Source organism: Vigna unguiculata, chromosome 5 (assembly GCF_004118075.2).
Source record: "Vigna unguiculata cultivar IT97K-499-35 chromosome 5, ASM411807v1, whole genome shotgun sequence".
In the NCBI taxonomy this organism is placed as follows: Eukaryota; Viridiplantae; Streptophyta; class Magnoliopsida; order Fabales; family Fabaceae; genus Vigna; species Vigna unguiculata.
In genome coordinates, this window is record NC_040283.1 from 36,713,399 (window position 1) to 36,857,577 (window position 144,179).

At 33.7% G+C, this 144,179-nt stretch overlaps 12 protein-coding genes and 1 long non-coding RNA gene across 19 annotated transcripts in view; 6 read left to right on the forward strand and 7 right to left on the reverse strand.

The window, feature by feature from the left end:
- Positions 1 to 942, forward strand: part of LOC114185196 (RNA exonuclease 4) — a 9,394-nt gene extending 8,452 nt beyond the window's left edge. Inside the window, exons 7-9 of the mRNA XM_028072781.1 lie at positions 21 to 85; positions 179 to 257; positions 495 to 942. Coding sequence (XP_027928582.1) covers positions 21 to 85; positions 179 to 257; positions 495 to 665 — 315 coding nt within the window. The 3' untranslated portion in view covers positions 666 to 942. The remainder of the gene's footprint in view (positions 1 to 20; positions 86 to 178; positions 258 to 494) is intronic.
- Positions 943 to 3,295: 2,353 nt separating this feature from the next.
- On the forward strand, positions 3,296 to 10,817 carry LOC114185242 (reticulon-4-interacting protein 1, mitochondrial). The gene is made up of 7 exons (XM_028072860.1): positions 3,296 to 3,732; positions 3,921 to 4,148; positions 6,432 to 6,505; positions 6,669 to 6,828; positions 7,474 to 7,593; positions 7,734 to 7,842; positions 10,368 to 10,817. Exons 1-7 carry the CDS (start codon positions 3,511 to 3,513, stop codon positions 10,547 to 10,549), a joined length of 1,095 nt encoding a protein of 364 aa, XP_027928661.1. The 5' UTR covers positions 3,296 to 3,510; the 3' UTR covers positions 10,550 to 10,817.
- A 3,808-nt stretch (positions 10,818 to 14,625) lies between these two features.
- LOC114185173 lies at positions 14,626 to 17,435 on the forward strand. The gene has a single exon (XM_028072742.1). It carries the CDS (start codon positions 14,972 to 14,974, stop codon positions 17,162 to 17,164), a length of 2,193 nt encoding a protein of 730 aa, XP_027928543.1. The 5' UTR covers positions 14,626 to 14,971; the 3' UTR covers positions 17,165 to 17,435.
- Positions 17,436 to 26,040: 8,605 nt separating this feature from the next.
- On the forward strand, positions 26,041 to 29,257 carry LOC114183595. Its single transcript, XR_003604395.1, has 4 exons — positions 26,041 to 26,199; positions 26,286 to 26,366; positions 27,394 to 28,600; positions 28,787 to 29,257. It is a non-coding gene; the product is annotated as an uncharacterized LOC114183595 (long non-coding RNA).
- Positions 28,260 to 30,041, reverse strand: LOC114183594. Its single transcript, XM_028070668.1, has 2 exons — positions 29,251 to 30,041; positions 28,260 to 28,876 (listed from the first exon to the last, which is right to left on the reverse strand). The coding sequence occupies exons 1-2, from the start codon at positions 29,830 to 29,832 to the stop codon at positions 28,463 to 28,465; spliced, it is 996 nt and encodes a 331-aa protein (XP_027926469.1). The 5' UTR covers positions 29,833 to 30,041; the 3' UTR covers positions 28,260 to 28,462.
- A 13,315-nt stretch (positions 30,042 to 43,356) lies between these two features.
- LOC114183246 lies at positions 43,357 to 50,744 on the reverse strand. Its single transcript, XM_028070183.1, has 7 exons — positions 50,460 to 50,744; positions 49,005 to 50,363; positions 48,243 to 48,383; positions 46,364 to 48,113; positions 45,811 to 46,094; positions 44,664 to 45,514; positions 43,357 to 44,560 (listed from the first exon to the last, which is right to left on the reverse strand). Exons 2-7 carry the CDS (start codon positions 50,328 to 50,330, stop codon positions 43,363 to 43,365), a joined length of 5,550 nt encoding a protein of 1,849 aa, XP_027925984.1. The 5' UTR covers positions 50,331 to 50,363; positions 50,460 to 50,744; the 3' UTR covers positions 43,357 to 43,362.
- A 13,322-nt stretch (positions 50,745 to 64,066) lies between these two features.
- LOC114183867 (E3 SUMO-protein ligase MMS21) lies at positions 64,067 to 67,364 on the reverse strand. Its single transcript, XM_028071027.1, has 7 exons — positions 67,175 to 67,364; positions 67,029 to 67,100; positions 66,833 to 66,943; positions 66,617 to 66,727; positions 65,612 to 65,751; positions 64,493 to 64,578; positions 64,067 to 64,414 (listed from the first exon to the last, which is right to left on the reverse strand). The coding sequence occupies exons 1-7, from the start codon at positions 67,265 to 67,267 to the stop codon at positions 64,287 to 64,289; spliced, it is 741 nt and encodes a 246-aa protein (XP_027926828.1). The 5' UTR covers positions 67,268 to 67,364; the 3' UTR covers positions 64,067 to 64,286.
- Positions 67,365 to 82,607: 15,243 nt separating this feature from the next.
- Positions 82,608 to 83,420, forward strand: LOC114184671. Its single transcript, XM_028071986.1, has one exon. The coding sequence runs from the start codon at positions 82,608 to 82,610 to the stop codon at positions 83,418 to 83,420; it is 813 nt and encodes a 270-aa protein (XP_027927787.1).
- Positions 83,421 to 87,969: 4,549 nt separating this feature from the next.
- Positions 87,970 to 90,737, reverse strand: LOC114183320 (putative pentatricopeptide repeat-containing protein At3g15200). The gene is made up of 2 exons (XM_028070293.1): positions 89,960 to 90,737; positions 87,970 to 89,707 (listed from the first exon to the last, which is right to left on the reverse strand). Exons 1-2 carry the CDS (start codon positions 90,559 to 90,561, stop codon positions 88,873 to 88,875), a joined length of 1,437 nt encoding a protein of 478 aa, XP_027926094.1. The 5' UTR covers positions 90,562 to 90,737; the 3' UTR covers positions 87,970 to 88,872.
- A 3,682-nt stretch (positions 90,738 to 94,419) lies between these two features.
- On the reverse strand, positions 94,420 to 97,156 carry LOC114183607 (PRA1 family protein H). Its single transcript, XM_028070688.1, has 4 exons — positions 96,701 to 97,156; positions 95,756 to 95,892; positions 94,829 to 94,900; positions 94,420 to 94,739 (listed from the first exon to the last, which is right to left on the reverse strand). The coding sequence occupies exons 1-4, from the start codon at positions 97,084 to 97,086 to the stop codon at positions 94,669 to 94,671; spliced, it is 666 nt and encodes a 221-aa protein (XP_027926489.1). The 5' UTR covers positions 97,087 to 97,156; the 3' UTR covers positions 94,420 to 94,668.
- An 836-nt stretch (positions 97,157 to 97,992) lies between these two features.
- LOC114183804 (zinc finger BED domain-containing protein RICESLEEPER 2-like) lies at positions 97,993 to 102,775 on the reverse strand. 4 transcript variants are annotated; one of them, XM_028070947.1, is made up of 6 exons: positions 102,427 to 102,775; positions 102,146 to 102,233; positions 101,602 to 101,693; positions 98,632 to 100,665; positions 98,485 to 98,552; positions 97,993 to 98,142 (listed from the first exon to the last, which is right to left on the reverse strand). In XM_028070947.1, the coding sequence occupies exon 4, from the start codon at positions 100,654 to 100,656 to the stop codon at positions 99,256 to 99,258; it is 1,401 nt and encodes a 466-aa protein (XP_027926748.1). In that variant the 5' UTR covers positions 100,657 to 100,665; positions 101,602 to 101,693; positions 102,146 to 102,233; positions 102,427 to 102,775; the 3' UTR covers positions 97,993 to 98,142; positions 98,485 to 98,552; positions 98,632 to 99,255. The 4 variants fall into 4 exon arrangements, with proteins under 4 accessions (XP_027926748.1, XP_027926749.1, XP_027926746.1 ...); XM_028070948.1 differs by having other exon boundaries at positions 97,993 to 98,351; XM_028070945.1 differs by having other exon boundaries at positions 97,993 to 98,552.
- An 812-nt stretch (positions 102,776 to 103,587) lies between these two features.
- Positions 103,588 to 110,326, reverse strand: LOC114183165 (protein yippee-like At5g53940). The gene is made up of 5 exons (XM_028070082.1): positions 110,083 to 110,326; positions 109,180 to 109,223; positions 105,011 to 105,119; positions 104,455 to 104,510; positions 103,588 to 103,946 (listed from the first exon to the last, which is right to left on the reverse strand). Exons 1-5 carry the CDS (start codon positions 110,176 to 110,178, stop codon positions 103,862 to 103,864), a joined length of 390 nt encoding a protein of 129 aa, XP_027925883.1. The 5' UTR covers positions 110,179 to 110,326; the 3' UTR covers positions 103,588 to 103,861.
- A 32,394-nt stretch (positions 110,327 to 142,720) lies between these two features.
- The window catches only part of LOC114185728 (50S ribosomal protein L7/L12-like), a 5,228-nt gene continuing 3,769 nt past the window's right edge, over positions 142,721 to 144,179 (forward strand). For 2 of the 4 annotated variants that reach the window (XM_028073606.1, XM_028073607.1), the window contains exons 1-2: positions 142,721 to 142,888; positions 143,092 to 143,831. In XM_028073606.1, coding sequence (XP_027929407.1) covers positions 143,183 to 143,830 — 648 coding nt within the window. In that variant the 5' untranslated portion in view covers positions 142,721 to 142,888; positions 143,092 to 143,182 and the 3' untranslated portion in view covers position 143,831. Of the gene's footprint in view, positions 142,889 to 142,983; positions 144,057 to 144,090 lie in introns of those variants that run through there. The other 2 variants (XM_028073608.1, XM_028073610.1) reach the window with 2 other exon arrangements.

The following is a 144,179-nucleotide window of genomic DNA, read 5'->3' on the forward strand; positions in this document are numbered from 1 at the left end:
GTTGGACTGTATTTCTGCAGGCATTGTTATTAACTCATCCCAAGAAGGATATAAGAGATACCTCCGAGTACCAACCATTTCTAGGGTGCTGTGACCTAATTGCTTCATCTACCTTAGGTTTACATTTCTAAGTATTCCTGTTATTCATTATAATAAATTTGCATTTGGGTTTAAGCAGATCAAGTAGCAGAAGAGCACTGCGACATCTTGCTGCCGAACATCTTGGTGTGCAGATCCAAACAGGAGAGCACTGCCCAGTTAGTTTATTTTCATTTTTTTCCTTATATGATTGATCAGTGACCAATACAAGACTATTACTGTGTTGAGTAAATGATAATTGTCTTTCTAGGCTAAAAGTTGCACTCGCTTTAATTGCTTGTGCCATTCTCAAAAGTTTGACTTTTTGTTTTTCATTTATGCAAACCTGCATTTTTTGTTGTGTCGCTGTATCTCTAAAACATGAAAAAAAAAAATCTAACAAAACCATGTTTCAGATAGAAGATGCTCGTGCTGCTATGCTGCTTTACCAAAGACATAAGAAGGACTGGGAAAAGAGCATAAAAGATCAATTTCGGTTCAAGCAGAAGCAAAGGAAATCGAAGCAGAAAAAGAAGCACAAGATTGAAGATGCTTCAAATGCAAACCATGTTGAAATTGAATCCTAGATTTGCGTGCCCTTTTGAAAACATCTGGTCAGGGGACCTCCCCTTCAATACTTGTTGTATTGCTTAGATTTGGACTCCAAGTACTGTTAAAAGAAACAGTTTTGCATCTAAGTATAATTGGTAGGGAAAAGCTGATCTCAGTTTTATTGAGTAGAAGTTATGGTAAGTTATTATGTACCCATTATTCAATTTGTGTTACACAGATCTATATGTCGTGTACTGTATTTCATAATACTTTAGTGATATTTATTAAAGAAGTAATTCATTTATAAAGTACTATCATGTATTTCATTTATAAAGTTCTGGAACTTTTATGATGATAATTTATAATTTATTTTGATAATATTTAATATACATATTATTTTGATTTTGATTTATATAATAATAATTATATATTTATTATATTTTTAAAAAATATTATATATTTTTATTATGTTTTAAACAAAATTAATATTTTTTAATATACATATATAATGTATCATATTTTATTATTTTTAAATTGATTGTATCGTGGTATCAAATATATATTGTATAACCATAATAGTGGTGTATAATATAGTAAAATTTATGCTTTAGTTTAAATTAAATCAACAGTTTACGTTAGAGAACTTTTATTTAGACTGATAATTTTTTTTTTGATTGAGATACATATATCATTATCGATTAAAAGCTCGTGTTTGGATTTACGATGAATTATCTAAAGTTATGTTGAGATATTAGTTAATTTAGTCTGTAGAAAATCTAAATGTCAAGTCTCATGGTGCGGAATGGATACTAAACTTACAATTCAATCATGCACCCTTTTTTTTCACACTTCCCCCATAAAATATTTTATCCCCATATATACCCCTGAGTAAAATATAATTAAAATTTTAAATTTCTTTCTTCTTTCTTCACACGGACATGTCTCTTTATCTTTACGTTCTCATTTCTATCATCTTTTTCATCCATCATCAATTTCATCTTCATTATTTTTTGGATTGACTAATCCAAACTTCCGAATCTGGTAATACATACTTAACTTAACTGTTTAATCCGGTACTTAATTTCTGGATTGGTCAATCTAATATGCATTATTAGATCTGAGAGTGTATACTAGATTACCCAATTTGGTATGTAAATTTACATACCTTACATATGAGATTGGTTAATCCGATATACAATTTTTTATCCAATAATGCATACTGGATTGGATAATTCGTATACACTTTCAAATATAGTAATGCATACTAGATTGATCAATCAATAAGTGCTTTTTTGTTGTTTTTTTTATTCAAGTTTGTTATGCATAGGTTGTTATGCATGCCCTAAAATGGACTCAGCTGCATGAGCTAACACCTCATTTGGCATCCATCCTGTGTAACCTGAAGTGATCATGTAATATGTGCTCTCATGTTTGAACAAAGTTTGAGCTCTTGTTGTTTGCTATTCCAGTAGTTGCTTTGGTGTAATTGGCATCATAAATATGCATCCACATCACATATTTTTCTATACTCTCATTGTAAATAACTGTTGGCCTCTCAAGCACATTAGATGTGTGCAAATCATTGGTTTCATTTGTTTCATATGTTGCCAATACAATCCCCTCATGTTCCCATGTCCACAAGTCCTTCGAAGAATAACAACCAACTCCAATGATGTCTACCAATCCGATATTTACATTTACATACCAGATTAGCCAATCTGATATATAAAATCAGATTGGGTAATCTGATATACACTTTCGAAGCATACTGAATTGACAAATCCAAAAATTTAGTTCCGAATTAAACAATCTAGCATTACCAAATTTGAGAGTGCATTTAGGATTAGTCAATCCAAAAATAGTTGTCGAGATGAAATTGGTGATGAATGAAAAAGATGACGAAGATGACAACGTGAAAGTAAGAGGGGCCGTCGGCATAAAGATAGAAGAAAAAAAAATTAAGATTTTTAATATATTCTATTCACGGATAAGATGGGATAAAACATTTTATAGGTGTGCTGGTAGAAAAAAGGGGGTGCAGGGAATAAATGCTCTTCAATGAAATACAAACAACTTTAGATTTTATTGTATTCAAAAATAAAAATTAACATTGCAACTATTTATTCAAATACACCCTAGCCTGTGTATTTTTTCTTGGGAATGAACTATTCTGGAATAAATTAATATCTGATTATGCTGTGTGTGAGTGTGACACCAAAATACTATTAGCATGATTAATCTTCACTCTAGAGGAAAAAAAGATTAGGATGTACATATGGTATAACAGAAAAAAGAAATTACAATTAGGATTATTTTCTATTCTAAATTTTTTTCTTCTGTAAGACTGTGTTAAGAAGAAAAATGTAGTGAGTAAAAGTTCCTTTGCTCCAAATCTATTTCTGTACACAGTTTCAAGTTTTTAAAAGTATACAGTTTTCCTTGATAAATAAGCTATTAAGACCTTTGTTATCTTTATATCCAAACAAACTATAATACTATTTTTTTTTAATAAGGAAATGCAACACTATTTAATAAGGAAATGCAACACTATTTAATAAATTCTAAATTTATTTTTCTGCAATGGTAAAACTTGATGACAAGTATTTAGTTGCCAAAATCCTTATTAAAGAATGTTTTTTTCTTACAAATAAGCATTAGCAACGACCAAGGCGCGACTATGACCAAAAGTTTAAACGAAACGCAACAACCACCGCTTCTATCTCTGCGGATCAAAACACAGACACGTTCCCTTCTCTCTCTCATTCACATGGTGCACATGCACACACACTCCTCACCTTCACTTCAAAAACCCTAAACCCTAAATCATTGAGATCCAACCCAATCTCAATGCTCTGAAATTCAGCCTCAAATACTGAGAAGATGCGGATTCCGAGCAATCGCGCGTTCACGAGAATAACGCCCTCTGCTTTCAGTTATCACCGTTTCAAATCCTACGTTTCAGACTGCAGAGCCGTGCTTCTTCCCTCCTTCGGTGGACCCGACCTGCTTGAGCTTCGGTCGAACGTGCAAGTCCCTCCGCTGAAGCCGCACGAAGTCCTCGTCCACACGCGTGCCGTTTCCGTCAACCCCTTGGATACTCGTGTGAGTTGTCTTGCAGTTGCATTGCTTTCCTTGAAATGTTCTTGAACTCGCCTGTTTTGAAGAGGTTTTGAGCTGTTCTGAGAGTTTCTTGAACTGTTGTGAAGATTTGTTGATGTTTTGGGATTTTTTTTTTAACTGTGTTGAGAATTTTCTGAGCTCTTTTGAGAATTTCTTATTGTTTGTCTCAGATGCGTGCCGGTTACGGGCGTTCCATTTTCGAGAGATTGTTGCCTCTCATTTTGGGGCGCGACATCAGTGGTGAGGTTGCGGCGGTTGGAGCTTCTGTGACGTCGGTGAGTGTGGGAGAACAGGTTTTTGGGGCTCTGCATCCCACTGCTGTGAGGGGCACTTACACGGACTATGCGATTCTCTCAGAGGATGAGGTTACTCCGAAGCCAGATTCACTTACTCACGTGGTATGTTGTATTGTCATGATCACTATATAGTTAGGTATATTTGTGTCTATGTTGGACTGTGGAAGCTGTTTGCAATCAATATGTGTGAGGGATTAAATTTACTATGATCAATTCATAACAGTAATTAGATGCCATTATTTTCATATTGTACACCCGTTTAGCTCTCTAAAGTGATAGCTATGTGGTAGGACACAACCTCCTATTACTACTATTACTAAGCTCTATTAAAGAAGAAACAAGGGGAAAGGAAAAATACAGCTGATTGTTTTAATTCAAACAGCTGCAAAATCTGTTGGTAGTTAACTTTGTTGTTGCGTTGGGAAGCTTGTATATATAAATATAGGCCTGTTTTCAGGTCTTGGGGTATTAGGAAAATTAGTGAATAGTGGGAGGATTCTGGACCCTCGAAGTGCCAAAGGTGTTTTTGTAATAATTCTGAAACTTCTATTTAAAATTCTCAGTCTCTTTGTTTGAGTTTTTGATCCAGTTTCTATAAACTGTTATTAGAGCTCGATTCGAGCTCTGTGGGTTAGTACACATGGTGCCTACAAGAATGATGGAATCACTAGTGGAAGCATTGGAGAAGACTCTAGCTGGGGAATTCAATAACCGGAACATTTTGAAGGAAGACTTAATGCAAGACTATCCCAAATGGATGCAGATTTAGAAGCTCGACTTTTACTAAAAGATTTTTGCTTGGCTCGGTTGGAGAGGCTGGTGGAAAATTTGTGAAAGAGGGATGTAGGAAAGGTGCAAGTGCAGCAACTTCTATAAACCAGAGAGTTTCTGATAAAGGTGCACCAGAAGAATTGGCGAGTGCAACATTCTTGGGAAACAAGAATTGTGACAAATGGAGGCAGCTGGATAGTCTTGTTTTTGAGGGAGAAGATGCAATGGGTTGGATAGGAAAAGTTGAGCATTATTTCCATTTGAGAGGGGTACAAGAAGAGGAGAAAATGGAAGAGGTTATGGTGGCAATGGAAGGAAATCGCTATCTTGGTTTCAGTGGTAGGAAACATGCAACCCAAACCAGCCTTGTTTTGGTTTCAAGAATGCCCTCATTCAAAGATTCCAACTGATTTTAATGGGAGATCCTTTTGAGTCATTGCTGCCTATTGAGCAGGAGAAATCTGTGAATGAATTCATCACTCAATTTGAAAGATTTGTGTGAGTTATTAAGGGGTTGGATGAACAATATTTGATGAGATTTTTTTTAATGGGTTACGGGAGGAGTTCAGAGCAGAATTGAAACTGTATAATACAAATAATCTTTCTGAAATATGAATAAATCCCACACTATTGAAGGGAAGAATGTAGCGGTAGCAAAGGCAGTAGGGGATTATGGAGACAGAGGAGGGGGTAGGAGTTTTCCTATTCAAAGAGGAACAAAGGAATGGATAACAACACCTCCAAGATCAATGGCAACAACTAATTCAACACCACCCAATTTATTGGCTGAAGCAAATTCTTTTTCTCAACCTGGTACCTGCAAGGCAGTAATGAGGTAAAGGCTAATGGTCTGGCCACAATAGAGGCAATTTTAAAATATTCACACAGTCAGAGCTTTAAGAAAAGAGCATAAAAGGAGAATGTTTTCATTGTGATGAAAAATATAGCGTGAGTCATGTTTGCAAGAACAAGCAACTCAACATCATCATGTTAATAGAAGAGCACAAGGAAGAAGAAGAGCATAGAAATGGTGGATGTTTTTGTAATTGCTGAACTTTTCCCACAATTCCATCTTGAGGACAAGGTGAATCTTATTGGCCTGGGTATTGTTAGGACACGACTTCCTATTACGAAGGTCTATTAAAGAAGAAACAAGGGTAAAGGAAAAATACAGCTGTTTTTTTTTTTTTTTAATTTAAACAGCTGTAAAATCTGTTAGTAGTTAACTTTGTTGTTGTGTTGGGAAGCTTGTATATATGTAGGTGTGTTTTCAGGTCTTGAAGGTATTAGGAAAATTAGTAAATAGTGGGAGGATTCTGAACCCTCGAAGTGCCAAAGGTGTTTCTGTATTAATTATGAAACTTCTATACGAAATTCTCAGTCTCTTTGTTTGAGTTTTCTTTCCCATTCATAGTTTCTGATTCAGTTTCTATAACTATGGCAATAATATTTGTCTCTTTGTGCCCTATCCGTTGGTTTTTCTTTCAATCTTATAACTCATTCTTTACAAAATTAGTGGTTTCTACATTTAGCAATTGGTTATAATTTCCCTTGTTTACTTTGATAATTGAACCCATGCTTTTTTCTTCTTTTTTTCCCATTTTAATCTTGTAGGAAGCCAGTGCCATTCCTTTTGCTGCATTGACAGCTTGGCGTGGACTAAAATGTACAGCGAGAATAAGTGAGGGGTATGTTTATATTGATGAGATTATGATTTCAATGGGTGGAAATTAATTTCTGCATATTATTTTCTGTTCTATATTTTTTTTTTGTATTTTTATCACACTATAAGTTCAGCTTGCTAAAAGCTCTCGTTCCACTAACTTATATCCTTTAGCTTATCTCAAACAGACAAAGGATATTAGTAGTGGGAGGTGGAGGAGCAGTAGGGTTGGCTGCAATTCAGCTTGCAGTAGCTGCTGGATGCTCTGTTGTAACTACTTGTGGAGGTCAAAGCGTAGAGAGACTGTTAGCTGCTGGTGCGGAGCAAGCTGTTGATTATGTTGCTGAGGTGGTGTTGAAACTTCTTTTGTATACTTTTTTCCAGTCTTCAGTTATTTAAACTGTGCCAAATATTGCTATTGAAGCTTTTTGTTTGAAAAAAAGATCATGAAAGGGAAAATAACAAATACTTGGTGTACCAGTTTATCAAAAAACAGAGAATAAGATGCTAAAAACTGAAATAAAATAGAGATTTTAAAACAGAAAATAGTTGCCATTTGATGAATGTGGAAACTGGCCGTTGGCACGTGGTCATTGGTAAGATGTTTTTTCTTTTCAAACTAATTTTTTATATTTAAGTTTGAAGTTAGTGAAAATAATTATAAATGTGGATAAGTGAGAACTTAGGGGGCGATTGGGGATTGCAAATCTAAACAAGATATCTATTTAATTTTAATTGTTCAATAAAGTTATATGGAAGAGTGATGGCAGCTAAGGTCTTATCTTAATTTAACTTCTTTCTCTAAGAAATACAAATAAATCCTAATCCATAAGGATTGACTCTATTCTGTAATACTATCCATAAAGTGAAATTTGAGGTTTAGAATATGTACCAATAAGACCTAATTAACATAAAACCCAAGCCCAAATGCAATCCAAGACAAATATATATGAAAATCAGTGGTTTTCTTATAACTTTATTCTGGATTGACAGGATGTTGAATTGGCTATAAAGGGGAGGTTTGATGCTGTTTTGGATACTATTGGTGTCTCAGAGACAGAACGAATAGGCATTAGTTTTCTGAAACGAGGTGGACATTACATGACACTTCAGGTAGGATATGAATGTCACCTTTCTCATCCTTATCACACTTTGCAGATGTACTTAGTTCGTTGGCAGAGTGACCTTTTAGATGTCTTTCTTAAAAAGCAATGCTTGTGCTTCAATCTCCTATGTTTGCTATTTCATTGAAGGGGGAGGCAGCATCCTTGGCTGATAGGTATGGACTTGCTATTGGGCTTCCAGCAGCTACAGCTCTTTTATTGAATAAACAGCTTCTATACCGGTGCACTCATGGAATAGGTAGAAATGTCCAAATTATCATTCTATTTTGCTTTGATAACCTGGAAGTATGTTTACTCCTTTCCTTTGTAATTTCTATCTTTTGTTTGACATTGATAGGACTGGTATCATAGCAACAAGAAAAAACTGGGTTTTTATTGAATGAAACTATGAAGAAGTCTGTGAATTCATTCATTCGTAATTCCAAATATTTCAAGAGGTCTAGATCCTCTCCTTGTACTGCTTTCCGATCACAGAATCCCCTAAGTTACTGGTCTACAGTTTATAACTGAAACCCATGCTTAACTGGCTTAATTAGTTGCAATACAAATACACTGCCCTTCTTTCTAACATAAGCTTGTGTATCTCTTTGACTAACTAACTTAGCTAACCACTACAAAACTAATTAATGGGTATCTATCATACTCTCCCCTAAAATTTCAACATTTCCTCAAGGTGAACTGCTTCTGAATGCTGAAATAAAGTTCCCGTGGTGTTCTTATTGACGACAGAATCATGGTGGTGACCAAGTCAACAAGAATAAAGTCTTTTTTTTTTTTTTTTTTACCAAAGTTAACTTTCAATCCTCCTAGGTTAAATACCAATGTGATTGTAGCCATTCATCTCTAATACTGTGTTTTCTGAGGCATTTTTTACCATGAAACTGAGTGTTGTAGTTGCAGCCTTACAGCCAAAGGTTATGAGGAATTACCATGACCTTCATAGGTCATCTATCTTACTCTGTTGGGTCTGGTTGACTAGGATGTGAGGAACACTCAGTTCCCGTGACTTCCTGTTTTCTTTTCCTTTTCCCATTTTATTGTAGTGGGTTGGATTTGTTAATTCCGAAAAAACACCATTTATTTCTCCAGGGTTCCAGTTCTACACCTTCCATGTCGGAATATGATTCTAGTTGTTCTTAGCCCGCATTGCTCCAGCCTCTTTTTCTCCCTTTGATTGTCCTTTTGTTGCTGTTTTTATTTGTTTTTCTAGGTCCATCCACTAACTATTCTTTCCACGCGGTTCTTTTCTTGGCTCTTGATTTTCATCTTTACTTCTATTTTCTTCATCCAACATGAAATATTGTTCATACTTTTCTGTTTATTGACGATACCTGTTCCTATAAACGTTGGAGACAAATTCTGTGATTTTTCCATCCACCTATTGGTTGAAACTTCTACTTCCCTTAATTAACATGATCATTTTATACGTTGAGGATCACCTGTACCTTTTGCCTGAGTTATTTCGTCATCTCCTTCAAAGATTCTATTCCCTGCTCCCCAATGATTCCAAATGCTCCAAGAATCTGTCGTTAATGCGCCCACAACTCTGGGCTCAATTTCTCTTGTACCAATTGATAGAACTTGTATCATAGCAGTGAGAAAGGACAGTTTTCATTGAATGAAATTAGGGATGAAAGCCCATAAGAAGAAAAACAAAATTCTAGATATTTGAAGAGGTCTGGATCCACTCCTTACACTGCTTTCTCAAGGACAAAGGTTATCTGAACTGTCTATAGTTATTCTTATTTGTAGGAAACTACTGGTCTACAGTTCATAACTGAAACCCACCTTGATGGACCTACATAGTTGCAAGCCCATTTACCTTCTTTCTAACAGAAACCCTTTATTTTGTTGACTAACCTAACTAACTTGGTACTAACATACAACAACAACAAAGTCTTATCTAACTCTTTACTAACATAATTGACATAAATAATGGATATGTATACATTAGACCTTTTTTGGTAGACTTCTATCTAAGCACATCTACAACAGAAAAAAAAAAATGCTTTTTCATAAACCAAAATTAACTCGTGTAAGTTAATCTGTACATAAGCTAATTTTAGTTTATGGAGAAAACATTTCATTTTTCTTATTTTTTTCTCCGAAAAGTGTTTGCGAAGAAGTTTGTCCAAACAAACTTATAGTCTTTTTACCACGCCTAATGTGCATACATGCTACTCCCCTTTCGTCGTCCGTAGTTCACTATAGGCTAAAGGAGTAGTTTAGATGGAGTGAAAAAATTTTATATTATGCTGATTGATATGATATTTGTTTTTAATCTAACATTGTATTACTGGAAATTTTTTCTTTCTCATACCTAGGTGACCTAAGTAGAACTCTCAAGCATTGATAAGATCTGGAGCTGAACCAACTTAATTAAAGGAATAGAAATTTTGAAAATGGGTTATGCTGTAATTTCCTTGTACTCTATGCATCTGGTATTCCATTTAAGGTAGCGAGATTGACATCAAGCTTTCTTGCTGGTTGTTATGTAAATGAAGCAGAATCAAAGATATCCTGAAGTAAAACCCTTTCTCGCATGTCCACCTTCCTTGTAGAAAAAGTGAAAAACACATTTTTGATTTAACAGTCTAATTGTTTTGTGCTTGGTGTTCCCTTTAGATTTAATTTAAATTGTTATTGGTGTAAGTTAGAAACCAAGGGTGGTGTTTATTTCCTTGTTTTACCTGTACTGACAAATTCCTGGTGAAGTTTTTTTTTAATGTGGAGCCAAAACTCCTTCGTTCATTGTGATTACAGAATACTCATGGACATACATGAGGGCTGACTCAGACGGTTTAAATGAGATTCGAAAGCTATGTGAAGCTGGGAAGATGAAGATACCTGTGCATACAACGTTTCCCATAACACAAGTAAAAGAGGCACATGAGGCAAAAGACAAGAAGCTCATTCCAGGTAAAATAGTTCTGGAATTTGATTGACGTCCCGAAGCTGATAGCAGCCGCTTAAACTAGGTTTTTTCCCCTTCATTCTTGGGTTCTCTTTTCAATGGAATGTTCCACAATTAATTGACGAATTGATAGTTTTCTTTTTTCTTTTTTTCTGGGTTTTCATTATATGATAGAAAGTGGAAACTCTTTGTAAATTTTTGATTCAGAATATATCCGGTCATGAAAGTCTGTAAATTGATAAGTCTGTGTGACACATGACGACCTTTCTTTACCTTTACAACTGTTCAAGTTTTAGTCATGTCCATTTGTGTTGTCGTGGAAGGTGTTGACATGACGTTATACCTTCATAACCCCCATGTGTCAGTTGCACTCACTATCAGTAGCCTATCCATGTTCGCTTGAATTGTGACATCGAAAGAGAACATTGGTAAATTATTAGCAGAAAGCTTGTTCATTGTATTGACGTATTGTGCTACTAGGGAGCGGAGAGGTAGGCATCATTTGCTGTTGAAATGGCCAGATCTTAGGAACATTATCGGGCAGCATTTGTCTGCTTACCTTTTAATTTATTTGAACTGCTAGGAACAGCCTATTCTCCTTTCTTGATCACGTGTGGCATTCGTGATTCAAATGTTAATGAATTAAAACTTGTAACCTCACTTGGATACAACTATTCAATTATTTACGGTCTGGTGGGACACAATCTAACATGGACTGCATTACACACTTTGACAACCCCCTAACACTGGTCACCAAACCAGCAATTATTTTGATTGTAACACTATAAATTAGGTCTTCACCTCTTTAGTTACTCTTTGTATTATAATATTACCCTAATCAACTTCGTAATTATCATAGTTTAGAAAAAATGTAAAGGTACCTCAAAAAGGCTCATTGCCCACTTTACGGCATCGGCTTTACCTCAACCGGGCCTCATGCAGAAAAGCCCAAAAAACCAGACAAAGTTAAAGTGCCCTTCAATGTAAGTCCATAAAAAAATATTATTGCACAATCTGCTTTTTATAGATGTCTTTCTATATGCGTTCTTAGTATCAGTTTTGTCAAGTTGTGTAAATGTATGGTCAAACCCATTCTTTTTAAGTAACCTTGACCCACTTATTAAGTTGGTTATCATTCAGCTTTGGAGTTAGGATCATATGAACAAAGAGTTGTGCGTGGTTCTCTGAGTGGGTTTCCATGTAGCTGGACCACACCTCTAACCTAACCCTATTAAATGCTTTACCTTGTTGCATGTGACGTGAGTGTTGAGATGATGGTTGAAGGGTGTTTACCAATCTCTGATTTTACACCAAAATTGAATTAAGTATCCAACTAATGAATGCAGTAACAGTATTATGAAATAAAATATTATCAATAACTAGAAAGTTTAATTTATTAAAAAAACTTTTCATTTTCAAATTAATGGTGGTCTATATGTGCTAGTTTGTTTGCATTATTTGGCAGGCAAGTGACTGACCTATTCAATTAGCTTCATTTTATTAATATCAGTCGATAATATTTTGGCAAAGGCAATGAAATGAATGAATGGATTTCTCTGCCACGCGTCACATGTGCGCAGATTTCTATGATATCCATGGGAAGCATAGTAAACGGCACACTCCTTCGCAAATGGGTCCATATGTTTGTTTCGGAATCTTGCATCTACTCTCCTTTTCATGCGCGTGCCTGCACACACTTTTTTTTCTCCCTTTTTTTTCTCCCCGGGTCTCTCCTTTACATTCTTTATTCAATTCAAACATGGTAAAGTTGTTGACTTTTATAAAATGATAAATAATGTTTAATCTATTGAAATATAAAATAAAAAATATGTAATTATTCATTAGTACAAAATCATCTTACACTCAACTTCCATATTCTTCTAGGTAGCTTCAATCACCATCGTCAACCCATGCATTCGTTTCTAATGGAATTCTTGCATGCAAATGTATTCCATTATTAAAAGGATGGTACTCTGAGTACCGGACAAAAAGTTGAAAGTATGGTGAAATGAAAACAGAAAAATATGGTGAAATGCAGTAAAAGGCGCGTGGCGTAAAAGGAAAGCAGTGATGAGTGAGATAGGGGAGCAACAGCTAAAAGCAATGAAATTGCTAAGCTTGTATGTATCGTGTGGTCACGTGCGGTGCACCTTCTTCCTTCTTCTTTTCATCTCTTCCTGTCTTATTCCCACGTGACGTCTTTCACACACACCCTTCTTCTGCTTTCTTATTTCGTATCTGCCACTCCCAACCCATCATTTCTTCATTTCCAAACAACCTAATTATTATTTTACCATCTTCTTAATGTTGATTAAATATATCTAATGTGCCCTGACAAATGATGAGAAGTCTGAAAAACAAGACATAATAACAATAATAGTGTGTTTGTATTGTGAAAACAGAGAGAGAGAGAGAGAGAGAGAGAGAGAGGTGAGAAAGCAGAAAAGGCAGGCATATGTTACAGACAGACACTGTACCATAAGGGTACAGGTTTTTAGTTATTTGGTATTTACATCTACACTTACAAAACAATAGTATTATCACTGCAGCTCTGAGTTCTCACACCACACGGATGGACACATGAATTCTGTGAAAGTGTCATCAACTTTTGTATTCCCAACACCAAAACTTTCTCCCCCATTTTCATTTTCCTTCATCTCCTTCTATCATCTATCAATCTATCTGCCCACGTTCCTCCCCACACTATTTTACTGCTTCCTACCACCTATCACAATACATCTTTATAACATTTTTGCATCTCAATTTGGATCACATACATATATACATTATCTGCTGCATATTCATTCTTGTCCCTTATTCCAACCATTTCCCATCAGGCTACCTGCCACCTACAATAAACTCCATTATTGTAGAATCACATTTCATGAATCTTATAAAAATGGGAATCCTTGACAGCTGAATTAACAAAGTTGAGGAACATGTTAAGGGCTCGGTATGCAATAGTTTCGTATTCAAGAAAACCACTCAAAATATGATTATGTTTTTATATAGACACTCCAATCCAATTTGGGTCTTTGTCAATTCACACTTTTTTCTTTCTTTCTTTCTATCACGTTATGGCAGCGCTTGTTGTATTTATTAAATACATCTACTGTTTTCTTCATCATTTTTGTAGTTTGTGGGCATTAATTACGTATTAAGAATACAAGAAGCGAAGCTAATCAAATTATTATTTGAGAGATTTCTTTCACATTCATTGCGGCTGATAATGCTTCTGATATTGACAAATACTATACCGTTAGGTGGGCTTTTCTATTTTTTTCCTCTCATAAATAGCCGTTGGGTAGGTTTTGTTTTCCAAGTTGTATTGGTAGTTGTGTTTGCTAGTTGTTGGTTAAGATTATCGTACCATTATTTGGTAGTGTGCTAGTGTTTTCACATAGGTTTTTATTAAGGCAAAAGTTATCTATATTTAGGGGATAAAAATCCCATTATATCCAGAAACTATTTTAGAAAATTTTAACAATCATGATCTAAAATAGTAGCATTGATTTTACCGAAACGTCTAATAGTAAACACATATATTATTCACGACATGAGGCCAAAATCTCCTTTATGCTAGTCTTACAAGAATATAAACTCTTTATCTATTCCTTTTCCTGTCAAATTTCTTTTCCACTCACACTCTCACACACAACCTTTCTTTTTCTATTATTTTCCCACTGCTTTCTGTCTTTACCAAAGTTGTTGATCTGCCAAAAGTCTCGTGCACGCAGATGATTTTTCCTTTTCTGCTGAACACGGAGACGAACCTTGAGACTTGAGTACTTCACTAATAACAAGTATCATTCAAGATTCACCCCCCACTTCATTTCACCACACATATGATTCATACCACACTATCCCATTCCCAAATACCAAGTCCAAAGAAAAATATTATAGTCATCTTAGAAGAAACCACTTGTGAATCGATGAATCTGGGGGAATGGATTATTATTCCTCCGTAGTGCATAGTTGCAAGATAAGGTGACAGATTATGTGAAAAAATGTGAAAAATGAAAGTAAGTTTTGTTTTACTAAGATATAGAACTAACTTAATGAGAATATGTCTGTAAGAAATAAAAAATAAAGAAAAAGCACCAGTTGGCAACAAGACCCTACCCTACACTCTAGCCACAGTGGGTTACATTTTGATAAAGACAAACAGCATTTCGTCATCTTCCATTAAACACTTTCCTCTCTCTCAGTATCTCTCTCTCTCTCATTCTATCGGACACACTCTCACTCACAAATAGTAGCCACCTTGCAATCTGTTACTGAGGATAATAGGCCACTCCACCTCACAACCAAGCAACGCTAAGCAATCTTTCATTTATTGACTGTGCTTTTATAGAGCTACCATCCCAAAAAATCAACTCTTGTGTCACACAATGGCCATGGCATGACTTGGCAAGTGTTATTCTGAAACCAAATAAAAAGAAAAAAGAAAAAAATGGAGACAGATAGAGAGAGACCCCATCGCAGCACAAGTAGCAATAGCAGTAGCACAAGCGAGTTGTTTGTTTGCTTCACTTCCCGTTTGTCCTCTTCATCCATGAAGCTCTCTTCTAAGTCCATTCTCAGCCCAAGCCGCAGCAGAGACCCTCCTCAGATTTCCCTCTCTTCTTCCGTCAGCAGGAGGCTCAAGAGCAATGGCAGCATGAAGGGAGGCCAAGCCTCTCCCATGTTCCCAACTGCTGGCAAGAGAAGAGGGTGTGGCTTTGAGAACCCTGAACCTTCTTCTCCCAAAGTCACTTGCATTGGCCAGGTGAGGGTCAAGACCAAGAAGCAAGGGAAGAAGATAAGGGCAAGGTCTAAGAGGAGAGGAGAGGCTAGCTTTAGGAAGGGTGAACAAGGTGGTGCAAATGCCAATGGAAATGCAAATCCTAATGCAGATCTAACTAGACAAAACAGCCAAGGGTTTCAGCATCACCAGAACTGCTTGAAGCATCGGAATCAGAGATGGGTGCATCTCCCCTTGACAATATGTGAGGCCTTGAGAGAGTTCAGCTGCTTCTTTCCTTGCAGGTCTTCTTGCATGTCAAGTGAGAAGGAGAAGGAAAAGGGTGGTGGAGTGGAAGGAGGAGGACTTGTGAGAGAGGGTTCGTGTGGGAATGGACTTGGAAGGTGGCTGGTGGCTTTGCAGGATGGGGATGGGAAGGGAAGGGGGATTGAGTTAGTGATGGAGGAAGAAATGGAGGATGGAAGAGAGAGAGGTGAGAGGAGCCGCAGCCAGAGGAGGCATGTGTTTGAGGACATTGATGTTGATTTGGTGGTTGGAGAGGAAGAAGAGAAGAAGAATGATGAGGTGGTGGGAGAGGAAGAAGAGAAAGCAAGAGTTAGCATATGTATTCCTCCCAAAAATGCTCTTTTATTGATGAGATGCAGATCTGATCCAGTCAAAATGGCAGCTCTGGCTAACCGTTTTTGGGAATCACCTGTTCACAAAACCAAATGTCAAGAAGAAGAAAAAGAAGGGGAAGAACATGATGAAGAAGACATTGTGGATGAAGATGAACAAGAAGTAGAAGATGATGACACACAGCAACCCATCAAAGTGAAAGAGGATGAGCAACAAGTAGAAGTAGAAGAAGAAGAAGAAGAAGAAGTTGAAAGAGAAACCATAGAAGATACCATTTGCCAAAGAGAAACAGAAACTATGGTGGTGGTCAGTGAAGAAGAAGAAGAAGAAGCCGGGAAGGAAAGCTATGAAGTTGAAAGCGTAGGAAACATAGAAAGCAGAGAGTTTCATGAAGTAAAAGAAGAGGAAGAAAAGAGTGACCAAGAAGCAAATGAAAATGCCATCGAAAAAGGTGAAACTTTAACACATTCTGAAGCTCATTCAGATCTCCACAACCTTAAAACCGAAGGAAAAGAGGTTAATCTCCAAGAGGCTATAGAAGTGAGAGAAAACAACGAAAGCTCAGAACTTTCTTCCACCCCAGAAACGTTCACAGCTTCAGAACCCACCCCAGAAACGTTCACAGCTTCAGAACCGGAAAACGACGACGGAGAGCCAGAAACGGAAGCAGTGACGACCGAAACTTCAGAAGGGTCAACGGAGGAGGAAGAAGAGAAAGTGACTACGGAGACCGAAACGCAAGAGCCGACCCGAGACCCGAATTCGGATCCACAGTCAAAGGAGCGAGAAAATGGGTCAAAATGCGAAGATAGAGAAAGGGAAACGTTGCCGGAGTGCTTGTTACTGATGATGTGCGAGCCCAAGCTGTCAATGGAGGTGTCCAAGGAAACGTGGGTTTGCAGCACCGACTTCATACGGTGGCTACCGGAGAGACCTGCCGCCGCAGGCGGCGGCAAAAGGCTGAATGGAGAGACCTTTACAAAGACCAAGCCGAAGCCGAAGCCTTCTCCACCGCTGATGCAGCCGCCACGGTCGTCGTGTTCGTTCCCGGCGATGGGCGGTGCCGCCGGAGTGTCAATGGCGACAATGATTGAGCAGAAGCTGGTGGGGTCGAAATCAGGTAATGGGTACGAGCCGTTTGTGCTCACGCGCTGCAAGTCGGAGCCGATGAGGTCATCGGCTAAGCTAGCTCCGGAGGCTTGCTTTTGGAACAACAGGAAGCTTGAGCCGCATCCACCCGCCGCTCAGCTTGGGGTCGGCGCGCCGGCTGGTGTTGGATTTTGATTTTCATTTTAATTCTCTCTTCCTGAAAACTCTCAAATTTCTTTTTTTTTTTAATTGACAGAATAATCAACTGTTGTTATTATTATGTGTAGATTACTGCTAAACTTTGGGCTGCTTTGTTAAACTAGGATTTTGATTATACTCCTATTTTGCTGTTTTTAGAATGTAATCCTTTGTATAAATAGTTTTAGTGATGGTATTTGTTTTGGGGTCCATTATTACTCGTTAGTGAAGTTATAATAAGAGTTTTAATTTACCTGTGCAGTGTTAACCAGTATTCTGGTATGATGTGGTGCATGTTGTATTTATTTCTGTGATGGTTGGTATATTTCTTAGTTGGAACATATTATGAAGGAGATAATGGAAGTGGTGGAAGGCTTGAAGTATGTGTATATGCGTGTTCTTGAGGGCATGAAGACAAAGTGAGTGGGACATTTTGTTAAGGTTGTTGTGTCTGGTTGTCTAATGCCATAATTAGGTTGGAATTTCTGTGGACTTTGGTCAATGGTCGTGGCTCATCGTTTTAAAGCACTACTGCTCTGTGATTAAGCTTCTGTAATGTGTCGTTGTAATTAACAAGTCTTCATGGTAGTTGCATTGCATGTGTAATGGGGAATTCATTCCAAGGTGCTGCATTTAATTACAGGGAAAACAGTCAAACCACAAGTTTGACTAGTCATTAGTGGTGCACTTGAATTTATTCCTTTCTCACTTTTAATCATCATCATGTTTTTGGGTACTTTTTATTTTTCAACATCAAAATTTTACTAATTATCTTTTTATTAGGTATACTTTTATGTGTTTTTTTAGTTTTTTAAGTAAATTGCCTTTTGGTTTTTGTGCATAAATAACCTTCATAAATCATGTTACTATCATGTTGGGAAAAAAAAAAAAGAATCAAAACAGTGATCAGATCAGATCACAATAGTATCTACTAACAACCGATGACTAATTTCTGTCCACGAAGTATGAATTTCATTGTTTTAATACTGAGAATTGATTTTGGAATCAAATGAAATTTTTTTAATAATATCTGCTAAAGACAAAGATTATTAATGAACTTTATAAGTAGTAGCAAGAGGCTTTATGATGTTTTAGCAAAGCAAGCATTTTTGGTTTGTAAAAGTGTGTTGATTTGTGAGTGTACTCATAATATTGAATTGGTTTGAGATAAATATTAGTTAATAGGTTAGTGACAGGTTTTGAAAGGAACTGCAGGAAGATAAGCTGTAAAGTTGGCATTTTGTCTTTCTCTAAAACTTGTTTGCAATAGCAGAATTTCAAAACTGTTTCCTCAGTCAATAATACAGTGTGCAGCACACTCAGCTCCCAAGGAAGCAAAACTATAGATAGTATCATTATCTCATGCAAGCTCATTCCCTCTTTGTTTTCGATGGTTTTCTTCCCAGAAATACACACTATTTCATCTAAGGTGAAGTGAGATTTATCCGAGTAAAAAAGTGAACTAATTTATCAAAATATTAAGATTCTACCTAAAAAGCTGTTTTTTTTTTTTTTAATTTTCAAAGACATTGAGTTTGAGCTGCTTATTATATGTTTGATAATAGTAGGTTTAATTATCTTTCAATTATTTTCAGTTGAGCTTTTATTAATTTTTTATTATGTTTATTGAATATTTAAACTATTTATCTTTTCAGTTGAATTATTGTTCTTTAATTTTTTTTAATCGGATGACGTAATGTTATTTTGTCTTATTATTTTTCTTGTTTATATTCATGTATTAAAAAGGTTTAATATTTTATTGCTAATTTGAAATGATATTCCGACTAATATAAAATGATTAGTAAATTTTATTATTTTTATTGAAAATGTGTTAGACAATGAGGTCATTATGTTTTTTAATTATTTTTATGTTATTATCTAGCGGGACTAAGAAACTGGCTTAGTCACCTATCGTTTTACCTTTTACCTTGATCGTAATATTGTTTTATATTAACAATAAAATTTCATGTTTTTATTGGATTGATTGAGTACTCTTAACTCCTGACTAACTGGTTCTTCGTCCACTCGTCCTTTAGTTGATTTGTTTTCAAGATTTCTTGTTCGATGGAATCTGCTTGGATGGTATCTGCATAAGGCACTTTGTTACTTAAGTCGGGAAAAGTTTATGCAATAATCAATTTAATCAATTATCTTACTTGGATCTTCTATTTATACTATTTGTAATAGGCTTTTACTTACCACTGATCTGACCACTGATCTAATCACAGTGATACCTTAATACGATTACTAGACTAATTTATGCTAACCTATTTTTAGATTGATTTAATGGCACCTATCGACCTTCTTGTCCATAAATATGTCATACAGTATTTGACGTTTCATCTAGAGATGACAAACAAACTCACCTCCGTGGTATCGCCCAAATCTATCCCCGTTTTAAAGGGAAATTCTCATATATATATATATATATATATATATATATATATATATATATATATATATATATATACTTTTTATTTTTTATTTCTTCTGATTATTTGGTTTGTCATGAAACTTATTTTATCTCTAATATATTTTTCATTTTATCATAACCTTTATATAATTATGTTATAATAATGTATGTCAATTAAAAAAAATTTATGTCTCACATTTAAATATTTCTATTATTTTTTAATATTTTTATTTATTGTGTATTTTTCTTTCACATGAGAATGTTTATACTCTCAATTTAAGTGTTTAATAGCATAAACTTTTCATTTACTAGGTAATATGTAAACAAAAATTCTTTATTTATTATTATTAATTTTTGTTTCACTAAAAAAAAATTTTGTTATTTCTTAACCATTGAGTATATATGTTGATATTTGAAAAGTTTTCTTAGATCTCTAAGGTATTTTTCATCTTATCATACCCTTAAGTATACATTTATTTTCTTTCAATAGTCTCTCAAATTGTTTATAAGACACACATTTTTTAACTTTTTAATATTTTTATTTGTTGTTTATTTTCATCATGTAGAATATTATTTCAATATATTTTATCTATTTTTTTTATTTTCTGACTCATTATTAATCATACTATAACTTTTTCATTATAATTGTATAAATAACTTTTATTTATCACAATATAAAAATTTAATGTAATTGTCATGAATTTTTTTTAATCACCATCCAACATATATTGAAGTTCAAAAGATACAAGATATATATTAAAATTTTATTATTTGTTCTTTGCGTCATTTTGATCAAGTGATGTATTATAACTTTTATTAGTGTATAAAAAATAGATTAATCAGAATTTAAAAATTGATGTAAACAAACATTTAAAATATATTTTAATTTGAATATTTGTTTTCCTTTTATATTTTTAAAAAAATATTTTTAAATTTTATCAAATAGGTTTCATTAATTTTTGTAAATTTAATAAATATTTTGGTTCTCATGAAATTTTATTTGGTATTCTAATCTAAAATGTAAACAACAATTATAATTTATTTCAAAGTATTTGATATCGAAGAAACAATCATCCTCCTAATATTGAATATTTGATAATATTATGTTTCATTTATCGTAATTTTTTATTATTTTATAAAAATTAATTAAAATTAATATTGAAGTACTAATAAAACGGGTATGGGTATGAATATGAGATTATACTTATTAATCGATACGAATGGAAATGACACAAAAATTTGATATCCGTTGAGTTTAAATATGAAAAAGAAGATACATTTTTTCTACATAGATAATATAAGTATAATATAACGAAACACGTCCCCGCGATGTTGTAAAACCCTATTTTTCTGCCCTAAAATTTAAAGGGGCCTAGCCCTATTTGTTGGGCCTAAGGACTGACCCATAGGGTGTCCAAAGCCCTTAAGGCAGCCTAAACCCTCTCAATTCTTCCATTCTTGCGAAAACAGTACCTTACTCTCTCCCTTTTCCCTATCAACAGAAGCTCTGCTAGGGTTTGGTTCCCTCTCGTTCGTGCTAGCTCAAAAGCTCACCTCGTCTCACGTAAGTTGATCCTTGAACCGTACGCCCTCCTTTCGAAGTTGTTTTTGTGGTTTCTGTTAGGGTTCACTGTAGTAACCCTGTTATTCTCTCTATGTCGCTGTTCGAGTTCGTAACCCTACTCTTGGAGCTGCTGGATTCATCGGCTTAAGGTCACAGTCTGTTATTAGCCTCTTTCCAGGTAAGGGAAGCTAGGGCTTTATTGTTTTAAGTTTTCGATGCCTGTTTGGTTGATTTTATGTACTGGAAGGTTGATATATGTTATTGGTTGTGTGACAATGCATGGATTATACTGCTATAATGATGTGTATCTGTTTCTGCACGAGAGAGAGTGGTGAGCTCTGCTAAACTCGCCCAGGCGAGCAGGTTGGTCGCTCAAAACGAAAGCTCTCGCTTAAGCGAGGAGCTCTCGCTTGAGCGAGAACAACAGTAACTCCCTCCCATCTCTGTTTCGAAGGCTCGCCTAAGCGAAGGCCACTCGCCTGAGCGAGTTGGGCTAGCTTGAGCGAGATCTCGACGTGCTCCCTATTGCAGTCTCGCCTAGGCGAGAGCAGGTAGCTTGAGCGAGGGGTTCCTCTCGCCTGAGCGAGGTCTCTTTAGCTTGAGCAAGATTTGGGCATTTCTAAGTATGTGTGTGTGTGTATATATATATATATATATATATATATATATATATATATATGTATGTCTCACATGATTGGTTGATGTACGCTTAAGACAGTTCAAGCCATGATGCTATATGTACTGTATATGTTATATTGGGACTGTAAGTTGATGTGTTTAGCATGGGCGTGGTGTGATATATGCTTGATTGGTTTGGTAAATATATATACATATTGGCATGAGATTGATGTGTATGAGAACTCTAAGAGTGGTTGGTGAAACATGGGTAAAGTGCGGGTAGGACATAATCCCATGACCTTCGTAGGGAGTGTTCATGGTGGTACCTCATCTAATGGATGTAATTCCACGAGGGTACGTAGTGGTGCCTCCTCCTAGGACGTAATTCCACGAGAGTACGTGGTGGTGCGGCCACGACATAATTCCACGAAGGCCTCGTGGTGGTGCCTCATCGTATGTATCTGGATAGTCAAGTCTTGGTGCCTTATGTAGTTTGGTACTTCTTGTGTGGATGTACGTTAATTATGCTTGACTCTAAACTCGTATGTTGAGTGTTATGATATAAGAATTTTTTTTGCACTAGTTTACCCCTTTGCTTGTTTATATGATTATGTGTGGTTTACTCCTTTGCGATGATCATCGATTCTATTGATGTGAGCAGATGTGAGAACCCCTAACAGTGGTAATGATAATAGGGATGCTGCAGCTTGATGGATTGGACGGGTATTGGGCCCACTATGGGGTCCATCGCTGAAGGATTTTATTAGTTATGATTCTCTTGTCCGTACAAGACCTAGTATAATTAATTTTCACCTGTGTATTTTGTTTTGGGTCGTATGGGGCCTCTTTTTATATAAAATGGGTATGTTTGGTGTCCTGTGTACCTTCATACTTCAAATTCTATAGTCTCTAAATATTCATGTATATGATGTTTTATTAATCTGAAGTTATCCAGTCTTTGGGATGTTACAGATGCTCCGTTACCATCTTCATCTATTGAACTGGTATTTTCTAGCTTCCTAGCTTTTAGGTCTTGCATGACGTGTGGCCGCTTGGCATCTAATGGCTCAAATTTATGGCTTTGACTAATCTCCCGATCAATCCATACTATACATTTCATATTTTTAAGTCATGAAGATAAAAAACAAGATGATCAGATAAAATCACAATCACATCATTCGGTCAACAAAAGATTATACAAAACAAACTCAATTGAAAAATATAAAAATATTAAATATTTAATAAACTAATACAATTAATACAAACTCAATTAAAAATATCCAACTTTATTTTGTGAACTTGAAATTTAACGTAAACACTTACTGTAATATTACACAAAAGCTAGTTTCAAAATGTACTCTTCAACTTGTTTTAATTTGATAAAGACCCCCATTTCACAATCAGCACCAAAACAAGAAAATTATCTGCCTAACTCTACTATTTTTTTTTTTTTTAAATAAGAAGTGTTAAAACCCTATGAGGGTGGAATATGTGTAAAACCAAATCAGGGTTGAGAGATATTTGCTTATTGCTTAAGAAAGTTTGATGATGAGAAAAAGGTAGTTGTGATTGGGAATCTTGAGTTGAAAAAAAAGGACGAACAGAGAAACACAATGGAAGCTGGTAACATAAAGTGCTTTTGGTGCAAACTTTTTGAACAGATTGAAAATGGTGTAGGGAATGGGGCATAGACATTGCTCCTTGGCACATGGATTCCACAAAATCAATAATGAAATTGGCCTTCCCAAACCCTATCACACAAAGTTTTTGCCCCCTTTCTTATATATGTCAAGAGAAAACTATTAGTCAAAGGTACTTCTTTTTTTCATACAAAAAATTGTTACATTAAAAGTTAATTCTTTTTAAAACCACATAAGTTGTATATTTTACTTAGGAAAATAAATCTCTATGTTGTCTATGTTAAAAGTGTATATACAAAAGAGTATACTAATCTTATTGTATATTCAATTTGTGTGAATGGTCATTATTTATTTTTCTTAAACATTATTTTGATCTCTTACATATGATTGAATAATTAATCAAAGACATGTTAGCATATTATTGATTTGCCACTTTTGGAGAAAGAGAGAATATGCAAGGTCCCCCCACCAATTTCCACCTATGTATATGACCTATTGAGAAATACTTTTTTCGTGAGAATAAATAAATGTTTTATAATATTTATATAGAAAAAATGTACAATACAATTTTGTTAAATACAAAATGTCATAGCAAAAAAAAAAACTACTTATTTTATAAATTATAGTTACACTTTAAATGTTTTTCATATTAAAAAAAATAAATAAAATGGCTAAATTAATACTAGTTTATTCTACTTTTTTTTCTTATTTTTTTATAACTTTTTGTATTTATTTAAAAAAAATATGGAAACAACAACAATAAAATAATTTAAGCTTAACTCTATTTATTATTCAATATTTCGAAAGGAATATATAATGAAAAATTGTTATTACTGTATTGTTAATAACCCATATAAAATAAAAGATTCCTTAAGATAAACATATACTGTTTAACTTTTTTTATTTATATTCAATAGAAACTAGATTTCACGCACAAAATTCTATAAAAAGGATTATTGCGTGTAAAAACATGTACATTTACTAATGATATATTTGATACGGATAATACCAATATCATAGAAATTACTTGATTGATTTTACCTTCTTTAGGTGTTCGTATACCAAACATTACTCGTTTGATGCTTACCATTCAAAATCTTGAATAATTTTTAGGATTGAGCAAATTATGATGAATGTCACAAACTCAAGCATCTCTAACTAGGTTACTCAAAACAGATCTTCCAAGTTCACGACTATCATTTCTACAGGCTCAAGGCACGAGTGGAGTCTTCTATTGGAGTTCTGAGTTTAATTTAGATATTGCCATGAATGCAACTTAGAGTTCAAGACATGCCTTAGCAAAGGTTCCAATTTCAAGCTTTTTGTAATGAATAACATCTTGACATTTTTAGATGAAAATAATGACTAAAAAATTAATTAAACTTAAATATTTTTATTCTTTATATATTTAATTTTATGTTTTATTATCTATTAACATTTATTGTTGTGTTTTATAAAAGAAATAAAAAGACAAATAATTTAATTTTCGTCCATTTATAAAATATATTACTTATAATTTAAAAAAAATTTAAAAATTTAAAAATTTTCAAAATGTGTATAATTTAAAAGAAATTCAAAAATTTTTGGAGTGGCCGCAGTCCCTTCCAACCCCTACAATACTCCACTCTTATGTATATGAATGATTATTTAACACCACTTCCGACCCAAAATTTTAAAATAATAAATTCATAAATATTTTATTTTATATAGTGTTTAATTTTATTTTTTATCCAATGTAAATTATTCCCGAGAGATTTAGGCTCAAACTTAGATTAACTAAATCCTACATTCAGTAAAAATAAAAAAAATGAGTAAATCTTTTTAAAGTTTAAAGTTTTGAATCAAAGACGGTGTCGATTTTTATATGAATGAGACTTGTGTCTCTTGGGCAGTTACTCTCTTGACTAAATTCCCTCTCAAAAGACCATCACTGTTACCTCAGTTTGATGATGTATTCGATTGCAAGCTGGCCAGAATAAACCAAGGGAATTTGGCCAAAAACAAATGTTGCAAGATATGTGAAGCCATTCACTGAAGTCCTGTAACAAATTGCCAAGTGCTTTAAGAAAAAAAAAAAAAACAGAAGGGTCCCAGTTAAAAAAAAAAGTGAATGAGCTGCTGCCATTTTTTCTCTACTAATTCAATAAACTGCTTTTGTATGAATTCTATCATTCATTTGTGGTAGCAATTCCATGAATGAATATGACACAAGGTAAAGTGCTCACTGTATACACACAACAATTGAGATTCCTACTTTGACAGAATAATGAAAAACTGGACTACTGTACTTCATATAATCCATAACCACAATCATTGGCTTTAGAAGCTAAAGTTGATCATATGGGAAATTCTCTTACACAGTGGAATTTTGAAATCATTAAACGTAATAAATATTGAAAAAACGGGGGATGTGGTGGAGAGGCGAGGAGAAGAGTAAGCGCAAATCACTCATCAAATTAGTGACAGCACCACTACCTACAAACCGCTCCAGGTTCTATCATGGATATCAAACCCGTATAATGCATCAACGTTTCTTTGTTTGTTGAAACCCGGGGAAAACATTGGACAAACACCCCGTAACCCTGAAGTGTTTAGGGTTTGACAAAGTACGAGCTGTACCCGACCCCACATCCCAATTGACAATGGGCCTCCAAATGATGATATATAAACTAGTGTAAATAGTGAAATATTTCCGATGTGGGACTTATAAGCTCGATTTTTTTTCCTAGTCCTAAAGTCTCAATTCGATTTATATTATCGCCCACCCATCAGAAAAAATCTCATGTCCTCATTCCAGGTAGGTACACGATCCTGCAATGCCTCTTATGATTTTTTATTTATTTTCCCTTGATATGTGATTCCAGTATGGCTCAACGATATTAGATGGTAGAAGAACCCTATGATTGAAACCAAGAACAAAGTCACTCTCATAAGCTACCAAGAACCAATGGTATCCTCGATTCCGTAAGTGTTTAACAAGTGCTTTTGTCTTTCCAATATAACTTATTGCAGCAACTTAAAACTCAGTTACAGAATTTATGTCTGCTGACTCTTTCATAACTGCCGATACTTGCAAAATTTCCTTGTTCCAAAAAAAAAACTAGAAGTCTGATTTTTCTATTTTACCACTTCCCTGCTTAACTATATTGTCTTCCTTTGTAGTAATTAATAACTTCACACATTACACCCCATCACTTTGCTGACATTGTATCACTTCTGTTTGCTTTCTTCCTCTCATTTCCTGCTCTCATATTGCAACATTTATAGTTTCCATTTTCTTGTTATGATAAATGTAATGAAGTAAGATCTACTTGTATTTTTCTCATTTCTTCATCTTTCAATTGTGGATGCATAGCAGTATATATTTAATATTGGTAAAAGGGGTACCATCATTTTACAACACTGAAATCATGCTTCAATCAATTATATTGACCCTGGTCACGGACCCTGGTTTCTGACCACTACACTGACCCATTATTAACAATTTATATTATCACTGTTGTAAGTGTCGCTGTCCACAGTTTATAACCTTTGTTTGAACTCAAGATGGCAAGCGGAAGTTCACATGATTTTGACTGTATGCATATATAGCTAAAGATTCAGAAGTTACAAGTAGAGGGAGTTCAACAAATTCAATGAAGATCCCAAAGTTCATTTTCTGCCTAACATGATTAAATGTTGCAATAATTTGAGTGGTTGTGATGGAGAATCCTCTGGTAACACCACACTAAACATGTAATACTCTAGGGAAGAGTGCCAGTTTTCCTAAACCCTACTTATTGTTAAGATATCATGTTATCTTTATCTTATTTTCAGTTTCTATTGTTATTCGTTGTTGTAAGTATTTTGAACTTAGTCCATATTCTTTTTATTATAAATACAACTCCTATGTGTATTTTCTACATAAGAAAGATTAATCTTAAACCTAGTTTTATTATATTTAATACTTATTTTTTTGGATATATTCTTTTCTCATAACTTTTATATGCAGTGTCTGAATCATGCTTCTACCATTGATCTGTTGGTGTTTGACAAGTTAATCCATTTGGAAGCTATTCTTGGATTTCTTAGTTTACTTGCTGCTTCAACGTTCCCATCAGCTGGAAGTTCTAATGATTAACAAATGTTTGCTGAGTTGAACAGTGAATTTTATTTGGTGGGCTAATATTGGGAAGCTTTGCTCAAGTAATTTTCTCTTTTCTCTTAGTTGTCTTCTGTTTTAGTTTTTTGTTTAGGAGAATCCATTATTATACATTTTCTTATGCTTTTGCTTGGGCTTTCACCCTACCCTAGTATATAATTAGGACTCTTCTGTTGGTATCCGTATCACACCATTGCACCTTATCAATCTAGAATGCTGTTAAAGTGTTCTCTGACTTTTACTCTTGCACGTGAACCTTTTAATTCCAACAAATAAACCTTGTTTTGCGGTCTAGTGATTTTGTGAACTATGAATATTATGAAAATATGCCAATATGTGATACGAATATTTAACAGAGCTGGTTATAGTTGTAGTAGAAACATCGATTATATTCAGGATTTCCTCTGGATAGTACAATTTTACTTTCACTTTAAAGTATTTTAATCGTTAACTAAAATTAACTGATCTGTTCTTATGGATACTTTTCAGAGCAGGAGAACCAAGTACAGTTTTAAGTGCAGAAATCTTTTTCCTATAGAGATGTTATGCAGCAATTTGTAATCATCAAAGTTTGACTGAGCCTCTTTTGATCTAAACCACCCTTTTGTTTTTGGTTCTTTCTTTCGTTTCTACTAGAACAACTAGAAGTATTCACAATAACAAAAGAAAGTCATGAGTGGCTGTTCAGGATTTATATATTATAAATCGGTAGATTGTTTTGGATAATCAGCATATATGCTCATAGAAAGAGCATACATGATTAAGTAAATTGATTTCTATAGCAGAACAAAAACCAAGAGTTACTATTATCACCATTATTATTTTTGCTATTCTTCTTAGCAATTGTTACAAAGAATTGATCAGTAAAGTATGATTATGATCCTGAGGTTCAGGATTTGAATGCAATCAATGGGTTTTCTCAGCATTCCTGGTGTACGTTTGAAGCCACTGCTCTAGCCCAAAACTTGATCTGCTGTTTCATGTCACCTGCAGACTTATTAGAAACCCAGTTTGGAATAGGAGGAGCACAACTTTGCACCAACCATGCCTCGGATAAGTATGGTCTTCTCACGGCCTTATCTTCTTCTGTCTCGTCTCTTTTTTTCTCTTGCAAACCAGGTAGTATGTTAGCTAAACTTGGACTCAAGGTTTCTTTCTCAAATGAGAATCCTAAATCCTTGAATCCCTGAACCTCTTCATATTCAAGATCACTCAGGCTTCTCCTCATTGTTTTCTGATTCAGGTACCTACGCCTCATCTCCATAACACCCTCTGTGTTGAAGCTTTCAACCTCAGTCTTTCTCGCTGGTCTACATCTTGGAATGCTACAAGTCTGTCAAAGAAAAGATGACATAATGTGAGGACTGAATAGTTAACATCAACACCTTCAAATCAATCTGAATTTGGAAGTATATGTATATGTTTTGAACTTTACTTCGCAAAGAACTATGGACTTTTCTTAAAGTAGCATTGTAGCAGCAAGCTACACACACATACACACATATGTGTGTGTGCTTCCTGTCCTTTTCCTATGATATGAGTTTATTTATGCCAAAAACTTTGGCCTTTTTGGCCATGCTGTGATTGGTGCTGGCCACACTAAAAGCAATCATAAACTTTAGAAGGGACAGGAATCTTATACATTTGGACTTTAAATGAAAAGGAGTCTATTTCTTAATATCTTACAAAAGCAGATGACTGAAGTACCTTAGAGGTTTGCCTGGGGGGCAGGATATCATAATGGGTAGGTGTTGATGTTTGCTTGTTGGATCTGCCAGTTCTAGAATCATTTACTCTGAACTTTTCCTCTCTCCCTATGGATGGAGGCAAAGATGGTGTTCTTAGCAGTTTGCTTTTCCTTCTACTACAATCACTCTCATGCTGTCCTTTCATCTGTGCACTACGAGGTTTACTAGCTGAATGAGACACCACAGGATCGTGTGTCTGGTGCACAAATTTGCTTCCTTTTTGGCCTTCTTCTTCTTTTTCTTCTCTCAATCTCAATGGTGGCATGGATGGTGCTCTCTGGATCTTCTTGGTATGAACAAAAGCACCATTGTTTGGTGGTTTCCTTGGTGAGGAGTATGAACACACACAAGAGTCCTTCAGTGTAAAATCCGGGGGGCTGATTAGGCCAGTGGAAGGGTAAGGATCAGAGTGACACCTTGTCATCTTTGGTGTTATCTTTAACAAGTTGTCAAAGAACCAGCACTCTTCCAGAAGATCTGCAGCTTCCATTTTTTCATCTCTGCAGAAAGAAGACTCACAAGAGTTGCCAATTGGCTCCATCAGTTTCCACTTTTCCAACTGTCACCCCTTAATATGTTCTCAGCTTATATGCACACTTCTGCTTCTGCAGTCATTGAATTCTTATTAAATTAACCGAATATTGTGCACACACAGGCCAAAGATTTTACCAATAAAAATCCTCAAACCGAACTTTCTTTAAGTTCAGATTCTCAGTTGAGTTTCTCGGTATTATTTTTTGTCGAATATTAAAAATACACTGATATTAATACTTTAAAAAAATTGTAATATATTTAAAAATTTCAGTGTCCATCAATATATTTTAAAAACACAGGAACAGCACGTAAAATTCATAAGAGAATCCAAATTCGCTTTCTAGATAAACCATGTGAGATATGACACCATGTGCCTTAAAATGTCCTTATTCATTGTTTAGGTACAAAGTGCTTGGTGTCCAAAAACCAAGTGTTATTTTAATACAAAAATGGATCTCCCTTTGGCATTTCAAGAAGTGAAATAATAGTTATGAGATGGATTTGTGCAGAGAGAGCAAGTGGGGTCATGGAGCATTCAAGCTTCACAACAAAAAATAATAGATAGGGACGATTTCTTTGGGATTGCCTTTATCATGCCAGCACATCCCCATGTGCTCTGGTTTTTGTTTATGCAGCCACTTCACATCACAAACAAGTTAAATTAATCATTGTGTTTGGTTTTATTTGACTACTGCAACATCATTTGGTAATGGTGTGAAAAGGTTCCATTATTACGTTATTTTCTTTTAGATTTAATAAATATCTTCAAACATATTCAAATCTTAAAACTCATTAATCATAATACTTCTTAGCATGACCTTCATTCTTTTCTCCAGGTGTCTGTGTGGTTATATGTAGTGTTCATGACTTTTGCTGTGTTCCACAACAATTCACACCATCGGTGTTCTTAGCTGTCTAAATATTATGAGCTTTTAGAAAACTAATTCGATTTAAACTATTAGTTTAGTTGAGTTTGGTAGAGGAATGAAACCAATTATTTAATCAAATCTAGGTTGATGCTTAGTTAAGGAAGACGCCAAAAACTCTGAATTATTTTCTTGTACCTGTTGTTAACTATCGATTTACCACTCTAGAATCTTGACCAATTTGGTTAAATTTGTAAGTGTATTCTTGTTGGATAAAATTACTCTTAAATTGATTGGTTCCTCTACCTTGTTTCTATTATTGAGTTTGATTCGCAAAAAAGGATTTTGATGTTTTTTTATTTTATTCTTTTGTTTTTAACTCTAAAAAAATTAAGACAATAAATTGTTCGAATGAATCCCCACAGGGTAACGAGTATAATCTCATATCCATATTCGTACCCATTTTCTTACTATTTCAATATTAATTTTAATTAATTTTTATAAAATAATAAAAAATTACGGTAAAGGAAACATAATATTATCAAATATTCAATATTAAAAGGATGGTTGTTTCTTCGATCATTACTAAAAAAACTCATATTTCCTTCCAATTTTGTTTTGAAATTTTTTTATAGAAAATACTTATAAGTTTTGTTATGAAAAAATTTGTAGGAAATTGCTGTCAATTTTTTTGTAAAATATTTTGTATAAAACACTTTTCGCAACAAACTTTGTAGAAAATACTTGCGAATTTTATAATTTTGTAGGAAATAATTACCCACAAAGAAATTATCTGCCAATTAAAATTCTTAGAAAAAATAGAAGGAAAAAGTCTTTTCTTACAAATTTTTTCAACAAATTTGCAAGAAAATTTCAATGTAATATGATAATGTTTAGTACGGGATATCAAATACTGTGAAATAAATTATAATTTTTACATTTTAGATTAGAATACCAAATAAAATTTTATGAGAACCAAAACATTTATTAAATTTGCAAATTGCAAACATTAATGAAACCTAGTTGATAAAATTTAAAAATATTTTTTAAAAAAATATAAAAGGAAAACAAATATTCAAATTAAAATATATTTTAAATGTTTGTTTACTTCAATTTTTTTAATGCTAATGAATCTCTTTTTTTATACACTAATAAAAATTATAATACATCACTTGATCAAAATAACACAAAGAACAAATAATAAACATCATAATAAAATTTTGATATAGATCTTGTATATTTTAAACTCTATATGTTGGATGGTGATAAAAAAATATTCATAGCAATTACATTAAATTTTTATATTATAGTAAATAAAAGTTATTTATACAATTATAGTGAAAAAATTATAGTATGATTGATAATGAGTTAGAAAATAAAAAATAATTAGATAAAATATATCGAAATAATATTCTACATAATGAAAATAAACAACAAATAAAAATATTAAAAAGTTAACAAATGTGTGTCTTAAAAACAATTTGAGAGACTATTGAAAGAAATCACACAAAGAAAAACAAATGTATAATTAACGGTATGATAAGATGAAAAATACTTTAGAGATCTAAGAAAACTTTTCAAATATCAACATATATACTCAATGGTTGAGAAATAACAAAAATTGTTTTAGCAAAACAAAAATTGTTTTAGTGAAACAAAAGAGTTCTTCAAATGAAAATAATAATAATAATAAGTAAAGAATTTTTTTATATTACCTAGTAATTGAAAGGTTTATACTCAGAAGCGGACCTTTGAAAGGACACAGAGGGTCATGGCTCCCCCAAAATTTTTATTTCTACATAATTTAATTAATATATAATTTTAAATATATTTTAAAAATTACTATTTTTAATATATTTGATATTTTAATTTTTTTTATATATCTATATGTAATATATTTCTATTCTTTCTTTTTTTTTGACATTTTCAATTTCGCCTTTTTAATATTTTTAAAAATAAAATTAATTATTTTATTAACATTATCTTTTAAGTGATCACTTATTTAATTTAATCATCTTTTTATTTGACTATTTTTATTTGAAACTTAATCATTATAAATGAAAATTAATTATAGTAAAATTATAAAATTTATTTGTATTTATTTTATAAGTATAATGATAACAATAATTATAATTTTAATACTTTTTATTATCTTAAAAAAAGTAAATACAGTGTTTTTACCGATTTATATAAATATTTTGAAATTACTCTTTTGATTTTTATTTTCGTTCAAAAATGTGAAGTTAGTCATCTAGATTTTTTTAGTCCCAATTTGATCTCGGTATTTTAAAGAATGATGCAATTTGGTCATTTTTCGTTAAATTTTCTGAATTAGATCAAGGTTTTTTAATCAAAATTGAAGTTGTGAATAAGGATGATTTGTTTTGTTGGTGTAACCGACATAATCTTAGAGTCAGTCATGATGAAAAATCCTTGCTCCGCTTCAAGAAATTTAACGAAAATAACCAAATTGCATCAATTTTAAAAAAAATCATATCAAATTGAGACTAAAAAAACTAAAAGACCAACTTAACATTTTTTAACAAAAAACGAAACAAAAGAGTAATTCAACTAAAATTTTGGCACCCCTAAAATATTGGTCCAAGATTCCCCATTGTTTATGCTATTAAACACTTAAGTTGATAGTACTAAACATTTTCATATGAAAAAAATATATATAATAAATAAAAAATATTCAAAAATAATAGAAATATTCAAATGTGAGACATAAAATTTTTTTAATTGACTTACATCATTTTAACATAATTACATAAAGGTTATGATAAGATGAAAAATATATTGGAGATGCGAATGAGTTTCCTAACAAACTAAATAATTAGAAGAAATAAAAAATAAAAAGTATATATATATATATATATGTATATATATATATATATATATATATATATGTATATATATATATATATATTTGGTTACTTAATTAATTGTGAATATTTTAATAATTTAAACGAGAACAGAGATATGGCGGGAATGAGTATTATGGCGGAGATATGCACATTCCCATATCTAATTGAAAAAGTTGGGGATTCTCCATACCCATACGCAGTCAATGTGGGGATTCTTCGTCAAAATGGGAACAGGTTCGAGCAATACTCACGAGGGCGGGTTTATTTGCCATCTCTATCAGTGATTGCGGTTTTACAGAGTTGGAATTGGAAGCCATTGAAGGAGGTAAGTTTTCATTTTTGGTCGTCAATTTTTTTGTTCTTAGTGGTTATGTATTTTGAAGAGGTTTAAGGTTTGGCAGTTTTTGAAACCCCTGTTTTTGCAACGATGTAAGTTTTTTTTTAGAATGTTGTTTCCATGGTTATTGTAAAGGAGGATAAAGTTTAGGGAGGTGTTAATGACTTTCGGGATAGGTGTTGTCGTGGAGAAAACCTTCAGGGAATAGTTGTTATATATTTATAATAATATTGCAAAAATAATAGCGTTGCAGTTGTTGCAACGTTAGCAAGCCTCCCTCCTTTTTAGGATAGTGCATGTCGTTGCAGCAAGATCTCCACCACATGTTGATCCCACATCCACATTTTATGGGATTTTTTTTCACACTAGGCTTCAGTTATAGAGCATGGATTTTTTAAATCCATTAATCACCTATAAATAGGAGCTTAAATCCTTTTCCAAAACACAACCTTTCGCATCTCTCTTCTCTTATATCATAGGTTACTTACTCTTTAAAGAGTACTTATCTAGCTAGTTTCTGCTATCCTCGACATATATCTGGATGTTCCTGTTGTATCCTGGGGGATTTGTGCATATACTGCGGATAAATCATTAAGGGCAGTGTTTCCAACACGCCTCAGGAATTTACATATTTATTTTCTCATCATACTTTTACTACAATCTCAAGGATTTATTCTGTGAAATGATGGACACTACAACTCCAAACTGATCGTGGTCTCTGTATTATCTTCACCTTAGCTTCTTTTGCTTGGGCTACTTGGGCTACGTAAAACGTTTGGGAACGTGATCTAAATTTGGAAAGAAAGGAACCTGGATGGATTAGAACCAAAACCCCTATGTTCAAATGTCTGATGTTGCTGTAACGAACACAATTGTCAACACAATTGTCGGGCTCATATTCAACACTTGTTAATTTTTCGCATCTCTTTTGTGTAGAGGCGCATGCTCCGCCAACGGCATCCTGATAAAACGCTTCTACCATGATGTTGTTGGGTCTGTGTGTCTCTCCTTTCTCTTCTTTAGCTCTCCTAAGGCGGTTTCCATCATCACATTTCCCGTGTTGGTGCACATCTCGACGGAGCAAAAACTCCTCACGACGCGTGTGGGGAGGCTACAATGGCTGCAGCGACGTTCAACAACATAGGGGCGGGTGAGTTTGACGAAGGAACACAACTGTGGAAGAAGTTGCATTTGGGGCTGTTCTGTTCTCTTACGCACGGAAAGGAGATGAAGGTTGAGTGAAATGGCGTGGAAGCACAAGGTGGCTGCAACAGCTGGCACAGAGGCAACGCACGATGTCTCACATCGAAGGAGACCCACTCTAGGGAGGGTCTAACAGCGAAAACGGCTTGAATATGAAGCAAGACAATGATGAGTGTCACAATGGGGAAGCTCAACAGTTTTTTTTTTTTTTGCAATTTGGCGAAGCAAATAGGGGGGTCACGCATCCCTTGGTTTTCGCCGGCAATGTTTCCAATAGATATCAGTGTCATCGAATCTGACTCTGGTTGGCAGTGGAAGGCGAAACAACGACGATGAGGGTGAAAGAGGAGTTGGACCTGACCAACATCTTAAATGAGACAAAATGTGAAGGATGGTTCCAAACCCTTGTTTGCAATGCGTTATGTTTTTAGAGTTACTTGATTATTGGGATGATAATATAAAGTTGTGGCATGTGATCCTTTTCTATCGTAAAGGTCAGCTTTCAATTCAAAGTTTTTTAAAGTACGAGGAACCTAATTAAGGTAATATTATTTAATTAAGTGAAAAAAAATTGTGATGGCTTTTCACTTGATTACTATCCCAAAAGTGTTCTTGAGAAACTTCTTAGAAAGTTTAGAAATTATAATTGAGTGAATATTCCTTATGATACTAATTAAAGAAAAATATAGAAGAATTATTTTCTCAATCTCAGTATGCCCAAATAATTGGGAGTTTACTACTTGTGATGGTCTTTTCTAGACCATGTGTTGTTTATGCAGTAAGTAAACTAAGAAGATACACTTAATATTCTAATTAGGAATATTGAGACTTATGAGATGCTTAAGAGATTCAATGGAAGATGTCATCGAATATAGTGGATTCTTCCATTGTTCTATAAGGGTACACTGATGTTAACTGAATCTCTGATTCAGACGAGATAAAATCTTAGGGGTAGTGTGATTCCTTGGAGATCAGCCAGGCAAATGATATTGCTAGATCAACAAGAAATATGAGTATGTTGTTCTTGAAAAGAGCTAATAGTGAAGCTGAGTAGTTAACGAACTTTTTAGCTAATATTCCACTAGGAATGAAAATACATTGTGATTGCCAATCGGCAGTGGCTACTGAAGAGTGAAACAATTTCCATTGAGTATGTGAAGTCAAAATGGAATCTAATGTGAAGTTAAAATGGAATCTAGCAGATCCTCTGACAAAATCCTAGGATGAAATATTATTATAGAAACATCGAGGGGAATGAGACTTGAGCCACTTGAAACAAACAAGTGATGGTAACCCAACCTTTGTGATTGGAGATCCCATGAATAAGGCTCATATGGGTAAGAACAAGTCACTTGTTAGTTCTGATAACACTAAATTAATTGATTGATTTTAATCAATTACGCCCATTCCTATGGTGTTTATGTGTGTGAAAGTGCTAGAGACTATATTATTGAGAGGTTAAACTTTGTAATTAAAATTCTCTAAGATGTAAGAATTTTAACTTAAACAAAGTTTTAATGATTTTCATATCCTTTACGGGTGGTGTATGATTTGCAGCATATACTTGATGAAATCACCTATATGAGTGTTGAATGGGGCCACTTGTATGAGATCTTGGCATGATTTCTAGAGCACTCATGAATACTGGGCACGCGCATGGCCTAGTGTGATTGATAAACCACTGTGATTGATAAACCACTAACACACAACAAGTGTCTGTGGTTCATATAGCTTGCTATACCAACTACATTGTGTGTTAAGTTTCCCAATCTAAGATTGGTTCATATAGCTTGTTATACCAGCTCTGATGCATTACATCTTAGTTGAGACCCATGATTTTCTTTCTTTCTTTCTATCTCTTATCTTTTACAATATGTGGGGAATTGTTATATATTTATAATAATATTGCAAAAATAATAGCGTTGCAATTGTTGCAACGTTAGCAAGCCTCCCTCCTTTTCAGGATAGTGCATGTCGTTGTAGCAAGATCTCCACCACATGTTGATCCCACATCCACATTTTATGGGATTTTTTTTTCACACTAGGTTTCAGTTATAGAGCATGGATTTTTTAAATCCATTAATCACCTATAAATATGAGCTTAAATCCTCTTCCAAAACACAACCTTTCTCATCTCTCTTCTCTTATATCCTGGGTTACTTACTCTTGAAAGAGTACTTATCTTGCTAGTTTATGCTATCTTCGAGATATATCTGAGATGTTCCTGTTGTATTCTGGGGGATTTGCGTATATACTGCGGATAAATCCTTAAGGGCAATGTTTCCAACACGCCTCAGGAATTTACATATTTATTTTCTCATCATACTTTTACTACAATAGTGAGGACGAAAATTGTGTAGTGTAGTCATGGGTCTTTGACCAATGTTGGGTGAACACTCCAACCCCAACAACAATTTGTTGAAGTTGCTTATTCTTTATTGAGAGACCATGTGCTTCTTGTTTAATAGATTTTTTGAAAATAATCTACATAGACCAACACCGTATAAAGTAGTTATTATACTTGAAAAGCCCAGGGCCTTATAAACCCCTCACCAAACATGGAACTGCAATTTGCCGTTTGAAAATAACAAGGTTTTTTACTAGTCCTACATTTATCTACTTTAGATTGTGTTGATATATTTATTAGGTTTTCCTTTTTTGAAACTTTGTTTATTAATTTTTTTTGTAGATTATTTGGGAATGGTCCCTAATTGAAGAACATAAAAGCAATGGTATTTTTTAGGGTTGCACTCAATGTTTTTGAAGAAGGCATGGTGGAAGAACAGGAGGAGGAGGTTCCCCGCGATAATCATTCTGCACATTCCCCAAATAGGAAAGTGCAAAGAAATGATAACTGCATTGATTAGTTGTGGGGAGAACTCAAGAAATTGCGTGAAGACTTTTTCAAATCTTCCAGTGGTTCTGCGAAACCTCATTCTTGCCCTTTTAAACTTAGTGCTAATGTAGCGAAACAGTTCCATTGTAAATTGATGCTCAAGGAACCTCATGCATCGCATTCGCAACATAGCCCTCAACAAGGTCAAAGCTCCCATTCATTAAATAGTGTTGACCATGCTCAATAATGCCATTAAGAAGATACTCCTTTGGTATGTGAGCCTTGTTAGTACGAAGATACATGTCTCTTAGCAATTGCTCCATTCGTTGAAGCAAAAAGCGTTTCATTGGATGTCGATAAGAAATTGTTGTACAAGAATATGACGTTGCAACCACACAGGTACAATGTTTAGAATTTTTTTGAAGTTCTAAAGTCGTAAATTTGTAAATTGGTTTATTTTAATGGTGTGATTTTTTTTTTCAGAGTCATGATTGTGGATATAAATGGACAAATCTTGACCACAATTGAGTGTAGTGGGTTCTGACCTTGGAGGAAGTTTGACAACATGGTAATATTACTTATTGACATGTGTTCCTTACTTCAATTTGGAGGCACTTTTACATGTGTTACTTGAATTTGAGGCATTTCTTTGTGAATAATCAATTTGACTAGCAATTTGTTGTTAATGTAAGCTATATTGTTTGCGGGGAACAATTTCATGTACACAAAAAAAAGGATTTATGGTTCTGTGAAGAGAGTTGTTTTTAGTTTACATTTTGCGGTATTATTATTCATGCATTTAGGGATTATATTTCATAATATAATTAAGGATTGGTTATCTACCTTCTATTTTTCCTACAAATACAATTAAACATTAACATTTATCCACAAAGATGGTATATATTTTTAATCACATAATCCATATGCCAAAAGTTGTACATATACATTTATCATTTGTGACCATTGCAAAACATGTAAGTATACAACTACATCAATGTCTAAGAATATCAAAGATCAAACCGTTGAAGAATATATTCGTTGTGCATATTTTCTTCATCCAAAACCCAGTGATAGATACATTGTTCTCTAAATGGTTTGAGTTCATCTTGTAGTGGAAATAGGTGAACATTCCATACCAAGGTCATAAACCCTACCAATAATAACCTTGTCCAATGATATATTGATCAACACAAACCACACCACAACAACAGATTACAAAAAAAATAGGAAATTACAAATAAACCCTAAACAGAAAGAATGAAACTTTATCTCATATTTCAAAAGACTCCACTGATGGAAGAACAAAAGCCACCCAATAAATGGAAGCCCACTTTCTTCCACGTTTGTGTCGTTTTGCAATTTCCACCTATGGAGGACAACCAACGCAAGCGTCACAGGTAACAAATGAGATGAGAACAAACGAAAGAGAAGAGAAGTGAAGCGAAAGAACAAAAGGGATGAGAAGAGAAGTGAGAGAAGATGTGGAACTTTTAATTTCACACAAAGAAACAAAGAGAAGTGAGATTGTCTCTTTCACACATATTACATGGAATTATTTAAAACTAAATAAATTTAAACATAAGCCACGTATGAGCTATATGAAGTTTGTCAATAAAAAATTTTCAAAATATCGTTTTCCACTTAAAAAACGAAAAATTATAGAAATATACTATTACTTTTAATATATATATATATATATATATATATATATATATATATATATATATATATATATATATATATATATATTGTTTGTTTGTTTTTCTCTTCTAATAAATTCGTGCTAAGCATCATGAGGTTTTTTTCCGATGATTCAAATATTTATATTATTATAATACGGTAGTTACAAGTGTATATTTAATAATAATTGTTAAACTATTAGCTTATTTTAAAGTAAAAGCAATTTTCAATAAAAAAAACTAAAAAATCTAAACGCCAAATTTACTAAAAAATATTTATTGGTGTCGTAAATTAAAAAATTGAACACATTTTAATACATGTGAGTGGTTCTGATTTTATTTTTTTATGAAATATTCTTAATTTTTTATTCTAAAATTGAAAAGTGACACTTTTAATCTTTATTATAATATGACATTAAATAACTAATCACGTATTAAATACAAGATGTTAACTTACCATTCTAAACAAAACTGTCATCTAAAACTAAAACCAACTAACTATTTAAAAATTAAAAACATCTTTAAGATAAATAAATTAATGAAAGAATCTAGGGAGAGGATTTCTTGATTGAATAAATAGTTTTCTTTATAAGTTTTTAAGAATATTTTTGAATTATATTTAGAAAAATATAAAGTCTAAATGAATGAATTTTCATTCATTTGAATTGACTTAAATTTTTAAAAATTTAAAAATCCAACTAAAACGGTTAGTTTGATTCAAATTAATTAAATTTAGTCATATGAAATAGAAAAATACTTTGAAAAGGAAAAAAAAATACATAATTTTATTTAAAAATCTATACAATTCTATCATTTTGTTTGGATCTTGTGAGAACCTAGAAAATAATTAAGAGTAGTAGTAGGTTTTAAGAGATGACATTCAAATTATTTTATTATTTAAAAATTCAAATTATAAATGAAATTTTCTTTTCATCAAGTTTCATCTTATAAGAATCACCGTTTCGTCGAAACTTTTTTCTAAACCCATTCTTTGTCTTCTCTCTAGATCTCTATTTATAGCCCCTGTGAGACAAGGGTGGAAGTGACATGTGCGTAATCTTTGAGTCTACTCAATCACATGTCTTCTACAAGTAGAATAAAATGTCTAAGTCTTGAGAGCTAATGGACTATGATTTCATGTGTATGTTAGGGAGTGCAAGTTTTGTACGAATATTTGATTCGTTTGTATATGTTTAGATGGTTATGATAATGTGAAATTTACTATTGTTATGAGAAAACTTATAATTTCAATTATATGTTATAATTACACTAGCGTATCCTATCCTTTATTGTTTTGTGGTTTGTTTACTTACTATGATTATATCATGGAAGAGTGTGTGAAATAATAAGATTGTTGATAGTTTTAAGTTGTTGATTAGGTATATAATTTTTGTATTATATAATTTAGTGAAATTAACTTGGTTCATAATTAGTCACCTAATGTCACTAATTTAATTCCTCCGTAATTAAGAAAATAACTATAAATCATCTTAAATAAAAGTGAGAGTTGTAAAATTATTTTTCTGAAATTCGTTTATCAAAGAAAATAATAGGTAACGGGCCTTTATCTTGTACTCCAATTCTTGTGTAGCAATTTCAAATGATTTTAATTAGGAAAATATCCTTGTGAGATAATTGTGAAACACATAAAAAAACATAATGAAGGTTTAAAGATAAAGTTCTTAAATGATTTATGATGTTCCACGTAAGACTTCCCTCTTTGGAGGGTACAACATATTTTGTTACTTCCTTATAATTATAGAACAACAAAACAACTTTTTGGTATATTGGTACATATTGGTGGAACTACCTAAGTGAATATTTAACATACTCTTTGAACTCCTTCTAGAATAATCTACCTCAAGTATAAAAATTGTTCCTTTATATCTAATCACTCCTTTAGGATCTTGTTCAAACTCTACTTTTTTTTCTTTTCAACTCTAATCTTTAACTTTTTCACTTGGTATTTGAAGCATACAAAATCATAGACTATTTGGTTTAACTTTCATACATAAATTCAAGTACTTAAATTTCTCTTTTTAGTCCTTTGACCATCACCGTAGAAAATGTAATGATTGATGAATTAAAGCTTCAACTAAATATTTGTTTTAGTAAATGGTAATATAAATCAAAATCATAATTTAAAAAAAATCTAGCCTTCTTCATTATTTTAAGTTTAATTTATTCTGGTTGAACAAATCATTAAACACTTCTAAAACTAATGTTTCATATTTTTAAAACTTCAAAAATTACAACTAAATTCAAATTATGAGTTGGATAATTGACTTTAAATTGTCTAAGTTGTCATAAAGAATAAGTCAATACATTTAGCACTCATCCTAAATCTTGTCTAAATACATCACAAAAACTTCAAAATTATTGGTGGGATTAGGTAATACGGGTGAGATTAAGTAATACTAACACAATGGTTGTAGGTTAAGAGAGTAGGATGAAAGTAATTGTATTCAACTTTTTCTATTAACAAAAATTAACAACTAAAATTTATGGATAAAAGAAAAAACTAACACAATCATTTTCATCTTCAGAAAATTAGCCTCACTATCTTTTGTCCAAATGAGTTTGACTTTTATGAGTTAGCTCAGTCAATGGCAATGCCAACTTAAAGGTGCGAGGATAACATGGGATGTACAACTATTAAAGGACACGATTGATCATAATAATTTCCACGATAAAATAGTTTAATTTGATTGTAAAAACGACTTTACATCTATCAATGCATTTATTTCTTGGGAATATTATTAGAAAACGAAAATCAATATTTAGCTATTATATTTTTTAATTCCAAATATTCTAAATTATAACAGAATTATCAATCCATTATTGAACTTTAACATAAAAAAATAATAATTCTTCACTTTTCTCCTTAAAACATATCTTTAATGTCTAAGCTTTAAATTTTATTTTTTTTTAACAGTTCACAGTACCAAAACAATAAATCTAAAGATAAAATGCGTTGTCTATGTAAAATTTTAAACTTAAATTTAATATATTTTCCAAAAGAAAGTTACAATATCCTTTTCTTCTAGAATTAAAACACCTTTAAATCATGTTAATAATAAGGTTAAAAGAAAACTTGATAGATACGACAAAATTTATCTCCTAAATTTTATAATCGATTAGATTTAAAACGGTTATTTCTAATTTTTCATATCGTTATTATTAGTAATAAAGGCCTAAAAAATATGAATAAATTTTAGTGAGATAAAAGTAATAGGGAAAATTTTGAGGAGAGCTAATCACAAGGGTTGCCTTCCTCCACATCATCATTTTTCTTCCTACATCGTAGCACTTCCCGAATTTATTTTTCGGAGTACAAAACCAGTTCCGGAAATCTTTTTCCGAACAGCAATCACCCATTTTTGTATTTTTGTTACGGATTTTCCGGTAGATATTTTGATGGATGGACGAAGAAATGTGATAGGGTGCAGGATGCAACACCCATCAAACTATATGTTTTAAAAATTTGATAGACTGTAACAAGGTTTAAGCCCAAATTTCAGGATTAAAAACAAGATTTAGTACTTAATATTCTAAAAAAGAGAAGAGCAAATTTTGGGGGTTAGATTCTACAGAAATAATCATGGCTGACCACAGAGGATTGACTTGAAGTTGAAAGTTGAAGGTAGTTTCCGCGTCAAAATTATATTTGAATCTCAAAAAGGTTTTATACACAAATGCCGCATCAGCACCAAAAAATTGGCAAGAAATTCAAGCTATGAATCAAGAGCCTAATCAAAAGATCGCTTTGTCATTATTATCAACTCTCTAAGAGAACAAAGGCACAAGTTCTGAAATTTACAGTGAACTGAGACATCCTTGTCAGGGTCCATATGAACTAGTACACCATCTCTGAAAACAAATTTAAGATCATTCAGTGCCCTATCTTCAATTGCAGTTGCATCTTCTATTTCGCTTGCAGAGTGAGAAATACATTCGGCAGGCACAACATCCTTGCCTTGGTTTTCAGCATCACACGTTCTCGGGTTCAAACAATCAAGAGATGTTCCATGATTTTCATGCCTTGAGGTTTTATTTGATGAAGCAGTGAAATCTTCAGCCACAAAGCTTTTTCTAACTGCTGAAATAAGATCCACAGACAATGTTTCAACAGCATCATGGACATCTTCTACACTCCACTGGTCACCGTTCATCCCCCACTCTGTAAGAAGCATTTTCTTTGTCAATTGATGGAGACTGTGGAGACATGCAGGGCAACATTGATACAAGCAAATAACCCCCGAATCATCAGGAACACTACCATTGCTTGAAGAGACATCATTGTCTGTAACATTCTCAGGTTTATCAGATTTTACATCACTTAATGTTGCACTAATGTCTTGCGAGGATGAGAACACAATAAGTGGCTGATCAGAGACGACACGGTTACCAATCTCAATATTCCGTGTCTCTGGTTCCAAAGCAGTGTGATCTCCATTTTCAGAAAGAACCACAGTTTGAGTGCCCATGGATTTGCCGAAGTTATTTGAAGTCCCTAGTTTTTCACGCACCTCTTCATTATTTCTAGCCGTTAGAGATTCACGTTGTACTAATAGTGTTCCATTCTCCTGACTTGTAGCTGGATAAAGTGGTTGGTTTGCAGTCATAGCAGCACCAGCAGAGTTGTTGATATGCTTTTCAGAAAAATAATGGTTCTGTAGAGATCCTTCAGAACTAGCATTTCCATCATCACAATCAATATCTAAATTACCATTTTGGTTATTAGATGCAATACATCCCACCATTTCAGCAGGAATTTCGTTATGACTTTCCTCCAACGTCTTCAAATCATGATCATCTCCAGCAGCAGAAAAATGGCAGTCCTCACCTTCTATTTTGTGATTTTCACTAATGAGATGACTGTTGTTTAACGACCCACCACTTGCTGGTGTAACCTTTGTTGTATGCTCATGGGAATCCTGCTCCAGACTAAAATGGAAGGAATTATTAGAGACCAAGACACTCAAAATGATGACATGGAAAAACAGTAATACCTTACCAACCACGCATAGTAAAGGAAAAGCAGAAATACCTTAGCAATGAGTAAGCCCAGTTGTTGACCATGTCTTCTAAATAAGCCACTTGAGATAAAATACGAAAATATTGATATCTATCTTTCCCAGCTTGAATTTTGGTATTGATTTTCTCAATTAAGACCTCAAGAACCTTCCTTACATCCAGGGAAACTTCCCTAACTGATCTATAAACACCTCTGTAAGCTGATAAACCAACAGCAATCAAGCCTCTGACTAGACCAGATGCTTCTCTGCTTTTAATGCTACCAGAATTACAAGAAACTACAACCTTGTCGTGTGAATTATTAGGACGAATTATACAAGAATTGAAAGGCCAGCCCCTCCAAGGTCCACTTACATCAACACAAGGACCTTCTTTGAGTTTTGAAGTGACCCAACAAAGTTCAGCGAAGTGAGGGTATAAGAGAATTTGATAACCAAGTGTAGATATTGCCAACAACAGGGTTGACTTTCCCTTTAGTGACTTGCTGGTTGGTGTTGGTGAAACTTTCGTAAAGGACTCAAGTTGGATTTCACTCTTTTTATCATTGGCTGATCCATCTTTTCTTTGACATACCTTTTCTTTACAAATTTCTATTGATTCACAGGTTCTGTGGCGCTTTTGGCTACCCGTATGAACATGAGATCTCTGATGAATCAATTGAACCAGCTGCTTAACTACATTTCTCAAAAGCTCAAGTGCAGATAAATTAATCACCATGTCATGGTCAAAATTCCCATCAATCTGCACAGAGAAACGAGGAACAGTATGCTCCAATGGAGTTGACTGGTTGTCTTTAGATTGATAACTCTTGAAGAATTCTCTTACTTTGCAAGGAAGTTCTTTATAGGGAACTTCCGAAGTAGCCTGTAATATATGAAAAACAAAATATAAGGATCTGCTAAACAATACAAAATATTATAAATGTCAAGCTAATAGTATCATTTTGCCTGACAGTGTTGTTGGACAAATATTTGTATATGAATATTAAAAGCCACAAGAATTACTTAATATGACTATGACTATATACTAAAACATTCTAAACTGACAATTAAGAAATAGCACCCTAACATAAATCAACATTTAACTTCAAAAGAAGGAGCAAAAACCTAGCACCAATTGCGTAGAGATTTTTAATATTAAAAGCAAGAAAAAAATCATACCACAATCATCAAGGATGTGGATACACCAATGGATTCCACCTGCTCAACAAATGACATCCAAGCAAATGAAGCCTTTGTGATGGCTTGGCCATTGGCCATCTCAGTTGAGTTTTTCTCAGTATTGATCTCTCTTTCCTTCTCAACAACTTGGTTTGGTGAGAAGTAAGACTTACCTGTCTTTAAACACGAATCAGTCCTCTCAGAGACTTGAAAATGTTTCTCCAGAGCCCATAAATCAATTTTTGGCAAGAATACTACGCAAGATTGCCTGCTAGCACATTTCACTGCCACATAGAAATTAATTGTGAGTATCAGAACCAGAAGTGCTACAATTATGAAACATATGAGAACCAGTATTTTTGTATAGACCAAACAAATTCAATTCCTCTCACACATGGCATCTTTCAGTGGATAGAATAAAAAATGCATAATCTTGTAAGCCTAAGGCTGTTGGCAACATCTTATTTGATATCCAAAGCTATCATTAATAATACTTAGCCAACAGTGATACCAAAAGTACAGAAATCAACAAAACTATAAAAAAGAGACATACTTAATATTTGTGCAATCCCCTGCACCACTTCTCCATGCCCTTCTTGTAAAATAGTTGCCATATCAATCTTCTGTATTTCAATATTTCCAATAAAGCAGTGAAGAAGACAAGAAGCAAGATGTCTCTGGCCAGATCGAGGATTTCCAGAAATTAGTATCCGAAATCCTGATTTGTTGGTCAATGCAAATAAACCACTACGCATGCCAAGATGGTTCCTTGAGGAGGATTCTAGCCTCAAGTTGCTATCATTAGTATCATCTGCAGTATCATTAGAACCGATAATGCCATCAACCTCAGATAAAATACCAGAACAAGTAAGATTTCTCTTTAACTCATGAACAGAGTTGTACTCGTGAAGAAATTCATCCATATGCAACCACCAGCGATCAAAAGGCTTTTTATTTTTGTCCAGTGCAGAAATCGTAGCATCCTTTATCACAGTTACAGCTTTTGATATGGGAAGTGGTAAGCATAGACGTTCATCAAGATGTAGAGATACAAGAAGAGTGCATAATGGCTGCAATAAACAAGGAGTAAGTTGGATTGGAAGAGGGGAGCATACTACATCATTGGCAGCATTTCCAGCATCTCTTCGGGAGCAGGGTAGTGGGGAAGAAAAAACAGCCTCTAACCAGTCCCTCTCCTCCACTGCAAAGGATGGAATAGGAATTGGCTTAGAACCAGAATGTTTTTCTTCGGCAGCTAAAGTCAAGACTTCTTGCAATGGAAAATTCCTCTTCAACGCATTAATAGCTGCTTGGGTACAAAGAGCCTGGAGATCAGCACCTGCAAAGCCTGGTGTTTTTCTTGCAATCCACTCAAGCAAGGATCCGGTAATTGGTTTTGGCCACTTTTGGGTGTGAAGTGAGAGAATGGAAGCTCTGTCCTTAATTGATGGTAATGGAAAATAAATTTCCCGATCAAACCTACCAGGGCGTCTAAGGGCTGGGTCAACAGCTTCAGGACGGTTTGTCGCACCTATGACCACAACTGAACCCCTAGATTTCAGACCATCCATAAGAGCAAGCAATGTTGACACAACAGAACTATGTGTCTGGTCTTGCTGCCTAGTGCGGACGGGTGCTAGACCATCTATTTCATCAAAGAATATTATAGATGGTTGACATTTCTCAGCAACCTGAAACAATAGTCTTAGTTGACGCTCGGCATCGCCAACATATTTTCCCAAGCAATCTGCACCTTTCCGGGCAAAATATGCAATTCGTTTATCACCACGGGCACATGCACCTATCAATGCACGGACAACTAAGGTTTTCCCTGTTCCAGGATGCCCATGCAAAAGAACACCTCTTGGTGGTGTAAGCCCTAAATTATCAAATAGCTCGGGATATAACAGAGGTAAAATGACAACTTCTTTCATACAACCGATGACATCTTTGAGCCCAGCAACAGATTCCCAACCCTGAAATGAATTTTCACAGGCAGAGTCTGAACCCCCAATGTACACTGGGGCTATTCTCAATAAATCACGATGAAGCCTCTTGTTCTCACGTTTCAAAAATTCTTCATCCTCTCCACAATTTTCCAGCCATCTCTCTTCATCTCCAATATCTTTTCTACAAGCTTCATTTGATCGTTTCCTTATCTCCCACATCATTTTCCTAGCCTTCAACTTCTTTATCCGGGCTAAATATTTACTACCACGAGGTTGGAAGAGATGCCGATGATCAGTGCAGGCAATGAGAAACTTACGATGATCAAAGATGCAACCACTAGCTCTGGCACAAGGCTGCAAAACCCAGACAGAATGTTAATTCTGATAATTGTTACAAAAGAATTTTTTTTCTTGCTTGTAGTAACAAAATAAAGGGAGTTCAAAATATTTCAATTGTTCTTAACAAGAGGACTCGTAACCAACCAAGTGATAAGTTCTTGGACAACGATCAACACGACAACCAGTGGTGGCCCCTCGCCTCCCACAGCGTGTGCACTTCAATGCCCTTCCTCGGAAAAGTGCAGCCCTCACATTTTTTAAGCATCCAAAGTTGGCAAAATAAACCTGCAAAATTTTGTCAACACAAGAGTTACCAAGCTAAATTTGAGTGTGACAACTCTGAGCATCAAATAATTAAGTTGATAAAATTTAATAGGAACGAAAAATTGTATGTGTTGGTGTATTAGCTATGTCGACACATTACGATGGATAACATAATCACACAGCCTTAATATTTTACATAATCTATACTTTCAGGTCAAAACAAAGGTCTCTGTTCCTTTGGGACAGATGACTAAATTTAAATGGTGCACGTAGAACTTAAGGATAAAAGTCTATAAAAAGTGTAAAGAACTGTAAAATCATCTTATATTGCATGTAGTGTTTTAACCTACAACCAGGGCCAAGAACTGTAAAAGGGCATAGTTGTTTCATATTCCTTATGTATGTTATATTCCTAAGGAAAACGGGGAATATATTTATAAGACAACTATGTATTACCTATTAGCAGTTTAGAACTTATTATGTTTCATTAACAATGATCAGAGAAATACTCAGATTTTAGTAGGCCTAAAACATCACTGTGATCAACAAGTCAGTTGGCGATGTTATTTTTTGAAATCTTCCATAAATATGTAGTTTCATGATGCAGGCCATGTTTCAGAAACTATTAAATTAAAACCGCACCTCTGGACTCCATACAGCACAGTGCAGATGAACCCATATTCTAGCAATACCCTGGTAATCATTAATAGGACCCAACAGACGACCAAGCCATCCAGGTTCATCATCAAAACCATCCCAAATATCATAATTAGTCTCCTCTGAAGATGACGATCCACTATAAGCTTCATTCTCGCTTTCACCATTATCATGAGCTAACCTTTTTGGAGGCTTACCATCGGTCCCTCCACCACACAAACCACACCGCCTGCCCTCTTTGATACGCAGGTGACCACGCTTGTCATTTGAAGCATGTTTCAACTCCTCGTTCCTCCCAGCACTTTCATCTTTCAAGCCATTTTCATTGACATCATCCTCCTTATCAACATTTACATCTTTCAAGAAATTTTCACCATCATCAACCTCCTTACCAACGAATCCTTCATTATCTACCTGTTCAGCTGCATTACCAACACTTTTACTTTCCTTCGCACCCTCTAACTGATAATCCACTTTATCTTCACGTTCCACCTGAGACGACGATTCAATGTCATCGCCACACTCCTTCATTTGCAAATCGTTGGATAAGTTCCTCTCCTCATTCTCTACCAGGAGAGGGACACTCCCATCCGAATCAGCCATCTGATCCCCATCCTCACTTCCTACCATAGAAGGGGCATTTTCATCTGATTCATCCATCTGATCCTCTCCCGACAACTCAGTTTCCGATTCAGAATCACTCTCCTCGTCACTACTCGACAGAAGCACCACTTCCTGACTCTTACTCTCCTCCAAACTTCCACGAGACACATCATCTGCATGCCCTTCATCGTGCTTTGTGGCTTTAATCCTTCCCGGTCTCTTCGACTTAACCACTTTCGGCATCAAACCTTCCAACTCCTCCTTCCTACCAACCTCATCGTCACCTTTCTTTCCCACCACACCCTCAAAAAGCTTCCTCTTCCCACGTGGCGATTCCCCCTCCTCTTTTACCCTAAAACTTACATTCCCAACCCTTGATCTCAGCCTAGAACTCCAAGCCCCACCTGAACCTCTATTTTCCCGCCCTAAACTCGTAGGACTCTCCCCGCCACCATCAATTCCACCCTTCCGCACCCTCCGTCGTTTCTTCGGCGGAGCGGGAGATGCGTCAAGCAGCACCGGGGCACGGCGAACCCGGGAGCTCCGACGAACTCCTGCATCAGGATTCAACCCATCATTATCATCATTCAACTCACCATGGTTCCGGGTGTACTCCTCCTCACATATTGCATCCAACCTCTTGTGCTTCTTACGAAGCCGCAAACCCGATCGAGACGACGAACCCAATGAAGACGGCGATGATCGCATGACCAGAAAGCGCAGGAACCACCACACGGAAAACTAGAAGAAGAAATTACACGAAAAATGTAAAATACGGAAAATGAAAAAACGAAAAACGTTTTTGGCTCTCTCGGAAACTAGCAAATGGGCATTCACCGATTGCCTTCTCCGTCCAATTGGGTGTTCGAAAATACTCCGATTTGGCAGAAAACCGTGGCCGTTGCAACGTTGCCCACAGTTGGTCCAAGGCGGGGGAGAGAAACCGAAACCCTAGAAATCGAATCAGCGACGCATCTTCTTCGACGAGGTTTCGGTTCGATTAATGCATGTTCTCCATTTTCCGGCGAAGACTGAGTTTCTGGGATTTGGGGTTCCCAGAGTTTCTTCGTTTTCTCAGTGCTTCGTTCTCTGAAATTTGTTTTCTGTGCACAGAGAGACTAGGGCGTGTGAGAGTGAAAAATAAGAGGGTTTTGGCTCTGATATTTGTATCCTTCTTCACACGCGCGAGAATGTTCCGTGATTCACACGTGATGGTAGGTGCGGGTTGAAGGAGCAAGGACCCTTGATTTGAATAAAACCGAAAGAAAATGTGATGCACGCGCCTGATGAGGTGTTGGAATGCGTGTGGATAGTGTATTTTTCACACATTTTGTTTTAATTTCTTTTTTCTCCACACGATGTTGCCGCCAATATGAAAGTTTGCATGACCCCAAATATAAAAGCAAAATTGGGAGGGTATCGGTGTTATGCATGAAATGTTAAGATTTTGAAAGGGCAACGGCTCTTTAAAAATTTAAAATTTTGGGTATTGGATACTTTAGTGGGGACAACTATGCATGGTGTGAGAGTATTTCCCTATTTTTCACTTTTTTTACTTCTCTTCATTTTTAGGTTTTAGATTATTATTGCCAATAGTAGTAAACATTAAGATCAAATTCAAATTATAAGTGATTGAAAGTGTTGGATTTGGTGTGTATTATTATTATTACACCATCAAGGGTCACCAATTAAAAAGCAAAAACATTTCATAAATATATTTATCATTTGAAGACTTTAAATTGATCAAAAGGAGTTAGATGAGCAATCCCAACAAAGTTGAATGACACCTTTGTACTTGCCAAAATAAGCAAATCTTACAATCCTATTTTTTGCCACTTTTGTTGTACTTGGTTTTGTGATATGTTTGGATGTTATAGACATCTTGAAAATGCTTCATTTTCCTATTTATAACATTTTTTTAATAGGCAATACATAATGTTTCTTTGTTTGGTTTTACTTTAATTACGTATGCATACTTTTACAATTTTAATATTTAAAAAGAAATAAACTTTTGGGGATTTTTGTTTTTGATATATTATCTAAAGCTAAAATTACTCCTCCTAAATACAATGTTTTTTTTCTTAGAATATAAGTTTTAAGACGGTTTCATAGTTGGACTAAAAGTTAATGTTTTATATCTTTTCCTTAATGATGTTTTTTGTCTCTAATTTGTTTTTTCTTTTTACTTTTTGTGATTGAATAAATAATTTGTATCTAATTTTTTTTCCTTTTTACTTTTTGTGATTGAATAAATAATTTGTATTTTTTTAAAGTATTCAAACTTTAGTTCGAAAAATTGCAAGTTTTTATAAAACTATGGGAACTAAAATCAATATTTTGAAATGTCAAGATACAAAAGTCAAAGTTTAAAATTTTCTACAAATGTTATTAATACTTTTTTTATATATATACAACTAGAAGTCAAAATTTACATAATTGTATTCCAGTGTGTGTATGTATAATATATATATGTTTGCAATGATGAATAAATAAATAAAACTAAAGTAATAAAAATTATAAAAATATTTACAGGTTAATACAAATGATTAGAAAATATTTTATCTAAGTTGAGGTAAAAACGTTTGTTGTATAATTTCTTTAAACAGTTATTTTTAGCTATATTAACGAACTCTCCCTAATTTTTGTTTCGTTAAACAATGCTTTGAAAACTAATATTTCAACTGTTAAGTCTTTCATCAAGGATGCTTCAACAACTATTCATTGCTTGTTCCACATAATAACTGGTTTACTTCTGTGTAAAAGCTATATATTTGAACAAAGAATCTCATCATTTCAAGAAAATTAAAATACATTAAAATTAAATTATTTTCAATTCAAGTTGCAACATTTTTTAAATTAGATAACATTATTTCTATCGAATTTCTTTTCTTAATAAAGGATTTTAATTATCATCAAACATAAAAGTATTATATTACTAAAGCATATTTAATAATTTCAAGTATAAAAAAAATACTTAGTAATATTTTTCCCAGTTTTGGTTGATATTTTTTATGTATTAAGTCTCTAACATTATTTTATTTCTTGTCATCACATCTGAAATATTCTTTAGTTGACCTTTCAATAAATATTAATAAATATTGACTAAAAATACTTTTCTAATTAGTATTGGTCAAAAACAATTTCAACCATGTATAATTGTTTATCCCAAAGAGATATAATTTTCTAAAGCTAGGTTAAAAAACTTTAGCAATGAATTATTAACAAAATTAAATAAGGAAAGTTAGACCTAGAAGAAATTTTTTGTTTGATACAAATGCATGCATGCATGGATATTGATGAAATATAAACTATTTGGCATAAGATTCTCCTTCATATAGTGATTAGTATCAATTTCCAATAAAACGGTGAAAGTCATTATTAAATAAGTCTGTTGTTTTTCTTGGGGTTAACCCACAGTGTATATATATACTCTATAAATAACATACAAGTGTTATTCTAGTTTGCAGAGACAATGACTGACAAATTCAACCTTCCTCAACTATAATTTATAAAATTAGCACCACAACAGAGAAATGAATAATGTTAATTGGGGTTGGAATGAATATATCAATAACATGTTGCAGTGAGATAATCTATATGAAGATGCACCAACAAACGTCAAGGGGTGTAAGGAAAGGAATAAGCATATGGTAACTGCATTGAGAGGGACCACAAGTGGGAAGATATAGAAGCTTTTGAAGAATATTTGGAGTGTTACGATTTGTTGTTTTGTGCTAAATCTTTTATTTTATGAATTTTTGTAAATAGTCTTGTAAAATGGTCAGCATCCTAAGTGCTATATTATCAATATATTTGCCAATAAAAAAGTATGTAAATAAGAAATAAAATTATAGTTTAAATCTTACTTATAAATTAAATTTTAATTAATTTATCATGTGAAAAAAATTTCAAAATTATATTTCATTCAAATAATTTAAAATTTTAAAAACTTCGTTTGAAAATATATATATTTTTAAACAAATGTAAATAAGTTAAACAAGCAAATTTTTTCATCCTAAAAAAAGAGAGTTTATGAATTTTTAAATTCTTAATATTTAGATAAAATTTGAAATTTTATAATTTCAAGTATTAAAATGCTCTAATTGTTTAAGTACTATAGTATCAATAAAAGTGAATGTAGTGTATCATAACCATTATATAGTTAATTTCTAACATTTTCTCCTTATGCAATTAAATGACAAACAAAATCAAATATGAAAAGGGATATGATAGCTATTATCTTGGAAATGTGGAAACATAGAGATGAGGTAACATTTAAATACATAAAGGTAGACTCAAAAAAAAAAAATTTATTGTATGACACAAATGTATGCATGGATATAGATGAAATATAAAATATCCAACATAACATTCTCTCTCATATAATGATTGGTACGAATGCGCAATTTAATGCTTAAAGTCACTATTACATAAGTCTTTTGTTTTTCTTGGAGTTAACTGAGAGTATCTACAACCATTCTATCTCTAATTGTTTAAGTTTAGGTACTCTAGTATTAATAAAAGTGAATGTAGTGTATCATAATCATTATATAGTTAATTTCTAACATTTTCTCCTCATGCAATTAAATGACAAACAAAATCAAATATGGATAGGGATATGATAGTTATTATCTTGGAAATGTGGAAACATAGAGATGAGATAACATTTAAATACATAAAGGTAGACTCAGAGGAAATTTATTGTATGACACAAATGCATGCATGAACATAGATGAAATATAAAATATCCAACATAACATTCTCTCTCATATAATGATTGGCACGAATGCACAATTTAATGCTTAAAGTCACTATCACATAAGTCTTTTGTTTTCTTGTTTTTCTTAGAATTAACTCAGAGTATCTATACTCTATAGAAAACATATCAATGTTATTCTAGTTTGTAGGGATAGTGATTGTGACAAATTCAACATTTTTCAACTTTAATTTATAAGATGAACACCACAAAAGAGTGGTGGATGATGCTTATTGCCATAATGAAGATATCAATAACATGTTACAGTGGAAAAATCAATATGAAGATGCACCAACAAACGTCAAGAGATGCAAGGAAAGGAAGGAGGCATAAGGTCACTCTATTGAGAAAGACCACAAGTGGAAAGATGTAGAAACTTAATAACAAGAATATTTGGAGTGCTACGTTTATTTTTTTTTGTCTTTTACGAAATCTTTTAATTTATGGATTTTTGTAAATAATCTTGTAAAAGGTTAGGATCCCAAGTGCTCTAGTATTAATATATTTTTTGTTGACAAAAAAATGTATATAAATAAGAAATAAAAATTATATTTTAAATATTACTTAAAACTTAAATTTTAATTAATTTATCATGTGAAAAAAAAATTAAAAATAAATTTCATTTAAATAATTTAAAATTCTAAAACTTAGTTTGAAAATATATTTTATCGAACAAATGTAAATAAGTTAAACTATAACACATTTTGTCATCTAAAAAAAATATTTTTATAAATTTTTAAATTATTAATCTTTAGATTAAATTTGAAATTTTACAATTTCAAGTATTAAAATGCTCAAATTGTTTAAGTACTCTGGTATTAATAAAGGTGAATGAAGTATATCATAACCATTATATATATATATATATATATATATATATATATATATATATATATATATATATATATGAAGGATTTTAACTTTTTTTTTCATCCACTTTTAACCCACCACTTTAATCACCTTTAGATCATCACATCACATCATTAAAAAGAATCAAAGTAGAAAATCTAATAGTGATTGAAGTAATGGATTAAAAATGGATAAAAAAAAGATGAGTTAAAATATCATTATCCATATATGAAATATAAAGGGTTAAATATGTTTTTGGTCCCTCAAGTTTCAGTGAAATTTGGAATTAGTTTCTCTTCAAAACTTTTGATCAATTTAGTCTTTAATCTATAAAAATGCGTGAATTTAGTCATTTTAACCAAAATTTGTTAAGTTTATCTAATGTTTCAAACGCATTTCATGATAGTATTTGAATTTTTTACACCGTTTGACACATTTTCGCTTCAAAGATAACTCAAATATTATCATAAAATGCAATTAAAATGTCAAATAAACTTAACAAAATTTGGTAAGAAGGACTAAATCCATGCATTTCTAAAAATGAAGGACTAAATTGGTATAAAGTTTCGAAAATGGACTAATTCCAAAATTCACTAAAACTTGAAGGACCAAACAACATATTTAACCCAAATATAAACTATCTAACATAACATTCTCTTTGATATGATGATCTGAAGCAATGCCCAATTCAATATTTAAAGTCACTATGAGATAAGTCAATTGTTGTTCTTGGAGATAACCCATAGTATATACATAACATACAAGTGTTATTCTAGTTTGCACGTATGTGTGTGTGTGTGTGTATATATATATATATATATATATATATATATATATATATATATATATATATATATATATATATATATATATATATATATATATACATAACATAATGATGTGTACTCATTCCAAATTCAATACTTAAAGTCACTATGACATAAGTCTTTTATTTTCTTAGAGTTTCTAATGCCCTATTCTTACAAGTGTTATTCTAGTTTGTAGACTCAGTGACAGTGACAGATTCAACATTCCTCAACTCTAATTTATAAGATGAGCACCACAACAAAGAAGTGGATGGTGTTGATTGAAGTTGGAATGAATATGTCGATAACATGCTGCAGTAGGACAATCAATATGAAAATGCACCAATAAACACCAAGGGATGGATGCAAGGAAAGGAAGGAAGCATATGACAACTGCATTGAGAGAGACCACAAGTGGAAAGATGTAGGAGCTTAATTAGAAGAACATTTGGAGTGCTGTGATTTATTTTTGTGTTCTTAATGAAGTCTTTTATTTTTTAGAATTTTGTAGATAGTCTTGTAAAAAGGTTAGAATCTCAAGTGCTCTAATAATAATGTTTTTTGCTGGAAAAAAAGTATGTAAATAAGAAATAAAATTATATTTTAAAGCTTATGTATAAATTAAATTATATTTAATGTATCATGTGACAAAAATTTTAAAAATATATTTCATTTAAATAATTTAAAATTTGAAAAACTTTGTTTCAAAATATATTTTATTAACAAATGTAAATAAATAAATTAACACATCTTGTTATCCTAAAAAAAAAGATTTTATAAATTATTAAATTCTTATTCAATGCTATATTCAATGCTTAAAGTCACTATGACATAATTGTTGCTTCCCTTGGAGTTAGCCGAGAGCATCTATATGCTATAAATAACATACAAGTGTTATTCTAGCTTGCATGAGACAATGACTAGGACAAATTTAATATTCATGAACTTCAGGTTATAAGATGAGCACGACAATAGAGAAGTGGATGAAGTTGATTGAAGCTGGGATGAAAATATCAATAACATGTTGCAACGGGTAGTGGCAGATCTTGATCAAAATTTTTAGGGGAACCAAAATAATATACTTAAAATTTATATATTTAACATTATTGTCACTCGTTCAATGAAAGTGAATAATATTTTAGTATAACTATAACTATAAAACACACTACACTATCTAACAGATTGTCCATCGTATGCAAATGAATTTATTCTTTTGTTTTTCATTAATATACCTATTTAAAAAACAAGTTTAACACTAAAAAATAATTTATCATAATATAACCAATAATTGAGAGACATAATTACTAAAAAATTATGATAAACAAGTCACAATTAAAAATTGTCTATAATATATATATATATATATATATATATATATATATATATATATATATATATATATATATATACACACACAAGGGTCATGAGATAAAAAGATAGTGGTAAATATTAAATGTATTTCACTACCAAGTGAGATTGGAGAAAATTACTTTTTTTTCTTTTTAAGAATGGAAGGAGAAGATATAAAAAATGAGGGCAGAGATAATAAGTTTTTTCTTAACTTTTGTTTTTCTTCGTAAAATAACAAAATGAAATTAGATAAATGTGAGAGATAAATTCAATATGTGAAAAACTAAAAAGACAATTAAAATAGAAAATAAAAATTATCTTAATAATTTATTTTCTTTATTATATTTGATTTTATATTTTACAATTTATTAACATTAAAAGTTATACTCTATAATAGAAATAAAAAATACCTAATTTTATTTTTATTAACTTTTCAATATACTATTATCTAATTTAAAAAAAATATGTATTTAAAACAATTAAAAAATAAATAATTTAACAAATTTTAAACATACATATAATTTTTAAAAAAATTAAAAGATTTAAAATATTAAAAGAATGAAAAAGTTTTGGGTGGGTGGGTGGGTGGGGGGGGGGGGGCGTGGCCTCTCCCTGCCTCAAGTATGCTCCGCCATTGGCAGCGGGACAATCAATATGAAGATGCAAAGAAAGAGAGGAGACATATGGTAACCGCATCAAGAGAGATCATAAGTGGAAAAATATAAAAGCTTAATTAGGAGAACAATTTGGAGTGCCTTTTTTATTTTTTTCGTGTCCTTCGTGACATATTTTATTTATGGATTTTTCTACATAGTCTTATAAAAGGGTTAGCATCTTAGGTGCTCTAGTATTAAAATATTTTTTACTGCTAAAAAATAAAAAATAGTATGTAAATAAGAAATAAAATATAATTTAAATCTTACTTATACATTAAATTTTAAATAATTTATCATCTGAAAAAAATTTTAAAAATATATTTTATTTAAATAATTTAAAATTTTAAAAACCTCGTATAAAAATATATTTTATTTAACAAATATATATATATATATATATATATATATATATATATATATGTTAAACTAACACATTTTCTCATCCTAAAAAAAGTTTATAACTTTGAAGTTCTTAATATTTAGATAAAATTTGAAATTTTATAAATTAAAGTAATAAAATACTCTAATTGTTTAAGTATTCTAGTATTAATAAAAAATGAATATAGTGTACCATAGTCATTATATCGTTAATTTCTAACATTCTGTCCTCTTCCAATTAAATGACAAACGAAATCTAAAAAGGAACATGATAGTTTTTATCTAAGAAATTTCGAAACATAATAAAGAGGTGATATTTAAATAAGGGAAGAAAAACTCAAAGAAAATTTGTGGTAATGCAAATGTGCGCGCACGCACACACACACACACACACATATATGTGTGTGTGTGTGTGTGCGCGCATACACTTTTGCATTACCACAAATTTTCTCTGAGTTTGTCTTTATATATATATATATATATATATATATATATATATATATATATATATATATATATATATATATATGAAGTATCTCAGATAACATTCTCTCATATAATGATTGAAACCAATGCTCAATTCAATGCTTCAAATCACCATGAGATAAGTCTCTTATTTTTTTTTTGTAGTTAACCCTGAGTATCTATACTCTATAGATACCATGCAAGTGTTATTCTAGCTTGCATGGACAATGACTGTGACAAATTCAACACTCATCAACTTTAATTTATAACATGAACACCTCAACAAAGAAGTGGACGATGTTGATTGAAGTTGGAATGAAAATATCAATAACATGCTAAAATGAGACAGTCAATATGAAGATGCATCGGTCAACATCAAGGAATGCAAGGAAAGGAAGTAGGCATATGTCAACTACATTGAGAGGAACACAAGTGGGAAGATGTAGAATCTTAATCAGAAGAAGGGCATTTGGAGTGTTATGATTTATTTTTTTGTTCTTTATGAAATCCTTTATTTTGGGGATTTTTGTAAATAGTCTTTTAAAAGGGTTAGCATCCCAAGTGCTATAATACTAATATGTTTTTTCTTGACAAAAAGAAGTATGTAAATAAGAAATAAAATATAGTTTAAAGTTTATTGATAAACTAAATTATCTTGTGGAAAAAAATTGAAAAATATCTTTCATTTAAATAATTTAAAATTTTAAAATCTTTGTTTGAAAATATATTTTATTAACAATGTAAATAAGTTAAACTAACACATTTTGTCATACTTATAAATTATTAAATTCTTAATATTTAGATAAAATTTGAAATTTTATAATTTAAAATATTTAAATGGTCTGATTGCTTAAGTACTCATATTAATAAAAGTTAATGTAGTGTGTCATATCTATTATACGGTTAATTTCTAACATTTTCTCTAAAATGCAAATAAATGACAAACAAATCAAATATGGAAAAGAAATATGATCTTGGAAATATGGAAACATAGAAATGAGGTAATATTTAAACATTTAAATATGTAAAGGTAGACTTAGAGAAAATTGATTGTATGGCCCAAATGCATGCATGGATATGAATGAAATACAAACTATAATCCGACATAACATTCTCTCTCATAATGATTGGTATCAATAGTCAATTCAATGCTTAAAGTCACTATGAGATAATTTTGTTATTTTTCTTGGAGTTAATCCAGAGTATCTATACTCTATAGATAACATACAAGTGTATTCTACCTTACAAGGACAATGACTGTAACAAATTCAACATTACTTAACTTTAATTTATAAAATGAGAACCAAAACATAGAAGTGGATGATGTTAATTGAAGCTGGAATGAAAATATTTGCAACATGTTGTAATGGAAATTAATATGAAGATGCACCAATAAACATCAAGAGTATGCAAGGAAAGGAAGAGAGCATATGACAACTGCATTAAAAGGGACCACAAGTGAGAAGATATAGAAGCTTAATTAGAAGAACATTTGGAGTGCTATGATTTATTTTTTTGTTGTTCATGTAAACTTTTATTTTATAAATTTTTATAAATAGTCTTATAAAAGGGTTAGCATCCCAAATGTTCTAATACTAATATATTTTTTGCTGACAACAAAAATTATGTAAATAAAAATAAAACTATAGTTTAAAACTTACTTAAAAATTAAATTTTATTTACTTTATCATGTGACAAAAAATTTAAAAATATACTTCATTTAAATAATTTAAAATTTTAAAAACTTCGTTTGAAAATATCTTTTATTAACAAATGTAAATAAGTTAAATTAACACATTTTGTCAACCTAAAAAAAATAAAGTGTTTATAAATTATTAAATTCTTAATATTTAAATAAAGTTTGAAATTTTATAATTTAAAATATTAAAATGGTCTAATTGTATAAGTAAAGGTAAAGTCAGAGAAAAATTATTGTATGGCACAAATACATGCATGGATATGGATATAATATAAACTATCCAACATAACATTTTATCTTCTATAATGATTGGTACCAATGCCAGTTCAATGCCTAAAGTCACTATGAGACAAGTCTGTTTCTTTCCTTGGAGTTAATCCAAAGTATTTATACCCTATAGATAACATAAAAGTGTTATTCTAGCATATAGGGACAATGACCGTAACAAATTCAACATTTCACAACTTTAATTTATAAGATAAGCACCACAATAGAGAAGTGGATGATGCTGATTGAAGCTAGTATAAAGATATCAATAATATGCTGCAGTGGGACAATAATATGAATATGCACCAACAAACGTTAAGGGATGCAAGGAAAGGAAGGAGGCACATGGTTAGGACTCGCTTAAGGGTAAAACAACTAAAGCCACTCACTTTATGCTTCTAGTAAAAGAAGACCTCAAAAAAAATTTACTACTAATATTTCCCTATGAATTAATTAATTATTTTTAAAAAGAAAACCTCAAAAAAATATTTTTGTACTAATATACCTATATTAAAGCAATTATAAAATTATGTTTGAGACAAAAGAAAGGCCACAAATGAATATTTTATTCCTAGTAGTATTGATCTATTAAATTAATTATAAATTTATATTTGAGAATAAAATTTAATTAAATTATTATTAGTGCATGTTAATTTTTTTTGGCATTAAAAATGATAATTAGTGAGTTAAAACCTCTATTTAGTTAATTATAATTTTGTTTACAAAGAAGACAATGATTAACTATTTTTATTGTCTTATAATTTATTTTATTTTTTTATCTTTTTTATTTCTTTGTGATTTCTCTTGTCTCTTCTTACTCTCTTCTCTTCTATCTCTCTTTCCTTCTAATAGTCGTTTTTTAGGGTTTTGACAAATTACATTCCTTCAATCTCATATTGCTCGTGTGAATCAATTTTTCATCCTCATTTTTGGTTAGTATGTTTTTTCTTTTTATTTGTATTGTTGTAGTTTTTATTCTCTTTTGGATTTGTACTAGACTTAGAAATGTGTTTCTTTTGTCCAATTTTTTTTTTTGGTACTTTTCACTTACGAGTTTTAAAAGTTTTTCTTTTTGCATATATATTGACGAGGAACTGAAATTTTCCTACAAAACTATTAGTTAGATTATGGGTTAGTCTTTTGGTAGATAATAGATTAATTGAAGCATAATTAAAAATTAGACTTTTTTTAGAAAGATAATAAGTTTAGGAAAAAAAAAATACTTACTATCGAGTTGAGAAGAACCCAAGTTTTGTGATAAATGTATTAGACGCAAAAAGAAACAATTTGATGAAAACATTGAGAATAAAATTGTAAAATCTCTTCAAGAATCATTTAGAATTGATTACTTTTTGTATATGATAGATAAAGAAATTATCACACTTCAAAGTAGATTTGAACAATTTAAAATATATGAAGACATTTTTTTGTTTTTTATTAGTGTTAAAAAATAAAAGTCATTGGATTTACATTTTTGAAAGAAAAATGCTTAAACCTTGAAAAGTCTTTAGAACATGATAATTTGTTGAATAGTTATGTATTTGATTTATTTTCATAATTAAATATCTTAAGAAAAATTATAGGTTTGAAAAATGATAAACCAATTGACATTCTTAATTACTAGGTTAAACACATGTGCGATAATGTACACATTTTTTAAATATGCATGACATTATATTAGTAGGTAATGATATTGTAATTTTATTAAGTTAATATATAAAATAAATTTATATTTATTAAAAATACAGTGAAATGAATGGAGAGAAGATAAAAAAAATAACTGTTGATGAATAAGGAAGAAAAGAAGGAGAGAAGGTTATAGATATAAAAAGATTAGATTCTTTACCAAATGCATATATAACTTATAGAATAATGTTAACAATTTCGATGTCAACAATGTCTAAAAAAATATTAAATGAATTAATTTATTATATATTGAGGAAGAAATGTTAAATGAAATTAATAATGACAATTTAATAAATAAATTTGCATAAAAAAACTCAAAAAATAAATTTTAAATAAAATGTCTCATTTTTTAAGTTTACTTGAGGTCTCCTAAACTCGTGAGTCGTCCCTGCATATGATAACTACATTGAGAGGGATCACAAGTAGAAAGATGTAAAAGCTTAATTAGGAGAGTATTTGGAGTGGCATGATTTTTTTTTATCCTTCATGAAATAATTTTTTTTTCTTATGGATTTTTGTAAATAATCTTGTTAAATGGTTAACATCTCAAATGCTCTAGTATTAATTTATTTTTACTGATAAAAACAAGTATGTAAATAAGAAATAAATTTTTAATTTAAATCTTACTTAAAAACTAAATTTTGATTAATTAATCATGTGACAAAAGTTTTAAAAATAAATATATTTAATTTAAATAATTTAAAATTTTAAACACTTCGTTTAAAAATATATTTTATTCAACAGATGTACATAAGTTAAACTAACACATTTTGTCATACTAAAAATAGAAAGAGTTTATAAATTTTAAATTCATAATATTTAGATAAATTTGAAATTTATAATTTCATGTATTAAAATATGGAAAGGAACAGGATTATCCGGAAAATTTAGAAACACAAAAATGAGATAATATTTAAATAAGGAAAGATAAATTCAAGAAAATTGTTTGTATGGTAGAAATGCATGTATAGATATGATTGACATATAAGTTATCTAATAGAACATTCTCTTATATAATGATTGATACCAATGCCAAATTCATTACTTAAAGTTACTATGAGATAAATCTGTTGTTTTTTTTGGAGTTAATCCATAGTATCTATAATATATAGAAAACATATAAGTGTTATTCTAACTTTAGGAAAGTGATAGAGACAAATTCAACATTTCTCAACTTTAATTTATAAGATGAAAACCATGACAGAGTACTGGATGATGTTGATTGAAGCTTGACTGAAGATATTAATAATATGTTGCAATGTGACAATCAATATGAAGATGCATCATACTCATGGAATGTAAGGAAAGGAATGAGGCATATGGTAGTAACTGGATTCAAAAGGACCACAAATCAGAAGATGTAGAAGCTTAACGAATAACATTTGGAATATGATTTGCTTTTTTGTCCTTCATGAAATATTTTATTTTTGTAAATAGTCTTGTAAAAGGGTTAACATCTCAAGTGCTATGATATTAATATATTTTTTGCTGATAAAAAAATGTTAATAAAAAATAAAATTATAGTTTAAATCTTACTTATAAATTAAATTTTAATTAATTTATCATGTGTCCAAAATTTAAAAAACTGAAGTTTCAATCTAGCAGGTCAACTAGGATATTATGATTATCCTGAAATCAAACGTACACAGCCCAAAAATATTGACACAGTAATGGACCAAGGAGTAAGTGGATGCCCAAAGGTACTTTAAAATATACAGAGAAAATCCTAACTGAAGAAGGTTTGAGCAATCACTAATCCTCATCGAGCATGGTATAATCTTCTACTTCAGTTTCTTTATTCGTTTTGCGCATTTCATCGATCTCAATCAGTAACAACGGATCTTGCACCAGCTTATCTGCCTGCAATATCCTTGGGCAACCTGACAAAGATCTGGTTAAAGAGAAACAGTGGAGGCATAGGATTCATGTAAAGGTTCAGACAGACAGCAATGATCTACCTGATATTGGGCATCGACCACGTTGTTGATTTGACTTCAAATATTGCATAATTACTTTCTTTTCATAAATGTGCCTACAATCCATGCTGCATCAATGAAAGGGAACCATGAGTAACATATACTATATCATCATCATCTTCATAAAGCATCACAATATTTGTTCTTCCCATTAGTTGTTACAGTTCAGAACAAAATAAGCCATCTTCAGACTTCAGAGTCAATTCTCAATAATAGTCTGCTGTAGTATCAATAACCATTTTGTTTCTCATAACGTGCCTTGGCGCTAACATAAAGGGCATCTAAGATTTAGCTGGTCAGCCATGTCACGAATCCTTAACCCCACTAAACTCAACCATATACAATGAGAGAACTCCTGCCAGCTAAAATTTGAATTTTTCATTTCCATGTTTACATGATTCCAGGAATTGTAATGAACTTCCTACATACAGAGATGTGGTATGTATTTATGGACAAGTGATGCTGAAAATTAAATAAATACGAACTCTGAGGAGTATATATGGTAAGCACAGCCGAAGACTTGTTTCTCAAGCATGAATTGTGATAAAATTGCAACTCAAACTCTAATAACTTCTTATAACATCAGTTATTTTATTTGGGTGTTCAGGCCACGGCTGTGAAAAAACGCAGCCAAATTGATAATTAGAAAGAGGCAAACATGTGTTTCTTATTGATTTGCATGTGGATTTTTCAGACTTAAACCTGAAGCCAAACCCATTTATCTCCTGGATAAATCAGTAGCACAGTTTTTAATGAGTCCATAGTCCACCAGATAGCTGACTTAACATGCTCAATATGCTACCTTTCAACAAGAATTTTCTGAAAATTTAGACTAAATCTAGAATATAGCACTTTTAATTTTGCAATCAATTTTGTCACCATATACCTAGGATTTTTTTTCCTGTTTACCCATTCTGCCTAACAAATGACATGCATACATTCCAAATATACACATATGTCAAGAAATAAAGTTGTGACGGAAAAACAATTCAGTCAAATAAAGTATGTAAACGTTAATTAAAACAAAAACAAAAAAGCTGTAGCTCAAACTACAAACACAGAAGAAAAACATTAACAGAAACAGGATGGTTCATATGTTACCTGCGAACTGGCTCTACAAGCTCAGTGATAGGCTTTCCAGTCAATGGACAACTAACATTTAAAATATTAGACTGCGTACTGGTCATTATAATATCCTCTTGCTCTTCCCCTGGCATTGGCTGTCCCGCATGATGAACATTCTAAGGATCCAGATAAACAAGCAAATTAGATTTGTTACAATAATCCAGTTAACACTTCGCAGAAGGGACTTAGTAAAGTCTCAGTAGGCAGTATTATGATAATATCACAAAACTTACATATTAAAAAGGATCATGGAAGCACAATATTATATAAACTGAAATGCATATTAAAACGTAGAAATTGTAAACCAGTATTTACTTCTTCTCTCTCCTTCCTGTCTCAGTATATAAATACTGGTGGGTGTGAAAAAATTATATACGAATAGTGTATGCTAATTAAATCATTTTAACTAGTATCTAGTGGCTCCTCAAAATAATTGTTGTCAAGATCACCACTGTCAAGAAAAAGTTGACAAAAATATTAGTTGAAAGAGAAATGTCAGCAACAGTCAAAGTAATATGCTGCTTAAAACATACTCTTTATTATTGACCAAAATTTATTGAAAATTATGAAATTGTGTAGGTTCCACTTCCTAGTTAATAAGATCCACTAGTGATTTTGTATTTTCAAATTAAGTTTAACCAATGATAGAGTGTGAAAGAAGGAATGGATTAGAATGCGTGTCACTAGCTCTCATGCAATTGTAAATAAAGGATTCAGCAAATTACATTAATGGGAATTCTTACCAGAGACAGCAGTTATATCTCTATCATTGGCAGCAATAAAGACAACACTCTATTCACTAGATGAGTAGTAGATTTCCCAATCTTTAAATTCAATCACCACTACTCATTGCATGAACAAGATATTTGAAAAGAAATGACACTACACTATAAAAATAGGGAAGTGCATTGATTACTAACCAAAAATAAGAAATAAACGAAATAGTTAATTTTATCCACATGATAAAACAAAACAACATACCCACACAGCTTCCTTAAACTGGCGTATTAAAGGATGTTTAGGAAGATCTGAAGATTGGTTGGCCTTAAACTCGGAAAGCTCATCCTCAAACAGCTTACTAAAATTAGTGAACTGCAATTGGAACAAAAATAAGATAATTAGATTCCAAATTATAAGTCATAGCATGCAAATATTAATAATAAGAGGAACTAAACAAAAGGTGTTAGCTTCGGGAACCTCTTCTCCAGGTTGGTATCTGTTGGAAAAAACTTGAACCGCGGAAGAAAATTGCACACTTAGTTCAGATAACCCAACTAACTCAATAACCGCATCTTCAAGCTCCTTCACCTGAAATAATCTTCACATTTCACTCTAGTTCATGAAATAATATCACCAAACACAAAGAAGTTGAATGGTTGAAAAAGAGAAAAACCTTATCAGGGAGGTTGTCTTTCTCCAATTGAATTGCGATGTCCTTCATCAGAAGCACGGTTTTTCGGATATCCTGAAAAACCCTAAAAAATGAGTGACGAGCAATGAGAAGCGGTAAAGAAAAGGGGAAGGCTGGGAATTAGTTACGGCGATTAGCGGCTGAGAGTCGGAGCAGAAGGTGGAAGCGGCGTTCTTTATTCGTGCAGCGACGCCACCGCTGCCATGGGAAGTTGACGCCATTCTCCGACGAGATGGAGGGAATTTTGGAGGGAGAAAACACAGCGTTCCTTCAAGGCTATGACCGTTACTTTTATTTATTTTATCAGATTAATAAAGTACGTAACATTTTACAAATATCATTCAGAATCTAATTAAAAGGCACTGAATTGACAATTTTTTTATACAGTTATTTAATCGTAAATTAATATATATATATATATATATATATATATATATATATATTATAAAATATGTAATGAAATACTTAAATTCTTAATAATTTTATTTTAAATTCAGACAACAACTCATAGTATAAAAAACTAAAAGAAATTATACATATAATAAAATCACGTAAAATTATTTACTTTTACGATTTAATAATACTTTTTCTATTATAACGGTTACTAAAAAAATAAGTTTTTTTTTTTTTATATTTTACTAAAGCAAACACTTGCACCTGTATTTTCAAATATAAATATAAATATATATATATATATATATATATATGACATTTATTAAATTTAAAAATTTAATTATTTTTTGTAACACCACAAGAAAATAGGCACTACTACTATCTTAAGTTAAATATAATTGAGTATTAAACAAACATGACCATAGGAAAGAGATTCAGACATACACAAATATAAAATCATAATAATAATTATAGTCTTCCACATTTTTCATTTTTGCACAAAATGCCATCCTACCATGAGTTATACTAAATATTCTATATTATATACATCTAGCAAACCAACAAAACACATCCATTTCTACTCGTTATCACTACTAGCTTCTGAAACATCCCATACTCACGCTTAAATGACGATCATTACAAATGTAAAGAAAACACACAATCATAAACAAAAGAAGGTAAGTTAATGCTAACATGAATATACATAAACAATTTATAACTTAATATCTCAACTAATTCAGAACATAAGATTTAATGATACAATGATGACACCACTCATAAACACCTAAGTAAATTATTATACTCAAGTTGATATTTGGATTCATTAAAGGAACACCACCATAGAATCTACACACATAACTCCTAGAATTACGCCAAACACATACGCCACTAAAGAATCTACACACATAACTCCTAGAATTACGCCAAACACATACGTCACTAAAGAATCTACACACGAGGCCCCTGGAATTACGCCACCAAAGAATCCATGCACAAGACCCCTAGAATTACATCACTAGAGAATCTACGCACAAAACCCCTGGAATTACGCCACCAAAGAATCCATGCACAAGACCCCTAGAATTACATCACTAGAGAATCTACGCACAAAACCCCTGGAATTACGCCAAACACATACGCCATTAGAGAATCTACACACGAGACCCCTGGAATTACGCCAAACACATAGTTTCATCCACTAACATGATTCCACATCAAATTCCAAATATCAAACAATCACCCATATTTTTATTCATCCATACTAAGTAATATAATGTTCGTGATCAATTATAATCATCATATATTTCCATACATGCTCATATCAATTAGCAAGCCAATCATCATCATCATCATCATAATAGTTTCATACATCATGCATATTCATCCATTAATCCATCAACAATTCTATAAACAACCATATATGTTCTTTTATTCCAAGATCAAACATAAGAGAGTAAATTTTCTAACTACAAACATCAAATCAAAGATCCCACCGATCAAAGTGAATAATCATCTGTCTAAGATCACTGGTCAAAATTTCAGCTCGATCCGACGCTTAATGAAGTGAGAATTCAAATTTTCCTGAAATGACTTATAATAGAAAATGCAACTCTATAATCGATTACCAGAGTTAGATTTCTGCAGATAACAGAATTATGCAACTAGTAATTGATTACTGATGGCATCTAATCAATTACTAGAGCTAAATTGGTCTCCAAATACATAAAAAGTTGCAGGTTCGAGCCAAAACCAACCTCACCAACCAATTAGGCAATCCAAAGACAAATTTTAAGCCACATCTCCAAATTCAATCAATAGCTCAACCAAAATCACACATTACCACTTGCTTATACTATATGAAAATCCAAACCCATAACCCATAACCCATAACAATCCAAAATTTCAAGACACACACATACACACACTCATTCTTAAAATCTTGCATTTTAATAGTGCAAACCATGCCAAAATGCCATTCCACATATCATACAATTTACAAGAACATCATTTAACATTAAAGCCATTCCAAACCAACAACCATAATCATAATTGCAGTACATACCATAAGAACCCCCAATTCTCAACAAAAGAAACCAATTTCAACAAATTTCAACCATCAAAATATACAATTTTACAAATGTCATCTTCAACATGTTTTATGCAACCCAACCACTCAATTCAAATAAACAATGCAATTCTAGGTTCAGAAACACAAATTCATTGCAGAACCAACAATTAAAACAAATTTCAACATGAAATAACTAAAATTAGCTTCGCTCACCTTAGCTAAAGACGTTTCTCCTCAAACAAGGATTTCCTAAGACACCAAAATGCATGAGATTCCCTAAACAAACAACGAAAACCATAATTAAAGTTCTAAGCCTACCATTAAGATCAAAGTGCATCCTTGAGTCACATGCATGCCTCTATATCCACATGCAACTCTAGAGCTTAAAACTTAAAAAAATGGCAAAAATGTGACTTACTCTACTTAACTCTTTGATTGGGTGGTTTCATAGAGCTCCTCACAAGGATTACAATTGTGATTCTTGATCATAAAAAAGATGAAGAATGAGTGAGATAAGCTAGAGAGAAGTCAGAAAGAGTTTAAAAAGTTTGATTGTAGAAAGATGGTGATTTTATACAAATGAACTTTAGTTATTAAAACCTTTATATAACTTAACCCTTTAATATTAAAATATTGTAGTTCTCTATTCTTAATAAAACCACCAATACTCTTATACTATTTTATAAGGAATCATATTCTCCCAACAAGAAAATTTTTCGACTTCGAAAAATGACTTGCTAGGGAAAGGGTGAGGATGAGGTTCTCTCATTCCTTCTTTTAACTCCCACATGACATCGCCTGACCTAGTGTTCCACCACACTCGTACCAACTCAAAACCTGACCCTTGTGCTATTTGTTCTAGTGTTCAATGGTCTAAATTGGTTGCCTTTCCCTTTGATTGCTTGGTTTTATATTCCTTTATCATCACTGATTGTTCTTCCTCTAAGTTGTTTGACCTGACACTACTCAATCCCCGTCACAAACAAATCCTCCTTTTCTTATACCTCACCAACCTCCAAAACAAATGTTCTTAACAAATCCTCAAGTGACTAAAGTGTCTTCTCAAATTGCCTATCCGATGGAGAATGATAGGCAAAATCATCCTCAAACAGCTCCTTACGCACTTTGTAGCATCTGGCAAAATGGAAAGTGAACCTAGGGTTTGTGTTCAATATGGCACTTGATGATACTTCCTATACCCTTGCTATCTCGTTCATATACAATTGAGTTGGCTTGGAGATAAGCATTCCAGGATTCACTAGTAGGAAGATAACACTATTCGTCAACTATTCATCACCACCCAAAACAACTCCGTGGCCTTAATTATTTGTGGCAAATGGGTAACAAAGTCCATAGCGTTGTCATCTCAATTCCACCCTAACACCTAAAACGGTTGTATCATACCACCTGATCTCAGATGTTTCACCTTTGCTTTCTAACCCACTAATATGCTATCATCTCTCAGCAACATCCTTGTTTAACTTATCATTTGTAGAAGCACAAACTCCTCCCTTTGAACCTAAGAACTCATCTTCTCTCATCTTGAAATCTCTAATTTGATCGGTGCCTAACAACCTTATGATATGTCTCAAACTAAGATCACACAATGACCTTCCTTTAACCATTTTAAGGAACTCATTAGTTATAGACACATGCTTACACTAATGAAGCCTCCTCACAACTTTACTCCAAGCTTAGATCCTTAAACTATCATACTAATTTTACTTCTCTAAAATTAAACCAACAACTTGAATCCTTTTTCTGCTTAAAACATCTATTATCACATTTTCGCTAATAAGATGACACCACTCTGAAGAACATATCCTTTAAGAACTTGATTTACTTCCTTCGTTTCTTGTCCACCTTCTTCTGATCAACCCATTACTTCTAACTCTTAGTGATCATTTAGAACACCTTTCTACTAACCTCATAAGGATAACACCTTGGTTGTTTTAAATAATTCCTTCTTTCTTCTCAAGGACCTCCCACTACTGAGAAACATAACCTACCATCCTTTCGTCGCCACTCTGCATCAATACACATTCCCACAAACTTATAAAACCGATAAGACACTTGAAGCTTCTTCCTTCAATGACACCCTTAAAACTTCTCTTCCTTCTCACTGTTTCCACTCATCAGATCCACCAACCCTAAGAGATACACTTTCCTTAGTCTAAACTTCCAAGTGGATAGCTTGACAAACAACCACTTCTTCAACCTCACAAACTCGGCAAGAGCCATCTTATAAAAAGCTATTGACAATGGTCCTACTCCCAACACCAAGTCAATAGTGAACTCCTCCTCTCCTCTAGGTGGTAGTCCTAACACTTGCTTTGAAAAATGTCTAGAAACTCTTTCACAAATAAGACCTTTTGCATTTATTCTTGACTAGCCACTTTAACAATAACCATTGTGAACACCCTTTTTCACTACTTGAGACCTTCCATCTCTTTCCTCATTTGGATGTGCTTTGATAGCACTACCTATCCCTCCCCTTGAGGACAAAACTTGGCGATGTGCCTTTCCTTTTAACACATTATACATTGCATCTCCGCCCGAGTTCAAACCTTCATCCCATGCGAGCCTCCTTACTTGGAACATCCCTTCCACCCTTGACTTTGATGCCAATACTGTTGAGAAGATCCAGCCACCTTCTACTGATGTTGAACTTGGCATAAACCCCTATAATACTTCATCCTCATCAAAAGACTATTTTTCCCTACTTAGGAAACACCACCCTGCCTAACTGATCCTCTAAGCTCTACTTCCTCCATACAAAAGAATGGTCTTCCTTATACACTCCAAGGTATCTACTCTTTTCATCTTTAACCTTAAACCTTCCATAACTCTCCATCTTTAGACCTCAAGCTTTGCCTAGGTGTAAAACCAAGTTGATTACTCAAACCTTGCTATGTAGCACGCACACCAATATCTCCCTCTTATTCTAACTTCTGAACTCAACTCCTCTTGCAAAACTTGTGGTATCTGATTTCAAGAAAATTTCTTGAAGCTCGCTTTGTCCAACGCCTTACCTTTGGACTCCAACATCTCAACAAATCCCCAAAATCAGAACTCAACTTTCCATGCCTACCAATAGGCAACAAATAACTCATTCTTCGAGGCAAGATGCTGCCTCAAAGACTTTCTCCATCTTCGGTAAAGGTAACCATATCAATTTAACCTTATATTTGCATTCCTCCACCACTATTCAACACTACACAAAAACCACAAAGGTGATAACTTAACTAAAAGTCGATGTTGAAACCAAAACTTAAACTACAACCTTTCTTTTAACAAGCAAACTCTTCAACATATACTATCTCAACATCTACTGACTACATAATCTACTTTCTTCCAACTACCTATTGTTTGTCACACTTCTCCACAAACTTTAAGAATTAAGAAGGAAAACATATTGGATGTAGCCATGACTTTGCACTCTCATTACTCCATTAAGATCATTTCTTTCCTAATAGTTTTAGCTTGATAACCATATTTACAATCTAAGTTCAAACACTTATATAGAAATGACATGACAAACCCAATACCCACAGGTTATCCTAAGGATGAATTGCGTCTGATACAAAAAATGTAACACCCCAAGGGAATAAGCGTTATTACTATCTCAGGTTATATATAATTGAGTATAGAACAAACCTAACCATAGGAAGGAGATCTAGACATACACAAATACAAAATCATAGCAATAGTCATAGTCTTTAACAATTAAGTTCCTCCAAAATCTTCTATAGACATTTTTCATTTTTTTAGAAAATGTCATCAGACCACGAGCTATACTAAATATTCTATATTATGTGTAACATCCCTAAGGAATATTACTTATTTTAAATAAATAAATTTTCCAATTAAAATAAATACCACATTAATTATAACTATTTTCCAAAAACGCGGGAAATTTCAAATCATAATTAGTACCATACATAATCCAAATGTACCAAAGCGTTATTTACAAATGATATTAAAATTTAACATAGAAAATATTTACATCAAAAACAAAACAGTAAAGTTTCTTTCAAAATCCCAAGTGGCCCACGCTCTCCGTCTCTAAGCAGCTCCTGGCTCACCTGTCACATCATCTGCTCCCGGATAATAAATTATCCGATCATCGCCATACACACACATATAGGGTGAGCTATGCACAATAAAACATAAACAGATATATATGAAATAAATATGCTTCCCCACCCAAAATAATATAAGTACGAACTCATAATTTCCAAATCACCCAACCATGACCTCATAGTCCTTCATGAGTCATATGCATGAACTAGGTCTTGGGACTTCCCTATGCTCCCACGAAACTAACTCTCTCGTGGTCCAACCCTATAAGCCTATCCCGCTCATAGTCCTGCCCTACAGACTCCTCATCTGTAGTAAAGCATCCAAGTCTCTCACTTGGACCCTGACACACACGCAATCACCATACTATGGACTCCCCGCCCAATAGTAGCCGACGGGAACATCACAGTTCCTTGCCCATCGTGCGCCCGACACATACAATCACCATACTAAAGACTCCTCGCCCAATAGTAGCCGATGGGAACTCAACCAGTTCCATGCCCATCATGTGTCCAACCACCGAGCACATCCCAGACCCCCTAATGGACTTAGTCCTTCAAGCCCAAACATCACACCACATACATATACAATCCATCTTTATGATAAACAACCAGAACACACACTCATAACCACATGAAACATAGTAACTTGCATAAAATCGCTTAAGCTATGGACCTCTCGCCCAAGCTAAGCCCCCAACCTCGCTTAGGCTAGCCCACCTCGCCTGAGCGAGCTTAAAACAGCAACAACACCAAGTTATCTCGCTTAGGCGAGATCCTCTCGCTTGGGCTAGTTCATCCCTCGCCCAAAAACACAATTCAACTCGCCTGGGCTAAAATACACGCAAAACACCACATCTGACCATTACATCTCGTTTAGGCGAGGTCATCTCGCCTAAGCGAGACCCTAGTTCGCTCAAAACCCACGAACCCTCGCTTAGATGAGAAATCGCGCTCAGAACCCTCATCTCACTTCACGATTCCGCTTAGGCGAGCGCCTCTCGCCTGAGCGAGAGACAGTTCGCTCAACACCGATACTGGGTCGCCTAGGCGAACCAATACTCAACGCGAGACCCTGCATCTCTCGCCTAGGCGAGATGGACTCGCTTGGGCGAAAATTGCAGAAACCCCCCTCTGATCACACGCAAAAACAACCAGAATACGTACACTCACAACAACAACAGAACCCAATACGTTAAAATCAACAACACATATTATGAACATGGTATATCTCCCATTTGATTCACCAAACCGGGAGGGTTTGACAATACACAGCCACATACAGTACCAAAGACCCTCATAAAATTACACCAAACACAAAAAGACTTTATGCGCATGATCAACCAACCAAGTTCTCTCACACATTGCACCTTTTACAAAAAAATTCATTCAACACTTCAACCAATTGACAAAAACGCAGATGCACATACAATATTCGTACAATAAACTCAGCACCCCTAACCTGGATTATTGGATTAAAGTTTGAGATGAGGAATTCTAGATTCGCGCTCTCCCTCTTGGTCCAGCCCTTGCACACTCAACTCTTCTCACACTCTCCAATTCGTGCTTCTCACTCTAGCAGTCCACCACAATTGGCAAAACCCTTACCTTTACCTAAAGTTTTGCTTTTATAGGTGCCTTTAAAATGGGTTATAAAAATAAAACAGGATTGGCTTTAGTGTGGGCTTAATGGCTATTCAAGTTCTCTAGTGAGTTGATTTTTCAGCCCCTACTGGTTACCCTTCTGCTAGGTTTTCTTTACCCTTTCACATTCACGCCACATCTAATAATTAGCAAAAATAAAGCTTATGCTTTACCCACCAAGGTTTGAACCCGTGACCTCCCATACATAAGGCCAAAGCACAACCACTATGCCAATTCATATTTGGTGATACCTTCCAATCAAAAACAACTTACATCATCAATCCCATACACATACATATTATAAAAAGGTAATAATAAAATAACCACAGATAACTGACATACATAGGACTCAAACCCAAATCCTCTCACACAACCAAGGTACTCTCAACCATTTGAGCTAGTACTTTTCCACATCACATTAAACCACAATTAATGCCATAAAGGCGCCTTTTACCCGTATTTATTAATTAATTAATTATTTAATTAATTAATTTTTCCCGGGTCTTACATTATGTACATCTAACAAACCAAGAAAACAGACACTACCCCAAAGCGCATCCACTCTTACTAGCTATTACCACTAGCTCATGAAACATCCTCTACTCATGCCAAAATGACGATCATCGCAAAGGTAAAGAAAACACACAACAATAAAAAAAAGAGGGTAAGCTAATGCTAACAAGAACATACATAGATAGTTTATAACTTAATATCTCAACCAATTCAAAACATAGGGGATACAGTCATCACACCATTCATAGACACCTAAGTAAATTAGAATACTAAACTCGATGTCCGAATTTACTATAGGAACACCACCATAGAACTTACACACAAGAATCCTAGAATTATGCCAAACACATATGCCACTAAAGAATCAACACACGAGACCCCTGAAATTACGCCAAACACATACGCCACTAGAGAATCTACACACGAGACCCTGGAATTAAGCCAAATACGTACACCACCAGAGAATTTTCACACCAGACCCCTAGAATTACGACAAACACATATGCCACCAAAGAATCTATGCATGAGACCTCTAGAATTACGCCAAACACATAGTTTCATCCACAAACATGATTCCATATCAAATTCAAAATACCAAACAATCACTCATATTTGTATTCATCCATATTAAGCAATATCATGTTTGTGATCAATTACAATCATCATACTTTTTCATACATGATCACACCATTAACAAGCCCACATCACCGCAGTTTCATAGATCATTGTACTTCTGCATATTCATCATTTAATCCATAAAAAATTCTATAAACAACCATATATTTTCTTTTATTCCAAAATCAAACATAAGAGACTCAAATTTCTAACTACATACATCAAATCAAAGATCCCACCGGTTAAAGTAAAGAATCATGTTTCTAAGATCAGCTGTCAAAATTTCAGCTCAATCTGACGGTTAACGAAGCAGGAATCCAAATTTTCTCAATGCGACTTAGAATAGAAAAACACAACTCTACAACTGGTAATCGATTACAAATATGCTATAATCGATTACCAAAGTCATATTTTTGAAGATAACACAATTATGCAAGTATTAATTGATTACCAACGAGATGTAATCGATTACCAGAGCCAAATTGGTCTGTCGATACAAAAAAACCTACATATTTAAGCCAACACCAACCTCACCAACCAGTTAGGCAATCCAAAATCAAATTTTAAGCCACATTTCGAAATTCGATCAATAGTAACCAAAATCACACATTACCACTCGCTCATACTATATGAAAATTCAAACCCATAAGCTATAATAGTCCATAATTTCACGACACACACACCCACACTCATGCTTTCTAATTCATTCTTAAAATCTTGCAGTTTGACAATGCAACCATACCAAAATGCCATTCCACATATCCTACAAGTTACAAGCACATCAATTAGTATTAAAGTCATTCTAAACCAGCCATCAAAATATACCAATTTAACAAATTTCCCTTCAAGATGTTTTATGCAACCCAATCACTCAATTCAAATAAACAATGCAATTTCAGGTTTAGAAACACAAATACATCATACAATCGGTAGTTAAAACGAAATTCAACATGAAATAACTAAAATTAACTTGCCTCACCTTAGCCAAAAACGTTTTTGCCCAAACAAGGATTTCCTAGAATACCAAACCACACGGGATCCCCTAGATAAACAACGAAAACCATAATTAAAGTTCTAAGCCTACCATTAAGATTAGAGAGTAACATAGAGTCGTCAATGACAACCTTAAGTCACATGCATGGCTCTAGAACCACATGCAACTCTAGGGCTTAAAACTTAAAAAGAGGGCCAAAATGTGACTTACTCTACTTGACTCTTTGATCAGGTGGTTTCGTAAAGCTCTTCACAATGATTACAACTGCGATTCTTGATTATGTAAGAGATGAAGAATAAGTGAGATAAATTAGAGAGAAGTCAGAGAAAGTTTAAAGAGTTTGGTTGTAGAGAGACGATGATTTTATATAAATGAACTTCAATTATTGAGACCTTTATATAACTTAACTCTTTAATATTAAAATATTGTAGTGTTCTAGTTTTTATAAAACCACCAATACTTTTATACTATTTTATAGGATATCACATTCTTTAACTAAAAATTTCAATTATTTTATTTGAGTAGGAAAAAAAATTCAATAGTAAAAACATACTTTATCCATTTATTTATTACTTGGAAAACTAGTGCTTCCTTGTAACTCACAGAAATTGGAAAAGTTCAAATGTGTTTGATGTTTTATAAATATATTTTTAGTTTTAGTTTCTGCCAAAAAAAAATTGAAACTTTTTATTTCTATAATATTTATTGTCTCATTTAGTCCCTAACTTATTTCATAAAAAGAAAAAAGATCCAATAATATAATGAAAAATGATTATCTCTTTTAACATGCTCTCTCTATCATAGTTATGAAACGTTAGATCTATCTAACAACTTAAATTAAGTGGTTCTAATTGAAAAATTAAGTGCAAAGTTGTCGTTTTGTTAGAGTTGATAGAAGATATTTATCATTGTCCATTTTTACTTTTTTTCTTTGACTATTGATTTTTATTGTTGAGGTAAAAAGTGAAGGGACATTGTTTCTTGTTATTTTTGAGAAGTGAAAAATTCAAGTTTCAATTTGAATCAATAGAAGTGTGGGTTCAGATATCTCTGGTTCATTCAAATCTTTATGGGGCACTTGTTGACAAGAAAGATCATCTAAAATAAGTCTTCTAGTTGCAACTATGTTTATGCTTCTGATTTATGTGACATTGTTTAAGTGAAAGAGACAAACATACCTATTTGAATATTTTAAAGTGAATTGATTAAAAATTTAACATAAAAATTGTGATTAAACCAAATGATTAAAAAGTGTGATGAAAAATTGTGATTAAAATTTGAGATACTTCATAATATGTTTAACAATGGTATAGTGAGATTTGAGAGATTAGCCGTGAACTGGTAAATCTTGTTCATAGCATAACTAATTTTAGGGCGAGTCAGGGTGACATAGTAAAAAGCACCCATGATAGATATGTATATGAGAAAATAAATCAACTCCATGTTTAGAAACCTTACAATTAATTACCATTGGAGAAGAAATAGGATAGCTTCAACATATTTGTTTTGCGTAGCAAATCTCTTATATATTTGGTTTGAGTCATGAAAATAGATGTATCAAATAAGTATTTGACTTCAAGACCAAGAAAATAGTCCAGTCATCTCTGTTTTTTCAAAGAGAAAGCAACATGGAGTTTGATGTAATAGAATGAATGAGTTCAGGAGAGTTACTAGCGATGACAATATTATCTACATAAACCAGAGAATAAACTACTTGTAATTGTTTTCTGTAAACAAATAGAGATGAGTCATAGGTATGGCTGATAATGCCAAGTTGGTGAAGTGTTTGTTGTCTATGAAACCACTGACGAGTTGCTTGCTTGAGACCACATATAGCTTTATTTAATTTACAAACAAGAGTCTTATCTTTCACTTCAAAGCTAAGTGGTTGAACCATATAAACAATTCCCTCAAGAAAGCCATTTAAAAATACATTATTAACATCTATCTGAAACAATTTTCATCCATAGGAAACAAGAGTGATGACAACTCTAATTGTGACAAGTTTCACAACTTGAGAGAATGTCTCATGAAAATCAAATCCATGTATTTGATGAAAACCTGATGCCATCATTCTTGCTTTGTATTTATTAATTAAACCATTACATTTTCCTTGACTCAAACCACCCATTTACTCTTAATTGCCTGTCTATTAAAGGGTAAAGGAACTAAATCCCAAGTATGTTGCTTGATGAGAGCATCATATTCTCGTTACATTGTAGTAGACCAATTACCATATTTCAAAGATTGTTTCACAACTTTCAGTTCACAATGAGAAAGAAGTAGGGAAGGACAAACTTTGTGTGAGATAATACCAGACTTAGACGGAGTCTGCATGGGATGAATATTAGTAGGAATAATAATCATGGTAGTCAAAATCGAGATCTTACTCAAGATGAGAAAGGAAAATATAAATCGTAAATCGGAAGATTGTAACATGGATCATAAGATCCTACAAATTTTATTGTCACCTAAAATTCATATGTAAAATATTTTCTTAATCTTTAAAGAGCATATTTTTTAATCTAATAAAAGGAGGGAATAATAGGGGCTATTATTTTTTAATCCCACTTTTTTATTTTTTTAATGTTAAATGCCACTTTTTTAAACGTAAGAGAGAGGGAGATAGTAACTTTTTACTTTTACATGCAACTTTTACTCTATAGGTTTCATGGTACAGCTTTTATGGCGTAGGTTTTTACTTTTCAAAAATGGGCTTTTAAAATTGGGCTTTTGGAAGTTTAAAAGATTAGGTTAAAGATTTAAGGTTTTAAAAATGTGTCTTAGTTTCGTCACCCTCACAAAGAGAGGTTGTGTGAGATGCAAAAGTTGTTACTACGAGATGTGAAAGTTGCTATTGTGAGATGCGAAAAGTCGTCGTCGATGTTGCCGTGAGAGTCGATGTTGCAAGAGTCGCCGTTGATAGAGGGCGCTGCCGCTGCCGCCACAAGGTCTATCTGATCATCTTTCCTCATTGTTGGAAGGGATTGCAAGAGAAGCACTATCACAATAGGAAGGGACTGCATCACCGGAATCGCCGCTCCCAACCGAGTTGCGATTTACAACGGGGATCCAACACGATCCTTGAAGATCGCATGTTTTAAGTGGAATGAGATCGGAGAGGATGCAAAAGATCGTAGTATCGTACTATCTTACATTTTGGGTCATGATTTTGACAACCATTATAGTAATATTCTGACAAGCTTCATTATTATTAGTAGTAGGAGCAGTATAAGACATAAATATAGAAAATGATGAATGTTGTTGTAAGCTAACAAAAACAAGATTAGATGTCACAATGGTAAACATGTGATGGGGTGTAAGATTAGGATTCCAAGTGAAATACTACTCCAAATCTTTAACAGTATTAGGAGTGTTAGCACAAAGGCAAGTGTAAAGAATTTCTTCTTCATTAAACCAAATATCCTTTGAAATGTAAACTTTACCACTAGAGCACAAACATTTATAGCCTTTATGTATTTGAGAATACCTTAAAAATGTACACAATATTAGGAGTGTTAGCACAAAGACAAGTGTAAAAAATTTCTTCTTCATTAAACCGAACATCCTTTGAAATGTAAACTTTACCATTAGGGCACAAACATTTATAGCCTTTATGTATTTGAGAATACCTTAAAAATATACACTCCTCTGACCGAAAATCAAGTTTATGAAAATGACAAGGTTTTAAAAGAGGAAAACATGCACATCCAAAAACTTTGAAACAAGCAAAATCTGGATCTTTACCAAAGAGTATAAAATAAGGAACAATAAATTTTAAAGAAGTTGTAGGAAGTCTATTAATAAGATAAACAAATATATAAAGCCATAAGCCCAAAAGTTTAGAGCTAGAGAAGATTTATGCAATAGAAAAGCTTTATATAATAGAGTAAAACCAAGATCAACCATATGTTTATGTTTCCATCAGTGTTGTTTAATATCGGCCATGGCGCCGATATGGCGGAAACCGGTAGCGGTTTTTCGGCCAGCCGCCATAACAAGGCGGGGGCGAATCGAAATTTCCGTGGCGGCTCGTGGCAACCGTTTTGTGTGTGGCGGGTGGCGGTTGCGGAGCGCTTGTGGCGAAAATCTCGGACAGCAGGAGAAGAGAGAAAAGAGAAGAAAGAAGGAGAAGAAAGGAGTTGTGCAGTGGCGTGTTGGTTGCATGAAGAAAGAGAAGATAGCAAAAAAACTAAAAACCTAAACCTAATAAACCTAATTGGTTTGAAATTGGGCCTTGGCCCACTTCCCCCATCCAAATTTCTTCATTCACCCATTTAATATTCATTAATATTCAGCCACGATCAAACGTCCATATTTTGTCACTGTTACCTCATTTCAACTCTGACCATCCAAATTTCTTCATTCACCCATTTAATATTTATTAATATTCAGCCACGATCAAACGTCCATATTTTTTCACTGTTACCTAATTTCAACTCTGATTCTGTCCATATTTTTCCACTGTTACCTCATTTCAACTCTGATTCTGTTTTTATTCTATTCCCAGATAATAAACTTAAAAATTTGATTACGTCCAAATTACTCTTCTCTTATGATTTTATTTTTCTACCATAATTTCAGTTACCATATTTATTTTTTAAAATCTAAGCCTGGCCCATTAAACTAATATTTAACCTAGTCTTGTGTAAAACTTTCTTCATTCTCCATTATTTTATTCTATTCAGCAGCAAAAGTCCTTAAAGTTTTCCTACTTGTCGTTGTCACCACTGCAACCAGTTGTCACCCACTGCCACCAACTGCCATCGCCGGCCGCCACCGCCATCAAGTTTGTTTTTTTTTTTCAATTTTTTTTATTTATCTTTTCTATTTGTCTAATTTTACTATAATTATTTTGTAAAAAATATACCTATTTTTCAGCAATAATAATGGCCAATGATAATGATCCTTCAAGAACATCCCAAAGGAGTGATCCAGGATGGAAATATTGTCATCTGATGGATGAATCAAATTTAAATACAACTATTTGCAATTATTGTGGGAAAGTTATGAAAGGAGGAGTTACTAGAGCAAAAGAACATCTCATGGCAAAGAAGGGCAATGTTGCTGCTTGCACCAAAACTCCGAAAAATGTGAGAGAAGAACTTTGAAAATTATATAAAGAAAAAGCAGATAGCTCCTCTATCAATCCTAGATATAATGCAACCAATGATAACCATGAGAGTGAAGATGAAGTTGAAATTTTTACGGCTAGCAATGATAAAGGGAAAAATAGCGGTGGAAGGAAAGGACCAATGGATATGTTCTGCAGAAATCCAGTCGCTGCGATAGAGAAGAGAAAAAAGGAAAAACTAAGGCAAGCTAACATCAAAGAGGCATGTGACAAAAATTTAAAGGCCTCGGTTCATCAATATATTGCTCGATTTTGGTACCAAGCAGGCTTGTCATTCAACCTTGTGAAATTGAAAAGTTTTCAAGATATGATTGATGTCATAGGTGCTTATGGACCCAATTTACCCACGTCTAGTTATCATGAAATCAGAGTTCCGCTTCTCAACAAGGAAGTTGAGTACATTGAGAAGTTGTTGCAAGATCATAAATTGCAGTGGAGCAAACATGGTTGCTCTATTATGTCAGATGCATGGACTCATCGAAAGCAACTATGCTTGATTAACTTTTTGGTGAGCTCCCCTGCAGGGACAATGTTTGTCAAGTCCATTGATGGTTCAAACTTTGTGAAGACAGGAGAAAAACTATTTCAGATGCTTGATTCCCTTATGGAGGAAATTGGAGAAGAAAATATTGTTCAAGTTATAACAGATAATGGGAGCAATTATGTGTTGGCTGGTAAGTTGTTAGAAGAGAAAATACCTCATCTCTATTGGACTCCTTGTGCTGCCCATTGTATAGATTTGATGCTTGAGGATATTGGAAAGCTTCCTTTGATAAAGAAGAAAATTCAAAGAGGAATTATTCTTGTTGGCTTTATCTATAGCCATTCTAGTACCTTGAGTTTGTTGAGACAATTTACAAATAAGAGGGAATTAGTAAGACATGCAGTTACAAGGTTTGCTACCTCCTATTTATCATTACAAAGGTTGCATTAAGAGAAGGGAAGTTTGAGAAAGATGTTCACTTTTGATGAATGGAGCAATAACAAGCTATCAAAGGAAGCCATGGGGAGGGAGGCTACAAAAATTGTTCTTATGCCTTCATTTTGGAATCAAGTATTATTTACTCTCAAAGTCATGGGTCCTCTTGTTCATGTGCTTCGTTTAGTTGATGGGGAAAGAAAAGCAGCTATGGGTTATATATATGAAGCAATGGAGAAAGCCAAGGAAACAATAGTGAAGTCATTCAACAAGGATGAAAGTAAATACAATGATGTATTTACAATTATTGATAATAGATGGACATGTCAACTTCATCGCCCCTTGCATGCTGCTGGTCACTTTTTGAACCCAAAGTTCTTTTATTCCAACCCAGACATGAAATATGATTTGGAAGTTATAAATGGATTATATGATTGCATTAGGAGGTTGGTGCCAAGTAAAGATGTGCAGCAAAAAATTTTAACTGAGTTGCCTTTTTATAAAAGTGCAAATGGACTCTTTGGTGATGATTTTGCTAAAGAATCAAGGAAAATCACAGCCCCAGGTAAGACACTTAAACACTTTTTAAATTGTGCTAAGATATAATGGTTACATTCTAAGCTACCTTCGTTGCTTGTGTAGCTCAATAGTGGAAGAATTATGGGCATGCAGCTCCCAACTTACAAAAACTAGCTATCAAGATTTTAAGGTTGACATGTAGTTGATCGAGATGTGAGCGCAATTGGAGTGTTTTTGAGCAAGTAATAAGACAACTCATTTCATTATTATATTAGTTTGTAAGTTGTAGAAAGAAATTAATTTACATATTACTTATTCACATTGCAGATTCATTCAAAGAAAAGGAATAGACTGGACCACAAAAGGTTGCATGATTTGGTTTACATAAAGTATAATCAACAACTTGCTCAAAGATACAATATTAGGGATGAAATAGACCCTATTTTATTGAATGACATTAATGAATGTAATGAGTGGTTAGTGGGAGAAGTTGATGATGATAACGATAATGAAGAGGGAGGTAATGATTTGGTTTTTCATGATGATCCCACTCTTAATTGGGCAATTGTTTATGAAGCTTCAGGTATTGGAGAACCAGTAGTTTATACAAGGAGACAAGCAACTAATAAAAGAAAGCAACCATCAAGTGATGGTATTGTTATTGGATCTTCCCATGCTTCTAAGAAAGGTCCAGGTGCAACTCCAACTCCAACTCCAACACAATCTAAGAAGGGTAAAGAGAGGACTCAAATTCAAGTTCAAAATGAATTGCATGATAGCTCTGATTCCGAGTTTGAAAGATTACTTAACTTTGACAAGAGTCTCTCAGAAGGGGAAGAGAAGGAGGGATATGCCCCATTGGATGATGACATTGAAGACAATTATATTAGAGTTGAAGAAGAATATGATGATTAGAAAGAAACTTAATACATACATTTAATGATTTTTTGCTATTTTATGTTTTGAACTTTAAATTTGTAGTGTTTTGAATTTTTATACATAATATCATTACTTTTTCATTAAAATTATATGTGGTGGTATTATATTTTGTTTATAAAGGTTATGGTTTCCGTTATAATTACTTCTGCCATAACCCGTTATGATTTCCGTTATAACTTTATAAAGGTTTTTAGGGTTGCCAATATTTTCCGTTATCCGATATCAATAACACTGGTTTCCATTCAACAACTTCGTTTAGATTATGTGTATATGGACAAACAAGTCTATGATTAATATCGTAAGCAACTAAAAGCTTAGTGAATGGTTTGTACTCTCCACCCAAATCAGATTGAAAATTTTTATTTTTAAACCAAGTTGCAACCTAACAAATTGCTTAAAATTCTGAAATATTGACATTGTGTCACCTTTAGATTTAATTGGAAAGATCCAAGTATATCTAGAATAAGCATCAATAAATGATACATAATATTTATAATATTTGTATCCTGCAAAAGATGTAAAATGAGCAGGTCCCCAAAGATAAGTAAACAATAATTCTAAAGGTGAATCAACTTTATTTGGCAACAAGAATTTGCAATGTTTTAGTACAATTTGTAGAATACAATTATTATGCTGGCCAAGTCTATTATGCCATGCATGAACAATGTTATCTACACAATACACATTATTCAAACTGGAATTACAACTAGAAGAGACAGAAAAAGAAAACCACAAAAGATGAAACTAGACATTATTTGAAGTATAAAGTTCATCATCACCAACAACACCTTGAAGGAGAATATTATTTGTCCCCTGAGATTTAACAAAACAATGGTTAGGATGAAACTCAAAGAAAACTAAATTATCTTTGGAAAATTGACTAACACTTGACATGTTTTTAGTAATGGGAAGACCACGTCACAAATTGTTTAATTTGAGAAGGACATTAGGACCATAAGAGGAGGAAAATGAAGAGAAACCAACACCACAAATATTCAGACCTGCACCATTGCCTATGAAAATTTGATCAGGACCATCAAATTATTGAAACTGTTTGATATTTTGAGGTTCACTCGTAACATGAAACTTGGCCCAAAATCTTGTATCCAGGTTGTATTGTTGTCCTCTTGAGAAGTAGACTTTGTGAGCATTGCAGTAGGTTGAGTACTTTCCGGTGTTTCCAGACTTAATATTAGGATTTATCCATATGTTGGAAGTCCTTTGTGAACTAGTTGAATAAGGAACAGACTGTTGTGTGGCTGGATCAATAAAATATAGACTCATGAGGTTGATAAGAGATGTCAGATAAAAAATGGAAAACGTTAGCAGTATGACCAAATTTAAGACAAATTTGGCACTAAAAATCCACCATGACCTCTTCCAAAACCACTACACAAAAAGATGTTCCAATTGTATATTTGGAACCACCACGACCACGTCCAAAAGAAGCTTTGAGTGTAATTGAGTGAAGGTGAAACCAAATTCTGTGATTCTTGAGGATAACAACTGAGATGTGTTTCATGTCTATAAATGAGAGCTTCAATTTTAGTGATAGAAGGAGGACATTTCTTGCTTTCAATTACTGACACAGCAAGTGCATAACTAGAAGGAAGACCTTCGAGAAGTGCATCAACATGTTTCTTATGTGTTACAAGCACACCTACACCAACAAGTTCTCAATATAACCTTTAATTTTAAGAAGATAATCTTCCATGGATTTAGACTCTAGTTTTACAATACACATTGCAGTACGCAATTGTTGTATACGAGATTTAGTTTGCAGACCAAAATATTCATGAATTGTGTCTCAAACTTCATAAGAATGAGTTGCATCAAGCCTACACGACAGAATAGACTTTGAAAGTGTAGATTGGAACCAAACAAGTAGAGTCTGGTCCGAACTTTCCAAGCTTCATATGCATGATTAACAATATCAAGTGTTCTATCATGTTCAATGAGGAATAATTGGATTTTCAACAAATCGTTGGAATTTGTGAGACTTAATCACTGGTTCAACATACTGCCTTTTGTGAAGATAATTTGTATCATCCAATTTCTCAGCAATTGAAGCGGAAAATTCATTGAAGCAGAAGCCATAACTCCAACCGAAGAGATTACGTAATGCAAACGTAAGAATCTCAAAGTGAGAAAATAGAAGACAATCCCTGAACCGAACCATTGAACAAAAGGAAAGGACTCGTGACGAAATTGTGAGAGAAAGGCGTGAGCCAAAAACTGAGAAAGAATAGGTGCGAACTTGAGTTAACCACAATTAGTGAACGAGAGGCCCGAGCAAAAGCAGAACAAAATTTCAATCGCAACTTGAATTAACCACGAAATCAATCACGAACAAGAAAGTGAGACAACTGCACTGATTAAAATCCTCAAAACAACAAGTCCGAAGAAAAATCAACGAGAACGGACAAACGAAACTTTAATTCACAAAGCATCGCTACAATTGACGAACATCACGAGCTCAAAACGAAGAGAAAACACATTTCACCGATTGAAACTTGAACTAGGTAAAGCGAAAGCAAAGTTCAAGAGAATGGATCAATGTAAAAGACGCTCTAAATATCATGTTGAAGCACTAGAACGAAAGAAACATATATTGAATTGAACTAAATTTTATTTAATGAATATCACACTTGAATGCTTTGTACAGCTTGTATTTATACTACACGATACAATATGTACACTGGTACAAGAGATTTAAAACTAATAATGATTGACTATGGTTGACCATTGACCATAGTAAACCATTAACTATTAACTTTACACTAACATTATAAAAATTTAAAATTATTTAAAATCCCAATCATTGACTTTCTAATTAATAATTATTATTGAGTACTGCAGACAATTTGCAATTTTTTTAACTGCTATAGTTATCCACCACTGGTGTCTATACAGCTGCATTGACTTTCTAACCTATAATCAACTTTTAACAGTATATTACAGTGCATAAACATCTTATCATGCAACTGAATAGGTGGAATTGGTTGCTAACTTGTGCTGGAAATGAAATCTTAGATGCGAAAGTGTTCTTTGTCACATTATATGTCTTCCCTTAACATGTTTCCATTATTGCACAAATAAAAAATATTTTTATTTATGATAAAGAGCTTGTTCACATAGTCCTTCTAAGGATTCACATGTGACAGATAGGCAATAAAACAATTACAACTGAATTGAAAATTAAAAATTACTTGGACTATAAATACATATACGTACCAGTAATGTTACTACCAACTATGTTTGAGTTTCACTAATCCCTTAACTACTAACTGCCATTGACAATCTTCTTGAGTGTTTTTAAGCACCTTCAAGTGAGATGCGACACAATCAAGAGTAATAAGTAATTAACACAATGCTTAAAAAAGCATGTTTCCCCTTGTTCTCAGCTGCAAACTCTAACACAACTTAGAAGAAATTGCCCTGCTATCCAATATTATGAAACTTTCAGTTGCAAGTTATGGAATAAAGAACACTTACAATTTGGAGATTATAGGAATAGTGATTAGGAGAATAACAGCAAGAACTCCATATCATTGCAAACATATATCAGCAAAGGTACATAAAGAGGAAGATGCAAACAAACATGTAGCCTCAGACTGTCTCTGAATAAATGTCATGTTTCTCCCATTCCAGAATTGGATCCCATTGGGAATGCTTGTGTAGATCAATTCCTCTGCAAACAGACAGTGAGGCAAAAATGGGTCATCCACAAGGCCAGAAGTCTTGGACAACAACGGCGGAAATCCTCGTTCATTTTGCAAAATCTCTGGCAGTTGCAGTACCTTGTCGGTGGTGCCATTGGGTTGAGACACTTCAATTTCCATGTACAAACATGGCAAATTAAGTTGTCGAGGGTTGAGGAATTGGCAATGAAAACCACCCCCATTTTACTCGCAACCATGACATGATGAGACACATGAAGGTTCATAAAAATACAGGAGAGAGATTGTAGAGTGAATATCCAATTCCAATAGGACCAAATTCCAAGACCTCAAAGCCCAGTTCTCTGCTCTTCCACATCTTCCTGTTTTTCAGTCCTCCCCTTCATCCGAATGTTTAAAGAACTTACTAACTTCTCTGTCCTTGGCTCTGGCACCATTCCTTTTGCTACCATCTCCTCAAAATAACGCACAACATCCTTCACCCTCCCTTTTCCAAAGTGCTCATGAATCATGATGGTATATGATCTCCTATCTGGCCCCCATCCATTCCTCTCCATTTCTTCCCATGTTTTTCTAACTCCATCCTCATCACCCCATTTCATGTACAATCTCAGTACCAAGTTATAAACATCATCATTCATGCTGCACCCTTTCCTCTTCATCCTCCCCAAAACCTCGTGAACTTCCCCCGGCTCCTTCAAGCTCTTGAGCAAGCAACAATAAGTAACAACATTAGGCAAGCAACTCCCGTTCCTCCTCTCCATCTCATCCACCAGTTCATACACTTTCTCCATTCGTCGTATCTTGCACATGTACTTAATAAGAGAATTGTAAGTAGAAACACTAGGTTCGCAACCTCGCTCACTCATGTCACGAAAAATCTCCAAGGCCTCAGGAATCCTCTTCTTGAAACAAAGAGCATCAATGATGCAGTTGCATATCACAACATCTGGCTTACAACCCTTGTCCAACATGCCACGGAACAACCTCAGTGCCATCCCAAGTTTTCCTTTCTTGGTCAACGCCTTGATAAAGGTGGCGTAAGTGAATACATCAGGCTTACAAGGAGAAGCCACTATGTCCTTCCACACCCTCTTTGCCTCATGAACGTTTCCCAAAACACACCAACCATTCAGGATCACGTTCCAGGTCTTTATATCCGCACTACAAGAAACATTAAAAAGTATAAAAAAGAGGTATGTGTTTTATAACCTAAATTTAGTTTATGCATAAGTATAACATTAAAAAAACTATATAAAAAGCTTCATAAGATAGTTTATAATAAACTAATTTGAACTACTGAAAAAATTCATTTCATTTTTTCTATTAATTTTTCTCTTCTAATAAACAATCCCTGAATGAAAGCAATTTCATCACTAATTCTGGTCAGTGATACCTTAATCTTTTCCAGAATACCTGAAACCCTTCTTCATCACATTATGGAACAACGTTTCGGCCTCTTCGACGTGCTTGAACCTGCACAACCACATCAAGAGGGTACGAAAAGCCTCGGAACCAAACTCCAACCCGAACTCCTTCCTCCGGCGGAATAACTGAATTGCATCGTCCACTTTATGAGCACCCACGAACCTACGAAGCAGTGTGGCAAACATCTTTTCATCGACAAGCCCCTCTCTGTTTGACATTTCATCGAGCACCTGGTGCAACTCCTGAAAGCGTTGCATTTTGCCGAGAATGTCGAGCATCTCGTTGCAGACATCGGAACTGGGTTCATAGCCGGCGGTTTTTGACCAGTTGAAGAAGACGTGGGCGGGTCGCCAATCGGAGCGGTGGCGTCGCAGAACGTCGAGAACGAGGTGGTGGTTGAGGTCGACGCCGCAGTGGTCAAGGGCTCGATGCAATTGGTCCGTGGGCTTGTCTCTTCGGAACTTGAGAATGTTCTGGATCAACGAGGCTGGACACGAATGCACGAATCGTGTGCTTGAATTTCCAACGTTGAACAGTGTTTGGAAGAATCCTTTGTAAACCCTGCTACTGCTTCTACGGTTGCAAGCCATGCCTCAATAACAACAATGAATTTATTTATTTGATTTGTCGCAATTTGCAAATGCTCATTCAGGAGAAGATGGGAAAAACTATTTTGAACAATAATCCAAATAAAGTGTTACAAGAATTTCACAATATTATTTTATATATAGTGAGAATAAAGGTAGCAGAGAATGAGAATCCACCATTGTCTGACACTCAGTTGGGTAAAAAAATGAAAGATGCAGTATTCATAGGATTTATAGTGATAGTAGCTTTTGATATTTTTATCCATTTTTTATTATTTATTTTTTTATTTACTATTTTAATTATTTTAAAAATATAATAATTTAAGATTAATTGAGGTGATTGAAATAACGAGTTAAAAGTGGATAAAATATCATTATTTTATTAAAATTATGATTACGTTGAAACATATTTTAAACTTTTCCTGGTGGACTAGAACTCAGTCACACTAAAATTAGGGGTGGCAATGCGGGCCAGCCCGCCCCGCATAAGGCTCGCACACCGCGGGTCGGTCCGTCCCGCCCTGCACTTTTTATGTGGGCCGCATACTCTGACCTGCCCCGCATATATGTTGGTCCGCGGGTCCGCGGGCCGGCCCGCTTTTTTTTTATTTTATTTTTTTATTTATTTATTTTTTTATGATAAAACTTTCAATGTTTAAAAATTGGGAAACTTTAAGAAGTTCACAAAATTAAGTAAAGACTTTGGGGAATTAGATGATAAATTGATAATTCAACATTTTCATCATATTCATACAATGACATACACAATGTATTCTTTAAATTTTAGCACATTAAAAATTACATAATACTTGTCTTTTACAGTTATACAAGAATTTGAAATGTTAATGGAAGAGTCCATAAAAGAAGTAATTAATATACACAAGTACAAGTTTTTTTTTTATGTGGGCTTGCGGGCCGGCCCGCGCGGGCCGCGGGCTAGCCCGTGTGGGCCACAGACCTATTCGGACCGAGCCCGCACGGGCCTGCGGGCTCACTATCCTGGCCTGCTCTGCATTTTTTCTACAGGCCTGCGGGCCCGCAGGCCAGGCCCTAATTGTCATCCCTAACTAAAATTACATATTTAATTTTCAAATGTGCAGGTAACATTGCTGAAGCTCTAGGGCAGTATAGACAATTTTTATTTTAAAAAATGAAAAAAATATTGCGGAGAAAATAAAAAAAAGAATATTTTGTTTCACCCAGAGGAAATATGAAAAATGAAAAATATATGTATTAAATAATGTAAATATTACGTAACAAAATTTAACATAATTAAAAAAATTATATCAATGTTTTTAAATTTGGAAATTAAAATACATTAAACAAAAAAATTTTAATTTTATATTAAAATTTAATAACTAAAAAATATTGATTTATGAACAAGAATCAATTCTCTATTCAAATTAAAAATAATTAACAATATTTTTATCGTTCACAAAGTAATTAATTATTTTCCCTATTAAAATTTGGAAAGGAATATGTGTAAAACCCGTCCTTTTTTATGTGTGTTGTCAATCACCTCAGCAAACAAAGAAATGAATGTAGAGGCCTTCTTCGCCCATCCCGAATCTTTCATCTATCCACTATAGAGTACGTTTGATTGCTTTTAATTCAAAGATGAGTTAATAGAATAACTCATTCACACAATATGATTAGGGTTCATAGAATAGAATACACGTTTTCGATTTATGTGCGATATTAAACATGAGGTTTCATTTTCATATTATTTTCATATTTTTTATCAAAATCTCAAATAGATTTATAGATTTTTTTTAGTTTAAATTAGGTTCATATTTTTCATAATGCGTAACAATTAGGTTTTCCATTAGTATAATGTTAACATTTAAAGATGTGTCACGTGTTACCTTCTTTTTTTTTAAATTTTTTAACTTTCTTTTAATTTTTTAAATTTTTTAAAATCATTAATGTCAACATCAATACATTGTCACATGTCAATTCAATATGATGACACGTGTCAAGTCATTATCTAAATCTCAATTTGATCCACATATTTGTTATTTTAATTTAATTTCAATCCATAATTTTTTAAAAATTTTCCAATTTCATTCCCTCGACCAAATTTAACTTTTATATAAATGTTATAATAATATTTTAATTAAAATTTATATTTTTATTAATTATTTTAACAATATTAATTTTATTTAAATTTATATTTTACATTAAGTTATACTTATATTTTGTTTTAAAAATTTAAATATATTTATTTTAACTTGTTACAAAATTATTTTAAATAATTTATATACTTAGAATTAATTTAAAAATAACAATTTCATAAATTTAAATATAAAATTTTAAAATAATTTTGTAACAATTTAAAATAAATATATTCAAAATTTTAAATAAATAAATAGAGTTTAATATAAAATTTAAATTTAAATAAAATTAATATTGTTAAAAATATGTAATAAAAATATTACTTATAGCAAAAATATTATTATATTTATATAAAAGTTAAATTTTGTATCAATTTAAAGGGATAAAATTGAAAATAAAAAAAAAAGGATTGAAATGGAATCAAAATAATAAATATATCGAGCAAATTGAGATTTAGACAATGACTTGATACGTGTCACCATACTGACTTGACACGTGGCATAATACTGACGTAACATGTGACATAAATAATTTAAAAAATAAAATAAAATATTTTAAAAAAATTTAAAAATATTTTAAAGAGATTAAAAAAAAATTAAAAATTTTAAAAATAAAATAAAAAAATTCAAAAAATGAAGAGCTGACACATGACACACTTCTAATGCTGTTAATACCATACTAACCAAATGAACCTAATTATTACGCATTTTCAAAAATATAAACTTAATTAAAACAAAAAAATTTTGTGCATCAATTTGAGATTTTGGTAAACGTGGACACTATTTTAACCTAAAGATAATGATGCATTGTAACGTTGACATTGGTGGAGGAAAGAGTTATTCCAATATAAACCTAAATGTGCACAAAATGAACTTCAAGTTATTTATTGACGCTAGAAATTTCTCAATTTGCCCTTTGTATTTATCAATTATGATAAATTTGTTTTTTAAATAAAATAGTAAGGAAGAAAAATGAAAATAGAAATAAAAGGGAATAAAATAAACTTAAGTACATTGTTTAAATGTATAAAAAAAGTGCAAGAAAATTCATCATTTACTTGATGAGTAAGTGGGCAAAATATTTTTCTTATATATTTATATTCCTTTTACGTTATAAAAACTATTTAACTTTTAGAAAGTAAAACAGAAAGCCAACATAATTTCCTTTCTCAATCACACAGCAAGTTAGACTCCTATTAAAAACACCCATTTCTATAATAATAATAATAATAATAATAATAATAATAATAATAATAATAGTAATATATCCAAACATATATTAATTTAAAACCCATTTACAATATTTAGAAATGGCCTTGTTCAATTGTCGTTAGGAAATAAGAAAAACTTAGAAATGTGAAATGGCAACCTTCTCGTTGATGACAATGGAAAACGATAGACAAACCTAGCAATGAACACTACACGAATATTCATGATGTACAAATACGATATACACGCTTACTACATGAGTATTCATGTACAAATACGATATATGCTTAAGATCGATAGATTTAAAAATAATAAGACACATTAGTTATATATACATATTAAAAAATGTACAAAAATTATTAAAATATGATAAATATATAAATATAATTACTATTATATAAATCTAAATTAAAATTAAATGTATTAATCATTTTCAACATAAAAATATTACTAATTTTCATATTTTCATATTAGATGAGTGTGCTTAACCCATTACGAATCATCCAAAAGCTCAATTCCAGTTGTATCAACTCAAGTGTTAAAGATAAATTAATAATCTCGATAATTGATATATCTAATAGCTCAACATTTATTCCAAACATCGATTAATGCTAATCCAAAACAAAGAATAATCCAATCTCTTTACAGTGCCTCATCTTCTGTACCAGTCCTGACCCTTAAAATCTACAGTGTAACCCCAAAATCTTCTATACCAAAGGCTCTTGAATCACTGAAGTAATACGTGCTAGATAAAGGTAAGTGCATCATAGTTTGTTTGATTAGCCAACTATCTACTTCTTCCCACTGAAGGTTGCTTTACAGGGGTCAACTTGCGAAATGCAGCATGAAGTATCACGCCTACATAGATTTTTTTTTAACTGAATAATCCGTTGTGTAACTGGAAAGGAAGAAGTTAGGAATAAGAGTACATAAGTAGAAACACTAACCTGCATAGCTGACGCATATGGCACAAAAGAGAGCCATTTGAACATTAGAAAAGATCAGAATAACTGCGGTTGCTGCAAAAATTGAGATTGAGAAACAAGAGTTCCAATTAACCTTGTGCACATCAAATTGAGAGATATATTTCCAGCATCAAAAGATATTTGCTGTAAAGAACAAGATATTCCGGCCACATGAGCTTCGTAGAAGACATTTCTACTGCGCAGCCAAATACATGACATAATCAAAATTTTCTATTCATGCATGGGAAGGTGAGTGAATTTCTTCATTTTTATTGGTGGGGATGATGGAGTATGCATTGGGTTAAACAACAGCTTAAGCTAAGTCTAGACAGCACATGCCAATTGAATATTGTCGATACCCAAAAGGTCATTACAAAATCATAGGAAAAAACAACAATTTTTTTAAGTAAATTCAATAAAAAAAAAGATAAAACTACGATAAGTTTTTAGGTGTTTCTGATGAAGTTTTTCAGTGAAACTCGAGTTTCACCTCAATAACCTATATTCCTCTTTAATGTAAACCTCCATTATGCAGTAATTCAAATAAAAAAATAACACCCAAAAAATCAAGAATTGCATTTGTTCTGATAAAAAATCAGTTGATACTCCAAGTGATGAAAACAAAGAAGACAAAAGGGCCTGTTTGATTCACTCCTCCCTCATGAAATTACATATAAGTTTTGTCCCCAGAGAAAAAACTTCATTATCTCGATATATAGATAAAACATCAAATATGATAGAGAAACAACTCTAGAAATATTTAAAGACTTCAAATAAAATTGAAGAACAAGACTGGAAACATTTCAGAAACTGCATCTAAGCATTGTCCTAATCAAAAACCAGCAGATACTCCAGGTACTAAACCACAAGAAAAAAACAAAATCTCTCCTGTAGGAAATGATTGCTCACCACATTGGGCAGCACGAATCAAACACTGGCGAGTTAAGGGATACTGCTCCAATCCCCATCTGTGGCTACAAAACTTGAAGAAATCCCACAAGGCCAAACACAATATCAACCCAACAAGAGCAACTGGCATCTTATACCTGCAGCAATAACAACCAAAACACAGAGTTCCATTGGACTAAATAGCAAGGTATGAAAATAGGTACATTAAAATCTCCAATTCACTAAGCAAGAATAACACCAAAGTTCTGTTTAGATAAACCTCTTCAGAAGTCTTTATAGAAGAAAGAAATAAGGAGGCAAAATGATTCAGCTTCTCTAGCAAATGAAAATAAAAAAATCAACCTATACACCTCAGCTTTTGTTAAAGTCAGATGATATATTTTTTATAAAATCAAGACCGGTTAGAGTAAACTAAAAGCTGTTTATACATAAATTAAAGAGAAAAAAAAAACAGATTATGCATTGACAGTGTAAGGCAATTTTATACGGTCATCTAATTTAACTACAAACCACCTCATACAGTAAGTTTATCGATTTTTATTATAGCAAACTAAAAATCATACCGAAGGTCATTTCTAATTGGTTGACTGTGTTCATAGTGACAATATATAGCCATTAACCTGTAAGTGAAAATCAACTTCTTGGAAAAATTAATACAGAAAATTCTTGAAAAAAAAATTAGCTTGTATTCCCAGTTTTTTTCTTCCATGTGCATGTGGCCTATAAGTTAACTTTAATTTCCTTTATGTTTTTCCCCACAGAGAAGCTTGTCTAATCAAGAGCATCCAAAAATTGAAGAGCCTAGTTTCACCAAACAAAACATAGAATCTCCGCTTCAAATTCACAATTTCAAGAACCTAATTTCACTAAACAGACCACGGGTTCTCCAATTAAACCAAAAACCTTGAAATTAACAAAGAGTAGATAGCGTGAGCGAGAGCGTACAATGTGCAGGCGAAGAAAAGGATGAAGAGATAGGCGTAGTTGCGGGCGTAGCGTTTGATGTTTTCCTGAACCCTGAGGCGCGCCTGGGAGGGGGAGGAAGGGAAGGAGTAGGAGTCGAAGAAAGCGAAGAAGGAGCGAGACCAGGAGGGAGTATCGGCGGCGAAGTCATCGGCGGTGAGCTTGGCGAAGGGGTTGAGAGTGAAGAGAGAGAAGAAGGTGACAAGACGGGAGAAGAAGCTGCCGGCGGCAGAGGAGGGGGCGGGAGAGGCCGCGGCGGCGGAAGAGGTGCGGTGGTCGAGGATTTCGAGGTAGCCGGTGTCGCGGAGCCACGACTCGAAGGCCGGTTCCGGAACGCTGAGAGCTAAAGGGTTGGAAGAAAACACCATCGCTTCGCTTCACTATTCTCTAAGACCATACACACACAACGCTAACTAACTAACTTTACAACACCGTGTTTGTTTGGTTAATAAATGCTAATAACACTTTTTTCACTCTCTTTCTAATGCATTCTTCATTACAATTTATTAAAAAGCATACATTTAACTTTTTATTTTATGAATGTCTCTTATTTTATTCTAAATTACATTTTCATGTTTTTTAAGTATTTTTTTTTATTTTTCAAAAATTATTTTTGTTCTTATTTTTTAAGTTTCAATTCAATTTAAATGAATACTTTCAATTTCAATACATGATTTTGAACTTTTATTTTCCAATACATGACCCGATTAAAATAGAAAAACAACGTTCTTTCTCTTTATAAGAACCTTTTTATGTAGAACCATTCAAAGGACACATCAAAACTTATTTATGATCTTACTCGTCCTCTTGTTAGCGATATGGATCATAGAATGTTAACTAAGTGTCTTGATTTTGAGGAAATAAAGCAAGTTGTGTTCAATATTAATGCTTATAGTTCTACTCCATATGGGTTTGGGGCTCCTTTTATCATTCTTGTTGGAATATAATTGGTAATGATGTTTGTAAAGTTGTTCGAGAACTTTTTCTTCATAATTGGATTCTTATTGGGATGGATTTCAAAGTTGTCTCTTTTAATCCAAAGTTTAATGGAGCTATAATTCTACATAGGATTTTAGATCTATTACTTGGCGAATATTAGATTTTTATCATATTCAAAATCCTTGCTGATAGACTAGTTGTTATTGCTAGTAAGATTGTTTTTCATAATGAATCTGATTTTGTTCAAAGGAGAAATGTTAAAGAATGTATTTACATTATTTCAGAGCTATAAATATTTTAAAAAAGAAAGCTAGGAAAAAATGTGGCCATAAAAATTGATATTAAAAAAAAAGTATACTCTTGATAACCCATAATAAGTACATACAAAATATTCATTATATCTAAGAATTCGCTACACATCATCAAATAAACATAGAAGAAATTTATAGTTGAACGAAAACATTTACCAGCAGGCAGGTAACACACTGCAAAGAAAAAGAATACATCATGTTATTTAAAACTGGCAATTCCACAGCTATATGTTTCGCAGTGCAAAAGCTCAATCATAGAAAGGGGCACTCAGCCTAATATAAATGCAAAAAAAAAAAAAAAAAACGTAATGAAATAGGGAGTGTTATAGGTCATATTATCACTATCTATCTCCATACCAAAAGCCCATTCACAACAAATGTACCTGCAGTAAGAATTTGATCATTGAAAAAAGGACAACAGTTATATATTTCTAACATTAAGCTAATGGAAACATGAGAGCCACCTAAAAACAATTATATATGAAAACAACAATGGAAGTCCATTTAGGTACTTACTGGTTGCAAGAGGCATGGTGTTGAGCTTTAACTCAAAGAAATCATGTTGTGGTAATTTGAAACCAACTCTATAAGAAATGAAAAAGTTATAATTACTTAATATTTATTTAATTGTGATGTTATTATATAATTAAAACATCAACATACCTTGGTCAACACATTGGAGTTCTTCAAAATCATAGTCTAATAATGATGGTAAAGGTATGTCTCTTAACCAATCTTGTGTACATATAAGTGCCTCCACCTTTTGATGTGATAAAGAACTACGATATGGATCAAGCACTCTTCCTCTTGTGCTAAATGCGGACTCAGATGCTACTGTAGAAACAGGCATAGCTAATAACTCTCGTGCTATGTTTGAAAGGATTGGAAATCTACCAGAATTAACTTTCCACCAATCAAGAATGCTCAAATTTGTAGTTATTTCAAGCTCTTCCTCTAAATACTTTTGAAGCTCAGATTTGTTTGAAGAGGTTAATCCGGTTGTTTGCAAAAATTTATTCCAACCATATGGATCATTCTTATAACTAGGTATCTCTGCATGTGTTTGTTGTGGGACATTTTCAACTCCCTCCTTTCGACTCTTGTATTCATCAAACAACAACTTTAAGGAAATATCCAACCTTGACTTTAACACCCATCCATCATTTGTCTTTTCAGGATCAAAAAGTTGATCAATTGTCCAATTCATATAACCCATTTTATATCTAGGATCCAAGACAACCGCAATTAACAACAACATATTCATCTTGTTAGGTTCACCCCAATATTTCACATATTTTTTTTCATTTTTTCAGCCATCTTATATGTAGCACTGCTTGTACCATTGGACTTAAGCAAATGATTAATCCCATTCCAAATTCCAAACACCTCTAACATGTACATATTACTAGTAACATAAGAGGTACCAGAGATGCGCAAAGTAGCTTCATAAAAAATGCTTAAAAAAGGTAGAATAGACTCAACATATCCCCAATCTTCATAAGAAGGCAATCCAATTCCCTTTCCTAACTCATTAGCATATTCTGTATCATGAAACCCAAACTCATCAAATGCTTTTTTATGCTTGAAAGCAGCGTCTAACATCAAATAGGTTGAATCCCACCTTGTTTCAACATCCAAGCAAATATGACCCTTATGTTCAATATTTTGTTTTCCAACACACTCTTTGAATTTCATAAATCTAGAAGGAGATGATCTAATATATTTCACTGCAGCACGAATTCTTAAAACATATTTATTAATCTCTTTTAGCCCACTACTCACAATTAAGCTCAAGATATGTGCACAAGAACGCATATGAATATATTCACCTTTCAAAACCAAGTTATTCCAAGACAATAGTCTTTGTTTCAAGTGTTGAATTCTCGTGTCATTTGATGTAGCATAATCTACTGTCAAGGTCAAAACACGACTCAACCCCCATTCATGCAAGCATGACTCAACAAATTTAGCTATGGCCTCTCCAGTATGGCTTATTACTTGACGAAAATTCAAAATCTTTTTATACAAATTCCAATCATTGTCAATGAAATGGGCTGTCAAACACATATAACTTTGATTTTGAGGTGAAGTCCACGTATCGGTAGTGAGACAAACTCTTTGACAATGTTGAGAAAGAAAATTCTTCAAATGTACCTTCCTTGCATTCCATAATGTTACAATATTCTGTGATAAGGTATGGCGTGATGGGATCTTAAATCTTGGTTGCAAGGCATTTAAATATCTCCTAAAAGCAACATGCTCTACAAATCGAAAGGGAAGTTCAGCTTCCACAAACATTTTTAGTAGTTCTTCTTGACAAAGTTCTTGGTCAAATCTACCATAAGAAAGAGAGTTGATATTCCCATCAGTTGTTGAAGATGCACTTACTTTTTGCCTCTTGTTTACTTCTTTATTGGGGTTATTTGGACATCTCAACACATGATTACGCATTGAAGTTGTTCCTTTCTCATATCGAATAAGGATATCACAATACTTGCATTGAGCCCTCTTATCCGATTTAGGTTCTAGTTGAATGAAATGATTCCAAGCTTCTGATCGATTTTTCCGTTTCTTATGGGAAGGTAGTCTCATATTTGTAGAGCCACTGACTGTTGGTGGAGTAGAAAGTCCATGCTCAATTGGTTTTGAGATAGAACAATCATCATCTTCTTCGTGCTTTAACGACATTTATAGAGCCTGGTATATAAGTTTCAGGACTATATATTAATCACCTAAAATCCCAGTTTAAAACTCCAAAGACATGTACATATATAATTCAACATGAATGGACCAAAACCGGTTAAAACAGAGGGACTGTCCTTGCAAAACTTTCAATTATTTGAGGAAGATTTACCATGCTAAGACAACAGTTTCAGAAGCAGACATTTTATTGTGTGCGCAAGAGTTTCTTTACTTCAGCATCTTCTAGAGTAAAGTATGCCCAAGGAGAAAAATGCAAGGACAGAAAAGGATAGAGAAGGCTATGGCATGTAAAGCAATTGAATATTATTCACGAAACAATTCAGCAATCAAGAAAAAAAAAAATTATTGTGCTTGCTACTTGAGGTATGTAAAAAATTTGGATTACTTAAAATAGGTGCAGTGGGGACTGGCCTGACATGCAAATTCAAAGAACTTATCCTGTGTAACTACTTTTACCCAAATTCCACAATCAACAGACCTATATCTGATGAGTGGGGCATCCCAGGGCTTCAGAATAAAGTCCCTCACCTAAGCTCCTAAACTATTAGTGGCCCCTCCCACAGTCTTAAATAAGGTACTTGTTTTAAACAGTTTACAGTATATATATATGTCTCAAAATTAGTCTAGTGTCTCAGTATAACTACGCCTACAATTATTGCAAAAATATTATATCGATAGAGAAATAACAAATGAGATCAGATACATAAATCAGGACAAGATATAAGCAAGGCAATACTTGAACTAGAGTTAGATAACTTTTCTAATCCAAGGGACATTCAAAGTAAAGTTTAAGATAGTGTTGGACAGTCAGTTTCAAATTTTCATGATTTTAAAGAAAAGTTGGAACCACTATTCAGACAAAGCTAAAAATACTTATTGTTGCAATAAATGAAAGAAAAGGAAACTAAGGTGAAATAAAAAAAGTGAAACCTGTAGGCTTCACGCGTGGCCTGGAAAATAACTTCTCTGGACTCCCCTGCTCGAAGCTCTATTGCCTGTGCTGGAGTTGAGAAAGCATACTCCTAGAAAATAAGACAATAATATACACTGAATAAGGAAGTGGGAAAAGATGTAGCTTTCAGAAATGACCAGCATAATTTTAATCCTCAATTTCTAAATAACCCTGATATTTACAAACACTCCAACTTCTTATTCTTAATTGTGTTGAATAGCACACAAGCAGAAAATTACTCATAATTTAGAACAAGCATGACAAACGTGACCAATTCAATCTGGAAAGGAAAAAAAACACACATGAAGATTCTAGATAAGCAAAAAGAATTATCAAACACGACAATGATGCACAGATACAATCGGTATCAGATACGATACAAGCCTAGTATGGTGATATAGGAAGCAATACATGCGGGATACAGATTCAGAATTGTAATAAAGTTCTACTAATTAAGGAAACCATATGACAGCCACATAAAATCTTTTCCCTTTAATTCATAAAATTGAAAAGTTACCATACCTTGGAACCAGAAGAAACCCTTCAAAATCAATCAGATTAAAGAAAACCAGCTAGCTATCCTACCCAGTGAAATTCACAATCAATACCCCTGCAAATAAATTTAAGCCACTCATTGACACAAATAGATAGACCAAAATATTGCATGATGAAACGCATTCTTGAAACAGGGTGTGTTTCTTGGTTCAATGTTCTTAATCATTATTATGCCATAGTCAAGCAGAAGGTGGATTTATATACACTTTCAAAGTGTAAGATGCGTATCAAGATCATAGATTACGTACATTAGCCACGGTTGGCGAACGGGAACAGTAGCAACACCGTTGTTGGAGCCAGAATCCTAGGATTCTGCCGGTACGAGGTTGGTGCGGCACACACCGGGATCAAATGCAGCGTTTCGGTGTTCTCACACTCGCACAAACACACCGCGCATTTCAAGGGATTTAGGGTTTATCTTGAAATTTTGAAACCATTAAAACGAACTTGCATTCTTCCATACATATCATCTATTGCTTCACAATCCTCCATGGTGACACTTTCATATTGCCTGGTGAATGTACAACTTTCACTAATTACGCTTGGAGTTGATTTTATGTATTAGTTAGGATCGAAAACTATAAGAGCGTAATTTACTTTTGTACAAAATTTAAAATGTTTTATGATAAAATATATTATAGTTATTTTTCAATTAACGTTAATAAGGAATTTCTTAGTCAACATACTATATATTATTGATGTCATATTTTATTTTTCAACTTATGTCAAAAAATGTTATTTTCAGTTAATGTTAATTAAAATTTGTTTGTAATCAGTATCAGTTTAGAGTTATTTTTAGATAAGGTAAGTCGGAACTCTTTTTTATAAATGTTAGTTAATATTTCGACATTAAGATAACTACTTTATACTTTATGTAGACCAGATTCCTTTTATTGATATTAATAAAAAATATCCTTTTGATTTACTTGTTAAAATTATTTTTGTTGATACTTTTTTGTATCGTTCTCATGTATGTAAAAGTTTCGAGGATTAGAAAAGAGATTCATATGTAAGTAAAATGAGTGAAAATTTAGTGAAAAAATTTATAGGTTGTGTTTAAATTTTTCATATACAAAAGGTAAATTATAAATGTAATTGAGTTCAAACCGAATCAATTAAAAGTTTCTTGACAAATTTGATCCACCTAAATTTTATATAAGTTGACTGATTTAAATCTCACTTATGTCAAACTCCACCCAACTTGATTTTATTTTACAATATGTTAAGGGACATTTTTTTTAATAGTGTTAATTTAAATCACAAATATTTTATTTTAAGTTTAAATTTTCTTTTTCTCTCTTATAATGAATTTTGATGTTCACTCCTTAACTAATTTTTTATAATCTAGTTTCTTATTTTTCAATTATTGCAACCAAATTATCAGGCTAATCTTTTTCTTCATAGAAAAATTCAAACAAGTTTTTTACTAATATATAAGTTCTTTTAAGAGGTCTATACTGACACCGAGTACACAGTCAAGTTCATTCCAAGTATTTTGCAGCAAATCTGAAACTACCATTTCAATGTTTCATCTTTTTCTTTCTCCACAATTCACACACCATTGGCAACTCTCATTTCATATACCACATGTAAATGAAAAAAAAACCTTCACTGATCTTGAACATTTTTCAAGGGTCACCTTTATTGTTAATCATATACAGAACAAGCCCAGCAGCATATCTTTTAAGCCTCGTCACCATCACTCACGCAGACACGACTATCGATGTAGAATTCAGTAGAGAACTCAACTTCATCAACTATCCTTCCTCTTTTGTATTCACACACACGATGAGCGAAGTTAGTATAAACACCATAACAAAAAAACTGCAACCAAATTCCCTTAACCAATATACAGCTGCCAATGGAAAAATATATAACTTGGATTAAATATGTTTAAATATGTTTAGTTCCCGAACTTTAACGTGAAATTGAAATTCGTCCATATTCGAAACTTTGATATATTTTAATCTCAAACTTTAAAATGAATGAACATAGTCCTTTTAATCTAATTACATTAAATTTTTAATTTTTCTAACGTGTTATCATGCTAACATTTGAGTTCTTTACATCATTTTACATGTTCCCGCTTCAATGTCAATGAGAGAATACATTTGACACGTAAAAAAAGTTTAATATAATTAAGTTAAAAGGACTATATTGATTCATTCTTTAAGTTTAGAAATCAAAATCAATCAAATTTTTAGGGAACAGGTCAATGTTCATCAAAGTTCGGAACTATAAACATATTTAACCCATTTAAATTTACATGCAAGTACCTTTCAAGAACAAACTTCCCTTCTTTATACTTTTGACTCTTCTCGTGTGCAGATTCCTGAAAGACAATAGTAAATTTTAAAAAGTTGTGGCAAGCTAACAACCAGCTTGAACTAAACAATGATGGTTGATAGATAATATTATATATACCATCAACAAATCACAAACAAAAAAGATTCAGTTTGTAGACTATTACAGTAACTATCTCTTATCAGCAATAATTTATAAGTAGATAACAGTGTAAAATAAATTTTAGAGTGATTGTGTATTGTCATGAAACTATCTCTGTATGTATTAAAAATTTTGGATTCTCTGTTGTATTTTTCTATACTGGTCTTCTACTGTGTTTTGCTGTACTGGTTATCTATTGTGTTTTTAAAATATACTGATGAACACTTATTTTAATGTTCTAAAATATATTAAAAAAAAAATTAAGTACTAACATCAATGTATTTTGAAAGCACAACAGAAGACAACACCCAGAAAATCAATAGAGAATCTGGACTCCACTGATTCCTGATTACATGAAATCAAGAGAGGGTAAGAGAAGAGTATTACGTATTTCCAGCCAATTATTTGACCACAACAACAGCAAAAGATATCTGCCACAGTATGTAATCCTGAAAGCATCTGCCTTTCTTCTGGTGCTCCGAGTGTGAAGTTGACACTGGATCATAGTCCCGAAACATAAGCAAACATTTCAACTAATAATGGCAAACTAAACATTCCCAAACTTTATTTATTTATAATGCAAGCAGCAAGTAGGTTTGTAATTGTCATCTAAAATCACAACTATCAAAGAGAGAGGGTTAGATATAAAGTTGTTAGTAAGAAAAATAACATGTGCGTCTTCTCTGTCAAATAAATTTTGGCTGCTTGCCTTCTTCTATTGTATTGTCTTTCTATAAATAACAAATATCAAATTACAGTTCTAAATGATAATTAAATATAATTCCTGATTTGTATAAGCTAAAAACTGGAATATAATAATATCGAACTATTAGGAAGATTCCATTCACCAAACAAAAGGAAACAATAATTATAATAAGGGGCCCATGACCTGATCCATGACTAATATCTCCCTCAAATTGATTTAGTTCATACATAAGCAATAATTAATTAAGTAGGAACGGATTATGAGGATGTGGGAAATTTTGATAAAGATATAGCTTGACCATCAAAAGCCTTATGGATTGAGTGACAATAGACCTCTATATACTTACTGTCAGATCTCATTTTAAAACTAATTCAATTGACAGTAAGTGAAGTTGTCTAACATATATATAACCTGCAATCCAAGAATTCAGACAGACAATGAGACCTCCCAATATCCCTCCAGGATTTGTGTCAAAAAAGGTAACCTACTAAAATAGGCAATTATCAAGATGAGTTACTTTGATAGTGAGAATGGCTTAATGCTTTTGTACATTGTTATTCATTCTGTAAATAATGAAAGGAGCATTTACAAGTAATACTATTCATTTATTAATATAAATATTCTATTGTTTGATTTGTGTAGAAAGTCAATTCATAATTTGTTTGATTATATACAATCGAGGAGAAAGTCAATTCATGATTTGTCTAACCTATTCTTATGAAAATAGATTAATATCATTAAGGAGAAAAAAATAATTCATGATTACATCCTCCCTCAAATTGATGTGGCTGGTCAAGGAGCATCTATTTGCTAACAAAAAACTAAGGAATAGTCGTGGTAAGAATATCCGCAACCTCAAACTGAGTATTGATGTGGGGGATTGATATAACATGGTCATCATAAACCTCACAAAGAGAGTGACAATCTACTTGAATATTCTTGGTTTGCTCATGAAAAATTGGATTTGCAACAATCTGAATAACTCTTGTCTTATCCGAATAAAGAGGCATTGTATTTCCACGGGACAAGTAGTAGACATGATATGAAACTTTGATTCGGTAGATGATTTAGAGATTCTTGTTTGAGATCAATGAGGAGCCAAGAAAATGTACCAATCAGTGATCAATCATCGAGTATCAGGACACTTATCCCACTTAGCATCACTATAAGCAATTAATTTAATAATTGACTAAGGGGAAAGAATAGACCTCACTGAGAGGTTTCGACTGCCCACAAGCTGCCTCGCTGAAAGGTTTTGACAGCCCACAAACTACCAATAATATAAAGGATCGGACAAAAAGATCAACTCATCACAATGATATTTAACACTAACTTCAAGAGGATTATCCACCGGATTAGCTAATTGGAGGCCAGCTATAGAGATAAGGTTCATGGTACATTGATGTTGATACAGACATAGGAATTCATCACAAGATTATTTTCCTCAGACTCATCATCATAATAGAGCTGTTGAAAGGAAACACAAACATATTGATATTGGCCTTATTTTACTTAGTCATCTTTCTCTCCCTCTAAAGATATGGGTTCATACCTTCAATATGTCTACCTACCTTATTAATAGACTTCGCAGAACCTCTCTTTAGTTTCAAATAACTTATATTGTTCTCTTTAAGGTTTCTCCTGATTTTCTATTCTTAAAGACTTTTGGTTGTGCTTGTTTTCCTTGTCTTAGACCTTACAACAAATACAAATTTGATTTTCGATCTCATGAGTGTGTTTTTCTTAACCATTTTCCATCTCACAAAGGGTACAAAATGTCTCTCTCCTGCTAATAAAATGTTCATCTCCAAAGATGTTATCTTTAATTAACATAGATTTCCCTAAACTAAGTTATTTTCCATCAAGGACATTAGTAATATCAACTAATTCCTCCTTTTTCAGTCTCATTCCTCTTTTTCTTCCATTATAATAATATTGATTTTACTATTTCCTCTTATGGCATTGAATTTGTCCTTATTGTTTCTCATTCTGAGAACATTTCTTTCCCTCAATTTGCTTCTCATACTAATTTTGAAGCTCTCACTACTCAAACTTGGTCTCTTCCTATCAATACTTATCCTATGCAAACTAGGTATATAGATCCTTTTGTTCTTCTAGAAATTTTTGAACCTAAAAATGTTAAAATGGTTCCAAAATATCATAACCAGTACAATGCTATGAAACATGAATATGATAAGTTAACAATAATACATGGACTCTAGTTTCACTTCATTCTACAAGACAAGCTATTGGTTGCAAGTGAATTTTCAGAGTCAGGGAAAATGATGATGGTTCTCTAGACAAGTATAAAACTCATCTTGTTGCTAAAGGTTTTCATCACCAGCCTGGTTTGGTTTTCATAAAACTTTCCTCCTGTTATCAAACCAGTTACTGTTTGATATCTTAAAGGTATTCTTCTTCATGTTCTTCATCTTACTCCTATGACCTCTGCCTCTCCTTTTCCCTTACAAGTTTTCTGTAATCTAGACTGGGCTACTAACTTAATGATCAAATGTCAACCTCTAGTGCTGTCATATTTCTTTAGATAAAATCTCATTTCCGGGTGGTCTAATAAACAAAGTTTTGTGGTAAGGTCTACTACAAAAGTGAAGTATCGCATTCTTGCTGAAAAAACTACTCAAGTTCTATGGATTCAAACTCTTAAAGAACTTGGCATATAACATGGTCCTCCTACCATCTACTATGATAATCAAAGTGCCACTGGGTTCTATCTTTTCTTCTTTGCTCATAAAAAAGTTCTATCCAAGTGTCTATATGTTCAACATATTTCAACTCAATTGCAATGGGTTGATGTTATTACCAAACCTATATCTCCTACACGTTTCATGTTTATTCAATACAAACTCAATGTGGTTGCCCAGCATGACTTGCTGATGGGGTGTTAGTGTTGTATCAAGTTTATTATAGTTGCTGTTATAGTTTGTTTATCATGTTTCTTTTCTTTTTCTATCTAAAGAGAACCTTTGTATGTAACTTTTCACTAACAGAAATTACCTTTTTATGTTTATCTTTTCTTCTCTCTTTAGAACTCTAATAAGTAAAAACATCCAGGAGATATTTACCAATGGCCATCGATAATTGTGTAGTTTTAAATAAGTTTTAACCCAGGAGCAGTAGAAAGTGTGTTATAGTGTGTTAGCTGCTAGTACTGGCACTCCTCTTTTAAAATTATAACTAATGAAGTGCAATAAGTTGAAATGTGAGGGCTACTGACCCGCGTAGACAAAAGGAGAGAAAAGTAGAATAATGATGGGAGAAATCAAAGAGGGGAGGGCCAGAAGGACAAATATGCATTAGTCCTTAGTATCTATTCCTTTTCTACTCTCTTTCAGTTTTCTCCATTCCTCTGTGATTGATTTCGGTATAGTTTGGGGGCAGTTTACTATTTCTATTGTTAATTTCTGGTTTTCAACAGAATTTTTTTGCACTTAAAGGTGCTGAGCACCATTTCTTCTAGAGTTCTGGTTGACTACTATCGTGACTTTTTTCTATAAAAAAGCCTCAATGTTAAATTGTTTTCAAAGATGTGGATGCATTACGATTAAATTCAGTTAATATGGTAAAAAAGGCGGAGGATTTCAATTATAGAAATAAAAAACACTAAGAACAATTTAGTACTCATGGTAAATTACATAATGCAATTTCAATAGAGCTTTGACTTTTGCAGAACATGCAGAAGAATTCAGAATATGTTGCAGGCAATTTTCATCTAGCAATAAAAAATGAGTATCAGGCATGTCATATTATCACTTATCATACACAGTACGATCATTACCTTTAATTTCTTAGTCACCAATGGATTACCCAAGAAAAACTTAAATATACTCACACGTTATTGAATAGGTATGCTTTTCCCCTCCGGCAATGAAACAACTGAAAGAAGGGTGACAGAATTAATATGAGAAGTAATTTAAGAACCCATCAAAGCAGTTGGAAACTTAGAGCATTATACTGGAAAAAACCAAGAAAAAACAGTTGCAGAGACATTATGCATTGCTTTAGAAGTAATACATTTAGTTCTTTATCTTTTCCCAAATCACAAACTATATGTGACTTATATATTAAAGCAGTCCAAATTTACAAGGGCATATTGTGAGTTTACCCTGAAACTTGGTACATGAACCTCTAATGTATATTCCTTCGATAATTAATTTCTGAACTCATCATTCAGACAGATTAGGCCCCCTTGAATATTTTACAAAGTACATATTAATGGAAGAACTACCCGTGTCATCACAGTTCAACTATTTCCAGTAGATAATTCTGATCCCCAAATATTCTGATCCCCAATTATTGCTGAATTTTGAAAAGCACAAGGATTGAACTAAATAATATAAAGCACTCATGCAGCAAAGCGCATATTTTCCATCAGGATTTGTCGCCAACGTAACCATCAGAAATTCTTTTCCCGTAAGAATAGGTGAGCACAACAATAAGACAAGAACAAAACACAAAAAAAAAAATCCAATAAACATCCCACACCCCAAAACACGTTGCTGACATTGACGGATTTCAAAATTGCATAAACCATCTCCAATTTAACTAACAAAGCTACCAACACAAAATTCTTCTATATCAACAATAACCTAACTCAATTCAGATACTCTGATCCAGCTTCAATCATGGTACAACCTATGGTTACAGTTCAATGAGGCAAGTTGTGTTCTTCATTCACAATTCACAAACAGATTCACAAATACATTCAAAGCATGCATAAGGTCAGGTAAAGTACCCTTGAAATGAGATCATCTGCAAGGGCCAAGTGAGTACTACAAAACTTGCATCTATAAGACCTTCCCTCAAGCTCCATCACAAAGAATCTTCCCATATTCTTTCTGCTTTCTCTCTTGTTTTCTTGTGTCACCACCGTCACTTGCTTCTATTGCTCATAGCGGTTCATGGGAACAGAAACAACAATAGAAGTGACTCTTTCTCTCGAAACTTGCTCTTCAAAGGGACACGTGTTGGTCTTCCTGCTCCTAGAAAATAAAAATATTAATACTATTATTAATTAATTTTACTGAATTAATAAATATCTCTTATAGTTAATAGGTGTCTATTACGACCACCTTACACGCAAATTTTAGTTTTCGAGTATTCTAAATTGCTTCGTGAAGGTTAGTGATAAATAATTAAATAATAGGTCATATGTCATACTAATGAATATATTTAACATCGATGATTAATTTTCCATTCAAAATAGGTCCTTTTTTTCTAATCAATTTTCTTATTTTTATTTAACGTGAGAATTTTATGTACTTGAATTTATAGTAACTAAATGATTTTGAGAAATATACAAACAATCCTTCTTCGTCTTATAAGAACTAAATAAAATTATTTTAAGTAAATAAATGCGATTGGTAAAGAATTCATTGGTCCTTTAATGTGATTAGTCTTGACAATAACTTAGGATTAACTCTGTGTGTTGTGGCAATCTTTTACTAACCATGATCGTGATGTTGGATTTGTTTAGTGAAAGTAATTCTTTGACATGGATCCTGTTACATCCCCGGTTTTGTATTTTTTTCTTTTTTCCTCCCTCATCAACGTTGAATTTTCTTTGTTCTCGATTTCACTCAAATTAAAAACTTATTTTTATAGCTACGATATTACATGACATTACTTCTATTTATTTTATATGTTGAATAAAAATAATAAAATTATGTATGTTTTTAGTATTTGAATTTTGACATAAAATTCAAATTTGTTTATATAAAAAATTTTGATACATTTTGGTCTCAAAACATAAAAAATGAATTGATGTAATTATTTTAATCCAATAATACTAAAAAGAATTACGTGTCAAACGCGATAAACATTAAAGCGAGAACGAGAACGTTAAAAAAATATAATATAATTAGGTTAAAAGAACTATATTCATTCATTTATGAAGTTTGCATATCAAAATTTTAAAATTTTAAAAAAAATTCAAATGTACTTAAGAAACTAAAAACATAATTAACTAAAAATATATAATAATCGACTCAATTATCATCTGATATAAATATAAGAAAACAGATACTAAAAATAGGGTTAAGTATGTTTTTAGTCCCTGAATTTTGGTCAAAAATTGGAATTCGTCCCTGGTTGAAACTATGATAAATTTTGGTCCCTAAACTTTAAAAATGAATGAATATAGTCCTTTTAACCCAATTATGTTGACTCTTTTTCAACAGGTGGAATGTATTTCATGTTAATATTGGAGTTGTTTATTCTGTTTGACACATTCTCGGCTCAATATTTACTGAGAAATGCGTTTGAAACCTAAAAAAGAAGTTCACAAAATTGGGTTAAAAGGATTATATTAATTCATTTTTAAAGTTTAGGGACCAAAATTTATCAAAGTTTCGACCAGGGACGAATTCCAATTTTGAGTTAAAGTTCAGGGACTAAAAACATACTTAACCCCTAAAAATATGACTGTCCATACCTCTTTGAAGGACACATATGCAGAGTGTTCGTGTCAAGGGTGGGGTTTTTGTCATTTTCATATTGTGGGTTTACTATAATAACTCGGACTACCCATCTTTCTTTTCGTGACAAATTTAAATAATGTTTTTTTTTTCTTATAAAAGTGTTCATTTACTTTATATCCACGATTATGATAGGTATCCACAATTTGGCTTTTTGGTCTTTTATACATGTGCATCATTCCTTTATTTATTTTGGTTTGATTGTTTGCTTTCCTGCAAACACTATTTTGTTAAAATACAAATGATGGAGGTGAAAGACATCATGGAGCAGGAATTTTAAATTGAGTTATTTGGTTATTGGCTACGGAAAGGGTTTGTTTTGTTTTCAAATTCATCTTCACTTTTACCTGTTTTTACTGTCCATTACAAAATTTAGAAAAGACTCATTTCCTCTTCTTCTACTATATATGTATATTGTCATTACTCTTTTCATGATTAATATAATCTTGTTTAATGTCCTAGAAGTACTCTAAAGTAGATCTAGACTCATTCTTGTAGCCTAGAATCTAAGGACTTTATATCTAGTATGATTCCTCTACTTGTAAGGCCCAGTTTTATTTCTGTCCTAATGTTTAAGGGTTGGTCTTAATCTGTTGGGCCTAAGGGCTGACCCATAGGGTGCTAAGGCCCTAAAGCTGCTAGGGTTTCCAATTCTGATTCATTTCTTGCAAAACAGAACCCTAAGTGAAGCCCCCTTCCTTTCAGGACGCTCTGCTAGGGCTTGACTCCGATCTTGGCCAAAGATTTCTCGAGCTCAGCTTTGTTTCACTCCATAGACTACTTCTCGAACTGTTGCTCTCCGCAGTTGGTGTCGAGGTCCCGTACAAGCCCTCTCCAGGTAAGGGAAGCTAGACTTCGCGTTTTGATTCACTTTTTGTATGTGTTGGTTCTGTTTCGAGTTCTGGTGCTAGTATGTTGCTTATGATGATGTAAAAATGCTTTGGGTGCTGTCATGAGTGAGTCTGCATTTAAGCATGCGTGGAACAGTGGTGGAAACTGATATACTCGCCCAGGCGAGCTCATCTCGCCCAGGCGAGAATAGTGGGATTTCGCTCAGGTTTCTGCTCGAGCGCTCGCCTAGGCGAGCTGCTGTATTTTTGAGCGACGAATAGTCTCGCCCAGGCGAGACCGTCTCGCCTAAGCGAGAGCTCGCGACATTTTCCAGGAGCCACTGTTGCAGTCTCGCCTAAGCGAGAGTCTGCTGTTTGAGCGAGAGCACTCTTCTCGTCTGAGCGAGGACTCCAGCTTGAGCGAGACCTCTTTTGGGTTTTTGCTATGCTTTGTTTCTTGAATGTTGATGGTTGTTTGATTGGCTGGTTCATTGACTTATTAAGTAGAAATGGGGTGGATATGCATGTTGTTAAAACAGATCTGTCTAATTATCTTAACCACCAAGGGATCTGAATTGATTAACAAGCTTTTATATGGTTTAAGATGAATCTTGAATAAAACTTTAGGTTTTAAAGCTCAATTAATCAATTTCGCAGTTCTGGGTTAATGGACTGTTTAAATCAATCAAGAAAGATTATGAGAGAGAAGAAAGAAGCAAGACACACAATTTATACTGGTTCGATTCAAAAAGAATCTACATCCAGTCTTCTCCTAAGTAACACACTTATGAGGATTCCACTAAACAGAAAGGTTCCAAGAATTACAAGCACACCTATGTAATTCTAACCCCCAAAACCCAAGAACTTGATTCAACAATCAAGAACTCCCCCTAGGAGCAATGCATCCACACAATTGCACCTAGGTCCACACTTCAAACACTGAAGCTACTGTAATCAGAAATACAGAAAACAAAACAAGAAACGAAAACACCTAAGTTGTGCAGATTTGACTTGATGCTCCTTGAATCAAGCAAGATCCATCATGGTAGAATCAACCATCAATTTTTCTTGGATCTGTACTTGAGTTATCTTGCAGAATCTTCTGAAACTTTGTGTCTCTCAGATGGCTCTATCTCAGATGAAAACTGCGTGATCTTTCTGATTTTTCCACGCCCAAAACAGATTCCAAAACAGCTTTTATACAAAGGTTTTTGCTGTCACTAATTTGATTAGTAATTTACCTAATCGATTATCGTGAGTATATTTTCACTTACTTTGTACCATACTCACAGCTAATCCATTAGTTAAAAAATTAATCATATGCAGAATTACACAGCAGGCCTGAAATACATTTGATAAAGAGAAGCTAATTGCCTAATGCATATCCTAACTGGACCAAGCTATGTTTTATCCTAGATCAGTAGACATCATCAAAATTGTTCTTCATTTATGGATGAAAGGCTCCCCCTTTCAACAATCTCCCCCTTTTTGATGATGTCCAAAACATGGACTGTGATAAGCCTGCCTGCAGCACATTAAGCAAACAACAACAGCAGTACAAGCACACAAAGCAAACAACAGCATAGGCATATAACAGATATCACTTTCATTTTATGCTCCCCCTATCAGTATAGCCTATCAATGCAGTGGCAAAATAATTCTCCCGCTTTTTGGACAGTAGCAAAAAGACATATTCAAGATGGGACAGGGAAAAAAAACAACTAAATAGCGCAGCAAAGTAAAAGATGCAGCAGTAGATAATGCATAACAACTAGGATAACAATCAAAATGCATAAAAATTTCGCATAATGGATTAGCGGGCTCCTTTTGAGAAATTAAGTAGCAACTATGTGATGCAGAACTTAACACAGACTAAGTTTCAGACAGAACACGATAATGGATTAAGGTCAAGGTTAAGCAAGCAGCTACACAGTTTGAACACAGTAGGCATACAACGTATGACAATACTAACAACGCAGCAGGTGAAATCAGTAGCATAGGTTAACATCAGAGTGCAGACATTTATGGAAGTATAGAGCAAATAGAAACCAAGACCAATGTGATGGATAAAAAATTTGACCTTTGTTATTATGACCTCTTCTAACATGACCAATAATTGGCTTTGTAAGATATCCTACAAAAGTTCTTCACATCTCCTTTCATGTGTCTTGAGCATCCATTATATAAAAGCTACATTGTTTTCCTTGCATCAAGACACACCTGAAACAAAGATTAAAGAGAAGATGCAGGTACCCAATTGAACTTGGGTCCTTTCATGTTAGTGGTTTGAGGTGTTCCTTTAGGTACCCATTTGTACTCTCCTTTAGGAACCCCACAATTTTTAAAATAGCAGGAATTTGATGCATGACCAAGTTCAGAACAGTAGGAGCAAATGACAGATGTTGGTTTACTCATATCTAGAAAACTTCTGGTGCCTAATGGATTAGATTTGCCATTGTAACCTATTCCCTCTTTATTAAGCACACTCCTTTGAGATCCTAACACTACATCAAGGTTTGATCTTCCCAAAGTGAATTTTGAGAGAGTTTTCATTAGGTAATCTATCTTTTCTAGCTGTCCTGGGCATTTTTCACATTGGGGAGAGCTTGTGTCATCTTTGGACCTAGAGTGTTTCTTAGATTTCTCTAGTTTTTCAAGACTTGTTATCAGATTTTCATTTTTCTCTTCTAGTTGTTTTACTCTACCTTCAAGCCATTTAATTTCTCCTCTACGCTTATTATTTGACTTTTGCAATTTTGTGGCTTCCTTATGTAATTCATTAAAAGCATCAAGTAATTCATAATAGTTATTTTCATCATCATTGGAGTTAAAACTACTCACACTACTCTTGGAAGAGCCTGTTCCAGCCATGAGACAGAGGTTGGTTTCTTCCTCAATGCTTCCGTCAGATTCACTGGATGAGCTAGAGTCACTGTTGTGAGCTTTCCTTTTCTTCTTATGCTTGTTTGCCTCACTTTTCTCTTCCAGTTTTTGTTTCATCTTGAGTACAGGGCAATCTGGTTTGATGTGTCCTATTTTGCCACACTCATAGCAGGTTTGAGTTTCAGATCTGGTCTGCCTCTTGTTTCCTGCATAACTGTTGTTAGTCTTGTTCTTATACTTCAGAAATTTTGAGAACTTTTTCACCATTAAGCTCAAAGCTTCACTGTCAGAGTTTCCATCATTGGAGTGGTCTGCAGAATCTGCCTTTTTCTGTTTTACTGCAGATTTCACTGCACTCTTCAAGGCTATAGTGTGCCTCTTTTCTCCATCCTCTTCTTCCTTGAGTCTTCCAAGCTCCAGTTCATGTTCCCTTAGTTTCCCAAAGAGTGTGGCCAGGTTCATGCTAGTGAGATCTCTGGATTCTGAAATTGCAGTGACTTTAGGCTGCCATGTCCTATTTAAGCTCTTCAAAATTTTGATATTGAGTTCCTCTTTGTCAAAAGTCTTGCCAAGAGCTAGGAGGTGATTTACTATATGTGTAAATCTTTTCTGCACATCACAAATGCTTTCTTCAGACTTCATCCTGAACATCTCATACTCTTGAATGAGAGTGTTCTTCCTTGCCCTTTTAACTTCATTCGTGCCCTCATGGGTTACTTCCAAGACATCCCACATTTCTTTGGCTGATTCACACACAGATACCCTGTAAAATTCATCCAAAGTTAGTGCAGAAGATATAATATTTTTGGCTCTAACATCATAGTGTGCCCTCTTATTTTCATCAAGAGTCCACTGTGAGAACTCTTTAAGAACAGTTTTTCCTTCCACTATCTTAATTGGTTTAAAAGGTCCATTCACCACAGCATCCCATACCCCTTTGTCCACTGATTCAAGAAAAATTTTCATTCTAATTTTCCAAAAAGGGTAGTTTTCACCAGCAAACAGAGGTGGCCTGTTAATGGAGGCCCCTTCAGCAAAGGTTTGAGATGTATTAGACATATCAGGATCTTTCTAATCGATTATCGTGCGATTAGCCAGCTCTGATACCAATTGTTAAAACAGATCTGTCTAATTATCTTAACCACCAAGGGATCTGAATTGATTAACAAGCTTTTATATGGTTTAAGATGAAACTTGAATAAAACTTTAGGTTTTAAAGCTCAATTAATCAATTTCGCAATTCTGGGTTAATGGACTGTTTAAATCAATCAAGAAAGATTATGAGAGAGAAGAAAGAAGCAAGACACACAATTTATACTGGTTCGATTCAAAAAGAATCTACATCCAGTCTTCTCCTAAGTAACACACTTATGAGGATTCCACTAAACAGAAAGGTTTCAAGAATTACAAGCACACCTATGTAATTCTAACCCCCAAAACCCAAGAACTTGATTCAACAATCAAGAACTCCCCCTAGGAGCAATGCATCCACACAATTGCACCTAGGTCCACACTTCAAACACTGAAGCTACTGTAATCAGAAATACAGAAAACAAAACAAGAAACGAAAACACCTAAGTTGTGCAGATTTGACTTGATGCTCCTTGAATCAAGCAAGATCCATCATGGTAGAATCAACCATCAATTCTTCTTGGATCTGTACTTGAGTTATCTTGCAGAATCTTCTGAAACTTTGTGTCTCTCAGATGGCTTTATCTCAGATGAAAACTGCGTGATCTTTCTGATTTTTCCACGCCCAAAACAGATTCCAAAACAGCTTTTATACAAAGGTTTTTGCTGTCACTAATTCGATTAACAATTTACCTAATCGATTATCGTGAGTATATTTTCACTTACTTTGTACCATACTCACAGCTAATCCATTAGTTAAAAAACTAATCATATGCAGAATTACACAGCAGGCCTGAAATACATTTGATAAAGAGAAGCTAATTGCCTAATGCATATCCTAACTGGACCAAGCTATGTTTTATCCTAGATCAGTAGACATCATCAAAATTGTTCTTCATTTATGGATGAAAGGCTCCCCTTTTCAACACATGTGCTATGTATGTTATGGGGGAGAACAAATGAATTGGAAATGAGCTTGGCATGAGATATATTTGATGGTTGATCACTCATACTAAATGACATGTTAAGGGTATGCATAGGAATTTCATGATTGATTGATAATATATGAGTAAGGGTGGTTTAGGACATAATTCCATGACCCTTGTAGCGGGGCTCGTGGTAGTGCCTCATCTTACGGACGTAATTCCGCGGGCCCTTCTCAGAGGAGTTTCCGGTGGTGCCTCTGCAATAGGACCTAATTCCATGGACCCTCTTAGGGGGAGTCAATGGTGGTGCCTCATCGTATGGGCGTAATTCCATGGACCCTCTTAGGGGGGGAGTCAATGGTGGTGCCCCTATTGGACTTAATTCCATAGACCTCGGGGTGATAGCTCATGGTGGTGCCTCAACATAAGGACATAATTCCACGGGGGTATCGTGGTAGTGCCTCAAGGCCAGGACGTAATTCCACGGAGGTCTCGTGGTGATGCCTCATGTAAGGATGTAATTTCGCGAAGGCCTCATGGTGATGTCTCACTGCTAGGACGTAATTCCACAGTTTGGTGGTGGTGCCTCATCGTATGTATCTGAATAGTCAAGTCTAAAAGCCCTAAGTGGTTTGGGTATATCATGTGTGGATGTCTGTTAATTATGATTGGTTTTGAATTTACCTGTTGAGTGTTATAATATAAGGATCTGTTACACTAGCTTACCCTTTTGCTTGTTTGTATGATTGTGTGTGGTTTCTTCCTTTGCGATGATCATCAACCTTGTTGATGTGAGCAGATGTGAGAACCTCTGGCAGTGGTGATAATAGAGATGTTGCCGTTTGATGATACCTTGGACGACTATCAGGCTCACTATGGGGGCCTCAACTTTTGGAGTTTAGTAGTAGTAGTTTCTCTCGCTCTTGGCGAGTTTTTGTACCTCGTTTAGGTCATGGAGCCTCTTCCTTTTGTTATGGATATGTTGGGGTACTGTGTACGTCATATTCCGTCTTTCCGCACTCTCCGAATATTTAATATATGTGGCGCTTATTTAAATTGGAATTATCTATTTAAAATGGGATGTTACATTACTCCTGGTTGAATTAATCCTTACTTCATTATATAGGACTTTTACACCCATCTCACCCTTTAAATCATGTAAGAGCCTCTATCGAGAGTGTGATGGTTTGATTGGACCATAGTTTGATATTAGTTTTCCAACTCAATTCAAACTAGTGCGATAAGATGAGTTGCCAATTCATCCAAGCAATAAACATAAATCAAACCACAAACTATTGAAACAAAGCATAAATAAACATTAAATAGCAATACAAAGAATTAGAGCTAATTACATACAACCTCCCACAAGAGAATTTAATCACTCATGATAATGTGAATCTAAGCTCTAAGAGTTGTAGAATCTCCCATATGGCTCTTGCTACAACTATTCTATGTATTAAAGAGAGAAAGTTCCTAAAGCTATGAGAATTGGATGCCTAAACGATAGGCAGAGCCTTGTTTCTATAACACATTTTGAATGGTGCTCAACCTTGTCTTCTATGCTCAGCCACATGTGGGTTCTTCATAGATTGGTTTTCTTCTTAGCTCAAGCCCTTCTCTTGGTGTTTAGCACTTGAGCTTTCCCTCATGGGATGGTTTTCTTCACTACTCAGCCTCAACTTTCCTTCCTAAAAGGGTTTCCTAATGTGGCTCAACTACAATTTGTTGTGCTCAGCCAGAAAGTTCTAGAATGTTGTCATGTTTGTTCTATTTTCATAGCTCACCATCAGTTACTTTGGCTCAGTTACATAGAGGCCCCACTCAAGGGTGAAACATGTAAAGTACTCATTTTAGACCTCCAAAATAAAAAACAGCTAACAATATTTTTAGTACCAATATTCATCTATTAAATTAGTTATAAAATTATGTTTAAGGAAAAAAATATCTCAATTTTTTTAGTACTAATATACCTCTATTAAATTAATTATAAAATTATGTTTAAGAACAAAAAAAGCTTCAAAACAATTATTTTAGTAATAATATATCTCTATTAAATTAACTATAACTTTCTGTTTAAGAATAAAATTTAATTAAATTATTATCTATATTTGTTATTTTTTATTGGTACTTTTTCAATATATTGTAATTTTAGTTAGGAAAAAGAGAATGATTAATTATTTTTATTCTCTTAATAATAAATTTTGATTTCTATTTTCATCGTTTTCCTCTTTGTGACTTCTCATATATTAATTTAACGCATTGTATCTCCTTACTTTCTTCTATTCTAGAGTTATTCTCTTGAGGGTTTTGGTAGATTTCATTCTTTGAAGCTCATGTTGCCATATATTAATTTTTTTTATCTTCATTTCTTGTTAGTATGTTTTTCTTTCTAGTTGTGTTGATGTTATTTTATTTTATTTGTATTAGGATTATAAATGTGTTTCTTTTGCCAAATTTTTTTTTTTGGTACCTTTTTTGACTCATAAGTTTCAAGAGTTTTTCTGTATATATTTTGATGAAAAAATGAATTTTTTTTGGATTGAATTTCACAACTATTGGCTAGGTTAGAGTTTTTAATAAATAATGGAGATGATATCTATGATGAAATAAGCAATGAATCATTCAAGTATCAGTTGCTAAGGAGTTTCTCAAAATTAAAGAAGATAAAAACTTATTTAAGATAAAAAAAATGTCTTCACAAAAATTAAATGGATTAACCTTATTATTATCTATTGAAAAAGAAATGTTAAATGAAACTAATTGCCATAATTTTATAGATAATTTTGTATAAAAAAATCACAAAAATTTATTTTTAAATAAAAGACATCATTTCTAAATTTATTTTAGGCATCCTAAACCCTTTTGTCACCCTTTCTACATGCTTGATATGTTTCTCATAATTACTGGAAAAACAACAAAATATCATCATTATTTATAAAACTCGGATTATTAATACCTTATTTTGTATTTTTAAGCCAAAGAAAGTTGTTTTACTCATAAATATAGTCCTTTAATATATGATAAGTGCAAATTTGATATGAATTTTAAGATATTCTAGACATTTATCAAATATGTTTTTTAATATTTAGGCCCTATAAATTTTAATTTTGTTTACGTTCGAATGATGGATTATATATATTGGGAAATGAATGACATACACATATGTTTTGGATGTAGAATGAGTTTATCCATATATGAGTAGGTGAGTTTAATAATATATATTAGACGAGTTTGTATATAATAAAAGGAGTTAGATTATTAAGTGAACTTCTAACCCTAATCAAATATTCATACAAATCACAAATTAAGTTTGAAGCACTTCATCAAATTAAAAAAGGAACGAGATTATATTCGAGGCATTTTTTCTTCAAATGCCACATTGTAACCAATTTTCCCCTGCTGCCACTCTATGGTTTTTAATTCACAGCATGTCACACTCTTTCTTACACTCAAATATCATTATCATAGTAATTTAGCACACACAATGGGTCAACACTTGTGCAAAGAAAATGTTTTTCAACATTGAAGGTGAAGGTCAATTCCACGAGATAATGATCTTCGATTTTACTATGGATTTCAATAAGGTTGTATAGTTTGTAAATTAGTCATAAAATCTCCTTCAAATGTTACAAAATATGTCATCTCTCAATCCAATTTTTCTATTAAATTTTGTCGTATTATTATTATTATGTTTTAATTTCAAACTATATTGGTTTTAATATATTAATAAAAGGTTTCTAATATGTTTTAATCAGTAAACATTAATTTATTTTGAAGGTGTACCATGTAAATAACATCAAAATTTCATAAAATGCAAATTCAAAGTGAACCCTCTACTTTGTCCAAAGATGAAACCATAAGCATGGTTATATAATTCAATAATTCAATACACCCTTTTTGATAGCTTTTGCCTCAGAAAGTGGAAACTACCAAATTGCACAAGGAAGAATAAACATATATGAAGGAAATTGTTTAATGGGCGAAGAGGGTTAACCAAAAGATAACTCAAAAATTGTTTGGTGGAAAGGTTAATTGTGTATCTAAAAAATTAGTTTGTTTAGTCCCATTTAATTTAATCGAATGATAGGAATGACAAATGAATTGTCACATGAGAATTTTCCAAAAGTTTTCTGATTTTGACGAAAAATCTCATATTGATTGGATACATATATATAAATACGATTAATATTCAATTTTTAAATTACGTTTGGAGATGAATGAGTATATACATATTCATCTTATCACCCGATATTAACTTTTAAAACACATTAGGACCATTTTTACTCTTCTCTAGAATTATTTGACTTTTATTCGATTCTTATTTGATATAATTTATCATTTTTTATATTGGAGAAAAGAAAATATGTATCACTTTGACATTGAATATTTCAAATAGTAAAGGGACGAGTACGAATATACTGATGAGAATAAATTTTTATTTGAAAGTGGGATAAGATAATTAAACATGCCTTATCCCATTGTCATCCTAAGAGAAGGTAGGGTCTTTTAGATAAGAAAGTGTTAATTTTTGTAGCCTTTGTGCGAAAAAAAGAGAGTAAAAAGATTAGTTAGCATATTTTAGTAAAATGGTTAAATATATTTTTGGTCCCTTCACTTCCAGTGAATTTTGGAATTAGTCCATTTCGAAATTTTGGACCAATTTAGTCATTCATCTTTTGAAATACTTGAATTTAGTTCATTTAATCAAATTTTGTTAAGTTTATTGGACATTTCAATCGTGTTTCATAATAGTATTTGACTTAACATTAAAGAAAAATGTGTCAAACAATATAAATAACTCAAATACAATCCTGAAATGCGTACAAAATATCAAATAAACTTAACAAAATTTGATTAAAAGGACTAAATTCACGTATTTCGAAATATGAAGAACTAAATTAGTCCAAAATTTCGAAATAGACTAATTTCAAAATTCACTAAGAGTTACCAAAAACATATTTAACCTTAGTAAAATTATAACTCCTACTTCATTCACCATTAGATCAAGTTTTCATATCATTACTCTTATAGATAGTTCTCTTTTTTTTTGTACCTTAGGTATGAAAGTGATATTATATTAATGTATTTGTTGATTATAAGCATTTATTGTTTGTACATTTGATCTTATTCTCTCATATTTTTATTTGATCTTTGTGAAATTTAATTGATTAATTTATGTCAACAAATTTTTAATTCTCATATTGGGAGAGCTTTCTCATATTATCATTTTGTATACTTCTTGTTCTTAGTATATTTTTGCAAATTTAGAAAAAATATTCCCATTATTAGTAGTCTCCGATGCAATAGAGAAGAAAAAAAAATTTTGCGAAGTTGAAAGAAGGAATTGTCAAACTATAGTAGTCCTTTGACTTGAATGGGAGCTGATATTTGCAGGGAAATTGGTTATTTTTAAATGAATGGTTAGTTTTGTATGGCGTCTTAATGAATATTATGGAATTATATAACCGTGCCTCTTGTAATACCTTATGTCATACAAAATTCTATTTTAATTTTCTGATAACTATCTCATATAAACTATATTATCATTTTCACAAAATATTTATTTCTCTATTCTAACACACTTATTTTGTAAGTTATGCCAAAATAAGGTAGAAAAGTCTTACTTAGTTTCTTTTCTAAAAGGGAACAAAGGGGATAATAAAAGTTGTGAACTTTGTACATCAAGTTGTGGGTTTTAATTATTTTGATATGCCAACCTTAATTAATATATGATATTCGGCAGTTTATAAACATTTTTATAATTTTTATAAGAATTATGAAATTGTAAACAGCATAATATTTTAAATGTGATAATCAATAATAGTGTTAGAAAACTTAAAAGTTAGAATATGCTAAAAAGAGAAGTGAACCACTTCATCATCTTCTTCTCTTGACTAAAAAACTTGTTTAGACTTAATCAAGACCTAAATTATTTAGAAGTTGATGTTAATATTAATTTGTGTATTCTTTTATTTCTTTCATTAGTTTTTTAAGATAAAAATTGTGTTATACCAAATAAATTTGAGGTCAGAAAAATAATAATTAATTATTTGATTTCTTTGACCTTTTAAAAATAGTTAGATTTTTTTTATTTTTTGAATCAAATATGTCATTATTTAATCCTATTTTCGTGGACAGGTTTGATTTGAATTACCCTTGTAGTTAGTAAACAAGGAAAGTAAAAACTAGTTAATAATTAAAAATTTAAAATAAACCATGACATTAAAATGTTAATAATTAGTATTGATAATTAACCTTCAAAATGAAAATATAAATTTTAAATTACATTATGTAAGGCCCAGTTTTCTGCCCTAAATTAAAGGGCTACCCTTGTATGTGGGCTTAAGGTCGGCCCAATAGATAAAACCCCTAAGTCTGCCCTAACCCTAACACTCATTCTCATTTTCAGAAATGGTTCCTGGTCCTAAGAGCCGCAGCCGTCCTTCCATCTCTGTAAGGGTTTGTCACCACTGTGAGCACGCGGGTTCGAACCAGTTCCTTCTTCTCTACGTAAGTACTCCCTCGTTCTGTGCTTGTTTTTCCGCAACTGTTGCTCTAGGTAACTCATGTTTTCCACTGTTGGTTATGTTTTTCCAGCTCCTTGTGTTGTCCCTCGAGTTACCGCGTTCCGCTGTTTGGGGTCAAGGTCGTGTGCTAGTCTTTTCCAGGTAAGGGAAGCTAGACCTCTTTTTCTGTTTCATGTGCTTGTCCGTTATCTGGTTGGTGTTTTGTGATTCTTGAACTAGTATGCTATTGTGAATGCGGGGAAGGGTTGGTAATATTGCAAATGCGTAAAATACAACTGATGCAGGTGCGGACAGTGGCGAAGTCTGATAATCTCGCCCAAGCGAGCTTCTCTCGCCTAGGCGAGACTAGCAGAGGTTTCGCCCAGGATTCCTACGCAAGGGGTCGCTTAAGCGAAGAGTAGCTTAAGCGAAGAGTCCCCGTTTTGAGCGAGATGCATTCTCGCTTAAGCGAGGAGGGCTCGCCTAAGCAAGACCCCGTAGGGATCCACTATTTCCACTCCTCGAATTCTCGCCTGAGCGAGGGAAACCTCTCGTCTGAGCGAGTACCCCCAGGTTGAGCGAGATTTGGGCGAGGATGCACCCTGTACTGTTTTCTTCTATGTTAATTGGGTGAATATCACATGTATGACTGGGTTATTATGCTAAAGTATGTTCTGGATGTTTATGCATGAGGGATGTGGTTCATGAGTTATGAATTGAGTGATTTTGTATGCATGAGATGATAATGTTGAGATTTATGAGTTTTACATGATGTGAGTACGACATATGTATGAGATGATTCATGGAATTGAAATGATGAGTTTGGTATGAGTTCGACATGAGACACGAAAGGGTTGGTATAAATGTGGCATGATAATGATATGAGACAAGGTTCCATATTCATGATTCGAGAATAGTGAGTTGGTATGGTTTGGTTGGGAATACGAAAGAGGTGAATTATGAGAGAATGTATGTGATGTATATGTATATATGTGTATACGCATGTTGAATCTGTTTGATTGATTTAGAATGTTGGTCCATGTCAGTGCGTAATTCCTTGGGATCTCTAGGTGAGATTCTCAGGGTCGTGCTTCAATGGTCGAGACGTAATCCCATGGCCCCTGTTAGTGGGTGTCCATGGTGGTGCCCCATCTGTATAACTAGGTAAGAATTCAAGGTAAGGTTGCATCCTGACACTCTAAGGAGTCAGTTAGTCTCACCTAGAGCGGACTGACTCCTGTGGTGAGAGTAGTAGGAGGCTTGAAATTCATTAAGGGCTACCCTTGTGGTGAGGGAAAATTGATTCGTTGTAACACTTGTAACACATAGCTCGGGGGTGAGCAGAGGTATCCACCACAAGTGCAAGCATCTGCTGAATCCGACTAGGTTATATGTATCCGGATGAGTCGAGTCGAGTCTTAGTGTATTGTTTGGAAGGTCGTAACATGCTTGTGTAACATATGTATAATGGGCTGTGAATATGTATCTGATTTCTCTAATGAAATGGTTTTTGGCTCTAGCTTACCCTTTGCTTGTTTGATTGTCTTGTGTGTGGTACTTCTCTTTTGCGATGATCATCAAATTATTGATGTGAGCATAAGCGAGAGGTTCTCGTGGTCAACAGGGGAATGGTGACTCCGCTGTGTAGCCCGCCTAGACTGGATCCTAATCCATGATTTTCTTTTAAGGCCACAGCCCATGTAGCATCTATCTTTTACATTTCAAGTTGATTTCTGTAGAATATTTTGTAACTATTTCTTTTGACCGCGTTACGTGTTTTGGTTGGTATTATGGAGTTACTTTTAAACTCTGGGGCTGCGTTAAGAAACTATTATTGTGTGACGTTTCTTTTAATTACGCTATTAATTTAAATGGGACGTTACATTAATGGTATCAGAGCAGTTCGTCCTTAGGATGACCTGAGGTTGTGGGTTTGTCGTGCCTTGCAGGCGTAAGTAGTCATGTCTAGTCAAGTTTGTCAGTGAAACCAAAAGTTTTAGGAACAGAAAACGCCTTGATAGAGTAATGAGGGTGCACACTCATGACTAGATTAAAGGTTGCTTTCCTTTCTTAATTCTAATGGTTTGGGGAGAGAAGGGTGACAGATAAAAAAGGGTTCATTGTCTGTAAATGATAGACTGTTGTTTGGTATGATCTAGTTTGTCTTGTTGCGCCTTTGTGCTTTGTGTCTAGTGTCTACAGAGATAAGGGAATGCAGATTCAATGTCTTGGATTAATAAACGGGGGAATATGCTAGAGTTCCCAAAATAACGATTGGTCAGAGGGAACTTTAAGGATAGACTCTCGAAAAACAGATGCTACAAGTTTTCTAAAAGGAGTTGAATCCAAAGGGTAAGAACACTGAGGGTATCAGCGCATGCAAGTGCCACATCGTTTGAGGAAATTAAGCTGATTCTACACTCCGACGATGGTGAGGTTCCGAGTTATGCAAATGTAGACGGTGTTAGATGGATTGTCATGGAATATAGTCATATTGTCACACCTAGTGCTTCTTGGAGTGGTGGAAGAGGGACAATTGGCAAACCATAGGTTGCTGAAAGTGGAGGGATTGCTTAGCGACGAGAAAGGTAAGAAAGGAGGAGGCCGGGAAGTGCGAAAGGATGACAAACCTCTAGTGAGAGGCTGAGATGGATGAGGGTTTACTGATCAGTCAGGAAAGATGATGTTCCTAAGTAGGGGAAATAACAATTTATGGATAGGAAAGAAGTGACATAAGGGATTCATACTAGGATTAATAGTCAGCAGGTAATGATGGGTCTTTTCAAATTTGTTAGTGGGATGCTTCAAGGGGAAAGTAGTTCCCATGAGTAGGACATCTGACCCTGGGTATAAAGTGAAAGATTTCACGTACCAGAAGGAAGGGCACACCTTTAAAGGTTATTCTCGTAAGGAAGGACAACCCAACTGATGTCATAACACAATGATGTGGGAAATTAAAAGAGAAGTTTTGAGTGGTTGACATGGTGTCTACGATGGTTGATGCTAAAGTGGTTAGCACGAATAAATCTCATACAGAGATGCACCTTACTAAGAGATGCTTGGACTAAGGGCCAATTTTCTTGGGATCGTGTACTCCTTGATGTCGCTAGTATGGTAAAGGAGTCATGGTTGTCTTTAAGAAGGGACTGAGGTTGAGACGATGGTTTTTGCTACAATTACGACCAAATGGAGACCCGCTCGGGGGTATGGTGCCTTTGTGGTGATCAAAGTATTTAAATTTAAACCCGATCTGAATTATGTGATGTTGGGACGTAGTCTCAAGGGTGAATCAATTGTTTTCTCAATCTCATTCCGATGAGCTGGGACAACCAACGAGGTGCTGTTCTTGGATTAACAAGAGATTATTCAATTGTGGCGTGTGAAGTATGGATCAAGCTAAATAGTGGGAACAAAGCTTCACGTGAATCAAAGATATCTGACGAGGGAAAGTGGATGATAGACGAAGAGGATCTCAGTGGTAAAGGAGTTATAGACATGTTGTGAAACAAGTACCAGAGTTTTGACCTTGGTGTGATAAAGTTCCCCTCTGCATTGGTGCCTGAAGAGGAACTTGATACAATAGTCCCTAATGGAATGGTTCCTACCGCGAGTCTGAAGTAAATGCGGAGGTGGAGATGTTGGAGAAGTAGTGGCTTATACTAAGTATAACCACAAGGATGACTGCCAATTTGGTGAACATTAGAAGAGAGGTAGTGGTGGAATAGATTGTTCAGGGGAAAACGTTGGATAAAGGAGGATTGGCTTTTCGGGCCTATGGTTGTAAAGAGTGGAAAACATGATGAAGGTAAGGCAATCTCAAACATGTTAGCTGCATCGTCAAGGTTTAACGACGAGTATCTAAGTGCGAACAGAGTCTTTAGAATGTGCAAGAAAGGGTATTGACAAAGGTTGTAGTGCCTAACATGACATATAGTTAGGAAGGGTGAATGCAATGTTGTGAAAATGGGACGCTAAGACTATAAAAAGGTAAGTCCAAAAGGGTTTTACAAGTTTCATAAAAGTTTTGGAAGAAGGTTTCTTAGTGATGATTGATTCCTTGTCACGACAGACATGAAAGGAGCATCATTTCGAGTAAACACATAAGTAACCTTTATTGGTTATCAGAGTGGCGCAGCGAGATGATGGCAAGTGATACTTATGAAGGGTAAAAGGTGCGTGGAAATAACTATCTTACTTATGAACATCAAATGTGTCGTTCTTATGAGTATCAATTAAGGATGTTCAGTGACCAGTTAGAGTTGGAATTATGGAGTTGCTCAAAGAAAGTTGTGCAAGAGAAGTAGGAGATGGTTTGAGTTAGGGTGCCAACTTGGAAATGAGAAAGTGGAAAGTAGATATTTAGCCAGAGAAGGGAATTCAAGATCCTTGATTTGACGAGGTAAGAGTGAGAGTTGGTTGGGAACCATAAGTGTTTGGGTTGGGAAGAGAATGAGTGAGGGGATTTCATTAGTCTAGTCATCTGACTAGCACTAGTGAGTCTCTCAACAAGGTTGAGAAAAGGCGAATCAGAAAATCTTAGTTTAAGGTGTATCGTGGAGTTGCGTGCTAGAACCAGACTAGAAATTTGGAGTCAATGGAATTTATGGTTCTGAGGTTTTGTGGAATGTTGTCTATAAGTTAAGGGGGATTAAAGATGAAGATAGGATGCCAAGACGATATGGTGAAGGAAGCAGTTGAAGGTTTAAATGGGAAGTGGAACAACTCGGTAGTGAGAGTTGTTGCCTTGGTTGAAGCCAACAAAGGAAGCAAGATATAGGAGTCTCGATATACATAAAAGTGGTCAAAAGTGTTGATGGTGTGGCAGTAGGCCAACACTCAAGAGTGATCAAGTCAGTGGAGTGATGCATAAAGGAGTGAACAAGGTGATGTCAAGTGATAACAAACGTGCTTTGGTTGGAGACTGAAGGTCATATGAGACGTTGATAAAAACCTACAAGAGGAAAACATATGGTAAGTGAGTCAGTATATCAGATACAAGTTAGTGGGGCATGCATGTAGGAGCATTCCGATTTTAAGGCTGGAGGATCAGGAGTGCTTTGAGAGTAGTGACTAAACTAATTTACATAGTTGGACACATATCGCTTAGCACAAAGGCAAAGTTTCCAATGACTATAGGTGTCAGAGTCGTTATATCTGTCGTGGTTGAGTGGGGGTTCTTAGAGGAGATAAGGAGAACATAGCTCCTTCCCATCTCATCGATGAATTTTCGAGGACGAAAATTTTCTTGTTGGGGAGAATGTAAAGCCCAGTTTTCTGCCCCAAAATTAAAGGGTTGCCCTTGTATGTGAGCCTAAGGTCGGCCCAATAGATAAAACCCGTAAGTCTGCCCTAACCCTAACACTCATTCTCATTTTCAGAAACTGTTCCTGGTCCTAAGAGCCGCAACCGTCCTTCCATCTTTGTAAGGGTTTGTCACCACCGTCAGCACGCGGGTTTGAACCAGTTCTTTCTTCTCTACGTAAGTACTCCCTCGTTCTGTGCCTGTTTTTTCGTAACTGTTGCTTTAGGTAACTCATGTTTTTCGCTGTTGGTTATGTTTTTCCAGCTCCTTGTGTTGTCCCTCGAGTTACTGCGTTCCGCTGTTTGGGGTCAAGGTCGTGTGCTAGTCTTTTCCAAGTAAGGGAAGCTAGACCTCCTTTTCTGTTTCATGTGCTTGTCAGTTGTCTGGTTGGTTTTTTGTGATTCTTGAACTGGTATGCTACTGTGAATGCGGGGAAGTGTTGGTAATATTGAATATGCGTAAAATACAATTGATGCAGGTGCGGACAGTGGCGAAGTCTGATAATCTCGCCCAAGCGAGCTTGTCTCGCCTAGGCGAGACTAGCAGAGATTTCGCCCAGGTTGAGCGAGTACCACCAGGTTGAGCGAGAGTTGGGCGAGGACCCCTGTACTGTTTTCTTCTATGTTAATTGGGTAAATATCACATGTATGACTGGGTTATTATGCTAAAGTATGTTCTGGATGTTTATGCATGAGGGATGTGGTTCATGAGTTATGAATTGAGTGATTTTGTATGCATGAGATGGTAATGTTGAGATTTATGAGTTTTACATGATGTGAGTACGACATATGTATGAGATGATTCATGGAATTGAAATGATGAGTTTGGTATGAGTTCGACATGAGACATGAAAGGGTTGGTATAAATGTGGCATGATAATGATATGAGACAAGGTTCCATATTCATGATTCGAGAATAGTGAGTTGGTATGGTTTGGTTGGGAATACGAAAGAGGTGAATTATGAGAGAATGTATGTGATGTATATGTATATATGTGTATACGCATGCTGAATCTATTTGATTGATTTAGAATGTTGGTCCATGTTAGTGCGTAATTCCTTGGGATCTCTAGGTGAGATTCTCAGGGTCGTGCTTCAATGGTCGGGATAGACATATTCCATATGAAAGGAGGAAGAAGGTAGATGATAAAAGTGAGCCTTTAATTTTGATTGGATACCATCCAACAGGTGCATACAAGCTGTATGATCCAGAAAAGAATTTGGTGGTGATTAGTAGAGATGTGGTGGTAGATGAAGCAACTAGTTGGGATTGGAAGAATAAGGATGATGTGGTGACACATGTTCTATGTGTCTTGGAAGACAAAACTGAAAGTACTGTTGTTGTTCCAGACAATAAAAGAACCCAGAGAACAAGGTTCCCCTCTACTAGACTTGCTGGCCATGAAGTTTATGGTGATGGTGTAATTACAGGTGCTGGTGATTTGGTTCATCAAGCATTAATGGCTGATACAGAACCTATCACATAGAGAGAAGCTTTGAAAATAAGGGAATGGAAGGATGCTATGAAAGAAGAGCTGGAAGCAATTGAGAAGAACAAGACATGAGAGCTGGTTGATCTGCCACATGATAAAATGCCCATTGATGTGAAGTGGGTTTTCAAGCTGAAGTTGAAACCAGACGGACCTGTGGCTAAACACAAGGCCATGCTGGTTGCAAAAGGTTTTTTGCAGCAACAAGGAATTGACTATATAGAGGTGTTTGCCCCTGTAGCGAGGATGGAAACTGTGAGGTTGGTCACAGCAGTTGCCAGTTCAAAAGGCTGGAAAATGAGTCAAATGGATGTAAAGTCTGCCTTTCTCAACGACCCATTGGAAGAGGAAGTGTACATTGTACAGCCACCCGAATTTGAGAAGGAGGGGAGAAAACACCTTGTATATAGACTAAGAAAGGCTTTGTACGGGCTTAAACAAGCTCCTAGAGCTTGGAACAAATTAATTGATGCAGTGTTGGCCAAGTTAGGATTTGTGAAATGCACAGTTGAGTTTGGAGTGTATGTGAAGAGGACAAGTCATGCAAACACACTCATTGTATGCTTGTATGTTGATGACCTGATCATTACAGGAGTGTGGAAGAAGAAATTGAAGAGTTTAAAGGGAGAATGAAGATAGAGTTTGAAATGACAGACCTAGGAACACTAAGCTACTTTCTCGGGCTAGAGTTTGTGCACACACATAAGGGAGTGTTCCTACATTAGAAGAAATATGCACAAGAGATTTTAAAAAGATTTAAGATGGAAGAATGCAATGAGGCTACAGTTCCATTGTTGCCTGGACTAAAGTTGACAGAAGAAAAGGAAGTTGAAGTTGTGGATGGGACTTTGTATAAGCAGATTGTTGGCTCACTAAGATTTCTTTGTAATAGTAGGCCAGATCTAAGCTTTGGAGTGGGTCTGATAAGCACTTGGTGCGTGTCATGCAAACAAAAAAAGAATTTAGTGAGTGAGTGAGAAACAGAGGAACGTGGCTGTCAAAGGGAGACAAAGAGAAGCCAAGACATTAGCTTGACGGAGGTGGAGCGGAGAAGAAGCGGAGAATGGAGAAAGAAGAAGAAAGTTGAGTTAGGTGGAGTGACGTGCACGTGTGTGGTCCAGAGTGAGGGAAAAAGCTTTTCCCAATAGTGAGCATTTGCGTTTGGGCTTTTTTAAGGCCCAACATATCCGGATCATACTCTTGATATAGAATTCTAAAGGAAATATGCACCTGTGCTGGTTTCTAAACTCTACATAGTCTAGACGCAAGGGGTTATCACCTAACCACACACAGGGTTAATCCTCTAATGTCTTGGGCCCAATATGTCCCAAGACTAGGACCTCCTGCCACTCTCACCACATAAATTATTCTACTCTATGTGAGCGTGAATAATTTTTAGAGTTCAGGATACCTTCCTTTATCTAGACATCTCCTATATCAAGGTATACACTAACCACCATCACCAAAAGTTTCCCTTGAAACTCTTTTACCAACAAAATCCACATGCCATATCAAGCATTCAATTCTCATGCCAAACCACCACCAATCATAAAGGTCATGTTTTCCATTTCATACTCAACATAATAAGATTTCATTCAATCTCATACTTTAGAAATGCATAGCATGACATACATATATCACAAAATAGTATTCATCCTAAATAAAAGAGTGTCAACATTTAAGTACCTGCAATTCCATACAATCAAGCAGAACACACAACCATAATTCTTACACCAAAATTTCTAAGTAAATTTATTATCACAAAACCAAATCGCTGCACTAATGCGTGACACATTTCTCAAGCTACATAAATCTAATAGACGATCCAACCAATCAAACCATAAAATAGCATGTTATGAACCAAATGTCAAAATTTGAGCACAATCCAACGGTTAATAAGTCGGGAAAGTCAATTTTACCAAAACTGCGCATATCAGAAAAAGACACAGTCGCCCAACGACCAATCACTCGCCCAGCGACCACCCGACGCTTCCAAAATATGAGAAATAATGTCAAATATCACAGTTTCATGAATATTTGAACCCCTAACTTTGAAATACACATAAAATTAACGTTTTCCTCGATCTTGTCTCATATTCCATAAAACACTAATGAATCTTAGCCAAACGAAACAGAAACAAGCAAAACAACTTGAAAAAGTGAAACCCTAGCTTCCCTTACCTTGCTCAAGCTTAGCCAAATGAATCAGGACCCCAAGGAGAGCACCACAACTTCAGAAACAGATTAAGGAGCTGAAAATATTGGCACACGAAAACACAATAGGGTTATTAGAATGAACCCTAGGCAGAGCCACAACAAGACAGCTGGAATAAGAAGGTTGGGGTCTACTTACTTGGAGATACGAGTTCAGGCAACTCCGAACAAAGAAGATTCGCTAACTTGAGGAGGCAAAAACTTGTGTCCTAGCAGAGCTGCTGCTCCAGAGTTTAAGGAAAGGGAGAGAAATTGTTTTCTACAAAGTGAGACAGAATGAAGAGTGAGGGTCTGTGAGGGGGTCTTGGGGGTCCATAATGGACTGGTCTTGGACCCTTGAAAAGGCCAAGCCCAACCCCTCTTTTAGGACAAATATTAAAAATAAAAAGGGGTCTCACAATCTCCTCATCAACAAAAATTTTCGTCCTCGAAAATTAAAACTTACCAAAAAAGGTGCGGACATAACTTCCTCACATCCTCCTCTAACTCCCATGTAGAGTTGCCTGTCCTCCGGTCCCAAATGACTTTGACAAGACTAATGGTCATTCCCCTATGTTCCTCAACTTGGCGATCCTCTAAGCCAACTGGTTGAACCTCTATCGTTAGATCCTCCCTAACTTGTACATTCTCAACCTCTAGCACGTGAGACGGGTCGAACACATGCTTTCGCAATTGGGGAACATGAAACACTTAGGAGGAAGCCTCATAAGCCATAGGCCCTATCCTTCTCAAGATCTGATACGGACCCAAAAACTTAGGAGGAAGCTTCCTTAAGTGGATAGCCCTTCACACACCAATGGTTCGAGTCACCCTCAAGAAAACATGATCCCCAGCTGCAAACTCCAAGGGTCTCCTTCTTCGGTATGTATATGCTTTTTTCCTACTTTGCGATGCCTGCAACCTATCCCTCACCAACTGCATCTTTTTCGTGGTTTGTTGCAACAACTCTGGCCCAACCAAGACCGATTCATCATCTTGATACAAAGCTTCATAAGGCGTCATCCCTATACTCGCCTGGTAGTTGTTGTTGTAGGTGAATTCCACTAGCAGTAACACTTCATCCCAACTACTGAGATGATCCAAGATGCACGTCCTCAACAAGTCCTCCAAGGATTGAATCGCTCTCTCAAATTGTCTATCCGTTTGAGGATGATAGGCAGAACTCATCCTCAACCTGCTCTCCAAAGTCTCATGTAGCGTCTGCCAGAACCTAGAAGTAAACCGTGGGTCTCTGTCAAACACTATACTACTAGGCACTTCATGCAGCCTCACAATCTCCTTGATGTACAACTAAGCCAACTTGGCCATAGACATCCTTAGATTTATTGCCAAGAAGTGAACACTCTTGATCAACCTGTCTACCACAACCCATATAGCATCATTTGTGTACCATGTATCTTTAAATGAGATTATCCGTGCTAACCACCTCAACACCACCCATCGTTGACAATTTGTCAACAACTCAAAACTGTTCTTTTCATCTCCTTCATCATTGTGCTCTAACATCATTGGTTGTTCTTCCATACAAGAATAACCCTTAAAGATGTGCCTCTCCTTCTAGTACATGAAATCTTTCGTCTTATATCCAAGGTCAAACCTATCTCACGTGTGAGCCACCTTACTTAGAATATACTTTCTACTCTTGCTTTATTATTCTTCCAAATTTTGCCTCAACTTAACCTCCCATCAGAGGGTTTGTCATCCTTATAAACCTCATGATCTTTATCCTTCTTAGTTTTAACCTCAAGCTTTCAACAACTTCCACCTTTGAACTCAAACATTATCGAGATGTAAAATCAAGTTGATTTCTCAAACCTTACTACATGAACAAACGTCGATATCTTTTCTAATTCTCACCCCTGAACTCAACTCCTCTTAAAACTTGTGGTATACTGTAACATCCCTAAGGGATATTACCAATTTTTAATAAATAATATTCGAAATAAAATAAATATCACATTTAATATAAACTATTTCCCAAAAACGCGGGAAATTTAAAATCATAATTAATACCATACATAATCGGAATGTACCATAGCATTATTTACAAATGATATTAAAATTAACATAGGAAATATTTACATCAAAAACAAAACAGTAAAGTTTCTTTCAAAATCTCAAGTGGCCCATGCTCTCCGTCTCTACACAGTTCCTGGCTCACCTGTCACATCATCTGCTCCCGGATAACAAATTATCCGATCATCGCCATACACACACAAATAGGGTGAGCTATGCACAATAAAACATAAACAGACATATGTGAAATAAATATGCTTCCCCACCCAAAATAATATAAGTACGAACTCATAATTTCCAAATCACCCAACCATGACCTCATAGTCCTTCATGAGTCATATGCATGAACTAGGTCTTGGGACTTCCTTGTGCTCCCACGAAACTAACTCATTTGTGGTCCAACCCTATGAGCCTATCTCGCTCATAGTCCTGCCCTACAGACTCCTCGCCTGTAGTATAAACATCCAAGTCTCATACTTGGACCCTGGCACGCACGCAATCACCATACTATGGACTCCTCGCCCAATAGTAGCCGACGGGAACATCATAGTTCCTTACCCATCGTGCGCCCGACACATGCAATCACTATACTAAGGACTCATCACCCATTAGTAGCCGACGAGAACTCAACCAGTTCCATGCCCATCATGTGTCCAACCTTCGAGCACATCCCAAACCCCTATTGGACTTAGCCCATCAAACCCAACCATCAACCACATGCATATACATTTGATCCTTATGATAAACATCCAAAACACACTCACAAACACATATAACCCAATAATTCACAAAAACTCGCTTAGGCTAGGGACCCGTTGCCCAAGCTAAGCCCTCTACTTCGCTTAGGCTAGTTCGCCTCACCTGAGCGAGCTTAAAACTACCACAAATACGCGTTATCTCGCTTAGGCGAGATTTCCTCGCTTGGGCGGGTTGCACTAATTCAGCCCCTTTTTTGCACCCAAATCTCACCTCTCAACCTCAATTTCGTGCTCTCTCTGCAGCAGCTCACCACAATTGCCAAAACCCTCCATTTCTCTTAGAATTTGGCTTTTATAGGTGCCTTTCAAGTAGGTTTTAAAAATAAAACGGGATTGGGCTTAAGGTGGGTTTTTAATTCCTCTTAATGTCAATTATTTGATAGTTTTTCCAACCCGACTCGCTTGGGCGAGACTTGTAGAGTTCCCTCACTGTCACACACGGATTTTACCCAAAACAGTGTCAAACCATACCCAAAAACATACTACAAAACATGCAATCGATACCAATGTATTTGTAATGGCAATTAGAGCCCAGAACTATACTTTTCACACAAAATTGACAATCACATTCGAACATATAATAATCAATAACCGGAATGGTCAAAACCCTCCTCCCACAACACATTACCCACACATGATCATGCATCCAAACTCAAATACCCCAATTCCCAATCATAATACATCAGGTACGAATTTCTCCCAATCAAACAGGACCCAATTGGAAACTCAAATTCATAACACCGAACAGATTATTGACACACGTAAAGTACAGCTCCCCTAACCTGAAAGTTTGATTGGACTTGGAAGAAAAATGGAATTTTCCTTGGTTTGCCTATGACGTGCCACAATCTCTCCTAATTCAGCCCCTTTTTCGCACCCAAACCTCACCTCTCAACCTCAATTTCGTGCTCTCTCTGCAGCAGCTCACCACAATTGCCAAAACCTCTTAGAATTTGGCTTTTATAGGTGCCTTTCAAGTAGGTGGGTCTTTAATTCCTCTTAATGTCAATTATTTGATAGTTTTTCCAACCCCCCTTGGCTGCCCCCATTCTGCTAGGTACTCTACCTTCCACATTCACTCCAATCCAAGTTTAATAAAAATAAAGGTTAAGTTTTGTCTACCAAGGTTTGAACCCGTGACCTTCCACCCACAATAACAAAGCATGCCCACTATGCCAAACCACATTCGGTGATATACACAATCAACATAAGTTTACAATACCAATCACCTACTCATACATATTCTTAAAAATTAATAATAAAATAATCCCACATAATTGGCATACTTAGGACTCAAACCCAAGTCCTCTCTCACTACCAAAGTACTCTCAACCACATGAGCTAGTACTTTTCCACATCACATTAAACAACAATTAATATCATAAAGACGCCTTCTACCCGCATTTATTATTTAATTAATTAATTTTTCCCACGTCTTACAAATACGATCTCAGAATTTGTTCTTGCAGCTTCCTTAGTCCAAAGTGTTACTACTGAACACCAACTTCATTTCTCCGCCCATAAACCAAAACTTAGCTTTTCTCATCCACCGATACACCACCTACCACCACTTCATATCTTTGAAGCAAAAGATTATCCCAATGGCCTTACTCAACCCTTGCAAAGGTAAACAGGTCAAGTTTGACCTTGAATCTGCATTCCTCTCCCACCACAAACGTCGAACACAAACCCTAATGGCACATACATGACAAGAAAAGGTATAAAAGACAAAACTCAAACAATAATTCTAACTCCCTTCTTCCCAAACCTTCAGAATTAAGTACGAAAAACTATCTTGGATATAGTCATGAGTGTGCACCCTCATTACTTTATCAAGATTTTTTTTGTTTCTAATACTTTCAGTTTCATAGACCAACTTGACTAAACTTGAATACTTAAACCTACGAAACATGACAACCCACGACCCTCGGGTCATCTTAATGACGAACTACTCTGATACCATAAATGTAACGTCCCAATTTAGTAGAATAATTATAATTTATAGAACGCCTCATGTTTATAGTATAAAATAGAGCACCAACATAAAGTATATTAGAATTAACCTTTAACAATTATCCCAAATTATACTGGAATGGAAGCCCAAAGACACAACACAATGTCATGAAAAGAATTTAAGCACAGATTAGATTAAACTGGAAATTTGCTCAATGAACAAGAAACTACAAAATAATAGTACATAAGAAGAAATGCTCAACAATGAGCAATAAAGAATCTAGGAAGCCTAACTACATCACAACCTCCCCGCCAACATCACGATCATCAAGAGTCTCCACATCTGCTCACACCAAGGATTTGGTGATCACAAAAGGAAAAAGCCAAAGAAGAGAACAGACACAAAGAGAAAGGGTAAGCTAGAGTAAAATATTTAACATGTTATTGAGCAATCAAATTATAAAACAAGTTATAGACAAGCAAAATAGTAAGTACCCAAAACATGTGAAAGCAAACAATTAAAGGACTCTCTAACTCAATATCCGGATCATACTCTTGATATAGAATTCTAAAGGAAGTATGCATTTGTGCTGGTTTGTAAACTCTGCAGAGTCTAGACGCAAAGGGTTATCACCCAACCACACACAGGGTTAATCCTCTAATGTCTTGGGGCCAATATGTCCCAAGACTAGGACCTCCTGCCACTCTCACCACATAAATTATTCTACTCTATGTGAGCATGAATAATTTTTAGAGTTCAGGATACCTTCCTTTATCTAGAGATCTCATATATCAAGATATACACTAACCACCATCACCAAGAGTTTCCCTTGAAACTCTTTTACCAACAAAATCCACATGCCATATTAATCATTCAATTCTCATGCCAAACCACCACCAATCAAAAAGGTCATGTTTTTCATTTTATACTCAACATAAAAGGATTTCATTTAATCTCACATTTTATAAATGCATACCATGACATACGTATATCACAAAATAGTATTCATCCCAAATAAATGAGTGCCAACATTTAAGTACCTGCAATTCCATACAATCAAGCACAACACACAACCATAATTCTTACACCAAAATTCCTAAGTAAATTTATTATCACAAAACCAAAATCACTGCAGTAATTCGTGACACATTTCTCAAGCTATAGATAGAGCTGTCAAAACGGGTAATCCGGCCCGACCCGGCTCAACCCACCACGGGTTGATGATTTAGTGAGCCAACCCAACCCGACTCACTTTTTAGCGAGCCAAAAAAATTCAAACCCGGCCCGGCCCACCACGGTTGGTAGGTTAAACGGGTTGGCTCACAGGTTCACTTAATTAAAAAGAATTTTTTATTTTTTTTCAGTCAAAACTAAATTGTAATTCTAATTAAAATCTAAATTTTTTTAATACAATCCAAATACAAACCAAAATAATAAAAAAATACAAATTGTTTATGTGTTGGATAAAAAAATAACTTAACATGATCCAAATGTAAAGCCCAACTTAATATAAATAAATAAAAACACTTGTGTGACCCTTTTATCTGCGGGTTGGTGAGCCAACCCGGCTCACCACAGGTTCAACCCGGATGAGTCGGGTTCTAAATGAGCAGGGTAAAAAATCAACCCGTATTGAAATTTATAAAAATTTCAACCCAACTCGGCCCGAACCCGTGGTTAGCTGGGTTGGCTCGCGACTTCCAACCCATTTTGACAGCTCTAGTTACAGACATCTAATCGACGATCCAACCGGTCAAACCATAAAATAGCATGTTATGAACCAAATGCCAAAATTTGAGCACAATCCAACGGTTAATGAGTCAGGAAAGTGAATTTTACTAAAACTACGCATATCAGAAAAGACACAGTCGCCCAATGACCAATCACTTGCCCAACGACCACCCGACGCTTCCAGAATACGAGAAATAATGTCAATTATAGTTTCATGAATATTTGAACCCCTAACTTTGAAATACACATAAAATTAACGTTTTCCTCGATCTTGTCTCATATTCCATAAAACACTAATGAATCTTAGCCAAACGAAACAGAAACAAGCAAAACAACTTGAAAAAGTGAAACCCTAGCTTCCCTTACCTTACTCAAGCTTAGCCAAACGAAACAGGACCCCAAGGAGAGCACCACAACTTCAGAAACAGATTAAGGAGCTGAAAATATTGGCACACGAAAACACAATAGGGTTATTAGGAAGAACCCTAGGCAGAGCCACAACAAGACAACTGGAATAAGAAGGTTGGGGTCTACTTACTTGAAGATACGAGTTAAGGCAACTCCGAACAAAGAAGATTCGCTATCTTGAGGAGGCAAAAACTTGTGCCCTAACAGAGTTGCTGCTCTAGAGTTTGAGGAAGGGGAGAGAGATTGTTTTCTACAAAGTGAGACATAATGAAGAGTGAGGGTCTGTGAGTGGTCTTGGGGTCCATAGTGGGCTGGTCTCGGGCCCTTGAAAAGACCAGGCCCAATCCCTCTTTTAGGATAGATATTAAAAATAAAAGGGGTCTCACAATAAACAACCATAACACATTAATTATTAAAAATAGAAATTTGACATTTTAATATATTTTAATTATACTAAATGAAGTATATAAGATAAATAATTTAAATTTCCTATGTGTTCATCATTCTTATATTTCCATTTTGTTGAGCTGTTACTGATTTCAAAGGCTTTCTTAATGCCTCAAGTTTTGTTCAATCTTTTAATTCATACGTGACTTTAGCATATGAATAACATTGGTATCTTCCTTTAAGATTTACTAGTTTGCTCTGAAAAATGTAAATGTTTGATTGTACTGGTTTTCTTATGATGTTTATACATTATATATGTATTAGTGAAAAAACATTTCCTACGTGTTTAATATTTTTATAATAATAAAAATAATAAAATTATCATTATGGTTGTTGTTATTATAATTATAAAATTTAATTAAATATTTGTTTATAATTTTATTATAAGAAGTTTTATTTATTTGTATGTAGTTTTATAATTAAAACAAATGTTTAAATTTAAAAAACGTAAAATTGATAAAATAATTATTTTAATTTTAAAATTTTTTATTTAAAAAATAAAATTAAAAAATAAATATGGAAAAAGAATTTTTTTTTATACATATATAGATTTTGATGATAAAAAACATTAAATTTGTATAAATTTATATTTAAACTCCTGTTGGAGAAGAGAATTAAATGGTTATGGATTGAGATTCTCTATAAATGTATTTAACTTTTATACAAACTCCTCTATAAAATTAGAGAAGGTTTCATAACTATTTAATGGTGGTAAAACTGAAGACTTTTATTATGATAACTTGTTTCCAAGTTGTAAATTTGTAATCAATCTCATATTAAAAATAAGTTAAAATACTTATAATATAATAATTTAATATTGTATTAAAAATATCTTTTTAATCTTTTCAATTTGGATAACTTTTCTTAATATTGTAAGTTTTTTTTTTTCTTTTAGTTCCTATTTTCAGAAAATAAATTTGTTAACCCATTGTTATATTTGTTGTTGACGTTGTTACAGTAAACCTTTGTTTAAGTCTGTAATTATTTAAGTTTGCATATCGTCTACGTTTGAAAAGAGAAAATTTTTGGATTAATAATTTTTATTTATTTTCATAAAATAACTCGTAAAGTTTTTTATCTTTTCAATTTGGATAACTTTTCTTAATATTGTAAGTTTTTTTTTTTCTTTTAGTTCCTATTTTCAGAAAATAATTTTTTTAACCCATTGTTATATTTGTTGTTGACGTTGTTATAATAAATCTTTGTTTAAGTCTACAATCATTTAAGTCTGCATATCGTAAAAAGAGGAAATTTTCAGATCAATAATTTTGTGACTTTATTTTCATAAAATAACACGTAAAGTCATTTGACTTTATATTATGTTGAATTATATATATATATATATATATATATATATATATATATATAAAATAATAAGTTCTTCTGGTAACATATCTCTTGTATCTATCATATTACTTATATCTTTCATATTTTTACAATTTTTACAAAATTTTAACACTCATAGTATTTCATATTGTAATTATATGACCCATAATAATTCATATTATAATATAATTCTTAAAATTTCATAAGTTCGCATCACAATTAAGTCTGTATCGAACTTTTAAGATCAAAATGCGGACTGAATTAAATGTTTATTGTAATGTTAATATCAATAATGACATGAAAATATGTTTCTAACTTGTTTTGTTAAATAGTCCTCCAAAATTAAAAATATCTCTTTAACCCTTTAAATATAAAATCGACATTTTAAGTCCCATGAATTTAAAATTAGTTTTTATATAAAAAAATATATGCGTAGTATTTAAAAGTGTTATTCTACGTATTCTAAATTTGAAATAATCCATTTTTATTTTCAAATTTTATATTATTAAAGAAGTATTAAGGTTACTAAGAAATGTTTAAGTAGAGAAATGTAATGTGGGCTTTGAAAAGATATTTTTAATATTTTAATCCCTAAAAATTTTAAAAATGAATTTAAGGGTTTGAAAAGATATTTTTGAAAAATGAATTTCATTATCTTTGTTACATATGTCATTGTTGACATGATGTGTTAATCATGTATGCGTAATAATATTTTTAGTTCCCAAATATCAAAACATAATTTTTGAAATCCAGATTTGGAAGAGTAAATATAAAAGTAAGCAAAATTTTAAGAAATAGAGAGACATATTTTAGACTAAATAAAATACTTATAAATAAAATACTAATTTAATATTACATTGAAATCCTGTAATATATTATGCCTTAAAAGTATTTTTTTATTATTTTTGTCAGTTGATTACACTATGTATATTTTTTTTTCAAAAAGAGCTATTGGACTTAAAGAGGCCCACAAAATCCCAAAACTAAAACCCTAATACGACCCAACCCACTAATTTGCAGCTCTGTATCAAACAGACAACAGAGAAAGGAAAAGGGAGAGCAGTGAGATCGATCAAATGCGAACGATCGAAACGCTGAACAACCTGACAAGAGAGAAACAGTGATCCACAGAATTGTTACCCAGGTGCGTTATGCTTCAATTTGACCTAGAGAAACAATTCCAGTGTCGTTTTTTGTTTTTGTTTTTTATTCTAATGTCCAACCATGCGAGTCAACTAGGTTCGAGGATGTGGTAACGGAAGTTTATCCAAACAGGATCAATGAGTCGAATAATGTTTCAAAAATCTCTACAAGCGTAAGTTTAAGTTCTGTTTTTTGTGCTTTCAGGGTGAATTGTTTTATTGGATTAGGCGAACACGATGGGTGTTAAACTATATTGATTTTCCATTCTGAGAGACTGTATCAGAATCAGTTGAGAATGAGTTTGCTTTCAAGAATAAGGCACTGTTTACCCCATGGTTTGTGTAGACAAACTTTTCAGCCAACAGTAGTGCGGCTTAACTCTAGTAACATAAATGTTTTTTCAAGAAATTTTGGTCAACCTGCAAGGAAAGAGGAGGAGGATGTAGAGGAAGTGGAAATTGACCAAAGAAGTCTTCCCGCTGATTTTGATCCTGCTACATTTGATCCCGACGATCATCGAGGTCCTCCGTCAGAAAGAGTTTTCAGGCTTGTTGATGAAATTGCATCTCTTACAGTAGCTGAAGCTGCAGAATTGGGTCTTGTTCTGATGAAGAAAATGGGAGTGAAGGAGATGCCTAATGTGGGATTTATGAAAGCAGGAGCGGGAAATTTGGCTGGAATGGCAGCGAAAGCACCAGCTGCGGCCAAGGAGGAGCAAAAGCCGGAAAAAACTGTGTTTGAATTGAAACTGGAGTCCTACGAAGCGGCTTCCAAAATTAAAATCATCAAGGAGGTCCGGGGCTTTACTGATTTAGGTTTGAAGGAAGCGAAGGATTTGGTTGAGAAAACACCTTCTGTTATAAAGAAGGGTGTTTCAAAAGAAGAAGGGGAGAAGATAATGGAGAAACTGAAAGCTCTTGGTGCAAAAGTTGTTATGGAATGATGTATGTTGTTTCATTTTAGCTGTCTGAAATTTAGAAAATTTCATAATGATGGCCGAGGACACTGCAAAATTTTGCTGGTGCTGTGTTAATTTTTAGCATGAACTGGAATTTGATTTTATGCAGCTTTGCAACATTATTCTTCTGTTCCTTCTTAATGGAATAATTGTTGTATTCCTACGTACGATACTCATTAACATTACTTTATAAATAAATTAGTGTTCTGTAGACCTTTTCGTGTATCAATTGAATTTTGTTGCAGTTACCAGCCACGGACACTTGCAATCTTTGAACTTTTGAACCTTCACACTTGGACCATAAATGAGAACCATCAACCTAGGAAAACCTTAT

Coding starts and splice junctions, on each gene's coding strand:
- LOC114185173 (XM_028072742.1), top strand. CDS start 14,972: ATGGAGACAGATAGAGAGAGACCCCATCGCAGCACAAGTAGCAATAGC.
- LOC114184671 (XM_028071986.1), top strand. CDS start 82,608: ATGGATATGTTCTGCAGAAATCCAGTCGCTGCGATAGAGAAGAGAAAA.
- LOC114183165 (XM_028070082.1), bottom strand. CDS start 110,178: ATGGGAAGATTCTTTGTGATGGAGCTTGAGGGAAGGTCTTATAGATGC. Junction 105,120..109,179: donor GCATACCTATTCAATAACGT/GTGAGTATATTT, acceptor ACTATGATCCAG/TGTCAACTTCACACTCGGAG. Junction 104,511..105,010: donor AAATAATTGGCTGGAAATAC/GTAATACTCTTC, acceptor ATTGTCTTTCAG/GAATCTGCACACGAGAAGAG.
- LOC114183594 (XM_028070668.1), bottom strand. CDS start 29,832: ATGGAGCCAATTGGCAACTCTTGTGAGTCTTCTTTCTGCAGAGATGAA. Junction 28,877..29,250: donor CCCCCAGGCAAACCTCTAAG/GTACTTCAGTCA, acceptor TTTCTTTGACAG/ACTTGTAGCATTCCAAGATG.
- LOC114183320 (XM_028070293.1), bottom strand. CDS start 90,561: ATGGCTTGCAACCGTAGAAGCAGTAGCAGGGTTTACAAAGGATTCTTC. Junction 89,708..89,959: donor GTGATGAAGAAGGGTTTCAG/GTATTCTGGAAA, acceptor TGTTTCTTGTAG/TGCGGATATAAAGACCTGGA.
- LOC114183867 (XM_028071027.1), bottom strand. CDS start 67,267: ATGGCGTCAACTTCCCATGGCAGCGGTGGCGTCGCTGCACGAATAAAG. Junction 67,101..67,174: donor ACTCTCAGCCGCTAATCGCC/GTAACTAATTCC, acceptor AGGGTTTTTCAG/GATATCCGAAAAACCGTGCT. Junction 64,415..64,492: donor TGGTCGATGCCCAATATCAG/GTAGATCATTGC, acceptor GATCTTTGTCAG/GTTGCCCAAGGATATTGCAG.
- LOC114185242 (XM_028072860.1), top strand. CDS start 3,511: ATGCGGATTCCGAGCAATCGCGCGTTCACGAGAATAACGCCCTCTGCT. Junction 3,733..3,920: donor TCAACCCCTTGGATACTCGT/GTGAGTTGTCTT, acceptor TGTTTGTCTCAG/ATGCGTGCCGGTTACGGGCG. Junction 7,594..7,733: donor GACATTACATGACACTTCAG/GTAGGATATGAA, acceptor ATTTCATTGAAG/GGGGAGGCAGCATCCTTGGC.
- LOC114183607 (XM_028070688.1), bottom strand. CDS start 97,086: ATGGTGTTTTCTTCCAACCCTTTAGCTCTCAGCGTTCCGGAACCGGCC. Junction 95,893..96,700: donor CTTTTCTTCGCCTGCACATT/GTACGCTCTCGC, acceptor TTATTGCTGCAG/GTATAAGATGCCAGTTGCTC. Junction 94,740..94,828: donor CATATGCGTCAGCTATGCAG/GTTAGTGTTTCT, acceptor AAATCTATGTAG/GCGTGATACTTCATGCTGCA.
- LOC114183804 (XM_028070949.1), bottom strand. CDS start 100,656: ATGTCGTTAAAGCACGAAGAAGATGATGATTGTTCTATCTCAAAACCA.
- LOC114183246 (XM_028070183.1), bottom strand. CDS start 50,330: ATGCGATCATCGCCGTCTTCATTGGGTTCGTCGTCTCGATCGGGTTTG. Junction 48,384..49,004: donor GTGCTGTATGGAGTCCAGAG/GTGCGGTTTTAA, acceptor AAAATTTTGCAG/GTTTATTTTGCCAACTTTGG. Junction 46,095..46,363: donor GGGGATTGCACAAATATTAA/GTATGTCTCTTT, acceptor TCTATGTGGCAG/TGAAATGTGCTAGCAGGCAA.